The 133,590-nt window shown below is 49.5% G+C and overlaps 5 protein-coding genes and 1 non-coding gene across 10 annotated transcripts in view; 5 read left to right on the top strand and 1 right to left on the bottom strand.

The window, feature by feature from the left end:
- Window positions 1–24,956: 24,956 nt before the first annotated feature.
- Window positions 24,957–32,885, bottom strand: stx2b (syntaxin 2b). Of its 3 annotated transcripts, none has more exons than XM_084690834.1 (11): window positions 32,798–32,885; window positions 30,583–30,657; window positions 30,371–30,470; window positions 29,730–29,804; window positions 29,541–29,614; window positions 29,151–29,259; window positions 28,099–28,178; window positions 27,757–27,894; window positions 26,861–26,971; window positions 26,378–26,497; window positions 24,957–26,202 (listed from the first exon to the last, which is right to left on the bottom strand). In XM_084690834.1, the coding sequence occupies exons 2-10, from the start codon at window positions 30,601–30,603 to the stop codon at window positions 26,402–26,404; spliced, it is 804 nt and encodes a 267-aa protein (XP_084546960.1). In that variant the 5' UTR covers window positions 30,604–30,657; window positions 32,798–32,885; the 3' UTR covers window positions 24,957–26,202; window positions 26,378–26,401. The 3 variants fall into 3 exon arrangements, with proteins under 3 accessions (XP_084546960.1, XP_084546958.1, XP_084546959.1); XM_084690832.1 differs by lacking the exon at window positions 32,798–32,885 and adding an exon at window positions 30,752–31,563; XM_084690833.1 differs by lacking the exons at window positions 26,378–26,497; window positions 32,798–32,885 and adding an exon at window positions 30,752–31,563.
- Window positions 31,923–56,808, top strand: adgrd1 (adhesion G protein-coupled receptor D1). 3 transcript variants are annotated; one of them, XM_084690830.1, is made up of 26 exons: window positions 31,923–32,323; window positions 32,402–32,438; window positions 32,817–32,933; window positions 34,129–34,227; window positions 34,701–34,823; window positions 34,927–35,103; window positions 35,213–35,470; window positions 36,421–36,488; window positions 37,089–37,256; window positions 37,431–37,481; window positions 38,090–38,210; window positions 38,677–38,784; window positions 40,317–40,392; window positions 41,447–41,588; window positions 49,956–50,029; window positions 50,615–50,738; window positions 52,413–52,516; window positions 52,723–52,834; window positions 52,953–53,106; window positions 53,871–53,937; window positions 54,092–54,158; window positions 54,357–54,448; window positions 54,596–54,722; window positions 54,924–54,965; window positions 55,051–55,143; window positions 55,256–56,808. In XM_084690830.1, the coding sequence occupies exons 1-26, from the start codon at window positions 32,270–32,272 to the stop codon at window positions 55,349–55,351; spliced, it is 2,751 nt and encodes a 916-aa protein (XP_084546956.1). In that variant the 5' UTR covers window positions 31,923–32,269; the 3' UTR covers window positions 55,352–56,808. The 3 variants fall into 3 exon arrangements, with proteins under 3 accessions (XP_084546956.1, XP_084546955.1, XP_084546957.1); XM_084690829.1 differs by having other exon boundaries at window positions 38,087–38,210; XM_084690831.1 differs by lacking the exon at window positions 34,129–34,227 and having other exon boundaries at window positions 38,087–38,210.
- A 127-nt stretch (window positions 56,809–56,935) lies between these two features.
- ulk1a (unc-51 like autophagy activating kinase 1a) lies at window positions 56,936–69,519 on the top strand. The gene is made up of 27 exons (XM_084690828.1): window positions 56,936–57,374; window positions 57,482–57,574; window positions 57,681–57,722; window positions 58,824–58,856; window positions 58,960–58,996; window positions 60,450–60,623; window positions 60,889–60,962; window positions 61,074–61,175; window positions 62,015–62,073; window positions 63,232–63,314; window positions 63,427–63,477; window positions 63,776–63,870; window positions 63,971–64,130; window positions 64,261–64,321; window positions 64,568–64,657; window positions 64,905–65,030; window positions 65,166–65,302; window positions 65,419–65,576; window positions 65,699–65,886; window positions 66,027–66,142; window positions 66,470–66,565; window positions 66,718–66,896; window positions 67,196–67,371; window positions 67,487–67,605; window positions 67,829–67,986; window positions 68,448–68,583; window positions 68,707–69,519. The coding sequence occupies exons 1-27, from the start codon at window positions 57,285–57,287 to the stop codon at window positions 68,760–68,762; spliced, it is 2,889 nt and encodes a 962-aa protein (XP_084546954.1). The 5' UTR covers window positions 56,936–57,284; the 3' UTR covers window positions 68,763–69,519.
- Window positions 69,520–69,834: 315 nt separating this feature from the next.
- ep400 (E1A binding protein p400) lies at window positions 69,835–95,514 on the top strand. The gene is given in 53 exon segments (XM_084690266.1): window positions 69,835–69,981; window positions 70,982–72,301; window positions 72,441–72,548; window positions 72,749–72,833; window positions 75,134–75,486; window positions 75,609–75,756; window positions 75,759–75,907; window positions 76,024–76,209; window positions 76,489–76,629; window positions 76,725–76,803; window positions 76,936–76,982; window positions 77,091–77,151; window positions 77,261–77,350; window positions 77,466–77,588; window positions 77,680–77,870; window positions 78,354–78,531; window positions 78,642–78,778; window positions 78,875–79,044; window positions 79,195–79,369; window positions 79,463–79,599; window positions 79,895–80,081; window positions 80,270–80,439; window positions 80,538–80,737; window positions 82,912–83,076; window positions 83,804–83,962; window positions 84,131–84,222; window positions 84,389–84,678; window positions 84,799–85,001; window positions 85,137–85,306; window positions 85,979–86,175; window positions 86,267–86,378; window positions 86,497–86,799; window positions 86,933–87,007; window positions 87,149–87,283; window positions 87,364–87,408; window positions 87,503–87,656; window positions 87,876–88,108; window positions 88,615–88,788; window positions 88,976–89,023; window positions 89,345–89,481; window positions 89,607–89,663; window positions 89,753–89,831; window positions 90,015–90,194; window positions 90,310–90,355; window positions 90,456–90,562; window positions 90,759–90,945; window positions 91,050–91,177; window positions 91,675–91,881; window positions 92,004–92,160; window positions 92,324–92,460; window positions 92,599–92,760; window positions 93,142–93,225; window positions 93,598–95,514. Coding segments are annotated over 52 exon segments (8,928 nt in total). The 5' UTR covers window positions 69,835–69,981; window positions 70,982–71,002; the 3' UTR covers window positions 93,889–95,514.
- LOC146232969 (small nucleolar RNA SNORA49) lies at window positions 85,446–85,575 on the top strand. The gene has a single exon (XR_014746631.1). It is a non-coding gene; the product is annotated as a small nucleolar RNA SNORA49 (small nucleolar RNA).
- A 16,849-nt stretch (window positions 95,515–112,363) lies between the features above and the next one.
- The window catches only part of ncor2 (nuclear receptor corepressor 2), a 77,240-nt gene continuing 56,013 nt past the window's right edge, over window positions 112,364–133,590 (top strand). The window contains 3 exon segments of the mRNA XM_084690875.1: window positions 112,364–112,545; window positions 127,313–127,508; window positions 129,659–129,771. Of these exon segments, the coding sequence (XP_084547001.1) occupies window positions 127,404–127,508; window positions 129,659–129,771 (218 nt within the window). The 5' untranslated portion in view covers window positions 112,364–112,545; window positions 127,313–127,403.

Raw genomic sequence — 133,590 nt, 5'->3', positions numbered from 1 at the left:
TGGCACGAGGGCAGAGCCGTCCCCCTGCTGGACCCTGGCACGAGGGCAGCAGAAACAGACGGCACTGACGGCAGCCTGGCCAGACCAAGGCAGGCTTCCTCGGGCCTCACTGCCAGTCGACGAGACACTCCATTATTGGACGTTACCTCGCCATAGCACACAGCCTGCCTGCCCAAAGACCCTGTTCTGCCGTAGCACACAGCCTGCCTGCCCAAAGACCCTGTTCTGCCGTAGCACACAGCCTGCCTGCCCAAAGACCCTGTTCTGCCCTAGCACACAGCCTGCCTGCCCAAAGACCCTGTTCTGCCGTAGCACACAGCCTGCCTGCCCAAAGACCCTGTTCTGCCCTAGCACACAGCCTGCCTGCCCAAAGACCCTGTTCTGCCCTAGCACACAGCCTGCCTGCCCAAAGACCCTGTTCTGCCCTAGCACACAGCCTGCCTGCCCAAAGACCCTGTTCTGCCCTAGCACACAGCCTGCCTGCCCAAAGACCCTGTTCTGCCCTAGCACACAGCCTGCCTGCCCAAAGACCCTGTTCTGCCCAAGTATCACAGACAGACAGACATAATGTGAGAACTTAGCTCAACAAAATCCTAGTCTGCTGTGCACAGATATGTTAAACATTTCTTAATCCACAAAAGGAGACTTGTATAAAACGGAGTCAAGTACGAAACAGTCCGTCCACAAACGACCTTTTCCAAACCTCATTCCCAAGATTGATTTTTTTACGTTGTTTTTTTTTCCCTCCCTGTTTCTCCAGAGGTGCTGCCGGTCTTTTAGAAAGTGAAAGAAGAGGAAAGAGCTGAAGCAATTTAGCTAATGGGGCGAAACATATACAGAAGACCATAAAGATTATAGCGGAGCTACGCACAGAACACAACCACACACACACACGCTGGTCTCTCTCTCTCACACACACACACACACACACACACACACACACACACACACACAGGTAAAAACACTCACACATGCTGGTACTTTTTCTCACACACACACACACACACACACACACACACTGGTCAAAATACACACACACACACACACACACGCTGGTCTCTCTCTCACACACACACACACACACAGACACATACACACAGACACACACACACTGGTCTCTCTCTCTCACACACACACACACAGACGCTGGTCTTTTTCACAAACACACACACAAACACACACAGAGACAGTATGGGATGATTGGGGAGGGTTAGGGTTCCCTGCTGAAGCTCAATTGAAAACAAATTACTTCATTTTCTAGAACAGTCTCATAACTCCAGGGTGAAGGAGGGCTGCAAGTAGGTTTTCTTCACAAGCCACCCTTATTTGCAATCCAAACCCCCCCCCCCCCCCCCCCGTAACACAATCACGCACGCATCGCAAGACCTTGTGATCTCACCAACATAACAACAACAGAAATATGGATTATTATCCCAAGACATATGCATGCCAGGAACAGGCTGAATCGAGTTGCTGCGATTTACGGAAAAAGGAGGAGGTGGGGTGGGGCTATTGGTATGCGCCGCACGGCCAATGGCAACGCAGAAACAAAGCCAGTCACGAAGACGTGTCACAGTGCAGCATTAGCATATAAACCACAGGGCCTGTGCATGTGTGTTCTGCTGCCTGGGAGGATCAGCTGTCAATATGCTGACTGGTTCTGCTCCAGAGATCACAGAGGCCTGGGCGGGCTCTGATCTGATTCCTGCACGCCGGCGGACGGATCGGCTAAAAACAACACTGCAAAGCGATCGCCTGTCCATCACTCGGACGTCTGGTCGTTCGCCTAGCCACTTCATAGACGTTCAAGGGGAAAGAGAGAGAGAGGTATAAAACTAGGGAGGTATAAAACTATAAAACATTCATTCAACCAACATGCAAGATATCCAACTGCGTGGAAAAGCACAGTTTGTAGCTGGGAGATGAATGGTCTCTTTTCTAATGTTCCAGATAGTGAAAACATATGCTGGGAGACCCAGGGTCCCAATGGACCCGATGGAGAACAGGGGAGGCTCATTCAATCATGCAGAATATATTAGCCGACATTAGCTCATCAGCTGTTATGTGTGTGTGTGTAACTGCATGTGTGGACGTGAATGTTTATGTGTATAAATGTCCATGCAACGTGTGTGTGTGTGTGTGTGGTTTCTGTGGCTATGGCCTCAGATGCCCTGTGTGGTTGCTCCAGCACCACCCAGCCTCTCTAACCGGGTCAGATGTAGCTAACCATCATCATCCTTCCAGCCAACTGCTCACAGACTTCCAATCCCTTCACTTCATATAAACCCGACTCTCGGCCAGCAAAGCTTCCAGACAAGATCTCCAACCCTTCCTCTGCTACGGTGCGTCGAATGTGGGATGGCGTGGGGAGCCAACACGGATGACGTGTCAAGGCTGGTCTGGTCCGTCGAGTGGACAGTAAAAGTGCAGCCTCGCTCCACTGTCTCTCAGATCCGCCTCACTGACCCAGAGAGAGAGAGAGAGAGAGGAGCTAGCCAGACTCACACAAACGGATGAACAAATGGTTCTCCAGACCCCTTCCAACGCTCCCACGGATGTGGTTATTGCGCTTGACGTTGTTAGGGAACACGCTGAACACCGCATGAGTAGTTTATGACATGTAGATGTCTTTTTAACCTAATAACAGCGGCCATGACATGTCAGATGACAGAGACAGACGAGAAGAGACCATTACTGCTGCGCTAAGTTAAAGTGTCATGGTTCTGGTTACTAGACAATACAGGCTTGCCTCTGCCCCCCACACCACCCCAGAGAGAGATAGAGAGAGAGAGAGAGAGAGAGAGAGAGAGAGAAAGAGAGAGGGAAGGAAAGTGTGTGAGGGAGAGCTAGAGAGAGAAAGTGAGAGAAAAAGAAAAGGAAAGAGAGAAAGTGGGAGAAATAAAACGTGTGAGAGAGAGAGAGAGAGAGAGAGAGAGAGAGAGAGAGAGAGAGAGACAGACAGAGAGAGAGAGAGAGAGAGAGAGAGAGAGAGAGAGAGAGAGAGAGAGAGAGAGAAGGTAGGGGAGTGTGAATGAGAGACATAGAGTGACACTGAGATAAAGGGAGTGTTGTAGCTAGCTACCATTCAGGCCCCTCAGCCTGGCGGCTGAATGCACAGGGTTGCGTAACGGACCCTCTCACTGTGAAGCAGTCAGGGCTGGTGCCCATGCAGCTGAATATACCACTCCAGCCTTCTGGGGAAGAGCGGCTATTTCAGAGAGCATCATATACACAGGATGACAGCCTTGTTTTGACACAACATGCTAAGAATAGAGGGCTTCTATAGAGGGTAGAGGGGGAAAAAAACATTAAGTGCTGGTCAAAAACAAGGAGAAAACACAAAGCATGCGTTTTCACATGAAGCTCAAGAGGAGAACATGGAGGCAGACTGAAGCTAGAGAGGGGCTCCTGTCTCGTATGCCACGCTCACCTGCCGTCCATCATGCCTGCTCTAATATCTCCAAACCACAATCAGATCATGTTGCATAACTGTCCGCCTGTGGGCTGTGTGTGTGTGTGTGTGTGTGTGTGTGAGGGGAAAGAGGGAGGGAAATGGCGGCAGGTCTGCCGTGTTTTCCACTGCACATACATGTTCATTAATCACGCTTGGTCACTTTGGTGTCTTTTTCTATTTCCAGAGCGCCCTGCAGCCAGGAGACCTCCAGCACTGCTGTTGCTGCGGCACGTGTCGACCGGCTGCAGCAGTCACTGCAAATGTCACACTGTGTTAACTAGCTCATGGGGGGGGGGGGGTGAAACTATGGAATGGGGCGCAAGAGGACAATGTATTAATAGCATCATCTACTCCCTGCTATCAATGTTTATTTTTTACCTGACAGAATTGACACGTTTCGGATGACAAGCTTCTTAAACCGGAGACTAAATGTGCTTTAGATGTTTAGACTTTAACACAAATCCTATAAACGGCCCAAGTCATGCAGCCCCCTACTGCAGAGAGGAAAATCTGCTCGCCGGATAGATGCATACACACTCTGGGGTTAGCAGTAGTGGAACAGGCGCTGGGGGACAGCCCTGGAAAGAGCCATGGGGAACAGCAGGCAGGGGTGGAGTTAAGGATGTCCACAGTCAGACAGTAGAAGCCTAGATGGCAAAGAGTAGAACACGCCCCATGTAAGACATCCTGGGTGTCAGTGTCAGACAACATCTCCCTCCCCCTCCCCCTCTCTCTCTCTCTCTCTCTCTCTCTCTCTCTCTCTCTCTCTCTCTCTCGCTCTCCCTCCCTCCCTCCCTCCCTCCCTCCCTCCCTCCCTCCCTCCCTCCCTCCCTCCCTCCCTCCCTCCCTCTCTCCCTGTCTCTCCCTGTCTCTCCCTGTCTCTCCCTGTCTTTCCCTCTCTCTCCCTCCCTCTCCCTCTCTCTCTCTCTGCTTCCTTTTCTCCGTCTCCCTCCCTCTCTCCGTCTCCTTCTCTCTGTCTCCTTCTCTCCGTCTCCTTCTCTCTGCTTCCTTCTCTCCGTCTCCCTCCCTCTGTCTCCTTCTCTCTGTCTCCTTCTCTCTGTCTCCTTCTCTCTGCTTCCTTCTCTCCGTCTCCCTCCCTCTCTCTGTCTCTCTGTCTCCATAATTTCTCTTTCTATTTTTTTTCCTTTGCCTCTCTCTCCCCTTTCTTTCTCTCTTGCTCTGGGGTGCTGGAGGAAAGATTTCTGCAGGGGAGTGTTGGAGTGTGAGTCATCGCTAGTGCAGAGAGAGCGAGCCACGGAAAAAAGGGAGAGAGACAGAGAGAGAGAAAAGGAGAGATACAGAGAGACTGAGAGAGAGAGAGACAGAGAGAGAGAGAAAAAGAGAGATACAGAGAGACTGAGAGAGAGAGAGACAGAGAGAGAGAGAGAGAAAGAGAGATACAGAGAGACTGAGAGAGAGAGAGACAGAGAGAGAGAGAGAAAAAGAGATACAGAGAGACTGAGAAAGAGAGAGAGAAGGGTAATCTTAAGTCAAAGAGCATCAGAGCATCAGTGCAGTTGGGTAACACCCTAATTTGCAGCAGGGCACTAAACACTAACCCTTCCTTGTTGGCTTTCCAACTGGATGCAGGCGCTCAACACTGGAGCCAGGTAAATATGCAGGCTCAGTTGTAATGCAGGAGGTTGCAGAGCTCAGGGTACTGAGTGATGAGGGCATTAGACGGCACTGGGCTGGGCTGAGCTAGGCTGGGCCATGCCAGGCTACAGCTTAGCTGTGACAGATAAGGATATGACTTTGTACTGACGCCTGTGGTCAGATTACTGTAATGAAGATAGGCCTGGTCTAGGATCTCTGGGGCACCACAGGTTCACTGGGTCCAGACTGGTGGGTCCCACGTAATAGAAACTAGCCTTCGGTAAGCGTTATATGATGACAGGACACAGCGCTTTCAATTAATTGATGCAGTCTTTTTGTTGGATAAAGATGACATGCGGTACGAAAACAATGAAAGATGTCTGGACTCAAACCAGAACCTTTCAGAGGAACGTCTAGAGCTTCTTCTCTAACCAGAGACTTGTTTCTTTACACGACTAATAAATACTGCAGCGTGTGTAAAACAGAACATTATGAATGTTTCCCTATGGCGGAATTTACACAAAATCGTTCTTTCTCCCTCTTCAACACACACAAACACACACACACAGACACACACCCCCACTCCCCCTTACCTTCTCCCATACACAGACAGTGCAGGACTGGTAAACTAGCTCCCTCATGTCCACAGATCCATCGAGCGGCAGCAGCAGCGGCAGAGAGAGAACTTGTGTGTCTCCGGAGAGATGGAGAGATACTCGCACCTGGACAAACAGACGCTCCGAGCCGCCCACTCAGGTCTGTAACCAGACCCTGGGTTACAGATGAGCTCCGCCATGTTGACACACGAGTCGCCTGATCACATGACCGCACATCACCGCACATCACCATGTACCACTGGCTCAAAAACATACGCCCAGATACCAGAGAAAGAGGGGGATAAAGACAGCACTGTAAGCTCATAAAGATGTTTTGCCTGAACGTGTAGTGAAGTATGGATGAAATGAGGCCTCGGGTGTTGCATGCTGGTTTGGGCCTTGTCTCTAACCTTCTAGACGGTGTGTTTGCCTGCATTTCTATCCGTTATCCTGTGGTGACTTGAAGGTATCCTTCTCTCTTTCTCAGAAAGCTGTGCGTAAGACCAGCCATTCAATGTAGTGTGACTCATCCCTCAGCTTGTTGTCCTTTAAGAGAGGAACAACTGAAGTATTAACAACAGTCTCAGGTCTGCAGTCACGCTTCTGTGGAGCCCCCCTCCTCAGCCTCCCTCCCCAGCCTCCCTCCTCAGCCTCCCTCCCCAGCCTCCCTCCCCAGCCTCCCTCCCCAGCCTCCCTCCCCAGCCTCCCTCCTAAGCCCCCCTCCCCAGCCTCCCTCCCCAGCCTCCCTCTTCAGCCTCCCTCCCCAGCCTCCCTCCCCAGCCTCCCTCCTCAGCCTCGTGGTTCCTGCTGAGTCAGGACAGACAGTGCTCTGGGACAGGGGGGGGGAGAGAGAGAGAGAGAGTGTCTCGGCTAGTTTCGGCCGCCTCAGTGTTTTTCTATCTGCAAGCGCAGTCTGAACTCTCTTTCTGGCGGAGGGGCCATTCTGAGCTGGCGGCCGTTTCTCCAAGGCGGTCCTGGTGACATCCAAGACCTGATCTGAGCACCAGCACTCGAGAACAGAGAGAGAGAGACAGAGAGACAGACAGACAGAGAGAGACAGAGAGAGACAGAGAGAGAGAGAGAGAGAGAGAGAGAGACAGAGACAGAGAGACAGAGAGACAGAGAGACAGAGAGACAGAGAGACAGAGAGACATAGAGACAGAGAGACAGAGAGACAGAGACAGAGACAGAGACAGAGACAGAGAGACATAATGTAATGGAAGCAAATGTCTCCAACCAGAACAACAAAAAAAAAAGTTTATTGGATTGCAGGGCCGAAAAGGCAGGTCAGCAGAGTGAGTCATCCTGAGCCTGTCTGCGGAGAGCCCTCGACGCTCCTCTCCTCAACCCTGCCGAGGCTAGCTACAGCCAAGCAGGCAGAACCACACACTCATCCGAGAGGGACGCACACAAACGAACCTCCAGCACTCGCAAACAATTAAACAGCAAAGTGTTTAAACACTACATTGACCGTCAGGTGATAAGCTCATCTTAGAGGACGGTCGACTCCTCGCCACTTCCTGCTCCATCACTGTTCACGGGTTTCGTTTAGCTCCCCGACCTCCCTGACACCTTGAGTGACTGCACACCCGTCTGGTCCTCCCTCCCATCTCCCTGGGAGAAGCGCTCAGAGCCATTCCTGCCCTTTCCCTCCACCCAGACAGAAATCTAATTAAGGAACGCGAGATTGAAACCATCCCCACCTTCTGATGGCGTAAAATTAGATGTTACAGATTTGGAAAGGCAATCTAACTGTGACGTCTTGATCGCTCAGCTGGCGACACGGAACGGTGCTGGGCATGTGTGTGACTGTTTGTTTGTGTGAGAGAGAGAGCAAGAGAGAGAGGAAGAGAGAGAGAGAGAGAGAGAGAGAGAGAGAGAGAGCAAGAGAGAGGAAGAGAGAGAGAGAGAGAGGGAAGGAGGGAGGGAGGAGAGGGTAAGAGAAAGCTAGAGAGAGTAGAAGAGAGGAGGTGGAGACAAAGAGAGCGCGTGAAAGGAGGGGTGGAGAGAAAGAGAGAGAGAGAAAGGAGCAGGGGGGGAGAGAGCACTACACAGCGAGAGGGAGAGAAAGCGTGAAAGCATGTGTTTATGAAAGGAGGCCAGAGAGAAAACATGTGTGTATTTATATGTTTGTGTGTGTGTGTTGCCCAAGGAAAATGATTTTCCTGAACCTAATCAAACAGCCAGTACTGGGGCACTGCCAAGGGTAGGACCACGTCAGAACAACACGACAGGTGTGACTGTGAAAGCACATCAAAACATGAAAGATCCTGAACTCACGGGCTTGGTGAAAAACAGCCATTAGAACACTGAGTCCCACAATCTCGATTATAAAAACATTACAGAACAGCCTGCTCTCTCGTGCCAAATGTTTGATTCCACAGAGCGTTTTAATGTCAGTCTTTGTACACGGGCCAATCGGCTCTAACAGGCTCTTATACCTACTGAAGCAGTCACCCTAGTGAGTCATCCTGAAAGTTTTAGGCTGGTTTAGCTGCAGTTCTATTGGCAGACGAAGCCCTCTGTGACACGGCTTGTAAAAAGGGCTATAGAAATGAAGGGCTGTTTAAACACCCAACCAGCCCGCGGAGCTGTCGAACGTGTGCAGGAAACAGGAAGTGCACGTGTGCAGGAAACAGGAAGTGCACAGTCACGACAAAAGAAGTATCCGTCTCCCTTCCGTCTCTTGACTGTACTTCCATCACTTGACAATACTGCTCGGGGACTTTATTGCAATTAGCCAGCACTTAATGGGACTGACCTCCTTTGATGATGCTGGAGGCATATTTAGGTCAACAACGCTCTGATGAGGCACCAGGAGTGCTTCTCACAAGGTGCCCAAATGACTGGTTTACTCCCACACTTTTTCTATATTATGTTTTGGTATTCCAAGACCCTCCTACTACTACTACTACTACACACCCAGTCACACTTCCACCCTGTAAGTATCAATATTTATACACAGGCAAAGTCCATAAATGTCAGTGACTGGTCCCAAAAAAATCAATGGCCGCCTGCTACATATTTGAATCTGCTTATGAAGGTCAAGTCACACAATACAGCGGAGAGACACACATTAAGTGCTGGCTGATTGCAATAAAGTCCCCGAGCTGTATTGTCAAGTGATGGAAGTACAGTCAAGAGACAGAAGGGAGATGGATAAGGTACTTTCACAAACTGCCCTTAACCCTCCAGCACCCCTGCACGCCCCCAGAACTAAAGAACACACAGGACAAACGCAGGACACACCAAACCGTGGTCGCTTACCTCGCAGAGCGAGTCGATCGCCTGCTATGAAAGAAGCAGACTTACCAAAGTTTGATCTTTGGGTCGCTGGTACATTATGTATAAGGCAGAGGAGAGTGTTCGGAGAGGCGCTATCAGTTACCAGTAGGCCTGTCGGCCCCATCAGGAGTAACCTCCATTTCATACAAACACACACACACAGAGAAGCCTGTTCCTTAGTCACTCTAGGCTAAACAAGTCCATCTCTCCAGACTCTGGGCATGGTTTAAATCTTGACTCCTGTCTTCCACCGGGAGGCTGAGGGAGCCTGCCACCACTTGAATTTGTCACTTGGCTAACAGGCTTATGAAAGTTAGATGAACGTTTTACGATCTTGTTAAAACCGGTTACATTATTAAAAGGGCACGTTCATTCCGAAAAGTGAGAAAGACAGCCTGAAGCGGATTGAAATTTTAATAGCCTCGATACAGTGGCTGCATTTTGAGAAACTTGGCAGGAGGTTTGACTCTACGACCCTGAACCGTATCATGGGAACCAGAGTGACTTTGCTCTCTCCCTCAATTAACAATTCACGACACCCCCTCAGAGTGAGTCAACACAGATTTCAATTTGTTTTCTTTTTTCTAAAGACACCATAGCTACATTATCTCTATAATATATCTATATTTCGAAATGACAAAGCTTTATTGACCTGACAGAAGTCGCTAAGGTCAAGCGGACTAGCGTCAGAAGGACAGGAAGTAACCGAGCCTTGATGAGGCTGGAGTAGTCTCTCCCTCTCTCCCTCTCCCTCTCCCTCTCCCTCTCCCTCTCCCCCCTCCCCCCTCCCCCCTCCCCTCCCCCTCCCCCTCCCCCTCCCCCTCTCTCCCTCCCTCCCTCCCTCTCTCAGCTCTGATGGCGCTGTGATAACCCTTATCTCAGCATCCTCAGTGTGATGTGGTAAACACTCTCCTGTGGGCTGGAACACTGAGCTGTTCCGCCGGCACGGCGAGTGAGTGTGTTCTGGAGTCGGAATGCTGGGGTGTCGGAACGCTGGAGCGCTCTGGTGGGAGGACTGTTCGAGCAGGGAGGTCCCTGGTTGGCTGGCCGCTCCAGAGCGTTAATAAGGAGGGTAATTGAATTATGGCTGCAGAGGAGGGCCTGTAGTGTGGGCGCCACGCAGCTGTAATTCCATTACGACTGATGTAAACACTGGCATCGAGACAGGACCTCGGTGCGGAGGCCCTCGTCCTCGTCAACACCCAGACACGCGTGTGCGTGCACCGTTTGACAAGACCCTCGCGCGTATCGGCCATGCATCATTGGTTATTTGTGCGTGAACACACGCAGACATACAAAAGCATGACAGACATCTGTTTCTGTGAAGACCTGCGCCCGTGTGAGCCTGCCTGCCTGCCTGCCTGCCTGCCTGCCTTCGTGCGTGTCTGGTGTAAACGTGCGTGTGCGAGCACGCGCGTGAGTCCAGCAGCGTCCCCCATGGCAGCGCTAAGGGGAAGATGAGAGGATGTAGCAGAGCAGTGTGACACACAGGAACACACACTCCTCCAGGGAGCGTCAGGGCCACAGCGGCGACAGCAACTTCCTCTCCACAGTCGCCCAGAATTCAGAAACACAGGCCCCACCTCGAACTCCACAATGCCCCCACGCTCAGCGCTCAACGCCTGCTTCTAACGGTGATGTCGTGGTCTAATCCCACTGGCAGAGCAGGACTGCTGTACAGACAGACAGTGGTGGGCGGACTCACTCAAATGAGACATTAGATTGCAAATGAAACTCTAGTGGGTGTGCTACAGTACATGCAGGCAAGCCAATCAGCAGAGCCACAGAAGTGAGGAGGGGAGAGGGGGGGGGGAGGGGGGAGGGGTGAGGGGGAGCTGTCAGCTGTCTCTGTGCCGGAAAGAAAAGGGTTGTCGTGTGGCTGTAACCAGTCGTCACGCGTCATGATGGAGTCAGACAAGAGGTGGGGGGAGGAATACCTTTGCCAGAGTGAGTTTGCGGTTTGCTGAATGTTATCTCTGTGGTGAGATAACAGAGTGTGTGTGTGTGTGTGGGGGGGGGGGGGGGGGGGGGGGGAAGGGGGTCTAAGGCCGCCGCCGGTACTGCGGAGGACGCTCTGTTAGCTTTTCATTACGACTCCCTCAGTTTTACATGGGAGCACCCTGTGTCTGTAATTACCGATGCCACGACAATCATTTCAGAATCCATAATCGGCTGTTTTTCCACTCGAGGGGACTGACATCCCCCCCCCCTTCACCCCCTCGTTCCTCCTATCCTATTTCTCTGTTGACTGAGCAATGCAAAACAATGGCTTAATGACACGATAGGATGCTAGTTGACTTCAAAAAACGCTCGTTTCCTAGCAACCGGCAGGTAGAGGAGGAGCGGAGGAGCGGAGGAGCTGTGATTGGCCGCTGCTGGAATGAAGGCGACAATGTTGTTGTGCGTAGCGGCGTCAGGGAACAGAATGAGGCCACACCTGCCCGCCCCCCCCTCCCCCCCCAAACACCACACCCCGCCCCGCCCATTTAGCCACTCCCCCCAAGGACAATCAAAAACAGATCATATTCATTTGCACAGACCACACAGTTGATGTAGTTTAAATGACACGACGGATAAAGGCCACTTAAATAAGCATTAAAACTGCATTAAAAACAAGCCTTGCAACATCCCGTCTTTGCAAATAAACAGGCTCTGTGAAAGTCACCCCCTTGCAGGACAGTAACTGTAGGACACGCCCATCAGCGCGTGACAACAAACCCTGCGCCGGGTCGCAAGGAACACTTATCGCTATGGGCCTTATCGCCATGGAAATCACCGAGCAACGTCCCCTTGAATTCTGTTAAACTCTCCGCGTTCATCCATCATAGAGAAAAATGGAGAGTAGGCTGAAAGGTTTCCAGCTGGGACAAGGGGCGAACAAAATGCCCTTTCATGCAGTCGTTCACAGTTAAATCTAAACAGCAAAATGTACTCAACACAACAGTAACCCAAAAAACTGTAGCTCAAGTTCATACATTTCTTCATTTGGTTATCCTCCTGTACCATCTGGTCAGAGTAGAAGATAGAAATAAGGTATCCATTCCTTCCTCTCACATACACACGCACGCACACGCGCGCACACACACACACACACACACACAAACACACACACACACAAACACACACAAACACACACACACACACACACCTTCACCAACCCTCACCCCTTCACTGAAGCACGGTGCTGAGAGATAATCGATGCAGCTCATTCATATTGAAGCAGAGAAGTCAGGGGAAGCCTGGGGAATTACAAGCAGCGTCCGCGGAGAAGACAGGCTCTGGAACGAGGATCTAAGGATCAGCAGCATCTGTCTGCCTGCCTGCTGTCTGCTTCTCTCCCAGCCTGTCTGCCTGCCTGCTGTCTGCTTCTCTCCCAGCCTGTCTGCCTGCCTGCTGTCTGCTTCTCTCCCAGCCTGCTGTCTGCTTCTCTCCCAGCCTGTCTGCCTGCCTGCTGTCTGCTTCTCTCCCAGCCTGTCTGCCTGCCTGCTTGTATACCTTCCTGTTTGCTTGTCTGCCAGCCTGTCTGCCTGCTTGTCTACTTGTTTGCCAGCCTGTCTGCTTGCTTGTCTGCCAGCCTGTCTGCCTGCTTGTCTGCTTGTTTGCCAGCCTGTCTGCCTGCTTGTCTGCTTGTTTGCCAGCCTGTCTGCCTGCTTGTCTCCTTATCTGTCTGCTTGTTTACCAGTCTGTCTGCCTGCTTGTCTCCCTAACCATCTGCCTGCTTGTCTGCCAGCCTGTATGCCTGCTTGTTTCCCTAACCATCTGCCTGCTTGTCTGCCAGCCTGTATGCCTGCTTGTCTCCCTACCTATCTGTCTGCTTGTCTGCCAGCCTGTCTGCCTGTTTGTGTCCCTACCTGTCGGCCTGCTTACCTGCCTCCATCTACCTGTAATGGGCCTTTGGGCTGGCTTGTCCCAAACACACCAACACATTTTTCTCTCCAGGGAGGATTTGTATGGCGTCCACATACTGAGGCCAGAGGCTGGGGTCACAGGGAGCAGCAGCATCATTGTGACGTCGACAGCCAGTGTAAAACAGATCACCAAGACTGCAGCTTCAACCGCAAATAATCCTTGATGCTAGTCTGAAGCATCAGAAGAGTTCCTTCTGTAATCTCAATCTCAATAATTCAGCGAGCACCAGCAGGAAGACAGAATTCATCAATTCACATCCGACGCAGAGAGAAAGCCATGAGACATGGGCTGAGGGGCGAACGGCTTGACTGTTGGCCGCCACTGGAAAACAACCAAGGCAGCAACACCGGAATGGGATTTTTTTTCTCGAAATTACCAGCAACTTCTGTTGTAGCCTGTCGTGGCGGACGTTGCCAGGTTTGAGTTTCAGGGCTTGGCGGCGATCCTGTAGGAGGCGGAGGCTGTGCGCGCGCTGGGGTGACACGTCTGGGAAGTGCCCGACCTCATTCCTCAGCTGGGGGGGGGGGGGGGAAGAGAGAGAGAGAGAGAGAGAGAGAGAGGGAGGGAGAGGGAGAGGGAGAGAGAGAGGGAGAGGGAGAGAGAGAACGGATGAGCAGGTCAGCAGCAATGATCTGTTAGACGTGCTTGTGACCCGTCTCGACGAGGATTTTCATCATAATTGATTTGACCCATGTCCTAATCAGCTGGGTGGCCATAACATGTGGATGAACACCTATTCTAATCCGACGTCATCCCTTGGTGAGGCAGCGTAACCTGGATCGGATGCTAGCTCTGCTATCTGCTAGCCTGGCTCATGACGCGTAGCGCTCTCCCTTCTGTTCCTCTGTGGAGGTATGATCTTTAAGATGCTAACAGCTAAATATAGCCCTACCACAGTGGGGTCCACCTGCACCAACGCTGCCTTCCACCAACACACGGCGAGTGCTGTGACGTGCTGGAAGTTAAACTAACACACGGTCGCACGTCACATCAGGAACCGCTCAATGTTGGTCACAATGAGGAGGAGGAATAGAGGGCAGGCGTTCAGCAGCAGGCAATGAGTAATAGAAATATAAAAGGGTACGCTGTTCATGGGTAAGCAAACAGCACAGGCTACAGTAAGTCGTAAAGGGATCGTATGATGGAAGAAAGTATGGGAGCAAGTCATAAATAAACAACACACTTCACTCCAGTCAGGGTAAGGTAACCCCAACGGTCCTAACACACTCTCCCATTCCAACAACAGGTGGAGGAAATGCATGGATATTTCAGCAACACAACACCTCCCACAATACACTTAGCTGATTAAATACTTACAAACCCACACAAGAATAAGATGCCAGGGTGGTAAAGTAACATCCTCTCTCCATGTTCGATCACTTAGCAGGCGATGCTGATAGCGCTAGCTAAACGGCTTGTTATTGCCAACCCAGTGGAGCTAGCTGGAAATAATAATGCCTCTTTCAATTATTCATGACTCCAGTCAGGTGGAACCAGATGCAGCTTTTGTGTCATAGAGGAAGAGTTGTAACTGGACCCGCACGGGGGAGACCAACATTCTGTGGAGGGAAGGAGATTCATGGGAAAGGTCTGGCTCGGAGCCCAGCCAGAAACCAAACACCAAAACAGTGCCGTGTCATGACATCAGCTTGGCTGGAACCATGTGACATTTCCTGGGAGGGATGTGGAGAGATAGAACGGAGGGAGGGATGAGGAGAGAGAGAGAGAGAGAGAGACACAGAGAGAGAGAGAGACACAGAGAGAGAGAGAGAGACACAGAGAGACACAGAGAGACACAGAGAGAGAGAGAGACACAGAGAGACACAGAGAGAGAGAGACACAGAGAGAGAGAGAGAGAGACACAGAGAGACACGGAGAGAGAGAGAGACACAGAGAGAGAGAGAGACACAGAGAGACACAGAGAGAGAGAGAGACACAGAGAGACACAGAGAGACACAGAGAGACACAGAGAGACACAGAGAGAGAGAGAGACACAGAGAGACACAGAGAGACACAGAGAGAGAGAGAGACACAGAGAGAGAGAGGGAGAGACACAGAGAGACACAGAGAGACACAGAGAGACACAGAGAGACACAGAGAGACACAGAGAGAGAGAGAGTTTCCCCGGTCAGCCCATGTGGAGCTCAACACCCCCAGCTTCTGTGTTGCAGTTCACCCAACCTGCCGCTCTGGTGCTGCTCCATTCCCCCGCCCTGATATTTGCGACACTGGCCAGATGATGACCCTGTTCTGTCCATGCCACGCGTTGGCGCTGAATACTAATGCCTTGGTGCCGTGTGCCCGCGCTTCTCAAGGGAACAGCCTGGGATATTTATAGCCCCATGTCCCCAGCTGCATGTCTCCTAGCGCGGGCCAGCGGGTAATTACTGTTTGTTTGCTCCTGGCAGGAGACTGCTCCATGACCTCGCAAACACAAACGGACATCTGGACCCTGCCACGCCCCCCCCTGCCTGTCAGCGGACAACTCTCTCCATACCTTCGCTGGGTGTTCGGCAGGTTTACCGTCACCCAAAACGGATCGAGTCTTTTCGCGCGTCTCTCCCGTGCGGATGAAGGTGTCGATGTGTGGGGGCCGCGATGTGAAACTGTGTGACGTTGTGAAGATGTTCGGTTTCGTCTCAGCACCCTCTGTGCACCTTTTAGAGGTTTTAACCTCTCTCTCGCTCTCTCTCTCTCTGTGTCTGTGTCTCTGTCTGTGTCTCTGTCTGTGTCTCTGTCTGTGTCTCTGTCTGTCTGTCTGTCTGTCTGTCTGTGTCTGTCTGTGTCTGTCTCTCTCTCTGTATCTCTGTCTGTCTCTCTGTATGTCTCTCTCTCTCTCTGTATGTCTCCCTCTCTCTCTGTGTCTGTCTCTCTCTCTCTGTGTCTGTCTCTCTCACACTTCTGTGTCTGTCTTCACTTCAAGTGTTTGACCATGCAGTACACTCTGCATAGCCTTGGCTCCAGATTCAATCTCCTCCCTAGTGCTGTTTACTCTATAAATCTGAGCAATGCAGACTCCCGCCTGAGTCGAGGCTTGGGTTTTTTTCTCATCAAATAGCCCACTTATTTGTCAAAGGGCACATTGGTGGTAAACATGAATTCATGGTTTAGAGCATTCTATGGTCATGAATGATTCATAACTGCAATTTTGTTGAGAGGTAACAGTCATTCACTGCAAGTGGTAGGACAGGATCACTCAGTCATACACACACAGGAGAGTTCATATAGGATTTCTAGCATACGTTGTTTCTAGGTCATCAGGATACATCATCCTGTCAAACTGTTGGGACGGGGACTGTATCTTTGCATATTCATCTCTGTTAAAAATGCATAGGTGTGCCTGAACCGTCCTCAATCACACACAGTCTCTGATGTTGTGGATTCTGGCCTGGGTTTTTGTAAACAACAACGAGGACGACAAACGAGGTACATCAGGTGTAGGGGCTAATGAGCTGACTTAGGAGTCAGTGGCATGTCATGTCTGTCTCTTTAATTCATTTTAGCCGGGGCAAGGCTAATTCAATGCAGCCCATTACAGGTCCTTTATGCAATTACCTCCCTGTCCCTGTGCTCTGAGGAGGCTACAGGGAGACAGCAGGGCTGGAGGGAAGGCCTACCAGACCCAGCACATCACATACCGCCCCCCCAAAGACCACCAAGGGGTTAAGATAGACAATTCCCTGCGTAATGAGACTCACCATGTAGCAGCGCGGCACAACAAAAGCTCTCCTGATAATCATGTGTGAAATTCCACTTGATCGGGCCCTGAGAATCAATTAAGTCCCCCAACCCCGCCACGTGAATGCAGAGCATTTAACACCACAGCACATTAGCGTTCCATTAATCATTTTGTAAATGAAAGCGTGCGGGCGTGGATATACCGCGGCATTGAACGGAGTGTTTTCCGGAGACGGGCAGCTCCTCCGCGTCGCCGTGCCGACATCACGCCGAAATCAGCTGTCAAGTCAGTCCTGTTCACCTCAGCACGGGCAGCAAAGCAGCCGGGAGGGTCAGAGTGTAAGAGGAAGTAAACCAACAGTGGATCCTGTGTCTCGGACACCAGTGGATCAAGTTATCTTGTGAGGTTCTACAGCCAACACATACCAGCAGAGCGTCAATACTCCACCCTGGTTCATGTCAATACCTGTGTCATACCTCTAGCAACACAAGAATGGATTTGTATTTGTATTTTTCTGGGTCACAGATTCTGGACTTCAGACCCCCGGATCATTCCGGATGAGTGCATCCTCCTCGATTCGATTTGGGGTGTGGGGGGGGTGTGGGGGGTGGGGGGTGGAAAAGGCCGCAGATGTCAGTGTTAACAAATGGGCTGTTTTGGAAGAGCGAAAACATGATGAGGTTGTTTTTTTTATAGTGAGTGAAGAGGAGGAGGAGGAAGGGGTCGCTGTACACAGAGAGCACGGTCACTGAGTGTGGTCACTCAGGTCACCAGTATTGGGCTGCGGGACAGAGATAGAGATTGAACCTGCAGAGATAAGCTTTTTCATTACAATGCAAATCCTGGCTATAATCGCCGCTGCTTCTGGACTGAGCCCAGAGACCCAACGTAATCATGAACCACTCCTGGCCTCAGCTGACACCTCTTTGGACAGGCCCAACCACGGCCAAGGTGCAGGAACCGGAACCCAGACCCAGACCCAGGCCCAGGCCCAGGCCCAGGCCCAGACCCAGAATCAGGCCCAGACCCAGACCCAGAATCAGGCCCAGGCCCAGGCCCAGGCCCAGGCCCAGACCCAGAATCAGGCCCAGGCCCAGACCCAGAATCAGGCCCAGGCCCAGGCCCAGACCCAGAATCAGGCCCAGGCCCAGACCCAGAATCAGGCCCAGACCCAGACCCATAATCAGGCCCATAATCAGGCCCAGAATCAGGCCCAGACCCAACCACAGCCACATAAAAGCCCAGATACAGGCCCAAACACCCAAATGTAACAGACGATCAACACAGGCGCATTGAAATCTGGCTTTTAACGTCCAATTAATTCTTAAACTGTATCAATGTGTTGATAATCAAACTACGTGTTCACTCCTGCAGGCTGTATCTCTCTGACAAGAGAACGGCTGACCGACATCAGTCGCCCTCCAGACCTGTCTTTGGAGTCCTCTGTCATCCCCGAGCTCCATCCTCATTAAGATCAGCAACAGGCGGGCTGCAAGCCCCTCACACAGACAGAGCGGACAGGGGCTGCCGCGCTGCACACAAGTGCGAAACAATCCCACCCGTTTTTATAAGATGTAGATTTTTTTTCCATGGGTGCTTGTTCTCCTGGGTTTGCACAGTACTTATGGTATCGTGTAAAATGTCATAGTGTGTCATATTAAAAGACATCTTAAGTCTTAAAAAGATTTAGCTTTCGCTGGGCATTTATTTAACCAGACTTTTTTTTTTTTTTACTTTCTGGCAGAAGAACCCTCATTTATCTACATTGCCCCTACAGTGATAACAACTTAGAGTTTTTACCATGACGATTCAGACTTTGTGGTCTCCATTAGCGTGTAATGTGTAGGTTATTTCCCTCTGCGCTTCCATTCCAACCCTTCCTCATGCACATCAACGGTGGCGTGGTGACATGTTGCTGTGCATGTGACCAGTAAACGCAATCAGCAGCGGACTGAGGAGTTGATTACTGTCGCGGCTCCCCTCTGCCCTCCTGTGCTCTGCCACCCCAGGGTCCCCCCTCCCCTCTCCTTGGCCCCTGCCTTAGCGACGCTTACATGACAACAGCTGGCACGACAGCGACTCGCATCCCATAATACATGCTATACGCCTGGGAGGCCCGTGCTCCGACGCAAACATGTGAACCGCGCGTCGGCGACATATGCACATACTGTTTCGCGGCGCATGCACACACAACATTCGTGTACTTAGTGGCTTAGGATCTGTTTGTCCGGAGGAATTACAAAACACGGATGAACCGAGGGCTGCAAATCTACCGCACAGAGCGTCTACCTAAATCTGTTCAGAGCTCACACAGGAAAAAAATAAAAAATTGAAAAAAAGCCTTGAATACACACAGCAGCTCTCAACAGCACGGCCAGGGAACGCCAAGCAGGCCAGCTGGCTTCCTCATGCACTGGACACGATGACGCCAGCGACGGCGATGATGATGATGAGGCATTTTCCCCTCAGATGTCATCTTAGCAAGAGATTTTCCCAGAGAAGATGGTGTTATGTAATAGTGGCCACAGACCCCTGCTGTTCATATCCCTAATACCTCCCACAGTGGCTGGGCTGGTCACGTGCCTCATCCAGGCCAGGGCCCACGCAGGACGGCAGCATCAGCACAGACCCAGCTGTTACTACAGGCCGACCCTTAGTCACCAGAGACAGCACACGGCCACGCTTCTCTCTCTCTCTCTCTCAGCTTCTCTCTCTCTCGTTTCAATCCCTCCCCCTTTCTGACCCTTCCTTCCTTCCTCTCTCTCTCTCAACCCCCCTCCTCCTTTTCCAATTTTCTATCTTTCTCTTCCCTCCTCTCCTCTCTTTCTCTCCTTCTCTTCCCTCCTCCCCTCTTTCTCTCCTTTCTTCTCTTCCCTCCTCCCCTCTTTCTCTCCTTTCTTCTCTTCCCTCCTCTCCCCTCTTTCTCTCCTTTCTTCTCTTCCCTCCTCCCCTCTTTCTCTCCTTTCTTCTCTTCCCTCCTCCCCTCTCTTTCTCTCCCCTGTCTCTCCCTTTCCCCTCTCTCTAAACCCCCCCCCCCCCCCCTTTCATTTCCCTTTTCCCTTTCTGCTTCTCGGTCCTCCTCCCCTACTCACACACACATTCCCTCCCAGGACCCTATCATCTATGCAGCAGTCAGCCCCCAAGCCTGTCTCCGCCTCTACTGAGACCATCCGTTCACCACTGCCTTCCCATCGACTCTGGGGGAACATTAGCTCCGGCAGCCATAACTCAGGGAAAAGACTGTGGACTGGACAGTAAAATCTGAAATGATGCAGCCTTGACACAAACACACAGTCGACCATTTTAATTCACAAAAAAGCACTGAGGATCTCTGCAGTAGCTGAACAAAACGAGTCCTTTTTTTTCGTTTGGATCCAGCGTTCACAGTGAAGATGAAAGCCCCTTGGTAACAGGCAGCTCAGGGATAGCTCGCCTCCCGTGATGAATGACCATTCCTCTTTGTCAAGGTGGGCAGGTGGAACTATGAATGGCTGTTGGGGTGGGAGGGGAGGGGGGGAGGGAGTACTACATTCTCACGCCCCAGGTGATTGGTGGAGAGTGACAACCCTAATTATGGGGCCTCTTCAAATGAGCGACCTTGGGAGACGGGCGAAAAAGACACGGCACAAACACACACACACACACGCCGTCACCCTCGCTTTCTCACACACGCACACACACACAGAGATTGTGGAGTAGAAAAAAACAGTTCCCTTTCCTCTCTCACTGCCGAAGATAAGCCCCTGTCTCCTTCAATACTGTGGAGCTGAAAGGACATGCATTAGCCCCCTGCACTTCCTCATCCAGACACGTCCTCTGCAGCCTAAACATCTACTTGCCAGAGCTTTTGCATATCCTCCACTTGCCCATACCCAATTCACAAACACACCACTGATAAACCCTTCGCTCTGCAAATTTAATAATGATGTAAAAGACAGCGACATTTGTATTGATCAAATCATTGACAATGTCCCATTCTGATCTATTAGTTTATCTTTGCACATTCACCAAGGCTTCCCAGTGATTCGATTCCCTTAAACACTAACGCAAGTAATCGACCCTCTCAGCCCACAAAAACAATCCTCAAAACACAAGTATCCTGCACCACGTTAGACTGTTAAGAATGCCAAAGTCTCCATCCATACAAACCGGCATACAAACCGGCATCATCCAATTACACAAGCTCCAGAGACCAGATCGCACTAATCTGTCAGCATGTCCTTAACCGCTTCCCCAACATACTAGCGCCATGCCGCGTCCTCTGGCCTCCGCGAGTCCCCCACAGCCCGGTGAAGCCGGAGCGTTGTGTTCCAGCACCAAACATCCCTGCATGCAGAGCGACATGTCGGCCACTGCAGAGAGCACAGCACAGCGGCTGGATGAGAAGAAGAAGAAAAAAAAAGAAAAAAAACAGGAGACAGTGCATCCTCACCAGCAGCGCTCCTCCGTCTGTCTCCCTGCTCTAGCAGCAGTGCAGAGAACGCTGGATCCTCCTCCGGTGTCAGACCGACAGACAGAGCAGCCGGCGGGAGAGCCAGGTCGACCGAGACAGAGGGAACCTGCCGGGAGGGCGCCGGGAGAGAGAGAGTCGGCGGCTCCGCGGCTTAAAATGGTCGGCGAGCGCGGAGCGGCGGGGAGAAACACGGCCAGGCAGCGAGGACACAGCCACAGAGCATCGTACAGCTCACACTGGCAAGGCTGTGCAGCAGAGCACACGCATCTACACGCCCCCCCCTCCCTCCCTCCTCTCCCTCTCTCCCTCTCTCTCTCTCTCACACACACACACACACACACACGCTTACTCACACAGACACAGGCACGCAGGGGTGCAGTGGCGGTACAGCGTGCAGCAGCACTGAGTGGTTCTCTCTCTTCCAGAACGGCTCTTTTCCCTCAATCGAGCGCCGGCCTCCCTTCCCAGCCTTCACTCTCTCCAATCACAAAGAATGTTTGTCCTCGTGTTCTTCCAGCACCTTCCTCCGCCACACCGCCAGCCCACCTCCCCACAGCTGATGAGAAGCCATGATTGAAGCTGACAAGGTCAAATTAGGTTCTGTTTGGCAGTGGCGTTCCCCCCTGCCTCTTTGCTTCCCTGCTCTGTTGCAGCGTTTCTCAGCTATTGCGCAAGCAGATACTGGGGCTCTTCCCAGCCTCCTCATGGGTCATTATGCTAAAGAGGATCCTGGGAGGATGAACCCATAAACCCCTCTCTCACTGCACAGTGGGCACGACCAATCAGCTACCCCAAACATCTGCAAGAACACCATTCCCGTCCAATCCCAGATCGGAGAGGAAAATAAAGCGCAGAAGGGTATTAAAAAGGGATTATTTGGGCCGTCCTGGGTTTTTCCCCCACTGAGAGAAGGAGGGGAGAGGAAGGAGAGAACATGTAGCGTGGCTGCCTCCTCTGGTTGTCAGGGGCACTACACTCTGGAGGGGAGAGAGAGAGAGGAAGAGAGAGATATATAGAGAGAGAATAAGTAGAGCCTAGAACAGATAGGCTTTCCTCTGCCTGGCTGCCTAGCAACCACAGCAGCTATTTCCCTGTGCCACTCTCCGCAAACCCCCCCCCCTCCCCCCCCACCCCACCGGTGTGCTCCAGTCCCACAGCACAAACAAGCGGAGGAGCCTGGGGCTGGGGACGCGGAGCAGCCAGGGACACGCACCTGATTATTATCACCAATTAGGAGGCAGGACGCTGCCCATCTCGTTAACGTTTCAACGTCATTTCTCTTGCACAAGCCTTGTTCAAAGATATTAGAAAATTAGGTCTGTTTGGTAAATTACGTAAGAATAATATTATACCGGTTTGTTAGCACTGGACTGGGTTTAAAGCCCACTTTAGATAGCAGAGCTGAAAGCCCACTTTAGAAAGTCCAACTGACATTTCTCTGTAAGTGCACTAAAGTGGGAGCATGGACATTAAACGTTTGGTTCTCCACTTAGGAGGGGGAGCGCTATAAATTGACGCATTGTTGGTCAATAAATTGTAAATTAAAGTACAATGCATATCATGTCATGTTAGATCATATTTCCAGCACAGATCATTAAACATATTAGCAACATAATGCAACACAGAGTGCTGTGCTCATGAGTGCTTCACGAGGTCAAATCATAATTAAACTGACACCACCAAAAACGAATCTTCCAAGTGAATTAACGCTTTTTAATTGCTTCCTTATTGGCATTTGTTTGTGTGTGTGTGTGTGTGTGTGTGTGTGTGTGTGTCCTATAAACCCACACAAACAACAGGATTCACTCACCTTATCTTTCTCCCTCATCTGCGTGCGGTTGTTTTTAAGTGCACCTGACCTTTGGGTACAAAGCAGCTGAGATTGGCTCAAAAGTATTTTCCCTTCACACGCCTTCTGACCACCCATAGTCCCCTGTGTAACAACGAAGAAACACGCATGAGGCTAATATCGCCTGAGATGAATTAGCATTGTTAGTTTATCATTAACGTCAAGAGGACCTACCATGACAGTGCTGTCCGCATGTTTTCCCAAAATGCTTTAGCCATGCTCTGAAATGTGTGATGTCACAGCTAGGGGTGCTGAGATTATTAATATCTGGTTTTTGGCTGTTACATAATGATGGGATGACGGATTATTGTTAGTGTAGCCAACTGTAGAAACAAGAGCAACAATATGGCACCGCTGACATATCAGTTTGCTAAAGCCCTGTGCCAAATTCAATATGTGAATTCGACTTGACCTTTTGGATAAGTCTTTTAATGAGGTTAACATAATAGGGTTCTTTATTTTTTTCAAAAATGCTATTCATCACTGAAACAAAACCACAAGCTACTCTTTGAGTCTTGTCCCGCCATAAAACATTGAACCACTTAATAGTTCTCGTGGGGTCGTGTCATAGCCAACTACAATAATTTACAATGAAATATAATAATAGAGAATGCTGTTTCAAATGTCTCATGACAACACTAGGTGGCAGCAAACATTTCCAGACTTACGAATCAAGTTAGGCGCTCTGTGTATACGGCTAAATCAAAACATCAAAACATCCAAGTTCATGTCTGCTGTTCACCATCTACCAAACTCCACCCTCCAGGTGGGCGTTATTAGTTCACTTTGAGTTTTGGTTCTGGTTCTGGTCCAGCAGCAGTGGTTTCTAACAGAACTGTCCTCATCAGTTTCTTGAAAATGTTAGGTACGTGCTTTTGGTATCCTTCCCACTTTCTCAAGGTCATTGTGTAACTCTCTCGTGCTACCATTAGGTCAAATAAGTGAGCAGAATAACTTAAAAGTGAATATTCATATATATATATATATATATATATATATATATATATATATATATATATATATATATATATATATATATATATATATATATATATATGTGTGTGTGTGTGTGTGTTTACCAAACTAAAATGATGGCACGCCAAATGAATACTTGTCTTGTAACTGCTCAACTCTAGCATCTTTACCGTCACTGACAACTCTGCTGAGCTGAACTCGCTGGTGAAGTCTGTTGCACCTGCCACAAGTTTGTCACAGCCAGACGATCCCGTTGCACTTCATGCAGCGCCGGCGTGGCCTTCAGCCGTCTGCAGCCCGGCTGACTAAAGTAGCCAATTGCGTTCTCAGCTTCAAAGCAGCCGGCTGCAGCAGTCTGTCGGCGCCGACGTCGCTGCATGAAGTCGAACCCGTCTATTTTTCACAATATCACTCACTGACATTTGGGCAAAACTGAAAGCATTGAACTTCTAACAACCCAATCCATACCTTGACATTTGTGTAGCTTGTAAAGAGGTTCACTGGCATTTGGATTTTTTAATGCAACTCTGAAGTTTTCATTGACCTATTTAAGAACGGAGACGTGTATTCCCTCTGGGAACCTGCCTCCCCTTCCTTCACTAATCCTGTTTGGTTGATTACACAGGAGTCAAGCTCTTCTTCGTACAAAGTGCTCATTTGCCCAGAAATAAACACCACTTTCCCTTCTCCTGGTTTTCTCCTCGACGATGTGTTTCCAAATGTTTTTATTGTCCTCAGCAAACATGGAATAATCAGCTTCCATGTAATACAGACCATAATATGTAACTCTGTGTGTAATATTTTGATAGCTTATGTGCAAAATGTTACTCTTGGCGTTCACCCACAATGGCTATCGAACACACCATCTCTAGCTTCTTCAGCGAGACAACTACCATTTACCCCAACGGGGGTCACTACCTGTTAGGCCAACGGAAAGATAGATTGTTGCTGGCACAGGTGGCCTTTAGCCGATCTATCAATGTCACAGGGAGGTCACATATTCTGACGGCACCACAGCTATCAAAATATGTGACCTCTTGTGCCCAGGTCCAGCTGTTAACACATTTCAAGTAAGAACATCTCTGATTATGTTTTTTTTTTTTCTTTTCTTTTCTTATTGAAACAATCTAACAAACACAAAAGCAGCAGTTGACATCAAATGTATTGCAAATTGTCTTTATTGTTAATCAGTGGAAGTCCTAATCAGTTACAGTGTCATAACATGAAAGACCAAGTGTAATATAACTGTACAAAATAATAATGTTATGTAGACAGCAGGTAAGTCAAGTTAGAAGTCATAGAAAATCTAAATTCATGCATGCACAGTGACACAATCAACATAACATAAACCAGGACATTACTAGCCTGACGTTGTCATACTCATAATTCTAGTCAGAATATGAGTCTGAAAACTCTCCGTTGGGCTGTGACTACGGGGCATGTTTCAACCGAACTCGTAAAACAAATCCTCTTTGCTCAATTGGAAAGACCTACATCCAATCAGAGCAACGTAATATGTTGTTTGTTGAAGACGAATTCAACCCAAGGGCTCTTTCGTGACTTTGTTGATTACGTTACTGTTGATCATCTGTCCATCATCGTAATAAAGCCCGCCCTGCCAATTTCATTGGTCCGCCCAGATCCTGGTTTTATGTAGTTGTTCCCAATACGAGACCCTCCAGACCCAACTTCCCGACCAAATTTTTTTGTGGGCGGGGAGAAGTTGGGCTGGCGGCCAGGCTAGGACATTACAGTAGTTCACAGAAATTCATATTACAAACAACATTATACCATTATACCCCTGCTTCATTAAAATTAGTCTATTAGCATAAAAACTACCTATGAATTGAACAAAAAGCAATTTAAAGTAGTCTTTTTACACCAACATCAGTCGTGATAATTCAAAAGAAAAACGATTGTAAAAAAACAGGGTTTGGAACAGGGTTTGGAACTTTCCTAAATTTGTTATCTCAACCTGCTATAATGGCTTTAAATGACATACAATACATATACAAAATAGCCATTGTCTTTGGCATATACAATTTTACCTTAGTATCTCTTACGAATTTTCCTCTGACTTCATATGACATACGTCATATGAAGCGAGATCATTCTGATTTGTGTGTCTGCATTCATTTGAGGTCACACCCCAAATCACTTTTTGAGTCAGTACAATGCAGTCCCATAGCATAAGGTAATCTTAGTCGATGCAGATGAATCAAACAATCATGCTCCTTGCCAGATGTATCACAGTCGTTGTGAATTGCCTGGAGGCTGGAGGAGGCTTGACAGAGTATTTGTCCTCTGACAATTAACGCTGAGGTCACTCTGTCACTCAAAGAATCCTACGATAATGATGAGTAGCAGAATGCACACTACTACACATATGCTAAGGTAGACATGTTTCTGTTAAAAAAAGAGGGGGGAAAAGGGACGAAGGAATTAATACAAAATTCCTCATTATAATTATTTTGAGGTACCCTGTTGGGTTAAGAGTCATGAAGGAATGAATGAATGAATGAATGGTGCAGAGGGGTTGTGGATGTGGTGAAGATAAACAGTTTTAGTGGCACTACTGTACCTGTGGAAGAGAGCAACGCGAGACCTACACAGGTGTTTTGGTTAGTCCAACAGACAGGCCAACAATTAGTGCAATGACTGCAAGCAGGCCCAACAGAGCCAAGGCCAGCAGTGCGTATTTCTGGTGGAGCATAAGAGACAAAATGGTTCTGTTACGTTAGTGGTGCTTGACACTTAACACATGCCGCTTTTCACGACGCCATCTGTCACATATAGATAAACATGTTTTTAAGCAAGCGAAGCATGGACTCACAGGGCCACTTCCTTCAAGCCTCGAGGAACACATTCAGATTTAGACAGGCGTTATCAACATCAAAGCCGTTTAAATCATGCTTTTGAGTACATTAATACGTTGAAGTGAATGTATTAGTTTATTATGTATTATATATTAGTAAACAAGGCTTGTGTTGCATCATAGAATGAAGCACACGTTCCTTAGGGGAAGAAAAGGCCAGAAGGACCATAACTGTGGTCACAGTCTTACCCTGCGGGATTTCTTCTGATATCTTATTGCTTTTTTTGTCTCTTCTTTAGCTTTGTGGATGTATTCGGTCGCATTGCGCACATTCTTCTCAATGTTGTTGACCATATCCCCCTTTCAAAGAAAGACAGAAGGGTCACCACTGGCTCACAGGTGAACGAGTGGGAAACAACATTCTGGACATACAGCTTTGGAAAGAAATGCGAGACCACTGCCCCTTTTTATTTATTTATTTATTTAAAAGTTGAGAAGGACAATTTTGAGTGGAGAACAGAAGGGTAACATTTTCAGAGGCCTCTTAAAATTTTACCCTTCTGTTCCTCACTCAAAATTGTCCTTCTCAACTTTTTCAAAAAGGAAAGAAAATGGTGCAATAGTCTCTTATTTTCTTTTCCAAAGCTGTAGTTTAACCCCAGCTGTATGTTTTGTATACAGCTTTCAAAACATTGTGTATTTAGCATACTGTTAATGTTACGCAATAATTTGTTCCACAGTCTCATACTGAAACTGCCATGTAGGGGAAATGACAATGCATTTGTTTATTCAGGAAAACCCCACACCCACAATAGGCATCGAACATAGAAAATAGTCACTTTTCTATTCCATGTTTTCTCATTTTTAGACCAGAATCTCTTTAAGGAGAAATGCAGATCGTTACATTTACATTAGTCATTTAGCTGACGCTCTTATCCAGAGCGACTTACACTAAGTACAGGGACATTCTCCCCGAGGCAAGTAGGGTGAAGTGCCTTGCCCAAGGACACAACATCATTTTTCACAGCCAGGAATCGAACCTGCAACCTTCTGAAAAATAGCCCGACTCCCTAACCGCTCAGCCATCTGACCCCCTAGTTACCCCACTGATTGTGACTGAGGCAGAGAGCCTCGCCCTTTGGTACCTGCGTCTCCACCAACATAGCCATATCTGTAAACATGGTGTGGAGCTCCCTGATGCTGCACTCCAAACGCTTGATGTCCTGATGTCGTGACTCGATCTCGCTCAAGGCCTGACGGGTGATCTGAGAGTCTGAGATGATCTTGGGGTAAGATGGAAATGGGATTACTTTAGAGGAGAATCATATATGGAACTGTAACACCAGTGTGCGGCTGAGACAGTGACATAGCCACAAGATGTATTCAAAGTCATTCGCATACATTTCGCAACCAGATGGTGCTCGTGGTCTGATCCCAGACACTCGAGTCATGCAGGAGGATGACATTGAAGGATGCAGATAACTTACATCTGATGTGAATATTGATTCCCATTGGCTGCCACTCTCAAGCATGTCCTCCAGCTCCTCATTGCTTGTCACTTTTCCAGCTGAAAGGATTCATGTTATTTGGGTGTGTGCATCATTTGACAGCATGTGCGATTGTTCTTGAATTTTTTATTTGCTTGCTTTGGCGCTATTGTCACAATTTGGTTGCCCTAAGATAACAATATAGTTTCAACTTGGAAACTCAAGGGCAAACCCTTGTAGAGAAACAAGTACTGAAACTATAAACAGACACTATATTCCTATTTTGACCTCCTCTATACTACACAACAGTGTATTCCTCAAGGAGCAAAGTCTCTGCAGATGGGGGAATGAGCTTCAGACACTCCAATGAGCTATTCCCTCGAGGAACGCAGCACAACATGGTTCAACCCATCATGGCTTCCTAAAAACAAAACATAAACTAGACATTTGAGGATTCTTTTCTGTTACTGTAACAGTGTAACCCTAACAGTGTGTGACGTAACACAGCCCTGCATACAGCCCAGGTTTAAGTTGCAGAAGGTCGGTCATGTCATGTGACCGGCTCCTGTAGGGACAGCTGAACTGGTGTTGTGTGGTGTTACTATCTCAGCCCCCCGTTTCCAGGGCAACGTAAACACAGGTGTGTGCCTTCAGTGTCTGGCTCTTCCTTGTCTGCAGTGTGGGGTGGTGGAGACTCATCAATGCCATCCCCAGGCACAAGGGGCTAGTTTGTTACATACTAATTTCCCTCAAATACAGTGCAGGTGTGCACCATATCCACACCTTTCTGTTTACTATTAACCCCTACTTTAATTTAAGGTAATTCATCAATCTACGAACAATACTTTTAAGTGTAACAGAATTGGGCATGTCTTCTCAAAGTATAGTACTGTTGGCTGCTCAGTCATAGTGTGTTATACTGAAGGAATTGATGTATTTGGGCAATGTTGTCCAGCTCTAGCCTCGACTATCTGAAGGGTGGAAGACCTGCATGCGGTCTTCCTTCCATGTTTGTGATCCTTGGGTGGGCCAGGACACTGTCAGTCACTCACTTATCTCCAGCTGTCTCCGGATCCTTCTTTTAGTCCTTTCCCGAAAGGACACTTGGGTCTCGTTGTACTGGGTCATGACCTCGACAAACTTCCGGGACAAGACAGTGTGCTGGGGGAAGGAGGAAAGACTGGAACGTGAGGAAGAAATTAAGGTATCATGGGCTGACTATTTAGATAAACTAATTAGAGCGTTACATCTTTAACGTACAAAATATATATTTTTCCTCCAAAGAGTGTTTCTCGTATAAAGAACTTAAGTGTTTGGTAAGAACAGGTTAAGATTATTTTCTTAACTAAAAAAAACCCTGTAATGTATACAGCATATACTGTGACAGCAGATATGTATAGAATCTGCCGAAGGGGTTTTCACTGCCAGGTGTATGACCTGACCTGGGTCTTCTGGATGCGGAAATCCACTGAGCTTCTGTTGATGTTGTTGTCCTTTGGAAGGCTCTGCTCCATGGCTACAGAGGGAAGACAGAGCTATCTGAATTTACTACACTTGATGTAACCCACCAAAATAATTACAGAATACAGAATCACATGATATATTTTGTTCGCCTAGATGGTTTCACTTACATTTTAATTTCGCTCGCACAAAGTTGGCATTCTTTTTAATCTCATTAATCAGCTGGTCAAGTTCCTCTTTCGTCCCTTGAGAGAAAGGGAAAGAGGGAGCACAAAGAGAAAACAGTTTTGGAGGAATATTCCCTAAAACCACAACATTAACATTTTGAAATCAAACTGATGCTCCAAACTAAACACAAACTGTGTATCTTGTGCTGTATGCACAGTCCTCCATTCATAGTTATTTATGCCCGTTAAATTAAACCTTTCAACAGGGTCTACAGGGACCCACCCATTGAATGGCCGGTAAGACTCTGGTCAATGGCAGTGTTTCCTACACAGGCTTCCTGACAGAGACAGGCAGACATTTCTTTGCACTGAAGAGGACAATGCCACTCAGGAAGTGCAGCCAACCGTTGCTTTTGTACTCAAACACCTTCAGATGTCACAATGCTCACATCATGACTATAAATAACCCAACACCATTTGATTGATTCGATTTACGATGGCCTGACCATTTGTCGAGTCTCAATTACACGAACAGGATAAACACTCTAAAACTCCGAATACCTGGTAATCTTATAACATTTCCAGTGTAGAAGCTTACACGTTTCCCAATATCGATGTGACGTCTAGTTGGTTTTTTAACTTACTGTCATCGGGGTTGGGTGCAGACAGGATCATGCTGTGCCTGTTTCTCACCTCTTCCACTTGAATGGAGATATCATCAATGAGTCCTCTAACCTCCTCCACCTGCCAAAAGATTCAATTTAACGTCAAATTACAGGCATACTTGTTCGTAGACTCGTAATATTTTATAGCAGATTTGGTTATTTAAAACAGTAGGCATATAAACTTAACTCACCCTCCTAAAAAATAATTCCATAAATCCATCTTGGTCGACTGTGACCGTAACGTCCTCGTCGACTTGGCTTCTGTTCTGTAAAGAGAAAGAAATGAAATTAATTACCCACCACAAAGAAAACTATAAATTAGAGTCAATTAGAGTGTGGTTTAGATACTACGTGACCTACCGCAGATAATTCATCCAGTCGATCCTTCATACCGGTAACGTTCCAGTCTTGAAGGATACAGACTACTTTAACAGAACATCCAGTGTCGAACTAATGTTCATCATCACCACGCAATTACTGTTAACTGCATCTAGCCACAAAGTGATAATGAAACCAACATCGTCTGTATATTAGGCGTGCATTAAAGCAAGGACTATATTTCGTTCTCTTGAGAGTGTTACCATTCTAAATGTTGTCTCTCTTACAAAGTAAACCTGCAACTATCTGTAGTCTACCAGTCTGTCTATGGAGAACTAAGCATATCCACTACAAGTTGTTTTAGGACAGGGATACGCCTCATTACGTACGAAACCTCAGTCTGCACTGTGGCGATTGGCAATATTTGAAGTCACATTGAGAAAGAGGGGGAGAGAGCACATTATATTAAACTGTGGCTTTGTAAACGATAAAAAATAATATATAAAGTTACCAGATTGTCAATTTGGTTCTTTTTTGATGACTCGTTTGAGATGACTCTCTCTGTCCACACGGTGGAGATGTTTACTATTGAATGCGCGTTTGCCGAGTGCGTCTAAGCGCACGGCTCTGACTCTTTGTTCTGCTTTGCAGGTATGAAGTGTCCCTGCTTCATGTAAGTGATGTACCAGGACTGTTTACATGACTGTGTTAAACCAACATCTCTATAAAAACATATAGGCCTATATATTTTGTATTTGGGAGTGGGCGAATGTGATTCACTAAGAAACTGTTATAATATGTCTGTGTAAATGCACCTGGCGTTTCTTTTCACTCTTTGACAATTAAACTGAAAAACGTTCCCAAATCTGCTGGGTTCGAGACTATATTGTCAGGGGTGATTCATCAATGTGATGGACATTTTCATTTGACCTTTTGTGCTTATTTAGGTGTTTAAATAAATTAGATAAATGATTACTATATTTTATCACATACAGTACAAGTTATTCGTACTGTGCTGCACCTGATGTTTTTGCGCGTTACTATCGCGCTACTATCACATACTGTCACTGAAGCATCGATTGAATGCCCCACCTTGAGTTTCAATTGCTCCAAAATGACATCACGTTTTGAATTCCCACGTCCAATCGAACAGCCCAAATACGCCTGACTGGACACACCGCAATTCCGATAGTCTAAGAGAACCAACCAAGAAACAAGTCCTTAGACAGCTTCGACAAGGAACATCCTATACTTTAGAATGTAAAGACGGATTACAAACTTTTGACAATCATTTGAATGGAACTTCACATCACTTTGAAATGAAGTTTCATCACTCGGTTACTGTACTTTGATTCAAAGGTCAGGAATTTGAGCTTTTTGGGGAAAGGTTTTTTTATTGGGGGAAATGGACTGATAGAGAGGTTCGATTGTTTTCAACGTAACGGAATAATGATATGCGCATTTTGGATTCGTTTTCCTTCTGGAATTTAAACCAATTAAACTTGATTTTGCATCAGCCTAAAGTATTTGTTCTAAGTTTTAATATTACGCTCACGAGCCATGGAACTATCTCTCTATATTCCGTTTTTAACTTTTTTCATCACTTTGATAAAGGTAATTTCTAAACTTCTAATCCACCATAGTTAAAACTTTTATTTCTCTTGAACAATTTATGACTTGATGTATTTGCAGGTTCATAGTGAAGTGGTAGAGCCGTCAAAGCACCCAGGTAACCTTTTACATATTCCGCATTAGATGTAGCCAAGGATGTTTTTTAACGACTGCCGAGATTTGAATTTGAAATGGTTTTACTCCTAAAATGTTTGCTGTAGCTTTACACCAGAAAACATTTGCCATGTGAACAAGACTCATTTGATCATTTAATAAGTTAATGCAGGTCATTTGTAATTTACTGTTACCATTGTTTATCTTCCAAGGCAAAAAATAAAAATAATAAAAAGCTGTTATTCATTATTGTGAAGCTTTGAAAACTTAAAACCCACTAAGGAGTGCCAGGAAAATAACTGAAGGAGAGTAGCATGATTGAGCTTGATTATAGGGAAAAATCCCATCTGGATCATTGTTTACCTATGGCTTCTCTGTCCAGGCCTGCAGGTGTTGGCCACGGCCTCACACTATTGGCCGCTGGATGCTGTGGACGGAATCCACGGACTGTGGGACCAAATTGGAAACAGAACAGGTCATGTTAATGGAAGTAATATAAGTATGTGTATAGACCTATAGAAATACCTGTAGAAAGCTGAACATTCCCCGCCAGTCAAATCAGTTATCTCCATTCTCTGTCTGCATGGTCCACACAGCCGCCATGCATCCCTCTCTATTCATCTCTTGTCCATCTCATAGTCACCAAGAAGGTGCAGCTGGGTGCAATAGTCATGTCTGATTAGGTTTGTGTCCATTTAGAGTTAAGCAAATTCTTCTGTAAACCCTACTTAATGATCATCAAAACACTGTGAAAATATATAACTGTTGGTTGTAGACTTAGAAAGAGAGTACAACAGTAAATATGATTATTATATCTACTGTCTGGAAACATACTTGAAGCGATTGATACACTGATCAGTGTATATAGAAACAGTTTTTGATTGACAAGCTAACTACTAGCTATAAACCTCAGAACAAAGTCATCTGTACCTTCTTAAGCTCTGCCACTGTTTACTGAGTTCAGAACCACAGCACCATCTCCCGCAGTACCTGTCCACCCCACCCTACCCCTCACCACCCCACCCCTCACCACCCCACCCCTCACCACCCCACCCCTCACCACCCTACCCCTCACCACCCCACCCCTCACCACCCTACCCCTCACCACCCCACCCCTCACCACCCCACCCCACCCCACCCCTCACCACCCCACCCCACCCCACCCCACCCCTCACCACCCCACCCCTCACCACCCCACCCCTCACCACCCCACCCCACCCCTCACCACCCCACCCCTCACCAACCCACCCCTCACCACCCTACCCCTCACCACCCCACCCCTCACCACCCCACCCCACCCCTCACCACCCCACCCCACCCCTCACCACCCCACCCCTCACCACCCCACCCCACCCCTCACCACCCCACCCCTCACCACCCCACCCCTCACCACCCCTCACCACCCCTCACCACCCCTCAGCACCCCACCCCACCCCTCACCACCCCACCCCTCACCACCCCACCCCTCACCACCCCACCCCTCACCACCCCACCCCACCCCTCACCACCCCACCCCACCCCACCCCTCACCACCCCACCCCTTACCACCCCACCCCTCACCATTCCCGGGCGTCCATGTTGTTTTTCTGTCACCGTTGTGTTGTCACTGCTGCCTGTCTTCTGTGTTGTTGTGTTCATGTGGATGTCAATCACCTCTCTCCCCCTTTCTGTTTCTGTTTCTGTGTTTCATCCAGCTCTCAGAATCCACAACCACACTGTGCTCCCCTCCTCCCATAACTCTTCTTCTGTGTATACCAATGACTCTGCCTACACTAACATTTCTGCAACAGTAGGTGAGGAACATCCCATACTCCACAGTTGCGTTAGTGACCTATTTTACGAGTGTGGCTGTTTGGGACATTGTGTACTACTGTTGGTCAGTCAGTGGACGCTGTTGCTTTGTTAGGATGTTGAATTTCTCGGAGAGACCGTTTATCTTTATCTGGACATGTGTTTTCTTCCTCAAATACGTTTGCAAAGTTTGCATTATAACATATACATTATGAAGTAGCATTGCACATTAAAAAATTTGAATACATTCATTCTATTTGAACATTTGAAAACATCTTCATAAGCAAGATCAGGCTTTAAACTTGTCGTAGAATGAGTTCAATACACAACAAACTATGTGAGTCATGGTCACATCTGACCATGCTCACAAAATGATCCGTTTAAAAGTCTACAAAGAGCCAGCTACAGTAAAAGGCCAGTGTAACCAAATTGACTGTAGATCAAATAATATCTTTCCCCCTTGTTTTCCCTGTAGACATTGTTGAAGGTATGGTCAATAAAGGCATCTATCTGAATGGAGACACAGGAGGCACGTTCCTCCATTTTGGAAACTACCAGAACACATGTATTAGTGACCCTACTCTGTGCGGTCCCGAGGGTGAGTCAAAATCACCTCTCACTGCTTTGCGAGCTCCTTAAGAAGGTTCTTTCTTATCATGCACTTGGTTTTTCTCTTATGACGTTGAGTGTTTTCTTTGCAGGGATCACGTTTTCATTCTTCTGGAAGAACCACGAGACGGCGTCCCGTTTTGCCATCGCCTCCGGGGGTAAAGTAATCTCAAACGGCTTCTCTGTGTTTGCCAACGCTTACGGAGGATACGTCGATTTCTACACCAGAGGCAACTCCAAGCGATGGAAGGCCAACATTAATATTCCAGGTATTGGAGGAGAAACGCGAAGGGAACGGTAGCTACCTCCAACCCCTCTTCTTCTCCACCTCTTCATTACCGATTTCCTGAAACCCCTCTCTTCTGATTGGTCCTGCAGGCCCGTTCTGGACCCACATCCTCTTCACCTGGACCATGCGGGACGGCCTGAAGATTTACATCAACGGGACGTTCAACGTCAGCGACCCTAAGGGCAGCGTTGATAAAAGCTACGGCGATCTGTACCACAACCTGGTCATCGGAACAGGCAACAGCCAGAACTACGGACACTACGTGACGGGGGCATTTGATGAGTTCATCATCTGGGAAAGAGCCCTCTTGCCTGAAGAGGTGTCCATGTATTACAAAGCAGCCGTAGGTAGGATCCCTCTGCCTGTCTGTTGGCTCCTTTGCTCTAAAGATGAGATCTTGACAATATCCCCTCAACTGTGTTGTAAAAAGAAAAGGGTTGAAAAGCAATTTCCTTCCTGGTCATTGCTACATTCCAATCACAGTAGCTCGTCAGCAAGACATTAGACGGCACAAGTGCCCTCATCTTGAAGTAATCTCACATACCTCTACTATAAAGCGTTTCACCACAGTCCAGTCTACTGTACAAGCCTTTAGTGTATTTTTACCACATGGGCTTCCCATACTCACAAAGATCTGCTTTTATCCTAAATTAGTTGTTGTTTTTGTAGACTACGGTTGTTGTTGATGTCAGAAAGCTGCTGGTAGAAAAAGAATGAATCACTGTTATTGCCTGTGGAAAATACGAATAACTAAGGGGCCTGGCATCCTTTCCTATGATGTTGTTTTCACACAAAGTTACAGTAAAGCTTGTCGGAATAGTTTTCGCTTGCAATATCATGTGCTTCAGACATATAATGTCTTGATTGTGGCGTTATCAGTTTTGTACCAGCCTTCCGAAGCCACATCTAGAATTCTGCCGAACATGGATATATATACACAACAAGCTTGTTATGGTTAGAGGAGGTATTTCTTCAGGATTTTATTTCTATATCTACTGAGGAAGACTGGGACCAGGGCTTGCGAAGGGCCCAGTTGCAAATCCATACATGGTCATGATTATAGCCAGGTGACACAAACTATGTTAGATGTACAACCTCTAAAGACAGGGATTTCACCACAACCTCCCAGCCTTTCACACAGAGGACATTTAGTCATCAGTTGATTCATTATCAAAACAGTAAGAAGGCTTATATCCCACACAGTGTTTTGTTCGATTGTGCCCTTGAGAAGGCCCGGATGAGACATAACGTTCTCACTCATGCTGCACCATGGGCCTCTTGTTTCCCCTTCGACCAGGTGAAGCCTTTGTATACCCCACATCTCCCAGCGTCCCTCAAGAAGTCTCCTCCCCAGCACAAACCACTGTGAGTTTATGACCGTTTGCTTGACAAATCGACTTTGACTTCATTTCACTTGACTCTGTGAGTTCTTTACTCAAGGCCCTGTCTGACGACGCGTGTTAGTGCACTTGGGCCTGGATGACATTTTTTTATCAAATTCATGAGCAGATGCAGGAGAAAAGCTCCGGAAATTGGTTGGGTTGAATCGCCGTCAACACAGTTTTTCCACGAGTCCCGTGGAACTATTGTTTTCTTTAAATCTGAGGAATTGGAAAAGTGGATATTGAGAGCACATGTAAATGGCCCCGGCCTGTTTATCGAACGTCTGCTGAGGAGTTAGAGGGAGGGGGAGAACGGAGACAGCTGCTCAACGCAACACAAAATAGCTCCCCGTGGTCAGTGGGGCTGGGAGAGATCAGGAACGCTGACGCGGCAGAACCCCCTCCGAAAAAAAAAAAAAAAAAAAAACCTTTCTATTCACTCTAATGCTCACATAAAACATCCTGTGTATATTGGCGCTGTTGTGTCCTGGGGGACTGTGTGTGTGTGTGTGTGTGTTTGTGTGGACAGTAATGCAGTGTTTGATGCCCAACCCACCCCCCTTTCCTCCTCCTCCTCCTGCAGATGGCCCCAGATGTTACCCGGCCTGCCACCACCATGCAGAGCAGAGAGCCGCCCAGCTCCCCGGAGCCCGAGCCAGAGCCCCTGCCCATGCTAGGCTTCCTGGAGACACTGCCCTTCAGTCTGCCCAACAAGACCATGCCCCTGGGCACAGCCGGCAACCTCACCCGGGTACAGCCACGACACTGGGGCCACTCGTTCATCAGAAACACGCACAAACTCACGACGCTCACACACGCGAGCTTCCACAAATTGACACTCATGCCCACACATACACACACACACACTATACTGTGTACACCCTGTGTGCAGATTAGTTGACAGCTATGTCTCTGTCCCTTCCAGGCTTTCCTGAGGAGTGTGGAGGAAGTGATGTCGTCCCCAGACGTTCCAGAGGTAAATTCCTTTCATTCAGAGGGGAGGGTTTTTGGTCAAGCGCTAGACAGCAGAGAGGCTAGCGCAAATTCCTGAACCGATTTTAAAGCAGGATGACGAATATGATCGTTTATTCACCCAAGCTTAGCACTCTGTCTCCTGCAGAGGGACATTTTGAGCGATCTTGTGGTGAGAGGGCTCTGAATCCTTTGAAACGACCATGCTTGCGTTCATACGAGCAAGCTGTACCAGATGTTGCAGAGTACATGAGAACACACTGGACAGCTGACACACAACCCAGTACACCATCGCCCCATTGGATGACGTTCTTTATCCGTTTTTCTGTGCTTCTGTCTGACCATCCGTCATCATGACATGATTCCTTTTGATCAGCGTGAATGTGTCACAATGGGGGTCAGATGGCTGAGCGGTTAAGGAATCGGGCCACCAACCAGAAGGTTGTCGGTTCGATTCCCGGCTGTGGCAAATGACGTTGTGTCCTTGGGCAAGGCCCTTCACCCTACTTGCCTCGGGGGAGAATGTCCCTGTACTTACTGTGAGTCTCTCTGGATAAGAGCGTCTGCTAAATGACTACATGTAACTGTGTCCGTGACGTGTGTTTTCAGCAGCAGTCCATCCGTGTCGTGAGCGGGCTGATTGAGACCGTGGACAAAGTGATGGGTCACATGGTGTCTAACCTGGAGCACAGCCCCTCTCCGGTCTCGCTGGGCGGAAAGTCCTCGGTGGCAGGTCAGCGCCGTGTCAGCTCTCCCTGACGATATGACTCACTGAGGGCTGCTTCACGGAGACGGAGTTAGGAAAGACGGAAATTCTTACCCTCTCTTTCTGTCTTTCCCTCTTTCTCCCTCTCTCTCTCTCTCTCTCTTTCTGTCTTTCCCTCTTTCTCCCTTCTCTCTCTCTCTCTCTCTCTCTTTCTGTCTTTCCCTCCCCTCCCCCCTCTTTCTCTCTTTTCATCTCTTCATCTCCCCCCATTCCCTAGTGGGTTTTTATGTGTAATATTTTGTTTGCCTCTGGACAAACTGGCGTGTCTCCCTCTCCCGGGGAGGGCAGTGGGGGGGGGGGGGGGCAGTCCCATCTTTGATCCGCCCACAAGTGTCCAGATAACACGCTGGTGAATCCAAGGCGGGTCAAACCGTCCCTGCTGTCTAATGTTACCTCTCACAGCTGCGTGTTCCCAACCTCTGCCCTCTTCCAGACTACTCGCTGATGAAGTTCCCCCAGAACTACAACCTGCCTCACTACCGCTTCCCCACGCAGGGGAAGAACTACATCTCTGTGCCGGGGGAGGCTTTCACCATGCAGTGTGAGTGACATTTAGAGCCCACATGACCCCCCATGCAGCACAACAGCTCCACAAGCCTGTCGTCAGGCAGAATCCTATTATGTGGCGCTGTGCGATGTGTGGATGGGGGGTGTTCTTATAAATATATATTTACATGTACAGACATAACCTTTATACTACTACTATAGTACTGTCTTCTGTATTATGGTAGTTAGAGCGAAAAGTGAAAAAAAAAATAGAAAGATCACAGTCCATTCCTTCCGGGACAGTTTTTCCCAACTTAACTGTGCCATTAGAACGAGTGCTGTAACATACACAGTGAGCTCACTTATTTACTTAACGCCCTCTCTGTCATACTCTGAAAAGTAGGCAGTAATTACTGTGGGTATTAAACCTGTGTGTGTTTGACTCTGTGTTCGGGTCAGATTCCCTTGGCTACACTGGCCCCCCAAACGCACTGCGTTGCTACACTAACAGTTGAAAAAAAATATGTTTTTAATCATCTATTAAAACACCATTATCAGAAATGGAACAGAGATGTTAGTACTGGCAACCGGAGACTGAAAACCAAGTGTGTGGGTCTGAGCACATGGCTGACTGTGTAGAAGGCACCAAGTAGAGGTTTTTATATCCCAATTAAGTTCAGAGAAAGTGTTACAAATCAATATTTTTTCTCTGGCTGGGGCGCTTCCAAGACATCATAAAAGGATGCAGATGGATTTAGCATTGTCCATATTTATTGTCTTCCTGAGGGAAAGTTTGATAGACTAACTGGCCACCAATTGATCTGTAGAACCACTCTGGGGATAACAGATTCCAGTCCACGGGAAACATCTATTGTACTTTAACTTTGACCTTTACACAGAGTATAGCTAGATTTGTTCTGCATTGTTTACTCTCAATCAGAGTAGGAGGGACAGGACAAGGTGGTGCGTCAGTCCTGAGGAAGCACACACACACACACACAGCACAAACACACAACACAAACACACAGCACACACACACAGCACACACTGACGCACACTCCCAGACCTCCTGCTGGCCTGTTGAAGTCATGGCTGTGTGACTTGCATAATTTCCCGTAGCATACACGCACCTCCCTCCCTCCCTCCCTCCCTCCCTCCCTCCCTCCCTCCCTCCCTCCCTCCCTCCCTCCCTCCCTCCCTCCCTCCCTCCCTCCCTCCCTCCCTCCTTCCCTCCTTCCCTCCTTCCCTCCTTCCCTCCTTCCCTCCCTCCCTCCCTCCCTCCCTCCCTCCCTCCCTCCCTCCCTCCCTCCCTCCCTCCCTCCCTCCCTCCCTCCCTCCCTCCCTCCCTCCCTCCCTCCCTCCCTCCCTCCCTCCCTCCCTCCCTCCCTCCCTCCCTCCCTCACACCCATGTGTAAGCACACAGTTCTCCCATTAGGCCCCCTGTGATAACCTGAGGCAGCGAAGCCGCGTTAATGAAAGTTCCCCTCCCTGTGAGCATTTTAGCGGCACCTCAACACATTCTCAAACCCGTGCTCTACGTTCTTCACCTCTCACTGTTCTCTTTCTCTCCTTCCCTTCATCCCTCAGCTCAGACCACTATTGTCGGCCTCTTCTACCACAACATGCACAGCTACTACAAAGGGATCAATCCTCTCACAACCAGGTAAGTGGGGAGGAACATTTCCTGACCTGATACATCAGCATTTTACTTTTGATCCCAGCCAGTCCCAAAAACCAAGATTTCTTTTGTACATGTATGGATATGGATTGAGCTGAAATCCAAAGCACAATGACTCAGCATTTACACTACAGCAAATGTCGTGGGCTTCGACAGTCCTCCTTCGTTCTGATAGATGCTACGAATCCGCTTTGGTTTAAGATTCAAGTCAGGATACTCTGTAAACAACAGTTTTCGGTCACCGCAATTAGGAAATACCACCATTCAGGAAAACAGTTGAGATGCTACGGCACGGAACGTTCCAGAAGTACTTCCTGTGTGTCGGCTCCCATCCCCAGGCTCCTTGGCGCCCCTGTTTCATGAAGTCCATGACAGAGGCTGCCTGGGGCCTGGTCTTATCAGCAGGAACTCCCTATCTCCCATCAGCCCCCTGCCTGATACCGGCCCCCCTGTCCTCTCTGCTCACATCTGCCGCAAAGGATGTTCTTATGTTCCTAATTTGTTTGCCCCTCGCTCGGTTTTTAAACGTTCAAAATATCCCATTTAGGTTTATTCAGAAATTGAAAACCAAGCAAAGTAAGGGTTTTATCTGTCGCTTCTTGTGGTTTGGAGATGGGGGGGGAGGGGAGGAGAGGAGAGGGGAGGGGAGGGGAGGCAATGTCTGTTTACTCTCCATTCGGTTGTGGAGTTAGTTTGTGATGGATTGGTTGTTATATAGTGGGCCCCTACTGGGCTGGTGAGAACACCTCTCTGTTTCATGATAGGAGGGTGTTGCCTCCACGACTGTACCACCAGCCTACCTGTTGACCGAGAACACTCCCCAATAACAGCCCCTACTGGCAGGATGATTCATGACGTGACAGATGGATCACAGTCCCACTCTGCTGCTACTGTGGGGAGACTGGGGTGACACCACTGTGTAGACAAAGCTCCAGCATCAAGTGACTCTCTCTCTCTCTCTCTCTCTCTCTCTCTCTCTCTCTCTCTCTCTCTCTCTCTCTCTCTCTCTCTCTCTCTCTCTCTCTCTCTCTTCTCTCAGGATCAACGAGGCATCTGATTTCAAGGATCACAAGATCCAGGTGGCCAGTTTCCTCATCTCCCTAAAGGTGGAGCCGTCGCCTGCCCTGGCGGTCAACCTGTCTGGTGCGCCGCTCATCAAGATCGTCCTCACACACGTGCTGGTAGGAACACGAACCGACGCATGCCAACACACAGCAGCACACGTGAACACACACCAGAACACGTAACACACGCCAACACACAGAAGCACACGTGAACACACGGCCACACACATTCCAGCTCACAGAAACACCAACACATGCAGATGCAGGAACGCACAACAACGCAGATCATCTTGGTCTAAAAGCCCCTCCTGTTTTCAGAGTGGACCTGTTATGTCTGGAATGCTCTTGTCCCGGGGACTTCCTAGAACAGGCCAGCTCACTTGTTGGGTGTGGGAACAGTACCTTATCAGAGTGAAGAAGCTTGAGGGGCAGTCGAGAGGTCTCACATCACCGCATATGAAATCCATCAGCTCTATTTTGAGCTGGCTTCCCTTTTGGAAGTGTGTTTTCTACAGGCTTGGGACTGAGAAGCTGGCCGCACACCAACACTAAGCAGGACATTTTTGTTTTCATTAGTCTCAGCCCCTTAAAACGTTCCTCCACAAAGCATGCGGCTTCCCAAACGACAAGTGATTATGGGCATTTTTGAACTGTGGGCTTTGGGCATTTTGAAAGGAACAATAATTTTACTTTACGAACAACATTTGACTTTGCCATTGTGGCAGGGCTTTAGTAGAGCAAGTGTTGCCAGTTTTCCATGGGAAATACATTTGAAACTCATGATGAAAGTTAACTTATAAAACGTGTAACCAGTTTATAAATACAGAAAGGCGTAAGAGAGATTTAGGTCCAATAGAATTATCTGTTTTAACAAAATTGACCCCACATGCATTATTCAGATTTATACTACACCATCACTTTGGTCTTTTCAGGACTATTTGAAACATTTGCCATCTATTAACTTGAATCACCATCAAAGGTGATTTCTATTTTTCCGCTTTGCTCACAAGCATAAATGAAAACCATGCAGCTTTGGGAAACCATGGTTACGGCTTTGTTTTCCATTTACCCTAGAGAAATAAATGTTTATGCTACAATGATCTGGCTTGCTTCCTGTGACAGTGATTACTGTGTTTGTTTTAGCAGACACCATGGAGGACTAGTTAGAATATCTCTTGTTATGGAAGTGTGCAGGATTCCTTCTAATACTTTACATGTTGATCAAACTTGTTTTCATTAAAGTTTGACATCTTGGCTGTCTGTACAGTTCCTCTAGTGTGAAGTAGAGAACCACTGAGCCCCCTTTCCCACTAACGGTTGAGCATTTTGTAACATACTCTAAATAGAGGGTCTATTCGCTTTACAAGGTGACCTGGTCAGCATCACCTGCCAGAATGCTTTGAGGTTTCTTAAGACAATATGTCTAGGGCTTAGATACAATATAGCTTGGGTGGGTTTTATATTTAGAAGTTGCATACCACACGCATTACTACTGGCTGCGACTACACGGAGCTAAATAAGTCAGTTTGCTATTACTGGTCTGTTGTGGGGCCGTGGATGGATTTGGCCAAAAAGTGACTGACTATTTTGGGAATTTTTATGTCTTTGGGAGCCCTCGGATACTCACACACACACACACACACAAATGCTCACACACACAGCATGTGAAGGACCTTTCCCATCATTGTTTATGAACCTCTTTACTCTCTGCCCAAAACGGTCGCCTGTGGTGCTTGTCGACAGCGAAGGACCAAGTGATTTGTGATTGACCCCTGTGAGAGACAGACAGCCAGTCAGTTCATTAAAACTCGAACGAGGGAAACCGTGTCAGAGACATAGCTCTGTTCGCTCCACCAACTTTCTTAACTCCATTCACGCTGCCATGGTTACGGGGCCTAAGGTTCCGCTAGCATCAACCATCCAGTGTCAGGTCTTGCAGCACAGTAGCGGTACAAACCTCTCTGCTCATCCACCTCCCTTATCTGGCACATGACACCTGCGCTTCGAGCAGGAGGAAAAAAACGAGGACATTTATCAACTCCTTGTGTATTCTTGCATGAATAGATTGTGTCATCTGTCTTAATGACTGACATTGACCTTGTGCAGGGCAGCGCCATTCACAGGGGTGACTAGACCTAAATGGCCGTTGGTGTGTGTGTGTGTGTGACCTCGTACCAGTGATGGATGTCCTGTGAGCTCGCAGCCTCAGCAAACATCTGTGCGGGTCCTCTCGTCGTTGGGTCCTACAGCTGACTGGCTGTCTGTGCTCTATCAGTCCCAGGTGACGCCATGGAGGTCCAAGGTTCTGGAGGAGCAGGTCCAAGGGTCTTGGGGAGCAGGTCCAAGGGTCTGGAGGAGCAGGTCCAAGGGTCTGGCTTGGCGTTATCAGACCTGCAGGCTTTCTCACGCCATTCTGCTGGGGTGCTGATTGGGCCCTGGCTCCAGCTGTGATTTATGACTCTGGGTCCGACGTGGGTTTGGCGTTGGGGTGTGTGTGTGTGTGTGTGTGGGGGGGGGGGGGTCGCCAGGGTCTGTAGTTAAACATTAATATAAACATAAAAAAGCCTTTTGACTTCCATTCTTTCCCTCCTCCTTATCCTCCTCAACCCACTCGTTTTCCACCTACTGTACTTCAATGCCTCCTTCTCTCTTCTTCCTCCGCCACCTCCTCCACCTCCTTCCTCAGAGCATCACACTAATGGTATGAAGTGAAGAAATGGAAAGAGTGATTTTACAAGGCATGCCGCTGTTGCTTAGTGTTAAAAATTGAAAGAATACAACAGAGAGAAGAAGAAGAAGAAGAAAAATAAAAAAAAGACTTTGACAAGGCAGGACCTGACTTAACAGGCTCGTAAAGTGTGTGTGTTGGAGGAGCGGTTCCATGAAAGGCCCCTACGGGGAACCGGGGAACCGAGAGCAGGAACGACAGGAGCACCAGGGGCTTCTCACCGGGCCACACATGCAGAGTTCTAAATGACCCATGACTCTTGGGGGCGGGGCCTATTAGCCTATTAGCCTATCAAGACCCTGAGTCTCGCCCCTTTTTATAGTACAATCCTCTTTCTGCAGCGGCATCCTCATCTCACTTGTCCCTCCCGCTGCCGTCCCTGGAAGCTCTCCTTGTTATTGGTGGATGCTACAGTGTAGGAAACCACGCCCCCCCTTCATACTCCAAGTGCTGGATGGGCAGTTTTGGGGATGTTAAAAGGATGAGGAAGAACACATGAGACTAGGATTTATCTGAAAGAGAGAGAGAGAGAGAGAGAGAGAGAGAGAGAGAGAGAGAGAGAATAGAGAGGGAGAGAGAGAGAAAGAGAGAGAGAGAGAGAATAGAGAGGGAGAGAGAGAGAAAGAGAGAGAGAGAGAGACAAAAGAGAGAGAGAGAGAGAGAGAGAGAGAGAGAGAGAGAGAGAGAGAGAAAGAGAGAGAGAGAGAGAGACAAAAAGAGAGAGAGAGAGAGATAGAGAGAGAGAGAGAGAGAGAGAGAGAGAGAGAGAGAGAGAGAGAGAGAGAGAGAGAGAGAGAATATCTCCTAAAAAGGTGACAGCGTTGTTAATCAATCAGCAAACTGACAATATGATTTAAATCTTTTAAAGACTCTGTTAGAATCTGATACCTGAAAAGTCTTTAATCACATAAACCAGACCTGGTATCAGTCCTGTGTGCCCCAATAGAAGCAGTCTATATAGCCTGTCTTTTTATAACTCCCAGAACACACCCAACCTAACCCGTGTGGGCGAGTCTCCCTCTACAATCACACACACACATTTGAGCCAACACTCTGATCAATTGCAGATGGAGGTCTGGCTATTCCTATCCTCCTTTTGCCAAGAGCTTTGCATCTCTTCTCTCTTTCCTCTCCTCCTCTCCATCTTCCCCTCATAGCTTTCCTTAAATCTACCCAAGCTTCCTTCTCATTTCCTGCGGCAAAATAAGTTGATGATACTCGTGCTTTGCACACTTATGTAATCCTATCCAGTGCAGTGAGTGCACAGCTCACAGAAAATATCAATTTTCTCATTGAGTGCCATCGGTTGGATTCTTGGTCATCTTAAGGAGCTTCAATTTATCATTTTAACTCCCAAGTAAATCGAAAATGGAGCACTGTTTCTGGGGGAGAAAACCCCCCCATGTAGCGACACTATTTGCTTTTGCAACCAGGAAGGCTGCAACATATTAGGACTTCCAGATCCTCAACCTTATCGTCACAAAACTATAATTTCTCGTGTTTAATTGGCTTCATTTTTCTTCACACCCTTCACGCCTGTCAACACAGGCGATTGTTTTCCATCCTCCACCCAGGAGCTCTGACCGACACCACAGCTGCAAGTCTTCCTGCGTCTCCCCCGACACCCTGACCTCACCCAGGGCCGGAGGTGTTGTCCTGCTCCGCTCCGATCGTTCCTCCACATGGCCTCGTGTGTCTGTGTCTCCCATCACTGTGGCTGTCGTCAGCTTTACCTGTTTGTCAAGCCTGCATTCCAGGAGGGAGTTTGGATCATCCGTTTTTTTGGGCCATGCGGGAAACCCTCCAGGAATGAGACCAGACCCATGGTGAATGATTGTGAGCCATTCATTTGTCTTGGGGGCGGGGCCTATTAGCCTATTAGCCTATCAAGACCCTGAGTCTCGCCCCTTTTTATAGTCCAATCCTCTTTCTGCAGCGGCATCCTCATCTCACTTGTCCCTCCCGCTGCCGTCCCTGGAAGCTCTCCTTGTTATTGGTGGATGCTACAGTGTAGGAAACCACGCCCCCCCTTCATGCTCCAAGTGCTGGATGGGCAGTTTGGGGTTTGTGACGGCCTACCTAAACCCTCCAGGAAGGAGTTTGAATTCTAGTTTTTTTGGGGGTCCTATTGGAGCCCTCCAGGAAGTGTCCCCTTGGCCCCTGTGTCCTGCTGGGAAGGGGGTCCTGGTCTGTCCCAGGTCACACACGTCACCAGCTCTGCGCTGGTGATGTCTTGCAGTGTTGTGGAGCTCAGCTCTCCTCTGCTTGTTGGACTGGCCAGTGTTCTCTACACCTCTGTGGGCTTGTTCCAGACACACGGCAATAAACTGTTTCCTTCCAGGGATCATTTTAACAACAGTAAATGTTGCCGTGGGGAGATGGCCTATTTTGTGTTCAATGTAATGTTTTACGCTATACTATAACCACACTGGATGTATACCTGGATGTTGCAGCGACGGTTGTCACTGTGATTTATGTGTGGTTTTGTCTGAATGTTTTCATTGTGTCTACAGACAGTAGTGTCGTTAGAAGAAGGGTTTTCTTTTAAGGATGCCCTGTCTTGCTTTGGCCGCAAATACTCAGCTAATATAAAGTATGTGGATGGGGGAAAAACAAACAGCTATAGCTCACTCTGTTTTTGCATTTGTAGTGTATTTGTGATTTCACATGCTTTTGAATGGAGACGGACCATAGTCTTTTTTTAGACTTCATTGCTCTTAAAATATGCCTTACTACGAGCACAGCCTTGCCAGGCCTCTGGCTGTGCGTCACTGTGGTGGTGCAGGACTGCGTATGAGGGGGTGTTTGGCTGTGGAGCGGAGACCACTTTTTGGTGGTGCTGTTTGGAGGGTGTGGGTTGGTTGAAGTGCCGGGCGGATTCGTGTATTTCGTGCGCTCTTGTTTAATCCGTGCCAGTGTGCCAGTGTTGGGATGTCAGTGTTGAAACCGTAGACGGCTTAGGCCACGTGTCTGTGTCTGGACACTGGCTCGCTTCCTCCCTCTCCTCTTGTTCCATGCTTGAGAACTTGTGGCCAGGATTAGCTTTGGAGGAGAGTAGCCTGGTGTCTTGAGATTGAAAAAGGCCTGTCATGTCAGTGTGTTGTAATGTCAGTTGCTCCACACTGAGGCCCTGTCCACCCCTCGCTGGCCTATCACAGACCATCTGTAAGAGGAGAGGGGAGGGAAGAGGAGCTCGATGACTTGACTCTAACTGCTGTGTTTGTCGTGTCAGGCTTGCCCAGCGGTTGATGCTGTGTGTTACAGGTTGCGTTTGTATTTTTCCCTCCATCGCTTTTGTCAATTCAGACGTTCAGGATTCTTCGATTGCCTTCCTAGCTGACCAGCTCAGCAGTGACACTAACCAGAGAAAGCTCAACATTTGCTTTGAATTACAAGAATAGAAATATCAGACCACAGCCAGTGTTTTTCCTGTTGGCAGAGAACACACGAAGACCATTCTTTCACCATGACGACAGAGAGGGGTGGTTAAGGGGGGCCTGCCGTTAATCACCATCATATGCCACTCATCCCCGAAGCACAAGTCAGAATCTCCCCAAATGTTGTTATACAACGCACTGCCACATGATGGGCGTGTAATGATGATGTCATGGCAGCTGAAATATACCCTGTTCCCCCCCAAAGAGTAGTGTAAACATTAACTTGAGTCTCTGAGGGGTTTATTTCGCAGAAGGATTAGATGCACCTCAGCCTGAGTTTGTTCACGGTATGGACCAGTTTTAATGGCTAATGGCACGGGTCTCTCAAGACTTCTTATGTATAGTGATTGTGTGCCGTTCATTTGACATAACCTTGCCGTGCATACTCAATGTTTTTTTCTTTTTCTTACTCTTGTTCTGTCACTCACTCTCTCCTTTTTGTCTTTTTGGATGTCTTTCTGTCTTTCCCCTTCATCACTCTCTCTCCCCCTCTGTCCAACCGTCTCTTTCGCAGAGTTTGAACTGATTTCCAAGGCTGTGTTAGCTGGACCTCTGTTGCTCATAAAGAGCTGGAACGCTTCGAACTTCCCTGGCAGACTGTTAGGCTTCAGGGCACCAGGGAGCAAAGAGTAGTAGCATACACACACACACACACACACACATACACACACTCATACACACATATACAGTACGTGTACACGCACACATGCCTACACACACTCACACACACGCACATACCAGTGGAATTCTAACACTGAGGAGGGACTCTCTGATCCACATCGCTCTCCTCTGATATCAGCTCAAAGAACACATAGTGGACGTGTCACAACTGTGGAGTCACCACAGGGCAAACCTCCACCAATAACATGCTTCACACATGTGGCTGTTGCTCTTTCAGTCCACATCTAATCAGACCCCCCCCCCCCTCCCCCCTCCCCCCCTCCCCCCCCCCCCCCCCACAAATGTTCTTACTGTGAATCATAAGTCTTCCTTTAAAACCGTATAATGGCTTCAAAGTGTTTCGATACTGTGGAGAACAAACAAACTATGTTTCCTGGTGGAAGGAGACCCTGCCCGCCCCCCCCCCCCTCCCCCCCCCTCATCTGCTTTCATTTACACCTAACAAGATACTGGGAGTTGTTAAACCCCACAGGGTCCAGTAAACTCCCCCCGAGGGTCCCTCACCCACACCTCCTCAGAGCTCCTCAGAGCTGGTCGTCTGGTCAGGGTGATGGGGTGCACGTGTTGTGTGCTCCTCTCTTCCTGTCGTGCCCCCCCCCCCCCCCCCCCCCCCCCCCCTCTTACCACATCCTTCGGTCCTATCATCCCCTCATCTCAACGTTGGTGACGTGTGATTGGTAACGTGTGTTGTGCCCGCGCTTCTCTGATTGGTTCATTTTTTTATTTTACAGGGGTGCTTTTAGGACCAGCGAAAACAGGACACAAACATGTGGCAGCTAACCTTTTCTGGAGGTCAAACTCAAGTTTTCGCAAAGGAAAATGAGAGTATAAGAGTTGACGTGTCTTATCTGATCCCATTTTACCGTGAAGGATGTAGTAACAGCGAGAGATTACACTTTAGATGTGCTATGCTCCTCGCCAGATCATGAAAGCTTTGTGTTCCAACAAGGGCAGATTATGCACAGAGAAGAGAGGTTTAACCTAAAACCAAGGCCAAGCCCTAATTATTGCATTCCTAGCCTTTAGGCATTAGTCACTGTCTCTTGGGCCTCCAAATCTCATTTGAGGAATTACATGGAAAAAGTGAGTTGGAGAGAGAGTCGAATAAAACGCTTTAAGACAGTGGGGAGTCTCAGTCAATGTAATAATCACCTTTGGTGAATTGCGAGTGGCTTTCTCTCTGCACTGCTCTGCGCTAGCTAGTTAAAACAAAACATCTTCTGATGTTTATGGGCCTTCTCAGCACCAGCAGAGTGTTGTTATTTAACGTCAGAGACTAATGCAATGAGTAGGTTCATTCTTCCAAGTCCAGAGAAGAGTTCTATTTTTACTATAGTGCCATAATATAGTATAGTAATATAATATAGTGCTATATTGCCTACTCTAATGGTCTTGTTAATGTTATGGATGAAAGAGAAGCCAACTTCAAGTCACGAAAAGCAAGCTTCTTGTTTGGATCTTTAAGACTCCATGCCTGTTTGCCTTACTAACCCTCTATTTCCTAACAGGCTAATCAAAGTTAAATGACTACCTCTCATGCTACGCTAGTACCATCCCTCCCTGTGACACAGGTAGAATACAGTAGGTGAAATATCATGTTTTGATGTACGTATCGTTTTGTCTTTTCTTTCTTTTCAGAGCAAGGATCAGCAAGATCAGGCCTTAAACCAGAGCAATCAAGTCTTCCTATACTGTGCCTTCCTGGACTACAGGTGGGTCTGAAGTGTCAAGATAAACTACGACTCCCAGAGAAGAGATTACGTTTCCCTGGTTCAGATTGTATTCATTGTTTTACTTGAAAATGGTACATGAGAATTAATTAAGTCAGAGATTGTTTTGCCATTTTTTTTCCTGCGACACATACATCTGGGAAGGATATGGAGTGTGGTGTAACTTCAAGTTAATTGGTTTGTCTTGAGCAGGGGAGTGCAGCAACCTTCTGCAAAAACACAGAAATGTGATAAGTGGAGCCGATGTTTTGACTATTTAAAAAGCATAAATCAGTGCACTGTACATGTTTTAGTTGGAGTGAAATGTCTTCCTTTTCCCTCTCCCCTTCGCCCTGTGGTTCAGGATAAAGTGAAATATTTGACAGGCCTGTTCGACATTAAATTCCAACAAAACCGGTTGTTATCATCCCTTCCACAAAATTCCTGGGATTGCCCTAATTCATTTTAACACCCCTTAACACTGGAAGAATCTTTGTTGATGTTCTTTCGGGGTTCTGAGAGGGATGATAAGAGAGTCCATGGCCTGACCTCCGGCCCGATTCCCTCCGTGTGTCCTTCCTCCTCCAGTTCAAAGGAAGGCGTGTGGTCCAACCAGGGCTGCGTGCGCTCAGCAGGAAACGTCACCTACTCCGTGTGCCTGTGCAACCACCTCACCAACTTTGCCATCCTCATGCAGGTGGTGCCCATCAAGGTAAGGGCCATCTCTCTCCCTCCCAGAGCGCCACCATGGTGCAGTGGGGTCCTCTCCCCTCCGCCCTGCCTCCCCGGGGATGGACTCCATTTATGGGAGTGTGTTGGACAGGAGCCAGTGGTCGACCACACAGTAAACCCTCCACCTAGTGGTCCTTCAGCGGCCTGACAGCCTAGCATTCCTCTTTCTGGTAGGCCTGCACAGGAACAACGCTGGTCTTAATTGTGGTTTAATAGGAAATTGATATGGATAGCCACAATTGAGTGTGCGTGTTTTTTTCAGGTTCTAACATGGCGCTATGGTCCAAGCTGCATAGACCACAGTCGTAGTCTCAGGGACTTTTAGACAACTTCTAAGACAAACATCTCTCTCAATTGCTTATCACCAAATTTCACCAGCTTAATTAAATCACATCCGATGCCCTTTATGATAATGTTATTTTTTCCCGACGTCAGGAAAGGAGAACGGATGAACGCTCAGGTCAGAGACACTCCAGGAAGCATCCACTCAGTTTCCCATTGTTATCAAACGGCCAGGAATGCTCTGGTCTGTGTGAGTGCGGCCGCCAACAATCCCTGAAATAGAAACAGAGCACCATCTCGGCTGCTGGGTTTGCCCAGCCGTGTCTCAGCTGCACTGCTGTGTGGGATGCTATACTTTCCTGCAGTCGGTCTCTAATTAGTGGCCAGGAGGGGAATCGTCCCACGCGTCCCTATTCTGGAAAAGCGACGATCTCTCCATCCTGCTAATGACAAGGCACGTTTCGGGGAGTTAATGTCGAATCAAACCTCAGCTCCTTAAAATAACCTCCGCAAACACGCCGGCGTGTGCGCGCAGACAGGACTGACGTGACCCGTGACCACTCTGCCGCTTCGACAATGCTTATTCTCCATCTTGAGCTATGCGATGCTCATGAGTTTCATTCCACGGCCATACAAGTCACAGGAAGTCCTGTGTAGACGTGAGTGTGTGTGCACCACATGTCAGCGTTACTCAGCGTGCGAGGAGATAGAGCGTGACCTCACATTGACCCCGGGAAAGGTCAAGGACGAGAGTTTCCTCCCGTCTCTGTCGTTTTTCAAACGGTGAGGCAGAGATCCCCCCCCGTGTTTTTACACACGTACAACCGTGTGTAAAAACACTTCAGGCCACTTGAAGTCATGTAAACCTCCCAAGTGCCAGGCACTCCTGGCTCCGACACAGCACTGTTGCTGGCTGGACTCCGCTGCACCAGGTCAGAGGGAGCTGGATGATGATACCAGTGGCTCACTGCCTTCTGGGGAGTCATGCCATGCCATAAACACAGTGAGGGAGCTTGAACTGAACGCCTTTCAATGTGTGGAGTTTCAGAGCTGACTCGCTTGGAAGATCCCCCCTCAGCGAGTCCTGGGACTTGAGCGCCACCTGTGGGTCACAGAGTTTCACGTTTCTTTTTGTGCTCAAGTGCACCGTTGTTGAGTACGTGTTCGAGTATGTCATGGATGTCTCCAATAAGTGTAGCATCCTCTCTCTCTCTCTCTCTCTCTCTCTCTCTCTCTCTCTCTCTCTCTCTCTCTCTCTCTCTCTCTCTCTCTCTCTCTCTCTTTCTCTACAGGCTACAGACTGTTCTGTGTCCTTTTCGGAGTTGTGACACTTGTTGTTGTTGTTCTGGATGTTTTTGTTTTTCCAACGTAGCTCACCAGTGCCCACCAGGTGGCGTTGTCCGTGATTGGTTACACTGGGTGCTCCATCTCTATCTTGTGTCTGACCATCACACTAGTGACCTTCGCTGTCCTGTCGTGAGTATGCCTAGACAGTTCAAGTATGGTTCTCATTGATGAGTGTCATTACAGGTTACATTTCCATATGGTTTTGATTGTATTTTGTATCATTTCGTTGATATGACATGTCACGTACATCAAGTGCATGTACAGTTAATCTAGCTGATAGGATTCATGTTAATATTCTGCTCGTGTTGGTTGGCTGCCGGCCTTCTGTGCTGCAGGTCAGTCAGCACCATCAGGAACCAGCGCTACCACATCCACGCCAACCTGTCCTGCGCCATCCTGCTGGCTGAGATCCTGCTGCTCATCAGCGCTCGCTTTGAGCCAGGCACGGTAGGCCTCACACACACACACACACACACACAGACGCACAAACTGTGACTGGAATGAGGAAGTACATTCATGTTTGGGAGGGCTGACATCATAATTTAACCTTTGAACCCTGTCCCAGCTGCCCTGTAAGGTGATGGCTGTTCTCCTGCACTTCTTCTTCCTGAGTGCGTTTGCCTGGATGCTGGTGGAGGGTCTGCACCTCTACAGCATGGTCATCAAGGTGTTTGGTTCCGAGGGAAGCAAGCACTTCTACTACTACGGGATTGGCTGGGGTACGGACGGCACACTGACCCTTTGTTATTGTGTCAGTGGCTTAAATACATGTCACACTAAACATGTTAACGTCGTGGATTCATAAATATTATCTGTGGATTTTGATGCACTGAAGTCTTGGTTTTTCAAGAGTGAGTTGATGGATTCTAGAGTTGGTGTGCTTGTCCCAGGCCTCTGGTCTGATGGTTTAGGCTCTGGGTGGACAGATCTAATAGGTTTAAGCTCTGGGTGGACAGATTTGATAGGTTTAGGTTTTGGGTGGACAGGCAGGGGAGCACTTGAGTCAGGCTGCCTGCCTGGGAACACTGGATCTGCTCAACATGCTGCAGTGATTACTGGAAATAAGATCCTGGTTTTATCATTTCCTTTGTTTTGGCCAAAGTAATTTCACATTTTGTGGCCAACAGTAAATTAGGCGCTGGATGGCAGTCCAGCTGCTGGAATTATAGCTGTTAGACATCTTAGAGAGAAACCACAGTCATTTTTGCATTTACAGCTCCTCTTATTAGCTGTGAAAACGGCACTTGACCCTTTGTCCTCAATTTCCTTTGTCAGTCCAGCAGTTTAATTGTTGTTGTCAATGTCTGGCATGCTGAGGAAACTCAGCACACTATTTGAACGTATGAAACAAGAAACGAATGAAAGCGTGGCTAAGAAATTCTTTTGTTCGAGGAAATGAGCAATCAGAGGCCCAGATTTCCGCCCGTTTGTTTTATGAGGCATATTCATTTCACTCTGCGCCACATCTCCCCTCTCCTTCCAGGCTCTCCACTGGTGATCTGTGTGGTCTCCATGACGTCAGCCCTGGACAGTTACGGAGAGGTTGATAAGTAAGTTGAGGAGTGCTGAATGGGCTTATACGAACCTGTGAAGGCAACACAAATACTAATACAGTACAGCGGATGCTATGAATGAAACAATGAACACATTTTGGGCACAATAGGCCTTAAAATATTTCTTTTTTTCTCTGTCTCACTCGAACAGCTGCTGGTTGTCCTTGAAGAATGGAGCCATTTGGGCTTTTGTTGCACCTGCACTATTTGTCATAGTGGTGAGTAATCACTATGATAACCAGGAGAACAACCAGGCCCTGCTAGCTCTGGATTCAGACCTTCAATGACAGGGATTTGTGAAGCTCAGATGTTAGAGTGTTTTGACTGCAGATAAATAGAAGGCAAGTTCAAATCCCCCCTGCGAAATGAAAACATGATTATACATTCATGCCGGTTACCTGGTCTTGTTTTTACAGGTGAATATTGGCATTCTAATATCTGTGACCAGGATCATTTCTCGGATCAGTGCAGAGAACTACAAGGTTCACGGAGACGCAAATGCTGTCAAGTGAGCCTCTCTCAGTTATAATTTGAGCACCAGAATGACAACTGTGCTGAAGACTTGTCGTACAATGTTCTTGGTTGTCAGTGGTGTGTGTGTGTCTGTGTGTGTGTGTGTGTGTGTGTGTGTGTGTGTGTGTGTGTGTGTGTGTAGGCTGACTGCTAAGGCAGTGGCCGTCCTCCTACCCATCCTGGGCATCTCCTGGATCTTCGGAGTTCTGTCATTTAACACACACTCGCTGTTATTCCTCTATATGTTTGCTGTGTTCAACTCATTACAGGTAAGGCCATTTGCATTGAGAGACACAGTGTTTTGTATTTTCTATATTTCATTGGAGATTAAAAACCATACTATATGTGTTGGATGGAAAATTAAATGTATTATGTGAATGTGATGAGCTGTGCAATGAGTGATTTATGTAAAAAAAAAAAAATCTGCAGAAATGATTTAAATTTCACTTTGTGTCTGGTTTTCCCTAAAGGGCTTCTTTGTCTTCCTGTTTCATTGTCTTCTGAACTCTGAGGTATGTTAACCTCCTGACATGGTTCCCCATTTCTCCTTGATCTATTTCCTTAGTCCTCATACATGGCTGTGTCTTTCTGCTCTAGGTCAGAGCTGCTTTCAAACATAAAACCAAGGTGTGGTCTCTGACCAGCAGCTCCATCCGCAACATCAACGTGAAACCCTTCAACTCTGACATTGTGAGTTATTCACAACTAAACGCCATGTTGGGCCATTTTTGCACCAGCTTGTATTTTACACGATCACTTTTGAACTGAAGATGACCATGATCTTCACTTCCTTCTCCATTAGATGAATGGCAACAAGGAAGGATTGTCTCCCACCAAGATGAACACCTGGGACAAGAGCAGCAACTCAGCCAATCGCATGGACCTCTCTGCTGTTTAGAACACAACGACATCACTTCCTTGGTAACAGAGTAGTAGATGTAGGATGCTTCCCCTGACCACACCAGTGTTCATCAACAAACAGCCGACAGTCGAAGGGGTTGGTTGCCACTGTTTATGTGATATTCCAGCCATACTCACTGAATTCCACATGTTGTAGATGTGCCAGGCGTCTCCTCACCGACAACGACAGTGAGGGCTTTGAGGGGAATCTCGTTTTGATCTAAAGCTATATCAAAAATAATTCAACAAATCTTTAAGACAAACGGACTCAAGAGACTGTGCCTTGTTATGTGTAACCATAAATATGTACCACCCTACAGATAGACCTGGAATGTCTGAAGAGGACATGGGAGGTTTTTACCTATGGGTAATTATCGTTCAGGGTCTAAGGTATAACATTTGTTTGTCAGCAATGACAATGCCTCGTACGAAAAACAATCAAGCATACATAAAATCAACAATTTTTTTATGTGACTATTGTAGTTGTCTTCAAGATTTGGCCAGAGAGTGTTACATTTTTCTGTTGATTTTGTTTTGTCTTATTTTTTTGTTTATTTTTGGACATTTGCCTTTGCTTTGACATAGAGTGAAAGAGAGAGTGTTTTGCTTGCAGTGCGAATAGTTATGTGTATTATTGTAGCCTGACAATGAGTAGTGGCCTTTTTGAGTTGCTAATTGTTAACTTTGGATAGATATAAATAAGTCTTCATTCAGTATCAATTAAACAGATAAATACATCAGTTTCATCAATACATGCCTAAGGATCACACACAAGTACAGTCATTTGAAGACCAAAAAGTCAACTTTATTTATTTATGTATTGTGTAATGCAGAGATTTTAACTATTTCAAAACACAGAGTACAAAATCCTTACTCATAATGCAAATTCTGAATTGCAGTTGTCATACTCCTGTGATGTTTTGTAATTTTTGCTGAACTCACGATAGTATTTCTTGTTTTCCTGTTGTGTCTCATGTCAAAGGAACCTGTAGTACATTATGCTTTTATGGAGACCAGTGAATAATTGATTGTGTGTTAGACACAATTTCTGTGAAATCTTATGTTATCTTAACAATGTAGATAACATACAATAGAGCATTTGATTATTTCTATGACTTATTTCTGTGGGTATATTGCTTTAAGTAAAGAATATAATTTTTCATCAAAACAAGTGTTGGGGTTTGATAAGTCTTGCTGATTGTCTTTAGTCGGTACTCTACTGTGACATTGGAGGGGAGATAATGTTTTTATTTTTGACTGTTCTGACACTGTATAGATATACCAATACATAGTACCATTCCGGATTTACTGTAGTATTCAATCACTTTCTAGATCTCAGTAGTATAGAATGAAATCAGCGTGCATATCTTATTTTTCGTCTTTTAATTGGTCGTTTTCTAAGGTACTGTGCTAACGTGTTCTGTACTTTTACGTTTAATAAAAAAAATAAAACAAAATCTGCCCTGAGAAACGTGATTTTATTTGATTCGATAATAATAACAAACGCACCATGCGACTCCGGCTGCGCATGCGCAGTCATGTTAGTAAACTACAGAGAGGTCTTTGTCAGTGGAGTGGTGCTGAGTGTACAGTATGAGAAGACATAACAGGTACGACTTCTCGGCGACTGGACAATTTCACTCTCTGACAGCGCTCGCAGGACATCATATTTGAAGTCGTTACATTTATCAAAGGGAAGCTTCTGACGTTCGCCCGTTTATTATTCCTTTGAAGGTGTTTCTGAACGGTGTCAACTATTTTTAGGATACTAACCTACATGTTCATATGCAGAATGGATAAAGGTATATTCGTCGGAGTACTATAACCAATGGAAAAAGACCGGCACTTGCCGTCTGATGTTAGTTTTACAGCTGACTTCCAACAATCTGGATACATCTTGTTTTACATTATCGAGTGTGAAATATTAATCAATGGAATCAATCGGGAAGTTTGAGTTCAACAGGAAAGATCTGATTGGTCATGGTGCCTTTGCGGTGGTGTTCAAAGGCAGACATAAAGAGGTAGATAAAGTATATAGTTTTGTTTTTACTTTAATAATGTTATCGTTTACGTTTTAATTACAGTCAAGTTTATATTCTGCTTTGATATTTTGTTTTATTTTCCAAAGAAACATGATTTGGAAGTAGCTGTCAAGTGCATCAACAAGAAAAACTTGTCCAAATCACAATCTCTTTTGGGAAAAGAGATAAAGATACTAAAGGTATGCCGTTATTTTATCATGTCACAATGCTCATCTAAATGTTCTGTTTACATTTTAATACTTGATTTCACAATGTTCTAAGAATATTTTTTGTCCTTCTACACAGGAACTGAAACATAAGAACATTGTTGGACTTCTTGACTTCCAGGTACAGTTTGAATTTAAAGTAAACATTTTCAATAATTCTCTTACTGTTGACAGTACCTGACTACACTGCCACAAGGCCCTAACCTCCACTACAAGCTTCCTACACTTGGCCTAGCATACTGTCACACATGCAATGTTGACGTCCCATGTGCAAAACACCGGGTGTGATAGGCTATTACTGTATTGTTGACAGACACTGCACTCTGGTTCTTGTAGTTCCATGGCATTGTGTGCAGCAGTGTAGCTAGTACGGATGAGTTGTCACGGATTGCAGTGGACTACAGTGTTTGTGTTGCCAGCACTTACCTTTGTCCTGGCTGTAATATAAAGCTGTCATTAGGCAGACTGGCAGACAGGTCATGCTGATCTGTCGGGTCACACTATCTCAAACAGATGGCATGGTGCTGCCTACCTACAAGCTAAACAATGGCTTAAGAAAACAGACTAGGCGCTCAGTCAGCAGAAATCTCCCGGGAACAGGGTCTTGTGCAGCTTAATGACCTTAAAGTGTGGAGATCTGTCACTTACTGGGGACATGAAAGACAGGGCCTAACTGTTCTACTGTGCTTCTGGACTGATTGTAGTTCTCATGTATCTGAGGCCACTTGTCGGCCACTAACATAATTGTTTATGAAAGGTTGTCGGAGCTTAGGAGCAGTGCAGCTAACTCACCGCAGCTATTACGACACACAGCCTTATACACGGGAGACAGCTTGCTTATGACTGCCAATGAACAGAGATGTAACCCGATATCACCTTCTCCCTTCCACCCTCCCAGTCCCCTATCAGCCATGCAGCAGCCGCTAGATAGGACTGACACCTTCACTAACCCACTAGCACCCCCCCCCCCCCCCCCGCGCTCTTTCCAGACGAAACTATTCAATGGAGATAGGCCAAACAAGGAACCAAGCTGCTATGAGGGATGAGGTGGTGTCCAGTGTTGCGTAACACCACAGACTAGATGTCTAAATATTGATGCATTATTCAATGTCGGTACACTTGACCCTTCTCTGGCCCTGGCTGATGGCCAAGGTTTACGGCCTTTAAATAAATCAATATTATGTCCTTATGTTGACTAACGTAATCTGGTTTTTATCAACAGGAAATGGGAGGCTGCGTGTATTTGGTCATGGAGGTAAGATTGTGTCCATGTTAATTGTGGTTAATACACACCATTAAATGCAAATGTCCCCATTTGGGTTTTCAACTCTTTTTTTTGTTGTTGCTTATGTTTTTAGTACTGCAATGGAGGGGACCTGGCAGAATACCTACACTGTAAGTGTGTTACAACATATTGGCCTCAAACACGCACTCACACACACACACACACACAGGGCTGTCAAGTTTGTTGGCGTGAGATCTCCTTTGACATGCGTGTGCATGCCAAACACTGCCAAAACCTGAAATCTGATTGATGTTTCTGCTTAAGAGGGGCAACATGCAAAGTTTCCAGAGTTGAGATAGATGCACGTGAGTGAGACTCCAGAGAGCTGACGGCTCCTGTACTTTGCTGTCTTTGTTTTCTGTGAAGGACTAAAAACATCAGGACTCCTGTCTCCTCTTATTGGTGCCTTCATCAACACCTACGACCACTGCTCAGGGGAAATTTGACATGCTTGAAAGAATTAGCGGGGAAAAATGTAATCTGCCTATTAGATATGTTAGATATAAGAAGGTTAGTGAATCCGGGAGGTCTTCAGTTGTGATACACTTCTGGGAAATTCTTATCTACGTATTTCTAACCTTGAAGTATTTTTCTCTACAAATAATCAGATGTGGGCCACATTGAATGACATAACCTTTCAAACCAGGCTAAGACCTTGAGAACCGGCACAGGTCTAGAAGTACTTATTCAAATTTAACCAGGAACACAGAGCAGGAGTTTTGGCAATTAACACTTGGAAAGAATGTGTCCTACGCATTCTACAGATTCTCAAGGCCTCTGAAAATAGCCGCCTACGCCTATATGCTTCTAATATAAATACACAACAAAATAGCCATGTAAATAGCCTTGCTGGCTAATACCCAACTGATCAGTTCTTCTTCCTCTATACTCACAAATCCAAAGAATAATAAATCAAGGTCTCCCTTCCTCCCTTTTCACTCTATCCCATGAGATAAGGTGTCTGACTGAGCGTATGGAGTCCTCTCAGTAGCTAAATTAACCTTGTTTGCCTAGAGGGTCTATTTTCGGACTGAAGGTCTGAGCCCTGGCCTAATTTTACTGACATGCCAGCATCACTTGATGCGCCCGACCCCCTGTCGATGCCGTGAGGCTGGCAGATCCTGCCTCGTCCAACAGCAACGCTCAGTCACGCCTGGCAAGGATCACCCCGCTCTGACCTCATCCATCTGTCGCCCACTTACGCATCTCTGGATCTCCTGTGGAAAAACACTGAAGCTATAAAAACCTTATAATAAGCCAGAGGAGTTTTGGGGTGTGGGAAAGAGGATGGATCCTAGTCTAAAATGACTGTTCACCATAAACATGTTGTTGTGCTGTCAGCTATGTTTGTGTTGGCAGTTGCGGTTGTAACTGAGAGTTCTGTCTTCCTACCCTCCATCACCTGCTGTTTTTCCATTCATGCGAGATCTCGACAAACCATATGATAACCATATGCTAGCTAGCTCAGTATGCTACTGCATAATGTATCTCATGAAGCTTGATCTTGGATGCATCTTAGGAAACTCGATATCAGTGTGTTCTCTCTCGTCCCGTCACCTGCAGCTAAGGGCACTCTGAGTGAGGACACCATCCGGGGTTTCCTGCAGCAGATCGCAGGGGCCATGAGGATTCTGAGGATCAAGGGTATCTTACACAGAGACCTCAAGCCCCAGAACATTCTGCTTTGTCACCCTGAGGGGCGCAGATCCAGCCCCAACAACACCTGCATTAAGATAGGTGTGTGTGTGTGTGTTTGTGATGACTTTTGCTGCGAGGGTTAGGGTTAGTGTGTCTACGTGTGTGATTAGGGAGTGGAGGCATTTGTAGTTGGTTTTCAGTGTACCTATTGCCACGTGGCTGTGAGGAATTGAACTACATGACTTGGCACAAGCCTGGACTAGGCCTTGAATTGTGTAATTCCAGACAGACCAAGTAAAAGCTGTTTGTTTTTTTGCGATCCGTGAATAACTTTAGTGAACTGACGATTTTTCTCTCTCTTTAGCTGACTTTGGATTTGCTCGTCACCTCCAGACAAACACTATGGCCGCCACGCTTTGTGGCTCTCCTATGTACATGGTGAGCACAAATCACTTTCACTGTGGTGTTGTAACCTGTGGACTGATCCTGCATGGGTCACCCTGACCTGACCGGACCACGTGTGTGTGTGTGTGTGTGTGTTATATCCAGGCTCCTGAGGTGATCATGTCACAGAACTATGACGCCAAAGCCGACCTGTGGAGCATTGGAACCATCATCTACCAGTGTTTGACTGGCAAGGCTCCGTTCCAGGTGAGCTCCGCCCTTCACCCTCCGGGTCACATGTCAACACTTCATGGGCCTCCATGAACAGCTTGTGCACCATGAGTGACACGTAACCGGGCCACTGCTTGAAAGTGGAAGACAAGAACCCTTGTTTACTTGGGCCTTATGAAATGGCTTGTGGCCAACGGGCCTCTCTGACTCACGGTAAACATTGTTTCACAACCCTAATCAGCTGGTTGCTCTTCACCCCCTGTTCTTCTGGCATCATTGCTCAGCTGGCTCTGTGGTGCTTATTGACTCGGCACTGACTCATGTTAAAAAGGTCACTGCGGGTTGACATCTAGAAAAATGACTATATCATAAAATAATAATATTGTTTTGATCTATCACGCGGAATTTCGCTAGTCACTTTTGTAAATAGGAAGTCGGTATTGAGTTGAAATGTCCCCTCACACGTGGCTATTGGCTCAGGGGATTCTTTGAATAGCAAATTCCCAGAGAGACAGAAAGGGAGCTGCTGGCAAGCTGGACAGGCCAGGGAGTTCACATCCGTGTGATGGGTCAGCGTCTGGTCTGACCCTGGGATCCTGTTCACATGCAACATACTGTCCCACTCCGAGCTGGTTTCAAATGTCCGGTACATCACATTTGGTTTTCAAGGAAGAATTTTTCAGAGAAATCCCATCCCAAACACATTCTTCCTCTCACAGAACATTCCGCCTTGATTCCATCATACATCACAGTGGTCGTAGCGTGATTGCGTGTGTTTGCTTTGTGCGGGGGGCACACGTATGTACTGCACATGTGCGTGTGTGCGTGTTTCCTCCGGGCTGTAACTGGACCCCGTGTTTTGTGTCGTCCACCAGGCTAGCAGCCCTCAGGAGTTACGTCTCTTTTACGAGAGGAACAGGACCATCCTGCCCAGGTCAGTGACCCCTGAGGGATTCTAGGAACTCACATACACAAGTACTGGGAGAGCTGTCTGCACTGCTGATGGATGGTTGGAGACGGCCGTCCGTAAGCAGGGCTTTCAAAAACACACCAACGGCCGTATACACACACTGTCTGCCACGCGTGCTCACACACACAGAAACATGAACACAGACACACACATAAACACATGTGTGAACATGAACACAGACACACACATAAACACATGTGTGAACATGAACACAGACACACACAGGAAGACACTACTTAAACCCACAACATTTGTCGACTGGATGCCTGGAAGCCCAGAGAACTTTCTGGATCATTCCCTCCCTCCTCTTTCCACTCTGTCCATCCTGCCAACAACCCCAAGTTGATGTGTGATTTATATGGGTCTGATTGCTCTTTAGTCATCATGGTATATGTGGAGCATGATAACATCACTTGGTATAACCTGTTTCTTATTTCCATTGCCAATAGTCTGCCGTTTCACCTGTTTTGCTGATTTCTTTGAACAATCAGGGATGTTGAGAGTGACTAACCATATCCATCCCCTCATATTTTTTTCATTCCGGTTTACATAAACCCAGTTCGAGGCTTTCGTTATCTTTTGGCTTTGGGAATTTCTGTTGCGCTTGTATTGGATAGCTCGTTGGCTTATACATCCTGTGCCAAGGTTGGCTAAGTTAGTTATTTCTTGTCCCTCTATTTATAACTGCTGCCACAAGCAGTGTGCTAGTCACCAGCACCACTATTACTGTTCCTATGACTCACATAGCTTGTTAGAACACACACACACACACACACACACACACACACACACACACCACGGGTATCACAACACCCTGAGAAATCGTAAAACACTCAAAGACAAACACTGATTCAGAGAACAAACATTGCCACACCACCCTCTTCCAATGAAATACAGACGGATGCTCCAGACGAACACACTTTAAAAAGCAATCTTACGAGTTTCCTCCTGAGCAAACATCAACAACATCACCCTGTGTTCTCGTTGAACCTACAGCTCAGAGTGTCACTCGGGTCAAAGTCGAGCGTCTGAAACACAGACTGTCTGTTGTTTTTAGGTGTGCTTGACATGAAACAGCTAAGGTCAAAGTTTAACAGGAAGTCTGTCTTGTTTTTATCCCAGCATCCCTCGGGAGACCTCTAGTCACCTGAGACACCTTCTCCTGGGTTTGCTGCAGAGGAACCATAAAGACCGCATGGACTTTGGTCAGACTCCTTCATTTCTGCCCTTTTCTATATTCCTCACTTCTTTTTTTATAGTCTCCGATCATAACAATATCCTGGGTTTGCTTACTCACTGTTGATCCTCTATCTACAGATGCGTTTTTCCACCACCCTTTTTTGGAGTCGAGTTCAACCACAAAGAAATGTAAGTCTGCCTGCGATAGAGATGCATAACCATGACAAGGGTTGGTCTGGCATGTCAGCACAGTAGACAAACACATCTGTTCAAGAATGATCAGGAAAACAGACCAGAAAGGACACATGTAATGTGTGTGGACAGTTCTAGAACGTCAAACTCTACATTGCCATAGTTCCAAGGCAGCCTCTATCCCTGAGCCTCTCAGCGTCACGGACTAGCCTAGCCTAGAGGGGTGTGATCGTGAGGACCAGGGATGCGATCCGTGGGCGTGCAGTAACAGTTTTCTCCCTCTGTGACTGGGCAGCGGCCCCGGTGCCCATGCCAGCCTACCGCAGCTCAGGCGCCTGCTCTGGAAGCTCATCCAGCGGCTCCCCCAACTCCCACCTCGCCTCCCCTCAAGTGAGTCCCGCCCCCTCCCAGCTGCACGACCAACTCCAACACTCCACCCACACACGCTATCGTGTCCTCAGGTGCTCAGAGTCTGCCCTTGTCCCCGTAGCATTCCAATGAAGAGATGCAGAGGATCCAGGCTAAAGTCCCGCTTTCCCCGACTCGGGATGCACCCGGCTTCCAGGTGAAGAAGGTCACGGCCAATCACAACAGCGGGATCGCCTCGTTTGACACGGAGGACTTCGTCATGGTGCCTGCCCAGTTCCCCAGTAAGACAGAAGGACCTTGTTGCTGTAGAACACCACACAGTGCTGCCATAGCTGGGCCCATAATGTCTGAATATGAGTGTGTCGTTCACATACAGTGTATGAATGAGCTGGCCCTTGTTTTGCTGTGCAGGTGAGATCACATGTGACAGGGGAGATGGGTCACCTGCCCAGGGCAGCATGGTGTACAACGCGTAAGTGGAACCAACGCTGGATTTCTCTGGTGTTTTTTTCCCCTCCTCAGATTGGTTCCTGTTATGATTGTGTCTGTGTGAAGCTGTGAGTGTTCACTGTGCTGACTGAACCTCTGTGTTGTTGACTGTGCTGACTGAATCTCTGTGTTGTTCATGGTGCTGACTGAATCTCTGTGTTGTTGACTGTGCTGACTGAATCTCTGTGTCGTTCACTGTGCTGACTGAATCTCTGTGTTGTTCCCTCAGCTGTTCCTTGCTGGCTGCTGAGGCTTTGGGGAGTTTGGGCAAGACTCCCCCGCCCTCCCCATCATCACGTTGCCCCCCTAATCCTGTTAGGTAAGAAGGAGGCAGTTGGTGGTGGGGTGGTGTGCGTGTGTGTGTGTGTTTGAAGGGATGGGGTTAAAGACTGGACGATGGGGTTATCCTAATGATGTTCGACGTGGAACTAAAACGTTTTTGATTATCGTCCCCCCCTGTGTAGCTCTACTGTGAGTCATTCGTTCTGTGGGTTTGGAATGTTTGGCACCACAGAACCAGTGAGGTGTATTTGTCCTTACCTGCTCCTCTTTGTCCTGGACTACAGCCAGCCTGCTGAGTTCAGTGGGAGCAGCTACAGCCAGTCTGTGCCAGTTCCTGTCCCCACACAGATACACAACTACCAGCGCATGGAGCAGAACCTGCACCCTGCAGGCCTGCATGGGTCAACCAGGTAGCCTATTCAGCCTCTCTCTCTCTCTCTCTCTCTCTCTCTCTCTCACCGCAACTCTCTCTATATTCCCTTTCCCTTTCTCCCTGCTTGTGTGTCTACCTGCGGTGACCTCATGCCATCCCCTCTGTGTTTCAGAGCCACTCTGTGCTGTGTCGGTAGTGGCGGAGGTGGCAGCGGTCCAGGTTGTGATCGCCCCTCGGGCCCCGCCCTGGCTTCGGGCTCCCGCAGGCTGTCAGCTGACGGCGTGGGGCCCCAGCCTCCCTGCCCACGAGGTAGGAGGAGCCCCCAGCCCCACACCAAGCCAATCAGCAACACACATCTATCTGATGGATGCACACAAGGTCAGCTGCCTGTCATCTCATAACGTTTCTGTTTGCGTGTGACTCAGTGGGTAGCGCCCCAAGGAGCCTGGATCAGACGGGACCTCTGAGCACCAGGACAGGCCAGCTCGCAGGCTCCCCAGGCCCTGAACACAGCCCTGCCTGCATGCACAAGCTCCGGAGGAGGAGATCAGACGCCCTTGCACCTGGCTCCCTGAGCCCCAAGGTCAGATGCAGAACAACAATGTATCATACGCAAAGTTCTCCTCTGCATATCTGTGAGGTAGTGTACACCAGAGAAATAAAGTACGGGGTCTTAAACAAAAGAACATCTTTGTTCTCCCTCAGTCTGCATCTCCATTGGAGAGGCCCCCCAGCTGTCAGACCCTGAGCCCCGGCTCCCTGGCCTCTCCGCAGGGCTCTCCTCTGAGGCCTACACACACAGTCCCAGACCTGAAGACCCTGGGCCTGTCCCCTGGCAGCCAGCCCAGCCATATCAGCCGCAACACAGGGAAGAGGAAGGGCTCCTTCAAAAGGTGAACACCTTTCACCCGCTTCAGTTGACACGTGGCAGATGGCTGTTGTCCTTCAGCTGTGGTAGAGGGACACCAGTGATCAGAGATGCATCATAGAAGTATTACTGAAAGTAATGTGTGTGTGTGTGTTGTCTTTGCAGGTCACTGAGTACAGGTCGTCTGTCTGACATGCTGCTAAAGGCTGCCTTTGGAGCCCAGCTACTGGAGGGAGGGAGTGATGACAGCCTGAACTCTGACAAGCCCATGGACACAGCAGGTACCTGGATGAGTCCAAAAGATTTCATCTTTGGAAAACACACACACAATTTCTTTGTATTAGTGCTAGGTCAGGCTGTTATCGGTTAGTAGTAAGAGCTATGTCATTGTGTTGACATTTCTTTTATAGATTAGGTAAGGCTGTAATCTGTTTAGAACATGGGTAGTACCAGGGGGAGAGGTTTCTGAGTAGAATTAATGTTTTTGTGAACCTGACTGAAGGGTCAGTAATAATACATTGTATTGTATATTGGCCTGAGTAGTTTATGACCAATGTCCAAAGCTCCCACTTGGCAAGTGACATCTTGCCCTTTGTTTGTTGTTACAGCGCCACCTAGTGTTCCTGGTGCAGTAGTCTTCACTGTTGGATCTCCATGCAGGGAAAAAACCTCACCGAACACCACTTACACCAGGAGACTCGCAGGTTAGCACTTTCAAATGATTTAGGACTGACAAATACCAATGCTTCGTTTTTCCTTTGACGTGACTGTTGGATAAAACATTCTCATACCTCAGCAAGCTTCTAATCTGACGCGAGTTGTTAGACGCATGAGTAATGGAGTCTGTCTGTCCCAGGGGCCTGCTACAGTCCAATCAGCCCAGGGTGGTCCTTCAGTAGCCGTCTGCTCCAGAGAGGAGCCCCCAGAGAGAGGGACGCGCCCCACCAGCGACCCCTCTCCGACCCCATGGCTATCTCCCCTCACAGCTGTGCCAAGTTTGACCCTCCAGAACTGCCAGAGGAAACACTAATGGGGGTAAACACAAACAACAACAAACAAACAAACCATAGTCCCGGTGTTTGTCCGCTAGCAGACATTAGCCTGAGGATACAGTTATGATTTATCAGGATATATACATTTACATTTACCAGACGCTGTTATCCAGAGCGACTTACAGTAAGTACAGGGACATTCTCCCTGAGGCAAGTAGGGTGAAGCGGGCTATTAATCAGAAGCCTTCTGATTAATAGCCCGACTCCCTAACCGCTCAGCCATCTGACCCCCATATAAGTTATATAAGCATATAAGTTATCCTTTATTGTGTTCATCCACAGATGGATCACACGGATGGTCTGAGCAGCCTGCACTTTACCCTGGCTTTCGTCCACTGTGTCATGGAGATTGCCTACTCCAAGGACCCAGCGCTGGAGGCCAGCGACGCCCCAGACGTCTCCTTCCTACAGCAGAGCCTGCTGGCCGATCAGATCAGCATTCTGAGCCGAGAGTGGAGGTCTGCTGGTTTATGTGTCTCTCTTCCTGGTACACGCTGAACCACACCCTTAGCGTAGGTCTCCAGGACGTTCACAGGCTGGGTATTCATGTGTGTCTCATTGGGGGTCCCCCAGCTACGCAGAGCAGCTGTTGCTGTACATGAAGGCTGCGGAGTACCTGTCGTCTGCGTTGCACTCTGCCATGGAGGACATTCGACAGGGTCGACTCTTCCCCTCCTCCACAGTCAAGCAAGGTGTGACGAGCGTTCTACTTTTCAAAAGACTACATCAAATGAAATGTATCAGACACCTGTAGAACCGTTCACATGTAGAGTTTTTATTATAATATTCGAAGTTCCGACACTACATTAGGTACAGCATCCAGTTACCATGTATTATAAGGTTACAGGGTGTAGCCTTCCTCAAGTGTATTAACACGTGTTGCGTGCGTGTGTGTGTGTCCACTCCTGTGTGCAGTGGTGAAGCAGCTGAACGAGCTGTACAAGAGCAGCGTGACTTCCTGTCGCTCGCTCAGCGGCCGTCTCCATGGTTTCCTGCTCAACAAGCAGAGGCTGATGGACTGCCTCAGCAATCTCACTGCGGAGAAGCTCATCTACAGCCACACCATGCACATGGTGAGGGTCTCTCTCTCACTCTCTCTCTCCTACAGCCACACCATGCACATGGTGAGGGTCTCTCTCTCACTCTCTCACTCTCTCCTACAGTCACACCATGCACATGGTAAGGGTCTCTCTCTCACTCTCTCCTACAGCCACACCATGCACATGGGGAGGGTCTCTCTCTCACTCTCTCCTGCAGTCACACCATGCACATGGTCTCTGTGAGGCCCGCCCTCTCAGTGCTGTCGACACGGCTCACTGTCAGTGGTGGAGTCGTGCTGGAGAGATTTTGTGCGAGAGTGCACATGACACGCGTTTACACGCTTACACATCTCACGAGAGTGGGCATATAAACACGCACAAACGAGTGAAATGAACACGTTGAGATGTTCAGTTTAGAGATCAGTGTTTTGAGCGTATGTCTTGTGATCCCCTGTGTGGCTGGCTGTGCTGTGCTGTGTTGGTGGTTTGTCCAGGTCCAGTCTGCAGCGTTAGATGAGATGTTCCATCACGGACAAGCATCCATCCAGCGCTACCACAAAGCCCTCCTGCTCATGGAGGGCCTGTCCCTAGTCATCACAGAGCAGGCGGACATCGAAAACGTCAGCAAATGTGAGTGCGGGAAACTGACTGACACGCACAGACGTGCGGTAAACCACGGGCGATTTTGTGGATGGAGGTGACTGATGTTGTCGTGGAATCTGATCGTTTTTCTTTTTCTTTCGTCGTTCACAGGCAAGCAGTGCATAGAACGTCGCCTGTCCGCGCTGCAGACTACGCAGTGTGCATGAGCTCCACGACTGAATTACTGGGGGGGTGGGGGGTGGGGGGGGGTTGTTTGGAGGGGTCTGACCCCCCTAACTAAAACTTGGAGCCCCCCAAAAGAGGTAAAGACAACAGGTCGGGGGGGCGGGGGGTCGATACATCTCCTGGAGAAGATGTTGACCCCCCCAGACAGTCATTGTATAATTCGCATTCTGCATCCGCATTATCTCTCTTGGAGGAACCCCCCTCTCAGACTGTTGATACACAGAAGCACTTTGAACAAAGCATGTTCCGGAACTACTCGACCACTGTCACGGCCTCTCTCTACCCAAGGATCATGTCACTGTGACTATATAGAGCAGGAAAAGTGGTCCGTTTCACTATGTGATCTTGTCGGGTTCCTACCGGATGACAGTTGTTTCGTGCATGAATATGCGTTGCTATGGTTTGCAGAGGCCTGTAGTGAGTTTAAGGTTTATGTTTAGAGTTTCCTTTTTTTGACTCACTTGTAAGGTGCTTATCAGAGAAAGTCATTGTCTTCTTGAATGAATTTGTTTGTTGTTCTACTTGAACAGAGTCCTAACTGAATGTCAACTCTATTTTCCCTTGGTGATTGTGAGTGACGTTATTTGTACAAATACACCACTGCCTGGACTGGAGTTGTGTGAGTGAATGTGAGACCAAGTATTGCCAATTTGTAGCGAAAATAACAAAACATTATTACTATGCCTGTGTTTTATATCAATTGTATTTCTTATTAAAGTTTGTGATTTGACTCGTCAATGATTCGTCTTTCTCGTTCTTGTCGTCTATTGTTCGGTCAGAACTTCAAATAGTGAACCATTTCAACTATTTTCTATCTTTCTCTTCCACAGCCAACCTTTTTTAAAGTTAGTTTTGGTAAGACCATCCACTTGAAATAGATGTAAAACACTAATCGACCCAACTCTTCTGCGGAAAGCAAAATAAATAAGATAACTGATTAATAATGCGATTTCAGCAAACTCAGCACCGTATCCAAGTGGATCTCTAGGATCTTTGACCTGGTTGATTGAGCAGATTTCTTCCTCTCGAACAGAAGTACTTCCGGTTCTTCACAGAATAGGTGGCCCGCAGCTATGTCTCTAAATGAGATATGCTCAAAACATTGAATTGATGTAGTATCTTGCAGTATCAGAAAAACCTTGAATATGAGTTTTTGAAGATAACGTGTTCGTTGATGAGACAGCTGTATTTTCATCCACTGTGAGTAGGTACGCAATTGTTGTGCATGCAATAATATTAGCATTTATTTACCAAGCACTGCAGGCCTTAACATAGCTAGAGCTAGCTTGCTAAAGGTAGCTAGCTTACTCTTTGCGACAAAACAGTTATCAGTGTTTAATATATCTCTCATGTGATGAATATTGGAAAACTAGAAACTAAATTAATAGAAAGGCGTATAGTTGAAATAACACTAGACGCGTTTTGATCCGTAATAGATGCCGAGTCGTTACGAATAGCTAGGGTAGCTTAACAAGCACCCGTATATTGCTACAGTACCCTAAGCTAGAGAGTACCACGCTCTTGTCAGCGAGCTACAGTTCATTGTATTTAATTGTTTGCTAGGTAGGCTAGCTACACATCCATTAAATACAGTGTTGGAATAAACAGTGCTGGTTATTATGTTAATTACGATATGTAAGTAACTTTAGTTAATAACATAATTATTGTATGTTTCGTCTGTATCTAGCTAATGTACCTTGGCTTATGTACTGTACTGGGCTGTCAAATTCTAGCGTTACTTGGGTTAGTGTAATTGTTGGAATGGAATAGATTCCGCTTGTGCGCCACAGTGAAATAAATGTCGTTATAATCAAATTTAATAATTTAGCTAGCCAGAGACTTTATGGAGAATGATAAATTAGTAATGGGAGATACATGAAACATACGCATTTCAGATTAAGCCGCAGCTTTCTGCTTCTCAACGGTAGTGTATGCATCAGGAGTTAGACCTAGCCCATCTTGGTAAACAATAACATCAGTAGTACGCCATGTTAACACCCATTTGTCTCCATATTCGGCCTTTATAAAACCTTTAGTCAAAGTAATCTTTGCATTTTGGTGGTTGGGGGAATTTGGGGAATTCAATCAAACATTTGGTAATGATTTGGATTTATTTTACATGGATATATCCTGTTTTGTTCATGTGATGCTGGTGTGTACTATTGGCAGCTGTAATTTGACATTTGCACCTTGTCCACAGGTACTGCTTTTAAATAACGCAATGCACCATGGAAGTGGATCACAGAATGTGCAGCGTCAAGTTCAGAGATCAAAGTCTGAAGCGGAAGACCAGCAGCCGAACCTGGCAACCCAGCAGCAAGCAACAGTCAACCACCCTCAATCCCCTGTGACCACCATCACATCTGCAGCCAGTCCCTCAGCCCCACAATCCCCCAACTACCAGATCATCATGAGCCGAAGCCCCGTGACAGGGCAGAACATGAACATCACCTTACAGAACGTGGGTCAAATGGTCACCGGCAACCAACAGATCACTCTGACCCCTGTGCCCATCCAAAACCCCACCTCTCCTGGCTTTCAGCACACAACCCAACAGTGGAGGTTTGAACATGCCACATCACCTTTAATCCAGGTCACCTCACCCCTGCCCCAACCCATGCAACCCCAAAGCCCCACCCAGCAAAGCCCGGGCCCCCTGCAGGGGGTCCAACGGCCAGGGGCCCCAGGAACAGGTCTGGGCATGTGCGGACAGAGTCCAACCAGATTCGTCGACCCCGGCATGTTGATGAGACAAATGAGTTTAGGGAGCCCGACTGTAGGTAGTCATTTTGTTTACCAAGATGGCACAGGACTGACCCAGATTACTCCCGGCGCTGCCGGCCAGGCCCAGCTGGCCTCCCCCGGCGCCCCAGGCTCTGTACGGGAGCGGAGGCTGTCCCAGCCTCACTCTCAGACTGGAGGCACCATCCATCACCTGGGGCCGCAGAGTCCGGTGGCCAGCGGCACGTCTCTGCCCACGCTGGGAAGCCCAGGACACATCACCACGTCTAACCTGCCTCCTCAGATCAGCAGTATCATCCAGGGGCAGCTGGCGCGCCCCATGATCTACGAGAAGATGGCCCAAGGCGGGGGTGCTGGGATGGGAGCAGCCGCCACCTTCAGCATGCCCTCCTCCATCCCACCGTCCAGCCCGTCCCTCACCAACCCTTCCCAAGGGATCCCCAACACCCCTCTCAGCCCTACAGGCATGTCCATGGGCTCCGTCAAGAAGCAAACGCCCAAAAAGCTGGAAGAAATAGCCCCCTCGAGCCCCGAAGTGGCCCAGCTGAGGAAGCAATGCCTGGAGCACCACGCCAAGAAGATGGAGGGGCTGAAGGAGGTGTTTAAAGACTACCTGATCGAGCTGTTCTTCCTTCAGCACCTCCAGGGGAACATGATGGACTTTTTGGCCTTCAAGAAGAAGCCTTCCGTGCCACTCTTCACTTATCTGAGGCAGAACGACTTGGACCTTGAGGATGAGGAGGAAGAGGAGGAGCAGTCTGAGGTCATTAACGACGAGGTGTGCTGTTTGTTTTTTTCTCCAAAAATTTGAAACAGAGAAACTTCCATTAGCTCTGTTTTCAGAATCACAGTGAAAACCGTTGTGTGTGTGTTGGTGTGTGTGTGTGAATGTAATTCAAAATCTGTGTCGATCCCAGGTCAAGGTTGTCACCGGGAAGGATGGACAGGCGGGAACGCCGGTCGCCATAGCGACGCAGCTCCCGCCCAACGTTTCGGCGGCGTTCTCCACCCAGCAGCAGGTGCAGGTGAAGAGCAGTGAAAGGGAGGGGAGGGGGGGCTCTCCTGAACACAAGCCCGTTCACAGAAGGAATGCGTCTCGCACAGTTTATAGCCACCATTTTTTTTTTTTAGTTTTTTTTTTAAGCGATCCAAACTGAAACAGTTTAAGTTGAGGTATGGGGTGTGAAGGGATCCCATGCTAACCTCCAGAGGGTGTCTCCACCAGGGTCACCCCGGAGGAGCCGCCGGAACCATGAGCAACCCCGGCGACATGGAGGGTTTTAAGAGGCAGCAGGCCATGGGACAAGCAGGTAAGGCCTTCAGAACCCCCCCCAGTTTGGGCTTCCTCCCCACTTTTCTTTCTTCCTTTTTCTGTTTGTTAGTTCGTTTTTTTTTTTTTTTTTTTTTTTTGTTTTCTTCCCTCAAATTGCTTCTGCTTCTAGATATTTGGCACCTTCTACTAGCGCTGTTTGTAGAAGTCCTAACCCGCGGAAGGAGAAGTGTGGGTCTGTTCGTCAGAGCGTCATCGTCGCTGTCTGTCTACGCAGTGTTTATTTTCTTTTTAGGTTTTTTTTTTTTTTTGCGTTTTGAGGGTATTGTGTGTTTTGAATCCCAGATCAGGCTAAGAGGTCCCGGATTGACGTTGGTCGCCATGGGCTGATTTTCCAGCATCCTGGTGTAGCCAATTTAGGATCGCCTGGCGTTCCTCTCCAGCAGCTTATGCCGACTGCGCAAGGTAGGAGTGCCACTACCAAGGCCGTACTCTGTTCTGTTCGATGCTGCTGGACGTGAACCAATCGACAAACAAACTCGCCCCCAAAAAACAAAAACTCCAATCCAACATTGAATGTCTCCAACAAAACTTCCAAGCAGCATCAACAAACTCGATCTTCATCCATCATTTGGATACTTCAGCAGGCCTAAGGAAGTTCAGGCTTAGCTTCTGCCAGCGCCCTCTCGTTCTGTCAGAAGGGAGGATGAGGAAGAGGAGAACCAAGTCTTGAAGAAGAGTAGCCTCACTAGGAAGATGCCATGTCCTTATGATTTGACTTTCTTTTATGTTGGCCGTTGATCATCCGTCTCCATCCATCTCTTCCTTTTCTGAAGTTTGTTCCTCAAATCATTTTTTGGATGGACTTCCCTGTACCGGCGGAGCTTTGGCTAATTCGGAAGCAGAAAACGGGAAGTGGGAAAGACCAGGAAAAAAAATGATCTCTCTTCAGTGGGATGTGTTTTGGCTTGTTACTTTTTTTTAGTTTTTTACTCATCGCCATCCCTCCTTCATCTCTCTCCCAGCCCTTTGTCTGGTCTGCATCGTCAGAACGCACCTTCGCCAACATGTCGACCTCTTCAGTTCCGTCCAGTCCATCAAGAGTCTTTGTCTTTTCCCCTCCATCGCTCATCTTCCGTTGGTCTCTCCATCCGTGTCCATGGCATACCGTTCTGACTGGGGCTCTCTCCCTCAGCCGTGATAGGAGGAGGGGCGGGCCGTGCTGGAGGAGGGGCGGCCCCGTCACGGGTGGTGTTTTTTTTGGGGGGGGGGGGCGCGTGTGTTGAGGTGTGTGTCAGGGCCAGGTGTTGGTGTCGACAGGGAGGTAAGACAGACGCTGCTTCAGTGTGCCCAGCTCTGCTCAGGCCTGCTGCCTGCTGAACCCACCCCACCCACCCCTGTGTCTCCCCTGCTCACTCCTGTGCTTTGCTATGTTCTGTACCGCCCACTAAAAGTCCAGGCATTTCAAATGCCTGCAGTTCCGGGCCAGAGTGACATCGCTTCATGCATGCTGAACATGTGACATTTGTGTGTTAGTGATTGTCGAGTTCCTGTTTTTTTTTCTTTTCTTTTTTTTTACCTGTTTGTTTCTTTTATTCATTCCTTCTCTATCCCTCTCCCAAACTTCCTAAACCCTCTGTTAATGCATGACCCAAGTTTTACTGGTTTAATCACATTCTCTCTTTACAGATAATGTTTTGGTTTGCATTACCTGAAGTAGTATTTCATTTGACAGACATGTAGATGATCATATTGATTTGATTTCTTCTGTAATCATTGTGCTGTATGATTTCCTTCTGTTCCACTCTTCCCCAGCAGTAAGAGGTAGTTCATGCTGCTGCTGGTACATACAGCCCATCCAGGTCACAAGGCCATAGCAAGGTTCTGGGGAGTTCATTCTGGAAATTGAATTAAAAAAAAAAAAAATAATAATAATACACCCAAATCACAAGTTTGAATTATGTAACATAGACCACACGTATATATCTATATTGAATGCAGTGGGAAGGGGAAAAACTACCTTCAACCTGCCGAGCAGTCTTCTGGTATTCCACGCAGGTAAATGTTAGACTAGAGGTTCCTGTGGTCCTGAGCAGAGCCCTGTTTCTCTCTGTCCCCCTTTCAGAGCTCACTGAAACTTCAGGCACCAGAACAGCCATGGCCAGTTCATTTCAGGGATTTTAATTCGTATTTTTGTATTTCCATTTTGAATTCAAGCGAGAATGGCCTAGACTTTGTTGCAAGCACCAGAGAGCCTGATCGACTCCCTCCCCACACACACTCCCATCCTCTCCGCACCCCTCCTCTGGCTGTTCCCTTGACTGGGTTCCTGTGCCGCAGGTGGGATGCCTCCAAACCCCCAGGCGGTCCAGATCCCTGGCCAGAAGCAGACCCAGCAGCAGTACGACCCGTCCAAAGGGCCTCCGGTGCAGAACGCCGCCAGTCTGCACACCCCTCCCCAGCTGCCAGGCCGCATGCCCCAGGGCATCCTCCCCATGGGGGGTCTGCCCCTGGCACTCTCCCAGCAGTCCCAGCTGGTGGATAACCCCGCCCAGGTCAAGGTGCAGGGGGCCGTGGGCGCCCCCGGGAACCCCCACGCCCAGCTCCAGGCCCAGCTCCAGCAGCAGATGCAGTCGGCCCTCCACCCCCAGCTGCAGGCTGGGCAGCTGCAGCAGGCCCAGCCCATGATGCAGGCAGGACGCGCGCTCATTCCACCCATGTCCATTCAGAACAGTTTTAGCTTGTAGTTATGTTTTGGAGGTGTACACGTTCTCAACATCTGGGATGTTGTTTTTTTCTTCCGGTTTCTCCTCAGACCGTGGCGCTAGCTCGTCCCGGAGCCGACTCGCTTCAAGCCGGTCAGAGAATGATGAACAACTCCCTCTCCATCTCCTCACTGTCCCCCTCTACCCTGGGGGCCACCACCTCCCTCCCGTCCCCCCACGCGGCGGGCCCCCTGCGCCCCCCGGCTCCAGCATCAGCCCGGCCACGCAGTCCAAGCTTGCGGGGCCCAACGGCACCTCGGCCGTCAAACTGGGGGGCTTCGGCCAGGGCTCAGGCATGCAGTCCTCCCAGGAGAACTCCCAGGATAAACAGGTGGAGCAGGCCAAACTGGTGAGGCTCGCGTGGGCACAGAGAAAGGACCGGAGCGTCGTCGGGTCGGGATATCGCTCCTCACGTTCATGCTGTCCGTGTTCTCTCTCCGCCCCCCCCCCCCCCCCCCCCTACAGGAGTCCCAGGTGCACCAGCGCATCTCCGAGCTGAGGAAGGAGGGCCAGTGGTCGGCCAGCAGGCTGCCCAAGCTTATGGAGGCTTCGCGACCCAAGTCCCACTGGGACTACCTGCTGGAGGAGATGCGCTGGATGGCTGCAGACTTCGCTCAGGAGAGGAGGTGGAAGGAGGCTGCTGCTAAAAAGGTAGGGTGGCGCTGGTGCCTTGTGTACTTGTATAGGGGGTCAAGTGAATGAGCTCGGGTGGCTGAGCGGTTAGGGAATTGGGCTGGTAATCAGTAGGTTGCTGGTTCGATTCTCAGCCGTGCCTGTGTCCTTAGGCAAGGCACTTCACCCTACTTGCCTTGTACTTACTGTAAGTCACTCTGAGTGTCTGCTAAATGACTACATGTAAATGTACTTGGTTTGGACGGCACCCAAAGTCTTGCCTCCTTGACATTTATTGCCCCCCCCTCCCCCCTTCAGCTGGTTCGTACTTGTGCCCGTTACCACGACGAGCAGAAGAAGATGGAGGAGAGGTCCAAGAAGGAGGAGGAGTCGCAGCTCCGTCAGATCGCCAGCAGCATCGCCCGGGAGGTGGACCTGTTCTGGTCCAACATTGAGCAGGTGTGACATCACTGTGGACGCCTCCAGGGTCTGTCCTACCAAACGCTCCCATTACCCTGAGCCTGGTCCAATTCTCCTTGTGTGGTTTCTTTCAGGTCGTCGAAATCAAACTCCAGTTTGAGATTTATAACAAAAGGCTGAAAACACTGAGCCTACAGAGAGCTTCATGCAAGGGTGAGCTTTGTCGTTTGATCTCACTTCTGTCCAGAGAATTTGCTTCTGGGAATTCCCCTCATATTGATCAAAAGAGTAGATGAAGAGTTGAAGAGTTTGATCAAACATATTTGCTTATGACTCGTATTACAGGACAGGGTGCTCTGACGACAGCTGAGAATGCAGAAAAAGAGAAAGAGGTAGGAGACCCATGGAAACAAACGACCTCATCACGACACAAGGGCGATCATGATATGCCATGACATATCAAACGCATCATTTCATCGTTGCATTATTTTTACCTTCAGCAAGAACCCAGCGCCTCAACCAGGAAGAGAAAATCCAGCACGTCATTGGCTGAAGAAGAACGTAAGTAATCCAGAGGCCCCGCCCCCGAGTCATGTGGGTGTTTCTGTCCTGCAGGTGCGCGTGTGTGTGTGACCGTGCGGTTGTGTGTGTGTGTCTCTGTGCCTCCCAGCACTGGATGAGGAGAGCACCATAGCAGAGCAGGAGGCCCTGGAGGTGGAAGCCGACCAGAAGAAGGAGCTGGCAGAACTGGCTAAAGATGGTTCGTTACAGTTCCCAAAAAATATATATATATATATATATCAGCTGTTGGATGACATTCCTATGGGAGTCTCCCCTCGTCTTAGTCTCACCTCCTGTGTGTGTCTGCTTCTCAGCTGAGATGCCCCTGGATGCTCTGGTGAAGCAGTACGCCGGGGCGTACGCCGACAGCTTTGACTGGCCTCAGCCCAGCCCTCAGAGTGAGGACGCGGACCAGGAGGACAAGGAGGAGACTGAAGGTACCCATCAACAAACAAACTAAAATCCCCTCACATTATGAGTTGTGCTGGAGCACGTGTTTCAGTGTTGCCTGGTTTCCTGGTCTCTCAGGGACGGACACCCCTCTGGGAAGCCCCCACGAGGCTGTGCTGATCGACTCTGTGCTCAGCGTGGACCAGCACAGTGCTGCAGAGAGGCCCAGCTCGCCCGGGGCCGACGGGAAACCCAAGAGGGACATAGCAGAGGTGGCAGCGGCCACAGACCTCATCCTGCCCAAGGGCAGCGCCAGGACCACCTCAGCTGTGAGTCAGCCTGTCCTCACACTGGGTCACAGCCTGTCTTCACACTGGGTCACAGCCTGTCCTCACACTGGGTCACAGCCTGTCTTCACACTGGGTCACAGCCTGTCCTCACACTGGGTCACAGCCTGTCTTCACACTGGGTCACAGCCTGTCCTCACACTGGGTCACAGCCTGTCCTCACACTGGGTCACAGCCTGTCCTCACACTGGGTCACAGCCTGTCCTCACACTGGGTCACAGCCTGTCCTCACACTGGGTCACAGCCTGTCCTCACACTGGGTCACAGCCAGACAGCCTGTCCTCACACTGGGTCACAGTTACATAACAGGGAGGACGATAGGGAATATTATGGATATTTTGAGTTTTATGAGGACGGAATCAAGTATAAAATGATGAGTCAGTCCACTTCTGTTGCCTGGGATATTATGAATATGATGTGATTGAATTTTTCTAATGCAGGGGGTGTGTTTGTTTTGTATTCCAGGTCCGCTGCCAGGCTCCTGTCCTGCTGCATGGCTCCCTGCGGGAGTACCAGCAGATCGGAGTGGACTGGCTGGCCAGCCTTCACAAGAAGAACCTCAACGGTATCCTGGCAGATGAGACGGGGCTGGGCAAGACGGTTCAGACGGTGGCCTACATGGCTCACTTGGCTGGGGAGGAGGGTGAGCAACATGGCCGCCCGCCCGCCCGCAGGGCCCACACGGCCCATCGCTGGAGCAGTGTGTGGGTCTTGGGTTGCAATCTGAAGGTGTCTGTGTGGTTTTCCCTCTAGGAATCTGGGGACCCCACCTGGTGGTGGTGAGGACCTGCAAGATGCTGAGCTGGGAGATGGAGTTCAAACGCTGGTGTCCCGGCCTCAAGATCCTCCTGTATCTGGGCAACCGGCGGGAACGCAGAGCCAAGAGAACGGTAGCTAGCGGGGTCCTCCAGGGTTCCCACACGTGCCTGCTGGTCAGCGCGGTCGCGGGGAACCAATGTGAACTGTTGTTGTTGTTGTGTTGTCAGTGTTGGGCGGAGGCCAACAGCTTCCACGTGTGCGTGACGTCCTACAAGCTGCTGCTGAAGGACCAGAGCCACTTCCTGCGGAGGAGGTGGAAGCACCTGGTCCTGGACGAGGTGCAGCTCATCAAGAGCATGTCCCAGAAACACTGGGAGACCGTCTTCGCCCTCAAGAGGTGAGACGCACTCGCAGATACCCCCCCCCCTCCCTCTTCCAAAACGCTGAGGTGTCTGAAAGATCCGGGCTTTTGTGAGAAAGCATTCATGTTGATTGTTGTTGTTTTGTGTGTGTGTGTGTGTGTGTGTGTGTGTGTGTGACTTTTCAGCCAGCAGAGGATCCTCCTGATCAACACTCCGCTGCAGAACACCCTGAAGGAGCTGTGGACCATGATCCACTTCCTGCTGCCTGGAATCACACGGGCCTACTCCGACTTCCCTGTGAAAGCAGGCACCGACCAGAACCAGGACTACTGCCACAAACTGGTCATCCGCCTGCACCGGGTAGGTGGAGAGCCCCGCCCCCTCGCACACCCCACCCTGGTGTGTTTTCCCAGCTGTCCGCAGTCCTGCTCAGGTCCGGCTGTTCCTCCTCAGATGATCCAGCCCTTCATCCTGAGGCGCTCCAAGAGGGACGTGGAGAAGCAGCTGCCCAACAAGTACGAGCACATCCTCAAGTGTCGGCTGTCCGGCCGGCAGAAGAACATGTATGAGGACATCCTCACCCAGCCAGGGTCAGTCACTCCCCTGACCGCATACTCGCTCTCTCTCGCTCTCTCTCTCTCTGTCTCTCTCTCTCTCTCTCTCTCTCGCTCTCTGTCTCTCTCTCTCTCTCTCTCTCTCTCGCTCTCTGTCTCTCTCTCTGTCTCTCTCTCTCTCTCTCTCTCTCTCTCTCTCTCTCTCTCTCGCCACCCCTTGCGCAACACAGCACACAGTATTTGTTTTAGTCTGTTCAAACTCATGCACGCCCTTGCTAATGTTGTTTCCTGTCGCTCATGCGTTTGCCCTTTGCTCTCCGTCGCCCCCTAGAGCCCAGGAGGCGTTGAAGACGGGCCACTTTGTGAGTGTCCTGCAGGTGCTGATGCAGCTGCAGAGGGTGTGTAACCACCCTGACCTGGTGACCCCCAGGGAGACCAGCAGCTCCTACGTCTGCTCCGCCCTGCAGTACCACACGCCCTCGCTGGTGCTGGGGGCCCTGCAGGACGACCCCTGGAAGGTAGGACACACACACACACACACACACAAACTGGCACTCAAGAAGAAGCTTCTCACTCACAGCCATTGAGACCGTTCAGGTTTTTGTGTGAAATGAAAGAAGAAGAAAAAAACAAAACTAAATTTTTTTACAACTGGTGTGATCTCAACAACTCCAACTCCTTCTCCCTCCTCCTGTCCCCCTGCCAGACGGTGGACCTGTCCCTGTTTGACCTGATCAGCAACGAGCGCCGTCTGACCCGCCACGAGGCGGAGAACGTGCTGCCCAAGCTGAAGGTGACCCCCCAGCTCATCCAGGAGATCCACAGCAGCCCGGACCCCCCGGCCAGACCCAAACCCTGCAGGATCAAACCCATGAGGTCGGGACGGCGACCACACGCCACACAAACAACCCTCCCGCTCGGTGGTGAGACATGCCAGGGGCAAAGCGGCTCTGATTCTGGGATGTGATTGCCAGGTTGTTCCAGCCGGTGCAGTACGGCACCAAGCCAGAGGGCCGTCTGGTCGCCATCACCAGCGCCTCCCCCTCCCCTCCCACCACCACCTCCGCCGGCCCCACCACCACCACGGCCCCTTCTGTGTCCACCCAGCCGGCCCAGACCAGGGGCAAGTCCCCCGTCACCACCACCACCACCACCACCAGCAGCAGCTCCCAGGGTAAGATCACATCTGCTGGAGGTCCCCTCCACTAGGGGGCGCCATTGGCTCAAGGAAAAGGCACTCGTTTATATTGGCAACGCAAATCTGGGACGTAATGATCTCCTTTTAAGCCCGATGAGCTTGGAGTGTGTGTGTGTGTGCCGTTTTAAAGCTCATAACATCAGCCTTGCTGTTTTGTGAGGCATGTGTGATATTATATTTTAATTTTAGTTGGTTTACTCTAACATTTCTGTGTGTCATTACTACCATGGCATTTTCAAATGTGTTTTTGCATGGGAAAGTGCACCATATTGATGTGCACCATATTCAAAAACAAAAAAAGGTTAAATTCATATTTATAAGCCTTAGGTTTAGCCTGGCACCCGTTGACTGGAAGCCTTGACTACAAATTCTCCCGATATTGAAGTGCTGATTGCCCTGTAAGCCAGCCAGCCCCAGGTCACGCAGAAGGACAGCCCCACTGAACCAGAGCTGTGTACATGTTGTCTAACAGTAAGACCCCCCCCCATCCCAAACCCCCTTGTCCCTTACAGCGTCTGGAGGGCCTGTTCAGAAAGCCCACAGCAGTACTCCAGCCATCACCACCTCTACATCCCCTGCTGTAGCCCCCTTTGGGAGCCCCACCGCCAGGCAGCATGTGGTGGGGGACCTCCCTGGGGCTCCGGCCCCTGGGGCTCCCGCCCAGGCGGCGGTGGGCTCCGTGGCCCAGGTCCCCCTGCCCGGCTCGGCTCAGGGGCCCAGGCCGGCCCTAGCCCCCAGCCAGGCCCTCCAGCCCAGCCTGCTGCCCCAGAGGCTGGTTCTAACATCCCAGGCCCAGGCACGGTTGCCTAGTAAGTCAGTGGCCTCCGCTCCCCTGCTCCCCTGCTCCCCTGCTCCTGGGCAGCAGAAGGCCTGCTCTGAACACAGGGCTTGTATAGGACCCTGCTGATGTGTCTTTGGGGCTTGGCTTTAACTAAACAGGTATTTTATTTGGGGGGGCATTTAAAAAACAACTAAATGGGCAAAGTATCAAGTATTAATGTAAAAAAAAAAAAAAAAAACGACATTTACATTTTATATATCATTTAAACTAAGCTATTTAAGCCTAATTGATGTGATATATTAAGTGAGACCATTCGTTGAAATTACAATTTTAGATTCACAACCTTAATGCTTAGCTATGGCCTCGGTAATTCAAATATTTCACATAATGCAATTTTTTCTCTTATTAAAACTGTTAGCTATTGACTGAGTAAACCAAACGTCCAGTGCTTTCCAGTCTGAACGACCACATCAGCAGCTTGTCCACTGACCCTGTCTTCCTCAGTTGGCTCTCTCTAGACTTGCATGTCCACACCGAATGCTGCCCCAACCAACCACACCCAACCATTTTAACCTGTTTAAACACCGCCCAATGCACCCAACCCCATTGGAAATTGGTTTCTCCCATTTTACTAATCTTGTGTGTTTTTTTGTGTCAGCCTACCTGTGCAAGATGAGATCCCCAAAGCGTTTTGGGATCCTCTATGTACAGGGGATGTTGTTCCTGTTGTTGTTGTTGTTGTTGTTTGTGAGTGTGTGTGGGGGGTGAGCGTGCGCTGTGCTCTGCGTGTGGAGAAGGTTCCTCACACACGGAGGTTCTCAGACGGCTCTCTGCCTCCCGTGTGAACACACCAACCTTTTCAACAGCACCGTCACGTCCATCATGGAGACCGTTTCACAACTCAGCGGAAAATAGACGCTGCTCCTCCTGTCGTCTTATCGTTTTGCTCGTTTATTTAAGCGCTGACCTTCATTTACAAAGAGAAATGTGGTCGTTTAAGGATGAACTCTCGCCATTCTGAGTCTACCTTGCGTCTCTGGCTGGAGTGGGGATGGTGTTGAAAAGGCCCAGTTAAGTGCAAAGCAGCTTGAACTGAATACATAGTCTGTTTGTTCCAGGATGTGTGTCTCCTGAAGGCCTCTCTGTTCAGGTTCCTCCCCCCTCCTCAGGGTTGAGCGGAGGCTCTGCTGTGAAGGAGCTGTCCACTTACTAACCCACCTCGGTTCTGCATGGGCACACTTTAGTTTCACCCTTCAACTAACTGAAAAAAAGCTGGGTCAAAACCCCCCATTTTGGAGCAGTTATTTAACTAGAGGTGTGTGTGTGTGTGTGTGTGTGTGTGTGTGTGCGCTCTTCCATCCTACTGAAGGTGGAGATGTGGTGAAGATTGCCCAGCTGGCCTCCATAGCAGGTAACCAGACCCGGGTGTCCCAGCCAGAGACCCCCGTCACCCTGCAGTTCCAGGGCAACAAGTTCACCCTGTCCCCCAGCCAGCTGCGTCAGCTGACGGCAGGCCAGCCCTTGCAGCTCCAAGGTACACTCGGTAAAGTACAGCCTGCATACATACTCTCTCCTCCTCTTCCTCTGTCGTTTTTTTTGTCCAGCCAGACTCGTGTCTGTGTGTGCTGTTTATGTCAGAAATATGAACCTATCAAGTATTGCACAGTCAGTCGGTGAAGAAGTTAAGAAAGCTTTATTACTTGCGGCCGGCCCACAAGGAGACAAAAACATGACGCCATGGTGCTACAAAGGTTGTCCACTAGCATGCTGTGCTAGCTAACCTTTTAAACGAAACCGCTCTTCACAGACATGGGTTCATACAACTGTCACATGGCTCTCCTTTCATTGGCTCCCTTGCATAGACCTTGAGTGTGTGTGTGTGTGTGTGCGCGCTCTCTGACCCCTCAGCTTGACCATATGATAAACATCCTTCATGGCCTCTCCAGTAAGATGGTCAGCCCAGGTCACCTTGTTTAAGCCGAGTGTTACCCAGAGTTCAGATTTGGGGGCAGGCCTGTCTTTGCACACAAAGAATGCTGAACACAGAATCATTCTTATACAGGATAACTGTTCTGACAGTTGAACATCTTGAGTATAAATGTCTCAGTCACTTTCAACATGGAATTTCTCCCTTTCCAATTTGAGTTTTTTTGTCCCCCAATTAATTTGAACAATACCTCCTGAAAGCCCCATTTGAGAGCCATTCAGTGGTTGTCCAAGTAGCTGTTTAATTGTTCCCGTGTTGTGTCTGTGTGATGCAGGCAACATCCTGCAGATCGTGTCGGCCCCCGGCCAGCAGATCCTCCGGCCGCAGGGCTCCATGGTGATGCAGACCGTACCCCCGGCTGTGCCCGCCTCCAACTCCTCCTCCTCCTCCACCCCCGGCACCCCTCCCCCCGCCCCCCCCGCGGCTCAGCCAGGTGAGCGCCGGCCTCACCTGCACCCCCCCCCCCCCCCCCCAGCACTCCTGCTTGTACGGGTCTCTGCTCCTTCTTGCCCCTGTGGCAACACTGACCTCTCCATCCCCTCTCTCCTTTTGTGTCTCTGTCTCTCTCTGTCTCTCTCTCTCTCTCTGTCTGTGTGTTAAGGTCCAGGGGTTAATTCCAACTCCACCACGACCACCACTCCCAGTGGCAGCTCCAAGCCTGTCGCCGGTGCGGCAGGTCCGGCCGCCCCACAGGTGAGAGTCTGGCTCTTGGCCACCTGTCGTTTTACCCTCCCTGTCACCAGACTGGTTTAGAACGGGGCGCAGCTGTGTCTCACCGTCTTCCCTCTCTCCTTCTCTCCCTCTCGTCCCCTCTCTCTCTCTCCCTCACTCCCTCCCTCTCTCTCTCTCCCTCCCTCAGGAGTCGTCGGAGGAGAGGAGCCGCCACGTGGAGGAGCGTCTCGCCCGTCTGTTCAGCGCCAACGAGCGGCGCTGTGGGAGGGGCGTCCTGTATGGAGCCGACCTGCTCCAGGCCTGCTGCGTGGCCCCGGGGGCCCCCCACTCGGCCCTCACCGCCGGGGGCTGGAGGTGGGTGGGCAGGGAGAGCTGTCACCGGGCCCAGAGGACCTGCGTCGCCACCACCACCCACCTCCAGTCCGCTCTCCTCTCCACCGCCGATCGCCTGGAGGCTGGGAGGAGCTGTGTCCAGAGGTGCTTATCAAGTCTCAAGTTCACTCACACTTTGACCCGTATCAAACATCTGACTTCCATTAGAAGTCTAACCGATCCGTATGTGAAGTCAGTCAACACTAACTGTGACGGTCTTTCTAGGTTATCCTGTGTGGTACCGGCCACTGTTGCTCCTCCCCCTCAAATGTACGCGGCCAATCCCCCGGCTCCTTACAGCTTGGAGCAGAAAGCTCTGGTCCGCAGGCTGGCGGAGGCTGCTGCCCCCCACAGCACTGAGGTCCACCAGCTGGCCTGTGGCCCCCTCCTCCAGTTTCCAGACCTGCAGCTCATGCAGATGGACTCAGGTGAGCCAGTCAAGCCCCTCTGGAACAGAACAATGTCGGCAAAAGTCGGCAAACAAGAGTTAAGTCGACCCCTCAAGTATTTTCCAGAACTTTGTATCCACTAATTTTTTTTCTTTTTTTTTTTTCTCCCTAAAGGTAAACTGGAGGCTCTGGCGATTTTGCTTCAGAAGCTGAGGTCGGAGAATCGCCGCGTGCTCATCTTCACCCAGATGGTGAAGATGCTGGACATCCTGGAGGCCTTCCTGGACTACAGGCAGCTCACCTACGTCCGCGTGGACGAGAGCCTGACCCTGGAGGAACGCCAGGTAGACCCCCCCTCCCTGTCTGCACCCACCAGCTGTCCTGCTCCAGCTACTGTGCAGTGGGCCTACTTACTGTGCTCCATACAGCCTGATGGTTGGAGTTGAGTCCCTCTCACAGCGCTAGCGTCCTTCCCAGTGTCTGTCTCCCCCTCTAACACCGGTAGCTCCCGGTTCAGTGCAGTGTTCTGGCTCTCCAGGGGGACAGAGCAGAGAGCTCTCTTCCCTCCCTGCTGGATGCTGTTCCTGTCAGGGCCTTCAGAGACGCTCACATTGGACTGCCCCAGATTCTGCCCTTCCTAGAAGCTTTCCTTCTTCGATCACTGCTAGCTGGCACTCGTTTTCTGCTCTGGCTTGACTTCTCTGATCTAACCAACATCTGCATTTGTTTTTGACCTTTCTTTCCCTACTTCTCTCTGTCGGCGATCTGTGAGTGAACTGTACTTGAGGATATCTGTAAATCCTTTAAGCTATGTAGCACAATTCTACACCTTGTTTTGAGTTGGACATAAGCAATAGCATACATTTATCTCCAGGAATCTTAAGTGGCATGTCTATTGTTCATACAGGAGTTTGAGGTTAGAGTGAATGTTTCCGGGCCACTCATTGGCCAGGATAGCGGTCCTTCTTGTGGCTGCACTGTTCCTGACCCCCCCCCCCCCCTCTGGTTCCCCTCAGGAGAACATGAAAGCGTTTAACAGGAACCGCCAAGTGTTCTGCAGCATCCTGACCCATCGCTGCTGCTCGGCCGTGGGCGCCATGTTTGACGCCGACACCATCATCTTCTACGACACGGACCTCAACCCCAGCATGGACACCCGCACCCAGGAGTGGTGCGACAAGATCGGCCGCTCCAAGGACGTGCACATCTACAGGTGCTCCTTGAACTCTCTCGGGGCCAGCTGGTCCCACACCGCGTTCTGTCTGTGGCGCAGGGGACTAACTCTCTCTCTCCCTCCTTCCCAGATTGGAGAGCGGGAACTCCATAGAGGAGAAGCTCCTGAAGAACGGCACCAAGGACCTGATCAGAGAGGTGGCTGCCCAGGGCACCGACTACACCCTGGCCTTCCTCACGCAGGTAGGACATCCAACCCAGTCAGGGTTTTGATTTAGTCTCCTGTTCTGCCACCTTGGACTCCATCCAATCCCCTGAGAGATGTGTTCCTCCACCCTGCTGTGTCCTCGGCCTCCCCCAGATGACCATCCAGGACCTGTTTGAGGTGGAGGCAGCCTCGGGGGAGAAGGTGGAGGAGTTTGTGGTGCTGCACCAGGAGCCGTCCCCCTCCGAGGCCATCTCCCCGCGCGTGGCCCGGCCCTACATCCAGGCCCTCAGCAGCATCAGCCTGGACGCGCCCCCGCAGGAGCAGCAGGAGGAGGAGGAGGAGGAGGAGCAGGGGGGCCGAGTGGGGCCGGAGACCCCCGGGGAGGAGCTGGAGAAGGAGGTGCCGCTCAAAGACGATCCCTCGCAGATAGAGGAGCTCAATGCCGTCATGTGCCAGGTAACCAAACGACTACAAAGTGTTCTTACTTAGTAATGACTTGACTGACTTTATTTACTGGTAGGCTAATATTTCAGTGTTCTTCTGAGACAGCAGTACTTTTTCCCTAGTGACCTCCCTCTCTCTTCCCCAGCTCACGCCCATAGAGAGGTACGCCCTACATTACCTGGAGTACGTCCACGTCGGTGACGATGAAAGCCTTCTCAAGGTGAGGAGGTCACTTTTTTTTTTTTTTTTTTTTTTTTACAAGCAAACATCCCCATTACAAAAATGTCTCAAAACTCTTAACAAACCCCCCAAAAACGCCTGGATTTCTGCTCCCTTTCCCCCCTCGACTCTGATTTCCCAGGAGCGCCTGGACTGGGTGAAGCGGGGCTGGGAGATGAAGCACCTGAAGAAACTCAAGTGTGAGGAGGAGGGGAGGCTGCTGGTGGAGGGAGAGGTGGACTTGTTCACCTACACCAGAGAGGATGCCTACAACATGGTAGGCTGGGGGCTCCACAGCGCTCTGCTTTAATCAAGTCCGAGCACACATCTCTAACCCTCGTGCCTCTCTGTCCACAGGAGTACGTGTTCGACGCGGAGGACGGCCAGACGGAGATCATGCCGGTAAGCTCATCTCTATTTAACGTGGCGTACATGTGTGTATGAGGTGTACAACGCGTGTTCTGACGCGTGCTTGGCGTGTGCTTGGCGTGTGCAGCTGTGGACGCCGCCCACCCCGCCCCAGGACGACAACGACATCTACATCGACTCGGTCATCTGCCTGATGTACGACGCAGCGCCCATGCCCGAGTCCAAACTCCCTCCGGTCTACGTCCGCAAGGAGCACAAGAGGCTGAAGATGGATCCGTCAGGTGAGCTCTCGTCTCTCCTCCTCCTCCTGATCCACTTCCTGGTTGTGGTGGCGTGGTGTGTCCCGGCCGTGCCAAATGACGTTGTGTCCTTGGGCAAGGCACTTCACCCTACTTGCCTCGGGGGGAGAATGTCCCTGTACTTCCTGTAAGTGGCTCTGGATAAGAGCGTCTGCTAAATGACTACATGTAAACGCCGGAGGTGTGGTGTGTTGGGAGCAGCAGGCAGGAAGAAGAAGAAGAGCCACGGAGAGACGGTGGTGCCTCCGCGCTCCCTCTTCGAGAAGGCCAGCATGCTGAAGGTCCGCCGCGAGGGCAAGGACCAGAAGAAGAACTTCTCCCTCAAGCAGCAGGCGCCCTTCGCCAAGCCCCTGCCCTCATTGGTCAAGCCGGCCATGGAGGCGGGCCAGGACAACCCGGAGTGGCTAATCAGTGAGGACTGGGCCCTGCTACAGGTACCGCCTCCTAGTCATGTGATCTCTGTATGCAAAGGATATCTCTATCACATAGTGGTCCGGTGGATTTAATGGTAGCTCATATGTAGACGTGGTATAGATACAAACACACTGAATTTGCAAAGTGATGAGAAGTTTATTATTTGTAGTAACCTAATTAGATGACCTAGTAACAAGGTAGAGATGTGGTATTATATAGTTAAGTAGTAACTATTTAGTTATCCAGTATAGTAAATGAGTTTTAACGTAATTCGTCAGTTAGGTATGATAATATAGTGTGAGAGTAGTATGTGGGTGGTGGTGACTGTCTTTTATTTTATATTGTATAGCTCTGCCAATATTTAGTTGTACATTTTACCATTTTGTTTCCTGTATGAACCTGCCCACCAAAGTAAAAGTTGTTAGTGAACACTTACTTGGCGATAAAACCCCGTTCTGATTGTGTGTGTCAGCATAGTGTGTGAGTGTTGTGTGGCTGGTGACTCTGTCTTCTGTCTGTGTGTCAGGCTGTGAAGCAGCTCCTGGAGCTTCCCCTGAACCTGACCATCGTGTCTCCCGCCCACACCCCCAACTGGGACCTGGTCAGCGACGTGGTCAACTCCTGCAGCCGCATCTACCGCTCGCCCAAGCAGTGCCGCAACCGCTACGAGAACGTCATCATCCCCAGGGAGGAGGGCAAGGTGAGGGGGCAGGGGGGTGAGGGGGCTGGGGGTTCAAGGGGTAGGGGGGCGAGGGGGCTGGGGGGTGAAGGGGCAGGGGCGTAAGGGGGGTGGGGGGGGGCAGGGGGGTGAGGGTTAACCATGCACACGCCTTACAGAACTAGCGTTCGTGTGGCTAACCCTACTGCTGTTTGTTGTCGTTTACTAGTTGGTGTACGAGGCCAACCCCAAGAAGAAGACTAAGAGCATCTACAAGGTAAGCCGGCGTTCGACGTTGTTGACGAGGTGAACCGCTTTGTGGAACCGCGGCCGTGACGTGTTGGTATGGCGCTGAGAGCTCTGTTGACGTTGGTCTCCTCCTCCTCCTCCCTCCTCCTCCCCCCCTCTCTCCTCCTCCCCCCCCCCCCCTCTCCTCCTCCCTCCTCCTCCTCCCCCCTCTCTCCTCCTCCTCCTCCTCCCTCCTCCCCCCCTCTCTCCTCCTTCTCCCCCCCCTCTCTCCTCCTTCCTCCTCCCCCCTCTCTCCTCCTCCTCCTTCCTCCTCTTCCTCCTCCTCCTCCCCCCTCCCTCCTCCTCCCAGTCGAAGAACAGTCGTCCTCTGAGGACCTGTCAGATCTACACCCAGGACGACAACACCACCCACTTCCAGCTCTACAACAGCCGCTTTGAGCTCATGAAGATCATAGCCAGCAAGAGGAGTCCTCCCATTAAACCTCTGTATGTACCAGGCTACCTCTACCACTCCCCCTTTAAAAATAAATCACATAGCTATCAACTTAAAGCTCTCACTGTTTCAAAGTCTTTAAGTACGTGTGGTATTGTTTTCTGCCCTCTCGTCACAGTTTGGGAATGAACCCCTTCCAGAAGAACCCCAAACACGCGTCAGTCCTGGCAGAAAGGTGAGAAAGGGTTCAGTGTCTGCTCATGGTGCTCTCTGTCCAGCGTGCCTCCAGGACTAAATGTGTGACCTCCTCCTGCCTTTTTACAGCGGGATCAGCTACGACAAGCCCCTCCCTCCCATCCAGGTGGCTTCCCAGCGAGCCGACAGGATTGCCAAGGAGAAGAAGGTGTGTGTGTGCACGATTTGGACCAAGTTGAAGGGGTTCCCTCAGTTCCCCTGTTGTATGAGCTGCCGTCACGGAATGCAGTCTGTCTGTCAGATGTGGTCATGTGCTCAGTTCACAAAGCTGAAACATGTGCTGTTTGCGTGCGTGTGTGTGCGTGTGTGTGTGTGTGTGTGTGTGGTCCAGGCCCTAGCAGAGCAGCAGAGGACCCAGCAGTTGGCCCAGCAGCAGCAGCAGGCTGGAGCTCCCCAGGCCGCGGCCCAGGTCCAGGTGCAGGTCCAGGCCCCCAGCGTAGCCCTGGCCCCGGGGGTCCCCCAGGCCCCCAGCGTGGCAGGGGTGGCTGCTGTGCCCAACACGGCCGTCCTGGTGAGCAGGAGGAAGCGCCCCCCCCCCCTCGCTCAGATTGTGCAGACGGTTTTCATTTCTGTCTCGTGAGAGGAAATGAGGATGGGGTTTCTCATGAGTGTCTTGTGTTTTCCAGGCGGGGGCAATCAAGAACGCTTCTGTCGGCACGACCATCCAAGGGGGTAGGTTTTCATTTCATCTACATGTGGGGGAGAAAGAAATGTATATACATTTACTTTTTGAATTTCTATCTAAATTGTTTCCCTTTTTGTTCCCTTCCAGCCACCGTAGGGGGGAATGTGATTGTGAACACTGTTCCTGGAGTTTCTCCAAGTCCCTTCCAGGCCAACAAGCGTCTGGCTTCACCAGTCATCCCAGGCACTCTCTCTGTAAGTCTGACTGTTTCCCACTGCTGTCGTAGCTCAGTGCAGCGTCCCACAGAGATGAAGGAGATTTAACTCCTTTCATGTGCGGAACACTCTGGAAACCACACTCTCACAGTAGCTGCTCGTGCCCCTGAGGGAGCAGATGTATCGTGTCGTGCAGGGATCTCCATGGTCTCTCTCTGCTCGTGTTTTTCCACAGCCCGCAGGAACGGCCGTGGCCCAGGTGGTCCAAGCCCAGCAGAGGGCCGCCCCGGCTGATGTGGTCGCCATAGCCACAGGCCAGGGCATCAGGGCGGTTACCCCGGCGACCGGCTCAGCGGTGGTGTCCACCACCCTGAGCCCTGTCCAGACTCAGGCCCGCCCCCTGGTCACTCAGGTCACCCCAGGTACTGCAGGCTCCTCCGCCCAGGAACATGCTCTCTGGAAGGTCCACTCGTAGGTCTGACTGGCCCTCTCTCTCCCTGTCCCCCCACCCCGCTCCTGTCCCCAGCCCCAGGCATGCATCTGGCCCAGGGGAAGCCCATCACCCCGACCCACCTGCACATGTTCCGCCAGCAGCATCAGATCCAGCAGCAGCAGGCGACCTCCCCCCAGATCAAGGCTGTGGGCAAACCCCAGGTACATCCACACACCCTCCATACACGACCTACCCCACACCCTCCATACACTAGCTACCCCACACCCTCCATACACTAGCTACCCCACACCCTCCATACACTAGCTACCCCACACCCTCCATACACTAGCTACCCCACACCCTCCATACACTAGCTACCCCACACCCTCCATACACTAGCTACCCCACACCCTCCATACCAGTGGTTTTTAGCCCTGGTCCTCAGGGACCCCCTGTCCTGCATGTTTAGATGTTTCTTGGCTCCAACACACCTGATTCAAATGCATGTTCGTTACCAGGCTTCTACAGAGCTAGATAACGACCTATTTGAATCAGGTGTGTTGGAGCAGGGAAAAATCTAAAACATGCAGGACAGGGGGTCCCTGAGGACCAGGGTTGGGAACCACTGGTCTAAAACATGCAGGACAAGGGGGTAAGGGTTAAGAAGCGCTTCTCTACACACTAGTACTACTGACAACCACCCCCCCGTTGTCTGCAGGAGCTGCTGAAGCTGCAGAAACAGAAGCTGCAGGCCGCAGCCGTAGCAGCGGCCCAGAGCCAGCAGGCCGGAGCTGGCCAGGCGGCCGGGCAGGTCCAGCCGGTCCAGGCCGCCCAGGCCGGCCCCCAGCTGGCCTCCGTGGCCACGTCCAGGCCTGGCACCGTGCTGAGCGGAGCCACCGTGGCCAACCTGCAGGTGGCCAGACTGGTAAGAGCCGCTGGGATGGGACGCAGCCCACCTGCATGCTGTCACTACCCTGGGGAATGTTCTTTGTCTGTTCTGGACGGCGTTGGCTTTGAGGTAACTGTGTGTGTGTGTGTGTGTCCCAGACGCGGGTGCCCACTCAGGGTCAGATCCAGACGCAGGCAGCCCAGACCGCCCAGGTGACCCTGACCAAGCCCCCTGTGGTGTCTGTGCCCGCCGTGGTCTCCACCGCCGGCGTCACCGTAGCTGGCATCAGTGTGGCCATCGGGCAGCCTAAGACAGGTGGGGCAACACTACGACAAAACAAGCGCTCCTAATGTCATTGGACATTATTGTCATGTCACGCGTTCTTGAGTGTGTGTGTGTGTGTGTGTGAGGGAGTTGTTCCCCAGCCTCCCCCTCCTCTGACCTGTCATATCTCCTCCTATCCACCGGGGGGCGGCAGGCGGGCCGGTGTTGACGCCCCCGTTCCCCCAGATGCAGGTGCAGAAGGTGCAGCAGCTGCTGCAGATGAAGCAGCAGGGGGCCCAGCAGCAGAAAGCCGCTCAGCCCCAGCAGGGCCCGGCCGCCGGCCAGCAGAAGGTGAGACTCAGCACACGGGGCCACCAGGGGGCGCTCGTTTCCCATCGAAAACCCCGTCGCGAAAGCTTACGGTAAGGACAAATGTTTTAAAGGCAGCTTACGTTGACCCTCGTCCCTCCACCCTTCCCTCTCTCTCAGATGGGTCCCCAGCAGGTGACGGTGCAGGCGGCCTCGCCCGCCCTGCAGCAGCAGAAGGTCACCTACACCACCACCACCCAGATCCAGCCCGGCATCAAGACCCAGTTCTTCACCACTCCCATCGCCCAGGGCCAGAAGCCCACGGGGGCCCAACAGCTCCAGGTGAGATCGCCCTCACAGGTCCCCCTCAGCCCAGCTCCACAGAGGGGGCACGGAGGCTTGTACTGCACTTAGGTTAGCATAGGTTTATAAGGTTAGTATAGGGTATTATGGGTAATTAGAGGTTTAATATACTGTATTGAATATTGTATGTTAGGAGGCTTACTATATTTGAGCTTATCATAGATGTAATCTAGGTTCTGTGTACTATATGTAGCGTTATGCCAGGTTGCTTTGTGTGGTCTTGTCCTAAGAATTTCAGTGCCCAGTCTTGACCCTGTGTTGTTCTGTGCGTCTGACATTAAAAGACTTGAACTTGTGTCGAGGTATAGGGCGGGGGGGTTTCCGTGTTGGTGCTGATGGTCCTGTTTGCTCTGTCGCCAGGTGGCTAAACTCCCCCAGATCGTGCAACAGCAGCAGCAGCCCACTTTGGCCAACATCCAGCAGATCGTGTCCTCTCCACAGCAGGTAGGGACACATGGAGACGCCACAGGAGTCCAACAGCACCCTACTGAGAAACCACAAGAATCCTAAAGGCATTCGTCCTAGTCTATATACTAGATCTTATTGGTCTAATACAGAGGTCTTCAACCCTGGTCCTCAGGGACCCCCTGTCCTGCACGTTTGAGACGTTTCCCTGCTCCAACACACCTGATTCAAATGAATGGATCGTTATCGAGTTATGCAGAAGCCTGTTAACGACCCATTCATTTGAATCAGGTGTGTTGGTACAGGGAAACATCTAAAACGTGCAGGACAGGGGGTCCCTGAGTACCAGGGTTGAAGACCTCTGGGCTAATAGATGATGGCAGTTCTTTCAAGGTGTGTGTCCTGTGTTAGCTCCAGACCCAGACGGTGGCCCTGAGCCAGGCCTCGCCCTCGGCCCCTGCCCAGGTCCAGATGTTCCCCGCGGGCGTCACCACCGCCCAGGTGATCCAGCAGAAGCTGCTCCAGGCCGCCGCCGCCTCCTCTCAGATCCAGAGCCCTCCGGCCAGCAGCCCGGCCCCCCAGGCCACGGCGCCCCCCGCTGGAGACGCCCCCGCGCAGCAGCCCCCTGCCAAGGGCCAGGCTCGCTCCGGAGGGGCCCTCAGAGCCAAGACCCCAGCCAAGCCCAGCGGAGGCAGTAGCTAGGGAGGGCAGCTCTGTTGGAGCCCCCACCGTGTCCGTGTAAATAGACTCCCAGAGGCAGGGCGTCCCTTTTGAGGGGAGCCAGTGGGGCTGGGTTTGAGGCAGTGGGGCTGGGTTTGAGGCAGTGGGGCTGGGTTTGAGGCAGTGGGGCTGGGTTTGAGGCAGTGGGGCTGGGTTTGAGGCAGTGGGGCTGGGTTTGAGCCAGTGGGGCTGGGTTTGAGGCAGTGGGGCTGGGTTTGAGGCAGTGGGGCTGGGTTTGAGGCAGTGGGGCTGGGTTTGAGGCAGTGGGGCTGGGTTTGAGGCAGTGGGGCTGGGTTTGAGGCAGTGGGGCTGGGTTTGAGGCAGTGGGGCTGGGTTTGAGGCAGCACCAGAGGTCGCCCCGTGAACAGCTCGGCTATTCAAACACTGTCCTCTTCTCAGCTCGCCTGCAGTGTCAGCAGATCTCTCTCTCCCCCCTCCCCCTGGTTTCGAAAGCTTCCCTCTGCACCAACGTGTCTGACTGCAAGAGCTGATAAAGTACAATTCATATCGTCATCTTGATGAATATATTCCCTTTTGCTGGGGGGGCCTATTGGTTGGTGTGTAGCTATTCTGGGGATTGAGCTGTCCTATAGAATGATGTTTAGTGTATCCATACTTTGTCCCCTGCCAACCCCCTCTCTCTCCCTCCCTATCTCCTTCCCTCTCTCCCCTCTCTCCCTCCCTCTCTCCCTCCCTCTCTCCCTCCCTATCTCCTTCCCTCTCTCCCCCTCTCTCCCTCCCTCTCTCCCTCCCTCTCTCCCCCTCTCTCCCTCCCTATCTCCTTCCCTCTCTCCCCCTCTCTCCCTCCCTCTCTCCCCCTCTCTCCCTCCCTATCTCCTTCCCTCTCTCCCCCTCTCTCCCCCTCTCTCCCCCTCTCTCCCCCTCTCTCCCTCCCTCTCTCCCTCCCCCATTTGATGTGATTCTTCTTCTTCTTCTCCTGGTTCTCCCTTATGGTGTCTGTGACTTCCTTGTTGTTTCTAGACGTTGAGAATATCCCTCTGGACCATTCTTCTCATGATAGTGATAGTAGTTGTGACTCGCTCCGCCAGTAGTACCGCTGTTGTCCACCAGAGGGGCAGCGTCCCACGCCCTCAGCTCATCCTAGCTAACTGTCATTTGTGAATCTCTTGCTTACATCCATCCATCCATCCATTACCTGAAGTATCAGTCATGGTTTATGTTCCCGATAGCCCATTCTGATAACCTGTTAGGAGTGTCCAAAGGTAACTTCTATCTGGCCTAAGGTTTTGCCATGAGAACCCAATCTTCAATAGAGATTGTCCGTGTTATAAACCACCACACACAACACAGTTTAAATATAGTTTAAATCAGTTGTTGTTTTTGTTGCCGTAAAATATTAAATCGAAATAACAATGCACGTTCCTTTAGTTATCAATTGTTTTGTTTTTTATGTAACAAATACACTGTAAACATGTACTTTGGTATCTTGTGTTTTCTCATAAATTTGTCATTTTTTTTATTGATGTTGAAGAAAAAAAACCTGTAAATAACAATGGAAAAAGAAAACATTTGTACTTGTAAAGTAGTTGTGTTTTCATTGGATTTTTTCAGCCTAATTGTAATAAAGTGTTTTGTTTTTATACACAATCCTTGTTTAGTTTTTTTTTATTAATAAACCCTGATTTGGTCAATTGTTCCATCAGGACTTCATCGACCATGAATCTCCAACGATCAACAAAGAGACAGTTGGGTGAAAAAGGAAAGTGGGGATCGATCTTTCAGCCCGGAGAGAAGCCTGCATTGCTGCGTCCTCTTATGTAGCTTTCAGGCAGATAGTGTATATTTACGGCGGAACACGAGAGTAGAATCCCCTCTCAGCACTGTGTTATTTCCCTGAAGGCTGTCTAGCAGGCTGCTGACATGGGCAGAGCTGTCAGATCACAGAAAATGCATTCAGACACAAGGGCATAGGGAACCGAAGCCCATGCATAAGCTGGCCCTGGAACATTCTCTCTCTAACCTTGGCCTTCATCAGCACAGCTGCCAGTCAACCTATCTATATCGTATATACTGTTAGTGTAAGAGGTATTCAGTTGTTGAGAGTGATTTTATGAGAGCCGTATGAACGAGGAGGGTGCATTTCCCCAACATTAACACCAGGGGGCAATGTGGTGCCAGGCAGCTGTTACAGTTGCTGAGAGCCTCTAACAGTGATGGCTGGCCTACCTTGGATCAGAGCCATAGAGCCATCTCTCTCTGGCTCTGCCCAGGATACTCTCCAGACCACTGACCTTTCCCATGTGTACATGTCCTCCCCCTCCCAGGCCTCTTCACTCTCCACTGTACCTCCACTGTCCCTCCACTGTGACTCGTGTGCTCTTTCAACACAATGAGTGGAACAGGGTAGGTGAAGTGGAACAGCGACAGATGGACTCGCTGGGCTGACTGGGGCTTTCTCCCTCAGCCCTACACTGCCCCGGAGGGATCCACAGGGACATGATTGGTCCTCGTCGACGTGTAGCTGTGGTGCGAGGGGTCGTTTTGTTTCCCCTTCGTGTCATCAATGCGTGTTTGTGCCTTGTGATTTCTGGTGTTCAGAGACAGATATTACCTTGTTCTTTTCCTGTGAGATGACGTAGTGAGGGGATGGATGTAAAAAGGGCCAGCAGAACGCTGGAGAACCCTAGTTCTGCTTCGGTTAGGCTCTCTCGCGTGTGTGCGCTCGGTATGTTGCGTCGCTTACTGAACTGGTCTCAACAGACCTTCATAGTTCTCCTCGCCTTTTGATTTGTGACCATGACATCACAACCAGGAAAACCTCCAACAGGTGCTAATGAATGTGAAGCAGGGGAGAGATTTACAAGTTCTGCACCGAGCCAAAAACAGAGGCAGCAGTGAAGGGTTTTCACGGGTCTGAAGTAAACATTAGGAGCAGGAAACCTCCTTGATCCATAACCCCTGAGAGCTTTTGATGCCGGGGGAGGGGAGCGCTGACCCCTGAGGGGCGGAGCTTTGACCCCTGAGGGGCGGAGCTCTGACCCCTGAGGGGCGGAGCTCTGACCCCTGAGGGGCGGAGCCTGTCACCCGGGAGATAAAGACAGTAGAGGAATCACACCACTTTACTAAATTCATTCATGCTATTATTGATGACATCCCACTCCTCGCCCACCCTCCTCATTGTGTGTGTGTGTGTGTCTGTGTGTGTGTGTGTCTTTCAGGCTTGTGTATCCTTAATGCAGTTCCAAAGCACTCAACAAGCCAGCTGCATCATACACCCACAAAAAGCATTTCTGTTGACATGATCAGTCCATTGCTGAGACACCAGACCACACAGGAAACACAGTGGGGAGATGCCCTTCAGCCTGTCTTTTACAACAGAGAAACACAGCAATACACACACAGGTACACACACACATACAGCAACACACACACACACACTGTGATCCAGGCTCCTGAGAAAATTGGAAGTATTACGACTGCAGGTTTGGCGCGGGGAAGCCCCCATGGCAACGCTTTGGAGTGCGGAGTGTGTTTTGATATCTTCATTTCCACTGACAGTCTCCCGCGTGCTGTTAGAGAGTAGATAAAGGTGCTGAGGGTGGAGCAGGGGGGGCTGTCACAGTCACTGTCATCTCGGTGCTCCGAGAAACGAGCGGCCCCGTAAATGTAGACGTGTATTTATTGATTAGACTCGTTTTTTCCCTTCGGGAGGGTGTTTTGAAAACGCTCGAACAGTGTCAGATATGAGCGAGGCAGATCCCGGCCTCTCCTCCTCCCTCTGTGGTCTGCGGCAGCTGAGTGTCGCAGAGGAGGAGGAGAGGCAGCCCCGAGTCAGCGAGGAGAGAGGAGGGGAAGAGAGAGAGAGCCTGGTTAACGAGCGCCCGAGGAGGCAGAGGGATAACGTGGCCACGGCCAGGATCAGAACACGGCTCCAGAGCAGGTCCGCCCTGCCGGATCCTGAGTGATAATGATCGGTGTATCACGTTGGAGAAGACAGACAGGCAGACAGGTGGAACTGAGAGCCTGAGGGGCTGTGGTCAGGCTGCCTTGGTTGTCCAGGATGGAGGTAGGCTACACCGTCTTCCTGTCCCCCCCCCTCCCGGGCCCAGTGGCCCAGGGCAGGGTGGGGTCCGTGACGAAGGCACGACAGCTAATGATCCTCCTCCAATGATGCAGATCGTGGCTATTGGGAAACAGCCCTTGTGTGACTCTGGCAGGGCCTTCAGCCATACTGAAAGGTTGTCATGGAAACCCACCGCGAACCAGTTTGTGTATATTATAGGGTTGGAAATAGGCAGTGCCTCTGTGAGGATTGCCCAGCTGGAACCATCGCCATGGTTTCTGTCTGGCGCATGGCGGTGCCTGATTGTGTGTTTTCTACAAACATCCTCATTCACTGTGCTGAACACACAAGAAAACAGCAAACAGTGTTCCCCTCAGATGTCGGATTTATACTGAGCCTAATTTAAATGATTTTGTCTTCAATTAATGTCATGACTGCAGTCAGCCGGTCAGTCAGTCAGTCGGTCAGTCAGTCGGTCAGTCAGTCAGTCAGTCGGTCAGTCAGTCGGTCAGTCAGTCGGTCAGTCAGTCAGTCAGTCAGTCAGTCAGTCAGTCGGTCAGTCAGTCGGTCAGTCAGTCAGTCGGTCAGTCAGTCGGTCAGTCAGTCAGTCAGTCGGTCAGTCAGTCAGTCAGTCAGTCAGTCAGTCAGTTGGGTTATGAGTGAAATCATCTCCAGTGCTCCTGTGTATGCAGAGGGTGTCTAGACAGACCAGGAGGAAGAGATGACTGAAACGTTGTGGTCAGACAGTAGCAGGGGGAGATATGTGTGTGTGTGTGTCAGGCGGTGGGGAGACGTATCTGTGGCGACACTGCTCTGAGAAAAAGCCCACATGCTCCACCTCCCCTTCTTAGTAATGGGAACTGTCATACCGTCCTGATCCCCAGACTCATCCTCTCTGTCTCTGTCTTTCTCTCTCTCTCTGTCTCTGTCTCTCTCTCTCTCTCTCTCTCTCTCTCTCTCTCTCTCTCTCTCTCTCTCTCTCTCTCTCTCTCTCTCTCCCTCTCCCTCTCCCTCTCCCTCTCCCTCTCCCTCTCCCTCTCCCTCTCTATCTCTCTCTCTCTCTCTCTATCTCTCTATCTCTCTCTATCGCTCCGGCCCAGCATGTCCAAGCCTTCCGGTGTGACAGTTGTCACAGCAAACGGGAGTGACAACCGTTGCGGTGTTCCCGTGGTCTCTCCTCCGAGTGAGCGAGCGAGCGGTGATCTTCAGCGAGGCATGGCAGAACCACGTGGTCAGTGTCACGACTCAACTCCACTCTCCTCTTATCTTCACGCTCTCCGGGCTGCGTCCTGTGTGGTTTGGGTTATTTTGGCTGTGCTTCGTATTGTTTATTTACTGAGTTATGGGAAGCGAGCCAAGTCACCTGACCTGTGACATACTTCCTGGGTACAGTGGAGCTCATTGTGGGAGCAAGCCAGATGGAAACAACTGCCTTGATTGAATGTATCCCAGGACTGAGCAGAACATGAAATTACAATCTGTTTCTGTCACATGAGATGTGGGAAGTAACTTCATGGTTCACACTGTTTTTTTTTTTGTTTTGTTTTTTCATGAATACACTTATATATGCAACCCTTGGCTCTAACTGTCAGGATCATTACTACTGGTACTGCAAAACAAGAACAAACAAGGCATTCATAGTAAAGTTTACCAAAGGGCAGTGGCCAGTGTGGTAGCTGTGGTCACAAGGTTATCAATGAGCAAGATGTATTATATATCAAGACAGGAGTTATTTTAAAGTACTCAGCATGTCCAATGCTAAGAGGTTTTGCACGTGTTTGATTCACAGGTTGATTCAGGGAGAAAGATTGTGTGTATATGTGTGTGTTTATATGTGTTTATGTCTGTGTGTATGTGTGTGTGTCTTCACAACCTATTCAATGACTGAAACAGAACATTGGAGAAAGACTCTCTCCTGGCCCAGAGGAAGGAGATCTACAGAAGCTAATATTTAACCTCAAGTCAGTCACTGGAATAGCAGTACAGCCCTTCAGCCTGGGAATATGTGTGTGTGCTTGTATGTGTGTGTGTTTCTGTGTGTGTGTGTTTGTGTGTGTGTGTGTGTGAAGGGGAGTAGTGTTAGTGTCTCCTCCCCCACCATCAACCCGCTAACCTCCCCTAAACAAACCCACATACACGCCGAAAGATAAATGTTCAGCTAATAGAGGCGAGAGGTGAGTGAGCGAGCCCCGAGTTCAGAGGTGTATTGTGCGTCCAGACCAGACCAGGCCAGACCAGACCCCCCCCCCCCTCGGGGAGCAGTAATCAGGGGCCCCAGGCTGCAGGGCCCAGAGAGCCTGTCTCAGTAGGATGTTATTTATTAGCCCGCTTCAAATCTCCTGCTGCCTCCTGCACTTTCAGTCACTCCCATTGATCTTGTCCTGATCCGCCTCCACTGATGGCTCTCCACCGCACCTCCCTCCCCCCTCCCTCCCTCCCTCCCTCCCTCGCTCCCTCGCTCCCTCCCTCCCTCCCCCCCCTCCCTCCCTCCCTCCCTCCCTCCCTCCCTCGCTCCCTCCCTCCCTCCCTCCCTCCCTCCCTCCCTCCCTCCCTCCCTCCCTCCCTCCCTCCCTCCCTCCCTCCCTCCCTGCCCTGTTCCTGGTAGAGCATGATCTCTGCCCCTACTCGAGGGTGCAGGGAGGGGCCTGGTTCTTTGGCATCTCCTTGCCTGTGTGTGTTCTAGAATGAGTCAGACCAGCCTGGGCTGTGTCTGGGCTGTGCTGGGGTAGACTGGAACGGGTTCCTGCGATAGACAGCTGGGTGTGTGGTGCGCTCCAGGGCTGGACTGAGCTGTTCTGTGCAATGCTGAGCCTTGGCCAATCGAACGCATAAACCAAAGTGTTGCTGTTTGGTTGGTGGATGAGAAGCCACACACCCAGCTGTCTATCCCAGGAGCGCGGTTCCTCCACGGTCCTCACTTGGTCAAAGCAGACCTATCAACTGGTGCCCTTGGTGAACTCAGTCCTATTTGTCTACTTTGTCTGACTGATGACACCACATTTCTGCCTCCAAACTGAGGAGCGAGGCAAGATTCCTCCGTCGTGTTTATTTCTACGGCAACCGGATCTATTTCGGTGCGCTCGGCAGACGATAGATCTCTTAGTGGAATGCTGGGCGATGCCCGGAATGTCCCGGTCGTGATGGGAAACAGGTGTGTTGTATGTAGAGGTTGCTAGGAGATAAAGGGAGTTCGCCGTCACATGCCAGAGGCTTTAGTCTAGGAACTCAGATACCTCTGGTACACCGCACACACACACAACAACACACACACACGCATGCACACACACACACAGACACACACGCGTGCTCTCAAACACACACACGCACGCAAGCATGCATGTACACAAGCACACACACACTCAGACACACACACACGCACTTGAACAAACACACAGACGCACGCAAACACGCATGTTCGTACGCACACACACACACACAGACAAACACACACACAAACAGCAACAGCAGCTAGCTGTCTCAGTATAGCTCAGCCCCTATAGTACAGCATGTTAATGTCACGATGAAGGGGCCCAGGCCTGCACACACACGCACACCCAAACATAGCCTCTTGACAGGCTACCCAGACACAAATACCCAGGATCCACCGTGCTCAGGACCTGGAGAGGCAGCCCAACAGAGGCTGTTATTCTGGTCTAACCACATCCACAAATCTCCGTCTGACAGCAGTGTTCAGGGCTGGACTGTGTTCAGGCTGGACTGTGTTCAGGCTGGACTGTGTTCAGGCTGGACTGTGCAGACTGGACTGTGTTCAGACTGGACTGTGTTCAGGCTGGACTGTGCAGACTGGACTGTGTTCAGGCTGGACTGTGTTCAGACTGGACTGTGTTCAGGCTGGACTGTGTTCAGGCTGGACTGTGCAGACTGGACTGTGTTCAGACTGGACTGTGTTCAGGCTGGACTGTGTTCAGGCTGGACTGTGCAGACTGGACTGTGTTCAGACTGGACTGTGTTCAGGCTGGACTGTGTTCAGACTGGACTGTGTTCAGGCTGGACTGTGCAGACTGGACTGTGTTCAGACTGGACTGTGTTCAGGCTGGACTGTGTTCAGGCTGGACTGTGTGCAGTTTCCCATAATGCCTTTAACACGACAGTGCATGAATCACATCCAAACCGGTCAGATCAATGTTGAGCAAGTATTGCTGCACATTTCCCCATAACCGCATAATGATATTGACCTTTCTTTTTTTTCTCTCGAGCCATGTAGACCATCAGTGTTTGTATCGGTGTTTCGTTTCTCCATATCCTTATTTGTGTGTGACTGTGGGCTAAAGATCAAATCTGTCATGTAATTCAGGACTGCTGGCTAAATATAGCCATAGTTACATCAGTCTGAAACCCCCATGTGGCTCTATTGACATTGTGTGAATAATAATAATAACAATAATACTTGAAAACATATTTGACCGTATCCTGGTCAGTGAGCTGGGATTGGATTCCGGCTGTGTGGTTGTCATGGAGAGGCTGTGTGGTTGTCATGGAGAGGTGGTGTGTTGCTGTGCAGGTGCTGTTGAGACCGCTGTCCAGCCTGTGAGCATGTCGGTAACGAGCACCAGCCTTCCTGACAGAATCGCTTACTGCCTGGAGGGCTGAGAGGGGGGGGGGCTGAGAGGGAGTGGGGGGGGGGGGGCTGAGAGGGAGGGGTGTGTGTGTGTGCATGCCTGCTCCTAACCTACTTAAGCCCCACACCACACAAATGGAAGTGTTGATATGCAACATGAGACGCCCTAGTGGATTCCAGCCTGCAAGTAGACTTGCTGGAATAAATGTGCACGATTAATGCTAGAGGAAGCACTGCTCTCTCTCTCTCTCTATGTGTGTGTATGTGTGTGTGTGTGTGTGTACCCCTAAATAACCACAAAGCGCTCTGGTACACGGCGTGCATGGAGCGTTGTCGTGAGTGGAGGAGGGGATGGAGCTTTCTCCAGGAGCTTCCAGTGAAGCTGGACAAGATACATAAATCATGGAAACACACCGCACACACACCACACCGCACACACACCACACCGCACACACACCACACCGCACACACACCACACTGCACACACACCACACCGCACACACACCACACTGCACACACACCACACCGCACACACACCACACTGCACACACACCACACCGCACACACACCACACTGCACACACACCACACCGCACACACACCACACCGCACACACACACCACACACAGAGACACTGAGGTTGGTGCTGGCGCGTCACGGAGTGTGGGCGTGGGGGGGGGGTGATGTGGGCAGGGGGGTGGAGGGCAGGGGGTGGGGGGTGGAGGGCAGGGGGTGGTCGGTGGGGGGGGGGGGGTTATTTCGACAGGGGGGTGGAGGGCAGGGGGTGGGGGGTGGTCGGTGGGGGGGGGGTTATTTGGACAGGGGGCCTCTCTGAACCACTCCTAGACAGACGGGCCAGGAAGGGGGAGGGGCAGAGGGAGGGGGGAGGGGCAGAGGGAGGGGGGAGGGACAGTGGAGAGGGAGGAGGTGATTTATCTATTCAATCACGGCACATCCAGACAGGCACGGCTGTGATCATGGTTACACAGCCCACAGTCAGACGCCAGAGACCGGGGAAGGAGGAGGAGCTGAGGAGGGGGATGGGCTCCACATCCAAACATGAAGATCGAGACAGAATATGGCTCTGGGTGTGTGTGTGTGTGTGTGTGTAGCGCTCCACCGGCCTTCACTGTGGGGTTTGCTGGTACCTAACACCACCATGATATATCCTGTGCACACAACCCTTTCACACTGAACCCCAGTCAGGCTCTGCCTGGCTCGTCTCTCCCGTTACCGTGTCAACATAGCTTTGTGAACAGCAACATAAATATTTGATCTGATATGTATAAACTGGGACCGCGGGAGTCCTTTGGGCGCATTGTGAGCGACTGTGTTTGTTTAAACGGGTAAATATGACAGATGAGAGGGAATGGACTGACGTGTCTCTTGTTAAAACATGCAGACCTCGTTATGGAGGTATGTGCCGGAGAGCTTATGAGTCATGTGCAGTTACTGCACTGTGACATGAAGGACCTTTTCACAGTGATATGTATTTATGTATACATAAACAGACTGCACACGTCAAGAGCACCTGCAAACAAATATGGGGAACACTCAGAGGGTGACAGACAATAATGAAAACATTCCACCTCCTATGGAAACTATGTGTGTGCGTGTGTGTGCGTGTGTGTGTGTGTGTGCGTGTGTGTGCGTGTGTGTGCGTGTGTGTGCGTGTGTGTGCGTGTGTGCGTGATAACGGAGGGGAGTTGTGTTTTCGGGGAATTAACCAACCGTTGTTCCCGGGAGCAGTAGCTTAGCTTCCTCAAAAGATTGTCATTAATTAACATGCCATTATCAGAGCTGAATGCAGACTGGCTGAGATTAACGCTGCAAGGAGCTGCTAGTGGAACAAAGGTCACATCCTGTGTTAATCACCAGCACCTTCGACCTTGCTCAGGAAACCCCCCAAAGAATAGAGCCATTACTGCCACTGGACTGGGCATCGCAGCAATTATTAACAGGGTGAGAAGAATCCCAGATAGAAGTGTCTAGAAGTTTGTACAACTGAGAGACAGAGAGAGGGGAGGGGTGGGGGGACGGTGACGTCGAATGAATGAGAGAGTAGCTGGATTGTTTGTAGAGAAGAAGAAAAAACCGCAAAGAAGTCTTTGAGTTCAGAGCTGAGTGCTGCGGCGAGGCTACCATCACAACGTCAGTTATCACGTTACGGTGCCAGGGTAAACCTTGGACATCATCCTTGGACATCAATGCCTTTCAGAAGTATACACACAGCAATGTACACACACACACACACAGACAAAGAAAATACGTTCACTCATGGCTTCCTCAGTCTCAAAAGGCCTTGAGGATTTTCCAAGGCGGCAGGATTATTTTCTGGGTATTCAGTAGAAACGCTCGCAGGCTGGAATGTTACTTGTGTATCACATTTCTCTGGCCCACGCACACCTCCCCCTCAGCCACATATGAAGAGGATGCCTCTGGTCGGATGTGACTCAATACCACTGGCAGCAGACGACTGCATTCCTGTTCGCCTCCACTTTTACCATCACCTCTCAGCCCTGCGTCCCCCGAGCCTGCGTCTCTCCCTGGGAAAGGGGACCCCGGCTGCAGTCTCTGAAGTCTCTCTCCTGGAGAGAGACTACCTGAAAGGGAGCCCTCCTCTCTCTCTCCGGAGAGAGGCTTCCTTCGAGGGAGATGTGCTGACTTTCACCTCATTGACGTAGGCCTGTGCCGTGACTCGTCCCTGTTGTGTTACTGTGCTGTGGGGTCAACCGTGGGGATAGTTCGGAGCTTCTCCCCCCTGAAGCACGCGGAGAGCCCCAGCAGCAGACGAAACTCTGCGGGCCTCCTGGAGGAGGAGGGGTAGGGAGGGTTAGGGAGGGTTAGGGAGGGGTAGGGAGGGTTAGGGAGGGTTAGGGAGGGAGAGAGCCCTGCCTGGAGGGGCTGGGAGTGGGGGTGTGAACGTTCAGGCGGCACGGCGGTGGTTGCTGGCGGGGTTGCCTGCGTCGACATTTCTCCAGGATGCAGGCGCCGGCCGATTGGTGGAGGTTGACCTCCCGCTTCCCCCTCCTCCAAGCGCTGACCTTGGAGTCAGCAGGGACACACAGAAGCAGCTGAATAGGATATCCAATTATTCCTTTCACATGCCCATCCTATGGCAATATGTACGTGTGTGTGTGTGTGTCGTGCGTTTGTGTCTGTCCATTTAGTGAATGAAGGACCTTTCAATAGAGAGGAAAAGTAAAACTACTCTCCAAAGCGATTCGATTTGCGATGACACACGCTGTTTTCACAGCTCTGGGGGACAGCAAACGTCCTGTGCTCGCGTGGACCAGGGCAGCAGTCTGCGCTGTTCCTGTCCTGTCCACTCTGCGTGTGCCAGTAGCCTGGAGAGCTGTCTGCCGCAGATCCAGACCAGGAAGTCGCAGAGAGAGGGCACGGGCGGCTGATCCAGCCAGATCAGGGGCTGGGGCAGGGGTCAAGGTCGAGGCTGGGGCTGGGGCCTTTACCTCTGTCTAGCAACAGAGCAGCTTATAAATAACCCGGCCCTTCTATTGTCCCAAAGTGGAGCTGTGTGAGCGTTGTTCTGAGTCACTGAAGTGTCCTCGTCAGAAGGAGAGGCCCTGGGAGGTGACTGAGCGTACGTAGACTGAGCCATCCAGAGAGGAGTGTCTGGGGAAGGATGCACCACGGGTATCTCTCTCTCTTTCTCTGTTCCAGTCTCTCCTCTGTACCCTTGTGAAACGCTATCAGTAGTGTCTCTGTTTGTCGGACACTGACGTACTGTGGCTGAAATACAATCACAGACAGATGCAGTCTACACAGATGAAAAGACAAGAGCAAATATGACGCCTGAACTGTTAACCAGTCAAATAACCCCGAGACAGATAACAAAGCCACGGTCTGTGGCCAAGGGAGACAAGGAGAGCAGTGCGTTTAGAAGCGATGATTCGCCAATGACGTCGAACGTGGCAACAGGGACTGTTCCAGTCCTGGATTTTGATGACCTTGGTGATTAGATAGGTTTGTCATCTCAGCTCACTGCTGTTGCTGAGAGCTTGTTCCCCCGGGGAGTGTTGCTCAACCCTCACACACACTGTGACACAGCCTGTCAGTACTGAGTAACCTGACTGCAGAAGCACATGACAGAGTTGACATAACACACACACACACACACACAGAGACACAAGCGCACACAAACCGAGCCATAGGTAGGGGTTTTGTTTCGTGGTTTGACCACAAGACAAGAGTGTTCAAGCCCAATGTAGAAATGCTTGAGGAGGGTATTGGAGAGAGTGTTCTAATTCCAGCAGTAGTGATTTGAACTCTGCTCCGTATTCTGCAAAAACTGTGAAAAATGTCACTGTGTGCCCCCCCCACCCCCCTTCCCCACCCCCCTTCCCCACCCCCACCCACCACCCCACCCCCTTCCTCAAACACAATAAATGTTGAAAACATGTTGGCGCACACCCATGTCCCAGGCTGACTGTTCCATTTCAAGGTTTTTGTATGATGTACTGCGCCGTGGATTCTCTGCAAAAAAATGAGGCAAACTGCCCAGTTCTTGTAATCTTATCACAGCCCATTTGATTTCACTCCTCTGTAATCTTGTGTTTCCTCAATCGGTATTCCCTCCACGGTCCATCTAAGCCACTGAGCTGACAGGCACTGACTTTATGCTGCATGACGTCAGCAATGTGTGAATCTGTCCGGGTCAGGTGATAAGAGAGCATTCCTCATGAAGGAGGACAGAGGACATCATTGAGCTGTATTCACAGTGAGGAGGCTGTATTGTTGTCCCATTCGTACGTCATTATGTCATCCAACCTGGTTTCCTGTGTGTTCATCCTATCAGTAAGTTCAAATATCGAGACTGGAAAGGTGTGTTATAATACGAACATCCGGTGCAGCCGCAGTGGTGTGTGTGCGCTGGTGTGTGTGTGTGCGTACGTACGTGCAGCGCATGTGTGTTTTCTGTATGTGTGAAGGTTCAGCGAACTGAATATACTGTATCTTGTGAGCTCCGCCTGGCTTTTCCTTCTAAACTCCCCCACCGCCCACACTCCGCGTGAGACTCCATTACATCGGCCCCCCCCCCCCCCCAGAAGGGTTCCTTACAGAGCGGCTCCCTGGGGCGGGCGTCAATGTGGAGGGCAGGCCTCTTCCCCACTCACTCCCACCGCTGTTATTGATGAGGTGAGGTCATGGATCTCTCCGCTGGGCTCCCAGGGACACTGAGGATAAATCAGACGGTGGGTGAGACCCGACCAGCCATCCCACCTCTCTTCAGACTCAACTGCTATTTCATTATCTTTATTTATGGGTGCTTCTGCTCTCTCCCGGACCCTCCCTCCCTCTTCACCCAGCTTGGAAAATGTTGCTTTTCTTCCTCTCGAACCACTCCTACTGATGTGTACATTTCTCTCCGTCCCTCCTGTTTGCTTCTCTTTCCTTACTCTTTCCTGGAAAACATGCGTTCTCCCTCCCACGCACATCTCCCATTTGCAGCTGACGCGCTTGCCAAACTTCCCCCGGTATGGGAAGCCAAAATATGCACGCACACAAGGAGCTATCGTGAAGGTGACAAAGGGGCAGGATAGATAGCGCGTGCTGGAGGGAACGCGAGCTAGTTCCGCTCCCAAGACCAGGAGCAGCGGTGCGAGGCCATCCAGTATGGCGCGCTGCTGTCGATTGGCTGAACGATGGAGGAGCGCCTCAGCACCTTCAACCCGATTGGTTGATCGGCAGGAGTTCACCTCTGGGCTCACGGATTGGCCTCTCAGAGAGGAGCTGCAGCCAGAAGCAGCTTTGTCCTTGGAAGGGGGAGAAAGTCCTTCAGTCATGTCCTCGTGTGCTAGCTGTAAGGGCCAATCAGACTGCTTCTCTTCATTGCAGGGCCAGGTGTCTGCTTCCATGCCACTCATCCCACTGAGGCTTGGTGAGAGATGTGTATGGGGTCCATGGTTGACCTTGTGGTTTAATGGCTGACAGCTCGCTTTCATCTTGGTTGTTGTTGCTGGATGAGAGATTAACACCACCTTCTCCACAGTAGTCATCTGTGTGATTTAGTACTCAGCCCTCCCCCCTCTGCATGGCAGCAACAAGAAAGTCTGAGCTACAGGGTGAATGGAAATAAACATTTGACAAGAAGAGCTGATAACAATTCTATTGTTCAAATGCTCCATGACTATGACAACAGCAGGGTTATAATCCATGATTTACATTTATTTCCAGAGAGATAAAAGTTATTGTTTTGCTTTTGTCAGTTTGGTGGAAAGCTATGTGGTAGATGTATTGTTTGCGCTGGCTTATCTTTTCTTTTTTCTTTTCAAATTCCTCTCCTGATCCTTACCACAGCCCACACTTCCAACCCTCGTCGACACTCTCTCTCTTTCTTACAGCTCAATATATTTATTGTATCCGTGATGAAAAGTGTCTGAATTATGATTCACATGCTTCTGCAGTTTACACGATTTTCCGCCTGAGAGAAAGATGGAATACACTTTTTTTGTGTGTATTTTTTTTTTTGTTCAATTCATGATGAACATTAATGTCACAACTGTTCTATTGGAATCTCTCCAGACAAGGTTCTCTCTGCTTGGCTCCGCTAGGCAACATGCAATCCAACAGATGGTCTGCTGAGTAGAACTCCTTGCAGAACTGTGCCACTGCCAATTTCATTACAGGGGTTCAGTTGGAATGCTGTCAAGTGTGAATATGTCTGTCACGCCCACAACAGGCTCATTGATATTGCCCGCTTTCACAGAGCAATCATACTAAATATAAAAAAGTCATTTTTATATAAGCTCATATCATCTGTATTATCTACTACGAAATGATGTGGTAAAGAAACAACACTACACTAATGATTTGTTACTCATAGTTTACTTTCATGCCTTGCTGCATTGTAAGATCATCCTACATTATCTGTTAAATGATTTAAAATGCATCTTTTTGTTTCATCTAAAAAACATGTGCTTTAGTGAGACTGGAATGAATCAGTTCACGTATCACACTGCTAAAAAGGGAAAACAGGAGACGCGAGTGTTCTGGCAACTGTCCAGGTGCAGACAGACAGTGGAAGTTGGGCTGGAATTTCAACAATGCAGGCAGTCATTGAGTTCAGTGTTATGGTTTGTTTCCTCTGCCTCTCTCTCTCTCTCTCTCTCTCTCTCTCTCTCTCTCTCTCTCTCTCTCTCTCTCTCTCTCTGTCTCTCTCTCTCTCTCTGTCTCTGTCTCTCTGTCTCTCTCTCTCTCTCTCTCTGTCTCTCTCTCTGTCTCGCTCTCTCTCTCTCTCTCTCTCTCTCTCTGTCTCTCTCTCTCTCTCTCTCTCTCTCTCTCTCTCTCTCTCTCTCTGTCTCTCTCTCTCTGTCTCTCTCTCTCTCTCTCTCTCTGTCTCTCTCTCTCTCTCTCTGTCTCGCTGTCTCTCTCTCTCTCTCTCTCTCTCTCTCGGTCTCTCTCACAGATCTTCTTTGTTGTGGTATTCTGAGTAAAGGAAACCAGTTTGTGCAGTCTTGCAGTTGCAAGATTCATTGTTATCTGTCTTTCAAGGAAGGAAACACATTTTGTTTTTAAGTAAATAAACATTTTTCTGTGTTCAATTCTTCACTGGATAAAATACAAATCTAATACTTCAAATAGGCTTACACCATATGAAGAAATAATTATTTTAGGAAGCTTGACTTGACCCTCGTTTAGTCTGTACTATATTAGATAACGGACCTGTCAAAATGAATTATGTCTGTGCCTTAGATGTACATCAGTTCGAGGAATAACCTGGCATATAATTATTCTCACACTAAATATAGAGACACCCTAAAGGATCTGTTACCTATATTTAAAACCCTATTACTTTTTGGATTGGAAGACCTTGTGTTCTATGAAATTTGATATTTCCTTAAATGTAACCAACAATTTAATACTTTGGGTGTGCCATGTCAACAAAATATTAGCTACCATTGTGAACGACAACTGACATTGTCAAAACTGTCTTCCTTTGCACATGAACCTGTGCTAAAATAAATTATGTTTTCATGCTAATCAGTTTACCTTTATCCACTCAAGTGTTTTGATGCAGTGATGCAGACTTGTGTTCATTTGAGGGACTTTTTGTCATGAAACAATATGAAATCAAAGCTGGTTCTTCACTGGTGGGGGACTCAATTAATCTAGTGAACTCCTGCTGTCACTGTGTCTCTTGAGACTCAGTCTTCTCTTCCAATCAGGGTTCACCTCCACGCTCCAGTCTTTCATCCACCACATTTCATCTTCCTTTTCTTGATCATTTCTTTGAGTTAGTAAATAATTGCCTATGGGGTGGTTCAGTCGTGTCGTACTCAGGAGTGGATGCCCTTAATAATTTGAGGATCGAACGCTCGTATGAAATGTGTTGTCTCCCCCCAATGAATGCGTTTTCTCTGCACATTTTCCAAACAGTTCTCCTACTGCAGTCACCATTAGCGTACAGAACTCACAAAAAGCTAAGGACGACACCGTTTCAGGTTTAGGGTTAGTCACAAGAGCAACACAATGGAGTATACTTCGTCCAGATGAAAACCAGCTGCAGTATCAAAACGGGTGAAAACACTTCTCCTTTATCACTGAGCTGACTAATTGGGCATGGCAAAGATGGGGGATAGATTACTCTGACACACGCCAGAGTCCAGAAAGCCCAGCTGAAGTAAACAGCCCTCTTTCCTGCTTTGTGACGGGTAGATGGAGAGATGGTGGTTATACTGGTGTTTATGGAGGAGGGGGAGGGGGGGGGGGGTCTCCCAAACCACAGAGCTGAAAGGAAAACACCGGAAAGGAAAACAATCCCATCTAACATCATGGAGCAGGCTACAGCTGAAATGTACTGAGAGAAAACCCCTCCTCTAGTGTCACAACGCTGAGTATGGTAAGAACAATGTAATACACATGAATGCACATTTCATAGTAACGACTTCATATGAAAATGAAACTTGGCTGCGCCCATTAGTGAGGAAAAAGATCTGTAATGAAAAGGTCTTTCTTTCAGTGTGGAAGTAGGACATGACTTCATTCCATCTCGAGAGATTTATCAGCTGAATGGAAACTGCTATTTATTTGTGTTGTGGTGGGGGTTTAAGTAGGTGTGCATGAGAGGCTAAATGTTTCAGACCATTAGCAGGGCACTGGCCTTTCCAATGTCACCTGCTAAGCTCACCACATGGGATGCTATGATTTCCAAAAGACTATTCTTCAATGTAAAGTCACTGTATTCTCAGCTTGTTCCCTCACCGGACATCAAACAGCACAGACGACCACTTCCTGGAGTGTCACAGTACAAAGAACGACCCCTGGAATCTGCACATGCCAGGATGAACACGCACATGAAAAGTGCTTTGTGTGTGTGTGTGTGTTGGAGAGAGAGCGGGGAGTGTGAGAGAGCGAGACAGAGAAAGAAGAGTGTGTGTTGAACATCAATATTCAAAAGCGTATACCTTTTGAAAGGCCCAGTCTTACAAAAGGTATTCCCACAAGTCTGTCATTTGAAATGCCAATCAACTGTATATACCTTAAAACTTTCTGTTGACTTTGGACAAGATAAAGATGGGTAAGTGGAAGATTATCGTTTACTTTTCACTCATGTAGGAAGTCACTGAGGTTGGCCAATCAGACTGATAGGAAGAATATAAACCTGACAGGTTTACCAAAATTGTAGGCTATTTTAATAAAGTACAATCCCATTTTGAGAATTTACTAAACTAATTTTTTTCTGGATTTATTGCGTCTTTCGTGTTTGTATTGTAGAACAGTCTACTTCCCTTTGGCCTACTATGCTTCTTTGCTTGAGAATGAGTTCACTTGAGTGAGAGCTCGAGAACATGCGCCCTATTGAAAGACGAATCTAGAGAGGCGTTTCAGCACCATTCTCTCAGGGAGTAGAGAGGACCACTGAGCGCTCTTGGAATAGACACGACATTTGGCTCGAGTGGAATCAACGACAACGAAAACTCCTATTTCATGTGGATTACTCCTGGAAAGGGAAACTTGTTTGAAAAGAGGACATTAGTTTATCAACGAAACTTATAAGGACTGGAACGTACGCTACAGTAAGCGAACACTGTCGTATCTTATGGTTTCTTTCCTTTTGGCTAAGGTTAGCTAGGTATTAAGCTAACGTATGGGATATCATTTGTTAGCTAGCTTTTCGGTCTAGGCTGAGCGCAACGTACCGAATATTGTGCTGGGTGGATAGCGAGCTAGTTTCTCGCTAGCTGACAAGCTATGGTTTGCATTAAGAATGATAGCTAGTACGCTAACATGAATACATGCGCCTACATAGTTAAATAACAAATCAGTCTCGCGAACGAATACCTGTCACGTGTAGCCAGTAGCCTTAGCTAAATAGATAGCTCTGAGCCCAGATTGAGTCAGTGTTAGCTGCATTGCTAGTTAGCTAGTCTAACGTTAGCGACAATCGCTAAAGCTACCTCATTGTAGCAAAGTAGGCTAACTGTTACATTAGATACACTTGTTTGAAGTCATATGTTGTCCCGCGGTGGTTCTAATGGGTTTTCGCAGGCGGCATTCGATTAGCTGTCTTAATGCTATGGAGAGACCTTCGATTCATTGCAACTCAAATAAGCATAGCCCCTATTGTAAACTCAAAGTTCCAAGTCTGACTAGCTAGTCACCAATCAAAGGTGTGAGTCATGGTTCTGTTATCGCTGAAAATTAATAATGACCTTCACTACGAAATGTCTATTCGATTAGTTATGTAGTTGTACCATAAATTTGTATTTTTTCCAGTATTGAGCAGTAAGACATATTGCTATATCTCACAATATAATCACATACTTTGTTTACCGGCCATGCAACGGTAGCTCTCATATACCCTTGACGGCATTCTGCTCTGCCGGTTTGGGTAGGTCACATGACTTTTCAAAACCGTAATATAATAAAACGAGTATTCGTAATACAACACTAGCTGTCTAACGACAGTTTTTTACGTAGTTGCATACATGTTATTTTATATTTTAGGATGGTCAGTAGACTCGGGCAAATACAGTCACCCCCTTAAATAAGAACTTAATTTTTGTCAAACGCGTGTCGATTCAGGACCCGTGATTGACGACGTTGTTGTTGTGTCACCCCTGCTTACTATCGCTGTTTGGCTCGATCCAACTTGCTAACGCGTGCTTGGACTGGTGTGCTGTTGTTTGGCAAACATCGCCTGATTGAAGTGTAGACAATAACGATTGTTATACACACACTCCTAACAGATGTTGTATCTGGAACAATAAATGTGTTACTACAGAACTGTTGGTATATGACTGTGGTATAACAAAAACATTTTTTTACGTGAATGACATCCATATCCGTAACATTGTTTGACAGATTCAGATTATTTAAGATTTTAGTTTTACACTTAAGGGCCTAGATTAAGTCATCCCATTCTCTCCAAAGCAGTAGACATAAATCAGAAGCTTAGATCGATCAGATGCAATCCCACCGCCTATTGAATAGGACCCCAACAGTGAGGATGAAGCTAATGTATCAACATAATAAAAAAAAGAGCGTTCAATCGTGCATGATTTTTTTTTAAATATCGCTTATGAGTTCAGGCCGCCTGTGTTAAAAAGGTCAAGCCAAGGCTTTCTGTAGTGGTATTAAATGTCACAACTCTTCCCTTTCTTTAATTACAGTAAGATGCTTGAGGGTAATGAGCTGCAAATGTCATTCAGATATTATTTAAATACACTGCAATGCTGGTGGTTATTACCCACAGCTCCGCACAGTGATTTCATCAGTAAAAAACGGTTCTCTGGAAATGGTTGTTGTAGTGTTGCTCGGGTTGGTCTGTGCCTGGGCACAGCGTCAAACAGATCTGTTTCTGCGTTCTTGCTGCATCACAACTTTCAGGACCAAGACAGTGTCTCATCAGGGATGACAGATTTACTGGGCCTGTGCGGGAATGCGTCGTTTGAAATCCCACCCTGAAGTCCAGGCCCCCTCTATTGAACAGGATCTGCTGGTCCAAGTGAGGATTAAGATCACCAAATCTGCTGCTGATTGTGGTGAGGCATGAGGTGGTGGAGTGTCTACTAAGTCCTCGGGTCACCTAGTCCTCGAGTCATTCAGACTCAAGGCTCACTTGTGTTTTATCCGTCTTATTATGCTGCTGTGAATGGAGTTTGACAGAGCACGGAAAGGGAGAGATCTCTCCTGTGCTCTGTGTGGTCTCAGTCCCGATAACGAAACCGGCGGCAGTTCTGAAATACTGGATGATTGGTATGAATAGTCTTCCGTCTGAATAGTCATCCTCGTTTTCAAAACCGGGGGTGGAAGGGAATCAGATCACCGTGAATGAGAAGGGAACAGTCTGCACCTTCTCTCTGAGTCCACGGTATAAATCACCTAAACTGTTGCTTATAGTGGAGTGGGGCGTGTGTGTGTGTGGGGCGTGTGTGTGTGTGGGGGTGTGTGTGTGTGTGGGGGGGGGGGGAATCTGCGCAACACCACATAATCTAAAACAAGTTCACCACTGAAATGTGCTTAGTGTGTGAAGAGAAAATTCTGTTCCATAAATAGCGGTGTAATTGTTTAGAGAAGAGAAAGAGGTGGAGAAAGAGAGAGAGAGAGAGGCAGAGAGAGAGGCAGAGAGAGAGGCAGAGAGAGAAAGAGAGAGAAAGAGAGAGAAAGAGAGAGAAAGAGAGAGAAAGAGAGAGAAAGAGAGAGAGAGGTGGGCGGGGGATGTTGGTTTACACTCTAAACTTAACAGTAAGTTCCTCATGTCACAGCAGGTCAGACAATGCTTCCAAGCTGAGCTATGTGTGTCGGTGTGCTGCCAGTGGCCTGGGAGGTTGTGCTCTTCCTCTGAATGGAGAACACATTATTCCACTTACCAGTCCATTACACTCTCCTGACTGGCTTTCAAATAGTGACTGGCTTTCTGTTGCTGGTGTCTGCTCCGGTTTTTTTGTTTTGTGTTTGACTTGGATGAATCACGGAGTAAGATTTAGCACCCTACTTAACAAATGTTAGATCTGCGAAGCTTCAGAATCTGCTTGCACTTATTGAACTCAACCTTATTTTCAAGAATTTTAAATAGTATACCATGCTAGTTTGGTGTATGTAATTGTTTTGGGGGTGCATTGTGACATGCATAACTCAGGGGTGAATATGAAGCTGTTGCCATTGAACTGCCTTCCGACCTTAATCTTTTTATTCACTCTTCTTGCTCAGTAACAACAGATGTCTGGCATTTTTTGCTTGTCAGATTCCTAGTTGACTGCACCTGGTACTGTAGATTTCGTGCAAGGAGAATGTTATGGTTGACTCCAAACGGTCAGACAGTGTGTCATGATCGAGTGCAGCTGGAACAGAGAGATGCCTCTAAGGCAGCTCGAAATGAAAGTGGCATTAAATTAGACACCCTGACGTTACCTGGCTTGATGTAGTGCAGATATCTAGCTGGTGCTCACTGGAAATAGCCCTGGTCACGAGAAGATTGGACGCTTGATTACAGCGTCGCAAAGGCCTCTCACCTAATGTGTGAAAAGCTGGTTCATCCATGCTTACACTGTCTGTGAAATGTAATGTTTTCTTTGAGATGATGTTGCAGTCACGTGGCATCCTATCTGTCTGACCTTATCTTCAAATGCCACTCATTTTTACCCTTCGCAAAAGTCACATTTGATCAGACAAACTCCTGCACTGTTCTATATTCTAGATATTCTATATTCTACTCCTGTGCTTTGATCCTTGAAGTTCACGCGTACCTTTCTCACACATATTTTCCATCAGCAACAGAACACATTATCCGTAACAAAGGCTTTAGTAATATGAACACAATGCTCATTCTGTGGTGCCTGTTTTTCAATGTGTCACTGCCTCCTAATTGAAAATCTTATGTGAGTGACACCTAGTTTAAGAAGCCATTCAATTGACTAATTCAGATTATGTCCTGTAAGCTGTAACTTCTTAGATAACGTGATGAATAAGGTTTTTTTTAACAGGGAGTGACTGTCTGACTGGAAAGAGCACACCACACACACACACACACACACACACACACACTCTCACACACGTGCTCCATAACAGTCTCCAGCATGTTTAGGACACAGTTGTGGAACTTGTTACACAAAAGGGGAGATGGTGGAGGGGGGCTGGGGGGCCCAGGGGTTAATGGGGTCTGGCGGCGAGACTGATCCTAACCCTGTCACTATGCGGGGCTCACCAGGCCTAGACCAGGATTTATGGAGAGGTTTCATTAGAACTCACCGGCCAAAGGGCTGCTTTTGTCTGGGGGGTCGAGGCCTTCAGCTGGTCCCCAATAGACATGAATAAAAATGGAGGCGCTTCCTAGGATGCAGATATGGGGCAGATGTCACAAGTTGCTCCCCATCCCGTCTTGTTTGTCCTCCCCTGATCCCACAAGAGATCAATACTGCACTATAGCCTGCACTGATTAGAGAGGCACAGTGTAAAAATGAGGGGGTAAAAATGTCAGTCACAGCTTTTACGGCAACGGAGAAATGACTCCCAAAAACCCGGGCCTAAAAGCACTCCATCAAATGCTGAACGTGTCGTGTAAACCTTGACTCAACACCACTGTGTTGTGAAGTGGGAAGAGGTTTTTCTTAAGTGCTGAAAGTAGGCCGGACTGCAGACATTAAGATGATTTGAACCCCTCCCCCCTTTTTTTCCCGTTGCAACTGTCTCTGGTCGCTCCTCTCTGGCTCAATGAAAACAAAAGGCTGGAGAAACCATTTCCTCATGTAGTATGGGGGTGTAGAAACTCCCCTTATCTTCCACCACACAGTTTCCTGTTGTAGTGCCATGCGATGGAGACAGACACGAGTAGATAAAGTCTTTGTTCGGAGGGGTGATTGTGTGCAACGGTCCACAACGCTAGTGTCAGGTAGTTTGTCCTTGTTGGCTCCAGTGTTGGAGGTTGCCTTGTGATGTGGCTGTTGGGTGGCCCCAAATAAACGGTTGTCAATTTCAGTTCTCTCTTCTAACCTTTTGGTGTTGTCGACCTTTGTTTGTCAAGGCGCAGTCGTTACCGTACTGCACATATGGATCTTGTTTTTCCCTACCCTCTAATTAGTCATTAGTCATTTCGAAGGAATTTATTATTATTATTTTTTTATACCGTTGTGCTCGTCGCAGGACAATCCTCACCAACCGGGGAGACATTTTCTGATAGTTTTGTACTGTGACTGACTGTATGGTCAGTCAGTGAGACACGTACAAACATACAGCGAGACACACACACACACACACACAGACGATTAACAGAGATTAGAGATGGCTGTGTGGTAAGTGATTCACTTGACTCTGTTACGCAACACACATGACAGCGTTTTAGGACATGACTCTTGTTTGTGTGAGGGCTGGAGCTGGGGGTGGAGCTATATTTAACCTTGTGATTAGCTCGACAGGGAAGCCTGTATGAATGCTAATGGTCTGGAGTTTATCCTAAATTAGTGGGCCTGTGTGTGTGTGAAGGTACAGTTTTGTTTTTCAGTGTCTGGTGTGAATGTATTGGTCTGTGAAGGGACGTGGTGTAGATTTACGTAGGGGGGATTAGGTGACACAGTAAAAGGTATTTACAGGTTCAGTAACAGATTATGATCTGTGCTGGGTTGCATGCAAATTGCGTTTCATTCATTGTTTGTGTAAGCCTATATTTAGCAGCCGTGCGCGATAACACCCACACGACATACATGCATGCGGCTCTCGTACGCTTTGCCGTCGGCAGTAAACCGAGACACCCTGGCAGGGGCTGTAGCTGCCATACAGAAGAGTATTTTCAAAACTGCTGAATAATGGATCAGTGAAGAAGAACCAGGTCAGTCTGGGGGAGAGGGGACAGCAAAGAGCTCTTCTCCCTCTTATACCCCTTCCCCTTAGGGCATCATGATGTCAGAGCATCCCCCTCCTGTTCTGGAGGCGTGAACAGGGAGCCTTGAGGTCCAAGCCTCTGGCTTTGTATTCCCGTCTAGATACGCGGTGCTGTTACCGTGGCGTCCCGGTGGAGCTGTTGCGGGCGTTTGCGTCGAGAGAAGGCCGTCAGAGTGGCTGTGTGTGGGTGTGCGAGGAGAGCGCTAGCTCTTGACTACACCAGTGTGTTTTGGTGGAGTGCCCGCGCCTCCATGGTTACGGGGCTGTTGAGGCCTAGTGTGAATGCCTCGCCTCCGGACCCTACCATAATACCTCCAAGTCTGGGCCTGGGAGCCGGGAGGGGGAGGGGGTAGGAGGGTCTTATGTAACCCAGAGTGGCTAGCTCAGGCTGGGGCGGCGGAAGCGCGGGAACAGGCAGGAAATCTAATATGTGCTTTGCCTGGGCTCCACAACCTAGATACAGCTGCAGGACTAACTGGAACCACATCTGGAGAGACTGGCTAGCCTCGCACTGTTATCTCTCATCATTTGTTTGGGACATCCTATCCCGATTATGTTGTATGATTCATTTAGATAGAAAGCCATTTTGATAAAAATCTCTCCACGGAGTTTAAACCAATTTTGCCCAGGTGTAAAGGAGTCAGGACTCAAAAGAGGCCAATAGTTCCATCTTCTGTTTATGTAGCATTGGACGTGTTTACAATCCCACCTTCTGTATGGGACAAAACCTTCTATTAAAGGGACCTTCACCTACAAGGACTCTGAAGTCATTGACCCGATGTTTAATCGAAAACACTGCTGAGAACTCTGTTTTGTGCGAGCTAGCATGCATGACCTCTGAGGCTTGCGGTAGGGTTAAGGTACGATTGGATTGTATCATGCTGTAATGTGAGGTGTCACGTTCTGTGCTGGGTGTTTGTGTTGTGGTTTGATGTAAGGTTCATATCCTTTCTGAGAGTTGAGCAGAGGTTAGCCCGACTAGGTGTGCTGCAGGTTTTGTAAGTAACTAATCGAGTTGTTGTTGAGCTTAAAATTGGTGCTGGCTGTGTTGACTGACCCACTTCAAGCCTTCTTCCTCGCAGTGGAACGCAGTGTTAAACTCGTGATGTGAAATGGATTTTGGGGTGGGTACGTGTGTCGCAAGCCAGCAGACGCACTCAATCTTTATCTCACCCATTTAGTCTCTCGAGCTTCTATTTAATACCTGACATTACGGCTTCATTTCCTCTCCACTCATCAGTCATTGATTTAGTTTCTCGCCTAGTTGGCCAATAGGACCTCATTATTTGACATTTCTAATATGCCAGAAGGTCTGCAAATGATTATTGGATTTAAGGATTTTTGGCATTCCTTTCATAATGTGAAAGTTGTTCTTTTTTGGAGGGGGCTGGCTGGCTGAAAGGAGACTGGCTGCAGGCCAGCTAATATTGAGGAAAGCCTTCGGTTATTTTGTTTAGCCTGCGTGTGATGATGACCAATCGCTGTCCACTGCCCTCATTCTTATTCATCAAAACGGTGCACAGGCTATGATGCATGGAATGCTTTGAAAATTGGAATCTGGCTTAATGAAAGCAGTGTTCTCAGTTCCAGATTTGTTTTCTTTTTGGGACTTAAAAATAAATAAATATATATACATATATATACATATACATATATATATATATATATATATATATATATATATATATATGTATATATATGTATATATATTTATTTATTTTTAAGTCCCAAAAAGAAAACAAATCTGGAACTGAGAACACTGCTTTCATTAAGCCAGATTCCAATTTTATATATATATATATATATATTTTATATATATATATAATTTTACAGATCTCTGCTTTGGGCTCAATTTGGGCACGATTTTTTATGCAAAACCTCGTACCAAGGCCACTAACGTCAAACAGGTCTGCACCTGCAGGATGTAACTTCTCTTCCGCTGACTGCAATATACACCTCTGCCTAATGTTGATTTGTTTGGATACCCTTGTTTGATGTTGTTCAGAGGAAGAGAGAGCTTAATGCCCAGTGGGGCTATTGGGGGAGGGGAGCAGAGTGGTTTGTGCTGTTCCCTTCCTGACGCTAACCTACTGTAAATGCAGAGTAGTTTCCATTCTCCTGCTGCCAGTTGTGTTTTACTGGATATGGTGCTAACACTGTATCCTCTCTCTCTGTCTCTCTCTCTCTGTCTCTCTCTCTCTCTCTCTCTCTCTCTCTCTCTCTCTCTCTCTCTCTCTCTCTCTCTCTCTCGCTCTCGCTCTCGCTCTCGCTCTCGCTCTCGCTCTCGCTCTCGCTCTCGCTCTCTCTCTCTCCACTGTGGTTCTGATTAGCTGGCTCTTGGCATCTTCCCCTCGTGAAGTTGGCTTGGAGGAATAGCTTTGCTGAAACAAAGAATAGGGATTTATAAACATCTTAGGCCTCTCCCACATAGAAATGCCTTCAAGCTTATGAGAGACTTGAGGCTTGTACTAGACTGTAAGTGATAGACCATACAGTGTTCTAAGTCTTTGCTCCATAACTATGCCAGATCCATTTGCTAAAAAACAAATGGTCCACTTCGAATGGCTTTGTGTTTCCATGGTGTCTGTTTTTAGGCCCAGTGCTTTTACCATCCAGATTGACCTTCCTCCTGCTCTCTGACCTCAGGGCACCTCTAGGGGCCCCTGCTCTGAGGCTTCAATAGATTAATTGCATGGCTTTGTTTTCACGTCAAAGGCGAGGGAGGGAGGGAGGGAGGGAGGGAGGGAGGGAGGGAGGGAGTCTGAGAGCGACCAGCTAACTGGCTCTGCGAGTCAATTCCTTATTGGGCTTTCGGCCTGTAGTTCTCTGAACACTGCCAGTAACCAGCTGTGGAAAGAATTAAAGAATAAGGTGTGACTTCATGTTTTATTTGTCACGAAGCTATTAAAGGGGCTGGCTGTAGTAAACAGCATACAACTAGACTTGTGACTCCTGGTGTCGTGGTATGGCTGAACCTCCAGCAACAAGACGACAGGTAAAATGTGGATGTGCTGTTTTTCTTGTAAAATGTAGTCAGCGCTTTGGCCTCATCGTTTAGGATTCAGAAGGAATAACTGATACTGTAAAGTGGCGTTTGAAGTGGGGAGGGTGTGTGTCACAATGTGTGCTTTGTGTGGCCTTTTCAGAGAGGGAGGGAGGGGGGGAGGGGGGAGGTAGAGATGGAGGGAGAGAGGGAAAGAGGGAAAGAGGGAGAGAGGGAGAGAGGGAGAGAGGGAGAGAGGGAGAGAGAGACTTTGCCGGGGCTCTTTGGTAATGAGGATCCAGAGAAGATAAATCCTTATGAGAGCTGACAGGGTGCCACATTCCTGGTCTCCCAGTCCAAGCACCCCCCCTCCAAACCTCCACTTTACACACTTCCAAAGCTGTTACCAAACCCACAACTGAGGGGCCCGGTTCTGTTCACTCATCGGCCTTCTCACCGCGGTGAGAACGGAGTGGAGAGCCCGCTTATCTGTCCGATACCGAGCGACAGCAGGCAGGATACGACCACTTCCTATTGACAATACTGTTCTCACAGCAATCCATAGAAGTGGGCTTTCTCATTCAAAAGCTGGCACTATGACAAAAAGATTGTCAAAGCCTCAAACTTTATACATGTTTTTCTTTTGAGAGAGAGCTTGACTGATTTAGACACATAATGTGATTGACACTCCTTTAAGAAGACTTCCAGTCGATTGTTTGCGATCGTACTCCTACTGTGCGTGACTTCCCAATACGCATACCACCACACTATGTATGTGTGGTACCTAGCATGCTAAATAGAATGGCAGCATGGGTAATGGGATGCTCGTCGTCTGAGGAGACTCTGAGAGCTGTCGGTGTGTGTGTGCTGTGATAGCTGAGCGCTGCATGAGATTTACTCATCCCTAAATAGAGAAGAGGGAGAGGAAATGTAGGCTAGAGTAGAGTCCTTGGCTCACTGTAGCTTCGGAGTGGAGTTGAGGAGCGAGGGAGAGGCAGAGCGCAGAGTGAGTGGGGAGAGGCAGAGGAACGGAGGTAGTGGGGAGAAGAAGAGGAACAGAGGTGGTGGGGAGAGGCAGAGGAACAGAGGTAGTGGGGAGAGGCAGAGGAACGGAGGTAGTGGGGAGAGGCAGAGGAACAGAGGTAGTGGGGAGAGGCAGAGGAACAGAGGTAGTGGGGAGAGGCAGAGGAACAGAGGTAGTGGGGAGAGGCAGAGGAACGGAGGTAGTGGGGAGAGGCAGAGGAACAGAGGTAGTGGGGAGAGGCAGAGGAACAGAGGTAGTGGGGAGAGGCAGAGGAACGGAGGTAGTGGGGAGAGGCAGAGGAACAGAGGTAGTGGGGAGAGGAAGAGGAACAGAGGTAGTGGGGAGAGGAAGAGGAACGGAGGTAGTGCGGAGAGGCAGAGGATCAGAGGTAGTGGGGAGAGGCAGAGTGAGTGGGGAGAGGCAGAGGAACAGAGGTAGTGGGGAGAGGCAGAGGTAGTGGGGAGAGGCAGAGGAACAGAGGTAGTGGGGAGAGGCAGAGTGAGTGGGGAGAGGCAGAGGATCAGAGGTAGTGGGGAGAGGCAGAGGAACAGAGGTAGTGGGGAGAGGCAGAGGAACAGAGGTAGTGGGGAGAGGAAGAGGAACAGAGGTAGTGGGGAGAAGCAGAGTGAGTGGGGAGAGGCAGAGGAACAGAGGTAGTGGGGAGAGGAAGAGGAACGGAGGTAGTGGGGAGAGGAAGAGGATCGGAGGTAGTGCGGAGAGGCAGAGGATCAGAGGTAGTGGGGAGAGGCAGAGGATCAGAGGTAGTGGGGAGAGGAAGAGGAACAGAGGTAGTGGGGAGAGGAAGAGGAACAGAGGTAGTGGGGAGAGGCAGAGGAACAGAGGTAGTGGGGAGAGGCAGAGTGAGTGGGGAGAGGCAGAGGAACAGAGGTAGTGGGGAGAGGCAGAGGAACAGAGGTAGTGGGGAGAGGCAGAGGAACAGAGGTAGTGGGGAGAGGCAGAGGAACAGAGGTAGTGGGGAGAGGCAGAGGAACAGAGGTAGTGGGGAGAGGCAGAGGAACAGAGGTAGTGGGGAGAGGCAGAGGAACAGAGGTAGTGGGGAGAGGCAGAGTGAGTGGGGAGAGGCAGAGGAACAGAGGTAGTGGGGAGAGGCAGAAGAACAGAGGTAGTGGGGAGAGGCAGAGTGAGTGGGGAGAGGCAGAGGAACAGAGGTAGTGGGGAGAGGCAGAAGAACAGAGGTAGTGGGGAGAGGCAGAGGAACAGAGGTAGTGGGGAGAGGCAGAGGAACAGAGGTAGTGGGGAGAGGCAGAGGAACAGAGGTAGTGTGGAGAGGCAGAGGAACAGCGGTAGTGGGGAGAGGCAGAGGAACAGAGGTAGTGGGGAGAGGCAGAAGAACAGAGGTAGTGGGGAGAGGCAGAGGAACAGAGGTAGTGGGGAGAGGCAGAGTGAGTGGGGAGAGGCAGAGGAACAGAGGTCGTGGGGAGAGGAAGAGGAACGGAGGTAGTGGGGAGAGGCAGAGTGAGTGGGGAGAGGCAGAGGAACAGAGGTAGTGGGGAGAGGAAGAGGAACAGAGGTAGTGGGGAGAGGCAGAGGAACAGAGGTAGTGGGGAGAGGCAGAGGAACAGAGGTAGTGCGGAGAGGCAGAGGAACAGAGGTAGTGCGGAGAGCTAGAGTAAAGGAGTAGGGTGAGTGAGTTCATTCGCAGCGTTGGCAGTGAGCCAGCGGCTTGCCTGTGGGTGTCTGTAGCGTTGCCAGTGCATGTGTTTAGCCTCCTGTCTGGAAGGCCTCGATCGCCTCTCTGTTTATGTCAAAGCTCTTTCATTGTATTGGCTTACTCGACTTGATTCATATTTTTTTTTTGTTGTTCTCTCTCTTTCTCTGAAGGTCTTGTGACTCACTTTAAACCTGTTTTCCTCTATTGTCTTCTCGCTCTGTCGCTCTGTTCTCGGTTTCTCCCTCTCCTTTTCTTTGTATTTCTCTCCCTCTCCATTTCGTTCGCTCTTTTCCTCTTTGGATTGCTTTATTTTTCGCTCTCTCGTTTGCTAACTCTCTTTCTCTCTCTCTCTCTCTCTCGTGCTCAGAGGCGCTCTGGAGGTTTATCAAAGGGGGGCCTCGGAGGAGGAAAGCTTATCTCACCCTCTTTGTCTTCTTGGCCTCCTTCTGCTCTTTGTTGAGCTGTTTCTTACACAACGTCTGTGCGGTGTAGCCGAGATGTGTTTCACATCAGGTTCATCCAAGCGCCGTTTGAACCTTAAACTATGCCCCCCCCCCCAACATGGGATTTGGTTTGATTAAACTCCCATAAAGATCATTGTTTGTGGGCAGTTTTTGAACATCATAACTGATGTTTAAATTGTTAGCGCGTGTGTGTGTGTGCGTGTGTGTGTGTGTGTGTGTGTGTGGGGGGGGGGGCTGCATGGTTAAAATCAGCAAGGCACTCCCATCCATGTTAGGTTGGTGTGAGGCCCAGTGTGTCAGTCTCGTGGCGTCTCCCAGCTCATGTTGACAGTGCTTCTCTGTTCCCTCACCGGCAGGAGGAACAACCCCCAAGGCTTTCACAACCGGGGATTTTTTTTTTTGGGGGGGGGAGGGGGGGTTCAACTGTGAAAATAAAATAGCACTTTGTGCTTCTGATGGAGAGACAGGAAGGAAAGTCAGATACTGACGCTCGTTGTGTTGACAAACAGAGCCGAGGAAAACGTAGAGAGAACGGAACGAAAAGCAGATGAAGATGGCCTCCTTGTAGAGGGTTAATCCTCTCACGATGTGTCCTACTATTTCATCAACTGTTTTGATAGTGAAAGAGTCTCTGGCCTGTTCCCCTTTTGCGTGCATAGAAACGACTCGCCGACGATATTCCTCCCCGTACTATTTGGAAAGATTTGCGACGGCTCTGGAAATGGGCTCACAGCCTCTCCGGATGGATGAGTGCGTGTGTGACTCTGTCTTCAGTTGTACTGGGGAGTGTTGTTGGCCTGTGTCCCGTCCCTCTGGAGGGCACAGGCATGTGGGAAGGGAGCTCAAGCTGCTCCTAGCACAGGCCCAGTCTGTACAGTGGCCCTCCATGTGTGACACACTCACACACACACACACACACAACGGTGAAACCTGAGCTACGAGAGCTTCAGGGTCATCATTCCTGAGAGGCCCAGGGAAATGGCAAGTGTCCTAATGCCTGTTTTGGCAGGGAGTCGATCCTGGGAGTTGATCCTGGCCACATGAGGGGAGAGCAGGCGTAGCCACTACTATCAAAACACAGTTTGGTGGAATATCACTGTGAATGTGTGCTCAGACATAAGAAGCATAGTCCTCCTCTCCTTTCAACGTTCCGGCGCAAAATGGTGCCAAAGTTCCACAGCCGGTCTCTCTGGTGGATGGGCCGAAGGGAGGAGAGCTGGTGGTCATTTAGGATTTCCAGGCGTTTTGAGTTCAGAGTTTGACCCTTGAGTGAAATCAAACTGTTCTTCTGAGTGTCTTGTTTGCGTTTGTAAGTTCTTGATCCGATATTGTGCTCCAGTAGTACTTGTTGGCACTTGTATCGGGGCCGACGCAGCATGGTGAACACTCGTATCTGGTATTGGCATCGCAATTTAACGCTTCCAACTCAGAGTAAACTGACGTATAATGATGCGGCCTGTGAACTTGCTGGGAAACTATCAGCGGAGCTAATTATAGGAGAGCTGATGCCCCGAGAGTATCGGGGTAGCAAGGCAGTCCCACTCCCTCCTACGGCTTCCACAGCTCCGCTAATGTCTCTCAGCTTCGCGTGCTGGTGTTCAGCACATCTTCTCAAGCTGTTAATGAGAGGAAGGAAGTGACTTACGTGCGAAAGAGAAGATATCGCTCGGAAATATTTCCCCTCGCGTTTCCCTCCTGCCAAGCTAGACACGCTTTGGTAGTTGTCAGTTAGACTGAATGCTTTGTAGGTGGCCTAGTGGCAGTTTTTTGTTGTTGAAACATTTCAGTTTCGAATAATGATTCGAAACTCAACAGAAACCCCCCCACCCCTCCCCAAAGGTACTCATATCAGTACAGGACATCAGCCAATACTTTCGTATTCCAAACAAAATATTGGTACTCGCATCGTCCTTAAATAAGAGGGTATTGGTGCACCGCTCTTGCAGCAAACAGTCTCCTCCTCACATTTCAACAATACATTCTCTACCAACAATTTGTAATCAGTGTGAAACTGTAAGAGGATTAGACCTCTCTTGTTCCTCTTGCCTTTTTATAATAACTTCTTCACTCGTGTGAAGGATATGCCATCTCATCCCTCGGCTTATTCCAAGGGGACTGTGGGGGTGTTGGAAAACCAGACGGCACTGGCTCCACTACTTCACAGTGAAATATGCATATGCAGCTTATTCCTAGGAGTGCACACACGGCCGTTTGGTCCAGCGTCCTTGGAGTTCAAACTTCATTCGCGTCGGAAGATCATCCAGGTCTCAACATATCATAGAATTATTGATGGCTCCTGGAGATCCCTGTCAAAGCCCTGGTGCATGTCTCAGTATCAGACTGGCAGGCTGGGTGCTAGAGGGAGCTGTCCGGAGAGTGCATGTGTGAGGAACAGAGGGTGTGTGTGTGAGTGTGTATCCGAGATGGAGGGGGGAGGGCGGAGGGGGAGGGGGGGGGGGAGGGGGGGGTGGAGGAAGATCCGGCTGAGGCTGAGCAGGTGCTGGGTGACTCTTCAAGCAGGAGTGATAGTTAAGCTAACAGCTGCAGGGGCAGTGAGGTGCTGACACTATTATATCCGCACACACACACACACTTTGGTGCAGTGAAGCTGGCCCACGCAAAGCAGCATTGTATCCCTGCCAAACACAATGCAAGATGTTGATTGGTCCCTACGAATACGATATCCGTGTCTAGCGCTCTACGGACCTTAGTCTTACACGAGCCCAGCTCCGGATAAAACTGGTTCGTGGAGATGTTGTTTTAAAGTGACTTTGACCTCAGTCTCATCTGTGCATTCTTCTTCTTCTCCCTCTTCCTCCAACAGCCGCTGGCTACGAGACACAGCCCATGATGCACGCTCCTTCCTCTGCAGCCCCACCCACTTCCTGTCTGTAGAGGAAGCGGCCGCCCCCAGCATGTCGTCGCACCCCCAGTCGGTGCCCCAGGGCCGGAGGGCCGCGGATACCCGCCACCTGCCCAACCCTGCTTCCCTCCCTCTGCAGCTGGCCCGGGCACACACGGTAAGGGTGCTGCCCCGCCCCTCCTGGGCCAAGCGGTCGGTCAGTCAGTCAGTGCAAAGAGGTTTAAACCGCCGCTTCAAGCTGGCTAGCACCGCTACGAACCGTGGCAGTGTGACCCAGGCGTCGAGAGGTCAGGGGAGATTTTGTCAACAGAGCATTACTCTGCACCAGCGGAGCGGCTTTGACCCCCAGAGACCTGCGTTGGGTGTTTTTCCAACAGTAACATTCCTGGGCTACAGTGTTGTGGACACAGCTCTCCACCTTTTGTTAGACGGACCAAGTTAAAAGTTCATGTTGCAACCCCCTTTGTCGGGAGTCGCATGTGAAGGACTCCTCTATTGTGTCCACCCTCATCTCCCAATTATCCAGGGGCCTAGGGAAGGTGGATGAGAGAAGGAAGTATGGCTGGGCTCCTGGGAGCTGGCCCATAACATCTACTGTCTAAGCTTCCATTTGTGGTGTCCCGTGTTGAGAGTTTCTATAAAAACAATGCAGAGGCTACCTCAGTCTTTTGTCGCTTTTCCCTGTTGCAGGCATTCCAGGGGGTTCCAGGCGTAGGTGGATACTAGGGATGCACCGGCTTTTCATAAAGAGAGAAAGCCCCTCAGTGGCCAGATTTCGGTCTCGTTCGATCTAGCCATTATCACAGCAAAGGGAGATCATGTCAGCGGTGTTGAAATACTTCTACGTTTCTGATAAGGACATCATATTATCATATTTGTAATCTGCGGTGTTTGTTCAATTGAAATTTCAGGAGGGGGTATGGTGCCCAAATTAAAATGTATTGAAAAGCATAATATTATAGAATAAAAAAACTGTGTGTATCACTGATGGGACAGTCTGTAGTATTAGAGGCAGGTAGACCCACTGTGTGTATCACTGATGGAACAGTCTGTAGTATTAGAGGCAGGTAGACCCACTGGGTGCATCACTGATGGAACAGTCTGTAGTATTAGAGGCAGGTAGACCCACTGGGTGTATCACTGATGGGACAGTCTGTAGTATTAGAGGCAGGTAGACCCACTGTGTGCATCACTGATGGGACAGTCTGTAGTATTAGAGGCAGGTAGACCCACTGTGTGTATCACTGATGGAACAGTCTGTAGTATTAGAGGCAGGTAGACCCACTGTGTGTATCACTGATGGAACAGTCTGTAGTATTAGAGGCAGGTAGACCCACTGTGTGCATCACTGATGGAACAGTCTGTAGTATTAGAGGCAGGTAGACCCACTGGGTGCATCACTGATGGGACAGTCTGTAGTATTAGAGGCAGGTAGACCCACTGTGTGCATCACTGATGGAACAGTCTGTAGTATTAGAGGCAGGTAGACCCACTGTGTGTATCACTGATGGAACAGTCTGTAGTATTAGAGGCAGGTAGACCCACTGGGTGCATCACTGATGGAACAGTCTGTAGTATTAGAGGCAGGTAGACCCACTGTGTGTATCACTGATGGGACAGTCTGTAGTATTAGAGGCAGGTAGACCCACTGTGTGTATCACTGATGGGACAGTCTGTAGTATTAGAGGCAGGTAGACCCACTGTGTGTATCACTGATGGAACAGTCTGTAGTATTTTAGAGGCAGGTAGACCCACTGTGTGTATCACTGATGGGACAGTCTGTAGTATTTTAGAGGGAGGTAGACCCGCTGGGTGCATCACTGATGGAACAGTTTGTAGTATTGAGGGAGGTAGAACCAATAGATTTGTGTCTCAAGGACGTGAGGCCTGGTGCTGTGTTTTAGCTGATGACTGTGATCACTGTGCTCATGACTGTGCTCCTGACCGTGCTCCTGACCATGCTCATGACTGTGCTGATGACAGTGCTCCTGACTGTGCTGATGACTGTGCTGATGACTGTGCTGATGACTGTGCTCCTGACTGTGCTGATGACTGTGCTCCTGACTGTGCTGATGACTGTGCTCCTGACTGTGCTCCTGACTGTGCTGATGACTGTGCTGATGACTGTGCTCCTGACTGTGCTCCTGACTGTGCTGATGACTGTGCTGATGACTGTGCTCCTGACTGTGCTCCTGACTGTGCTGATGACTGTGCTCCTGACTGTGCTGATGACTGTGCTGATGACTGTGCTGATGACTGTGCTGATGACCGTGCTGATGACTGTGCTGATGACTGACTGTGTTTCAGGAGGTGGGCCTGGTGGACTACCACCCTCATGTGAGGGACTACAGCTCACACCTGGCCCAGCCACACCGTCGCAGGCCCTCTCTGCTGTCTGAGTTCCAGCCAGGGAATGAGAGGTGAGTCACACACACACACACACACACATGTACACACACACGTGCAGCTCTACTCTCCCTAAGCAGCTACTTAATTAACCCCAGGTCACCTTAAACCACAGTCTAGAGTACAGGATTAGAGTTTAGTAACGTGTTATTTTGGCATCCTGAAAAAACAACCCCCCCCCCCCCCCCCCACAAAAAAACCCAGCTGTTCTGTTTTCTCTCGTGTTCCCGACCTCGTGCCTCCCTCCCCCCCTCTCCCCCTCCCCCCCTCCTCTGATTCAAACGTGAAACGGCGGTTTCCTCAGCCCTTGCCTTTGTCATCCGGTGTCCCAGCGCTGGGGGATGAAGGGCTGGAAGGTGCTGTGTTTCTGCCATCTTCAGCACATGGACAGTGGGACAGGCACAGCTTTGTATGTCCTCTCCCTCCCCAGAGACACAGATCTTGTACCTACCAAAGTGCTGTTTTATTTATATAGGCATGCTTTCTCTGAGGTTGAGTGCTTATGAATGATTAATGTGAATTCTATGAATTTTGCATGGCACACTGTGGATGCTCCAGTGCAGTTGTCTTCCCTTCGTTTCCCGCCAGTTGATTGGCATGGCAAACATTCTTTCATGTGTTAAACAAGGCAGGGGGAGTAAAAAGTGAACTGAAATGAATTTCAAGAGTTTCAACTGTTTTCTCAAGAGGCAGGCTGTAACTGGATACCAGCGAGCTCTGAGCAGGCAGAGCCAGGCTGGAAATGGCAACGGCTGACAAGACAGTTAGCCCCGTTGACCTCTGTTGCCAGGGGTAACCGGGGTCAAGCTAATCCCTATCACATTCACTATTCGCCGCCACACTCTCTTCCTTCGCTCCATTCGTCAAAGTGGATCATGTGTCCTGTCCATTTGGATTCCCTGTCGTCCCATTGGCTTATATTGGGCGGGCTGATGTCTAACTGCAGGGCCCTCCATGGCCCACCCTGATATCGAGTGAGTCATGCTAACGCTCAGATTGCTCCGGGGGCACGTAGGCAGACACCATATGGTGGCGTGCGTCGGTTTAGCGGCGCGTGGTTGTTGGTGCCCACGTCTATACGGATCAATCAGAGAGGATTACGGCCTCTTGGGGGTCAGATGGCTGAGCGGTTAGGGAGTCGGGTTATTAATCAGAAGGTTGCAAATTTGATTCCTGGCCGTGCCAAATGTAGTTGTGTCCTTGGGCAAGGTGCTTCACCCTACTTGCCTCAGGGCAATGTCCCTGTACTCACTGTAAGTCGCTGTGGATAAGAGCGTCTGCTAAATGACTACATGTAAATGCACTGCCTCTGCGCCACATCAGCTCGAGAGATTCAGCACGTCTCTGCGTCTGCCTCTCCATGCTCACGGAGAGAGACGCATCGGGATCGTCAGACGAGAGTTTGAGCCGGAGTGCTCTCTCTGTTCGTGGGGAGTTGGAGCGACTGTGGGACAAACTGCAGGAAGGTGTGTGAGGAGAAACTCTCCGACTGGCCAGAAGCCATCTGCTTCCAGTCAGCCAGCTGACTCTCTGCATCGTGCTCTGATGTGCCTCCTCAAAGCACATTCTCAGCAAATGAGCCAGTCCTTGACAGTCCACACTGATTTCCTGAACTGCTCTTCTGAAAGACTCCCTTCCACGGCGTGCTTTTGGTTAGCCATCAGGATTTCATTGTGTCCTCCCGTTGGGTTCGGGTAACATCGCAGGAAGCGAAGGTAGTCTTCTCCTAGCCCTCTCTACCCCAGCCCTCTGTACTCCAGCCCTCTGTACTCCAGCCCTCTGTACTCCAGCCCTCTGTACTCCAGCCCTCTGTACTCCAGCCCTCTGTACTCCAGCCCTCTGTACTCCAGCCCTCTGTACTCCAGCCCTCTGTACTCCAGCCCTCTGTACTCCAGCCCTCTGTACTCCAGCCCTCTGTACTCCAGCCCTCTGTACTCCAGCCCTCTGTACTCCAGCCCTCTGTACTCCAGCCCTCTGTACTCCAGCCCTCTGTACTCCAGCCCTCTGTACTCCAGCCCTCTGTACTCCAGCCCTCTGTACTCCAGCCCTCTGTACTCCAGCCCTCTGTACTCCAGCCCTCTGTACTCAAGACCTCTGTACTCCAGCCCTCTGTACTCCAGCCCTCTGTACTCCAGCCCTCTGTACTCCAGCCCTCTGTACTCCAGCCCTCTGTACTCCAGCCCTCTGTACTCCAGCCCTCTGTACTCCAGCCCTCTGTACTCCAGCCCTCTGTACTCCAGCCCTCTGTACTCCAGCCCTCTGTACTCCAGCCCTCTGTACTCCAGCCCTCTGTACTCCAGCCCTCTGTACTCCAGCCCTCTGTACTCCAGCCCTCTGTACTCCAGCCCTCTGTACTCCAGCCCTCTGTACTCCAGCCCTCTGTACTCCAGCCCTCTGTACTCCAGCCCTCTGTACTCCAGCCCTCTGTACTCCAGCCCTCTGTACTCCAGCCCTCTGTACTCCAGCCCTCTGTACTCCAGCCCTCTGTACTCCAGCCCTCTCTACCCCAGCCCCAACCCTCCACCCCAGCCCCCTCTACCCGAGCCCTAGCCCTCACAGCTGCCTGGACGGCTGAGCTCCTGCAGAGGATGGTGGAGAGACGCTGGAGGCAGGGCGAGCGTGGCAGTGCTGGATGATAACACCCTGCTATCGCCACGCAAGATCGGTTCTCTGCTCACGACGGGGCCCCAGCCAAGAATCGACTAATGGAGCTGTTATTGTATCGTGTCACCAGACCACCTCTGCTCTACCCAGCCCCCCCCCCCCCCCCCTACCCCCACACCTCTGTTCCCCATTCCCACTCCTGACAGATCCTCCCCAGGGATCAGATTATGTTTCATGCATAAGCTTGGGGGAAGGAGGGGGGGAGTAATACAAAAAAAGAGAGCTTTCTGATGTGATTATGTAAGTGGCAAGTCTCTGTGTAAACCAGAAGAAGACTGTGTGTGCGTGTCTGACCGCGTTCGTGTACGCGAGAGAGAGAGAGAGAGAGAGAGAGAGAGAGAGAGAGAGAGAGAGAGAGAGAGAGAGAGAGAGAGAGAGAGAGAGAGAGAGAGAGAGAGAGAGAGAGAGAGAGAGAGAGAGAGAGAGAGAGAGAGAGAGAGAGAGAGAGAGAGAGAGAGAGAGAGAGAGAGAGAGAGAGAGAGAGAGAGAGAGAGAGAGAGAGAGAGAGAGAGAGAGAGAGAGAGAGAGAGAGAGAGAGAGAGAGAGAGAGAGAGAGAGAGAGAGAGAGAGAGAGAGAGAGAGAGAGGTTGGGGAGGGCGGCCTTCACAGACCATCTGGGTGTTCGTTTTTGGCACCTATTTTTCTTCGCAAACGCTGTTTAAGCAATTACACAGGAGAACGTCCACAATCTATCCACCCGTGTCAAGCTGTGACTCTCTCGGCATGCAGATTCAGCATTGCGTAATGCATCACTCGTGTGTCACCTCTGCATCCCCTGGCCTCTGGGGAGGGGACGTCAGACTGGGTCTCAGTAATTAGACCTAGCCCACCTCCACTGGCTCCCACCGCGTCGCATGTAGAGGTAATTACACCCAGCCCGCCAGCGCTGGCCAACAGCAGGGCAGAGCAGCGCTCCGGGCACGCTGGCACGGAACTCAACCACACAGTCGGCCATTGTGGCTCCGGACCAGCAATTATGGTTGTGTTTCCCCCAGCTCTCTTCTCTGCGCTTAGAAGCCACTTCCATTTGGAACTGGGCAGTTGTGTCACTGCTGCCCCCCCCTGGCACCAGCGCTGGGGGCTGGCAGAGAAGAGGCGTCCTCTGACCCAGCTCTCTTCCCATGGGGGGTCAGATGGCTGAGCGCTTAGGGAATCGGACAACCAATCAG

This window comes from Hypomesus nipponensis, chromosome 24, assembly GCF_054491055.1.
Source record: "Hypomesus nipponensis isolate SF chromosome 24, ASM5449105v1, whole genome shotgun sequence".
Classification (NCBI taxonomy): domain Eukaryota; kingdom Metazoa; phylum Chordata; class Actinopteri; order Osmeriformes; family Osmeridae; genus Hypomesus; species Hypomesus nipponensis.
Note: the sequence above shows the minus strand (reverse complement) of the source record. Positions and strands in the feature narration are given on the sequence as shown.

Coding starts and splice junctions, on each gene's coding strand:
- adgrd1 (XM_084690829.1), top strand. CDS start 32,270: ATGGAACTATCTCTCTATATTCCGTTTTTAACTTTTTTCATCACTTTG. Junction 35,104..35,212: donor GGCCAACATTAATATTCCAG/GTATTGGAGGAG, acceptor TTGGTCCTGCAG/GCCCGTTCTGGACCCACATC. Junction 40,393..41,446: donor ATCAATCCTCTCACAACCAG/GTAAGTGGGGAG, acceptor CTCTTCTCTCAG/GATCAACGAGGCATCTGATT.
- ulk1a (XM_084690828.1), top strand. CDS start 57,285: ATGGAATCAATCGGGAAGTTTGAGTTCAACAGGAAAGATCTGATTGGT. Junction 57,575..57,680: donor AAGAGATAAAGATACTAAAG/GTATGCCGTTAT, acceptor CCTTCTACACAG/GAACTGAAACATAAGAACAT. Junction 63,315..63,426: donor TAAAGACCGCATGGACTTTG/GTCAGACTCCTT, acceptor CTCTATCTACAG/ATGCGTTTTTCCACCACCCT.
- stx2b (XM_084690832.1), bottom strand. CDS start 30,781: ATGAAGGATCGACTGGATGAATTATCTGCG. Junction 30,658..30,751: donor GACTGGATGAATTATCTGCG/GTAGGTCACGTA, acceptor TTCTCTTTACAG/AACAGAAGCCAAGTCGACGA. Junction 26,972..27,756: donor CTATGTTGGTGGAGACGCAG/GTACCAAAGGGC, acceptor TTTCTTTGAAAG/GGGGATATGGTCAACAACAT.